Here is a 144,179-nt window from a genome sequence, read left to right on the forward strand (position 1 = left end):
GTTCGTACTAAGAATACTGTTTGTTAATCAGTGATTCTCAGGAAAGATCCGAGGCTAAGGGTCGCCATATTATGCGAGGTGCCGGGGCTAGCAGTGTATTTAACACTCAATTCTTCTAGAATCTACATATGTACATGATGCTCTAATCTCCCCCTATTCTAACTCCAACTTTTGCTGTTGCACAAGGATAAAAAAAATACGCGAACTGACTCTAATCAACCCTGCCAGTGGAGTAGAAGAGAGTTTGGCACCTGCAATAATTTAATTTGATAAATAAGTTAATTAAGCGAAGGTTTCATTAACATAATGAGGAATGATGTGGTTGCTCTACCTATTAACAGAATGAAAGTTCTGTCCAAAATAACAATATGATTTATTAAGACTAAACACAAAATAATAAACAACAACACATGAAACATTAACAATACATCAAATTGGCTCTAATTGGATACTTAAACAAACGCTGTGAATGTGAAGTTGTCCCTAAACTAGATTGTGAGGATTATGACGAAGTGATATGTGCAGCCAATTCCTAGCAACTCAATTCTTAGAGAAAACACATAGCCAACCCAACATTAATTGCTGCTACCCAAGACAGAACAAAGTTAGAAAAAGACGAACAGGCGCGCTCTGCTGAGCTCTGATTGTCACCTAGGAAAATCCCTATCTGCCGGTGCTGCGGACATACATTACCAAACCGACTTCTTGACTCCCAGGACACGATCTGCCGTACCGGAGCCGTTGGCTGGTTGCTTCGACGTCCTCGACCGAAAGGCGAGGGCCAACTACCCACCAGAGCACCCGTACAAAACCGAACACAGAACATTCCCGCCCCCACGACAGTGGCCGTGGTTAAACGTTCCAATCAGCAACTCGAAAACCGGCGGAAAATTCCACTCCATTGCCGGAACGCTACCATTCCACCAATGGAGATTCTTGGCGCCAATTTCTGCGCCGATCTTGCTACGTCACAGAGCTATGCCCTGAGCAAGCCAATCACAGTTACTATTTTGCAGAAAGCGCGGGAATTTTCCCGCCACAGCTGCCTGGGTACACAAGTCATTCCCACGCCTCGCTGGTAGCCCGCCAGAAAGTGTTTTCGCTAAGTTTCTGCGAAGTAACGGAACCTCTAGCCCAGCCGCTACTTCTGCCCCTGTGGGTGTGCCTCTTGACAATGTCGGCGTCTGGAAAGCATTCACTCGACCCCCTCACACCTGTCGGCTTATCCTTTCAAAGTCAGACCGAGCCCGCCTGTCACTGGACCACCCGGGTGACGAGAGACGCTGCGTGGGAAGTCCGCGTGTGAAGGAATAGCAACTTTCCACCGCATGCAATTAGAGAGGAGAATCGTAAGATAGAAATATGAGAGGGGGCTCATGCCACCTCTCAGTTCCTTGAACATGCCATGCTGGACATTCTTTAGTTCACACAACAAATAATTCATAATACACACTTTTGTATGTGAAATACTTTAGCATGGCTTGATGAGGTACCTCAACAAATTATTCTCTGTAACATTATTGAATGAAGAGAAGCGAGGTATGCTACATTAGTTATTTTCATGTCATGTACATTTAACAGCTTCCTCACTGCTAAAAAAGGATTTGTTTAGGTGCTTCAGCGGTTGTGTGATACGCTCCTCCCAGTTGAATTGATTATGAAGTTGTAAGCTCCCCATTATATTTCTCTGTACGATATTTAACCCAACTTTACCTCCAACTCTGCAAAAAGTCTGTGTATTACCAAAAGTATGTATCCAGGAACTGTCATAAAACATAAATTGGTATGCTAACAGTTGCTGGAACAGAACCTAATTTAAACTGAACTGGTGTCAACATAACTCATCTTTATATTAAGTGTGCAACTGAAGTAAACCAATCATCTGGTAGTAATCAATTATTTATTTCGGGTCTCGACAACGTTGTGGCAGATTTCTCGAAAGTGCAATAGCAAACAGTAAGCAGGCAGCATCTAAACTACTTTTCTACATCTAAATAAGTACTCAAACTGTTTCCTATCAAATGGTGCAATGTGGTAATGTGTAATGATAAATCCTTAAGCAGTGGATGTGGAGAGTTATTATTTCTATGAAATGATATTCCAAAATAACGATTTTAGAATCAATAATGATTTCCAAAGAACAGAGTAAAGCTTTCCGTGATCTTCAGACATAACGTAGGCCAGAACAGTACTATGCTTAACAAACTGAACAATGATTTGAAAAGGTTACAATGTTAACAAACAATTTCTATTAAAAAAAAACAAACAGCTTGACCATTTGATATCTTAATGCATGACTCAGGGAAGTGGGGTGGTCTTTCTCTCAGCTCTGAACCAGTTATCTAGCAGACAGTAGTTGTTATAACAAACTAGCTGCACAGTGCTGCAGTCTTACCTCAGATTTCTTCTCTTAAAAAATAATAACATTATTCAAAAAGTACGTTCTCTCCTTTTCCGAAAATGTACATCATATTCATCCTTATTTTCCATTACAATAAATCTTTCTACAAGTAACAGACACAATCACAAGTCAATACAGCACTACTGAATACATACATTACATAATATATTTCAACTAAATATGTATCAAAGTGCACGCAGGCAAAGACTACTGTGCCACAACAAGACCAAAGGTTGCTTAACAGTAAAATAATTTGCTCTCTCTCTGATGTGCACATAGATACCTTACAAAAATCAGAATGACCTATTCAACTTACATATCCTTCATTTTCCCTGAGTCTTATTTTGTACAAGTTAATTTCAGATAGGAACAAGATGAGGACAAGATTCTGAACATTAAGGATAGGAAAATACAAAACACGAACTCAAAGAGAAATATCTCTGTAGAAGAATATGTGTTAATGAACATATAAAAACATTTACAAGATTCAATAACATGTGAATGATTTAATCAATACAGTTCATAACACAAGGATATTATGTTTCATGTCCATGAGAACGTTCTGCAAGGGCTATTTTGAATGTCTGTACACATTTTTGCTGTATTAAGTAGTATTGGTGATCTACTGGTGATGTAGACTGTTTTTGTAGCACAAAGAAGTAGGGAAGTGTATTTCACATTTTCTTAAATGCTTTTATTTATCAGCCAAAAGAATTTCATGTACATTTCAAAGTATTACGACCAGCGTTGCACACCGTTGAGCCTGAAGCTAGTATATTTTATTCTTCTTCATGAGAGACCAGAAAATATAGAAATCCTTCTTTGCTCCTTTAGGGGTAAGACATTATTTATTTGTTATGTGCACAGGGATCAAAGTTATCAGTTTTGACAGGGCCAAAGAATTAAGTGCCTAAGGGGCTGAATGTATTTTGCTGTGACTGAATTTCTTTACTGGTATTGGGGAACTGAGCTGCCCAATCAGTTCGTATAAAGTTTTTGCTACCAGTAATGCAGAGTAAGTACACCACTTGCAATATCCACACTCTACACGATAACTCCAGGTATGCATGCATTATCAGTTCACAGTCATTCAGTATATTACAAAGAAGAAATAGTTTTAAAAAAGATAGTAAGTAAAATCAGTTACACAAAATCTTAAATCACCCATTCATTCAATAATTATTTAAAGACGGCTACAAAGTTTATGTATCAAAGTAATCGATAATCGGCACACAACACAAAATTTCACATATTCATCACAAAATTTTAGATGACTTGGCTGGAAAAGACGTACAGCGTTAGTAAAATTTGCGCAGAGATACTATTTCTTTCGAGAAATCCATCTCTATCTTATTGCGTATTACAATAAAAATCATCAAACTCCCCTGACAGACAAGATCCACCCACATATGTAAGCTCCCTACTAAATGTTCCTTTATGAAATTTAACGTAGCCTTACCTCTCATTCTACAAAAAGTCTGCGTATTACCAAAACCATGTACCCACAAACTATTACGAACCTTAAACTCGTACGCTAACCTTTGACTGAACAGAACCTAATTGGAACTGAACTGATTTCAGTACAACTTGTATATATATTAAATACGCAACTGAAGAGAAACAATTATCTGTCAGTAGTCAAAATTTCCACATACTTCGCGTCTCGACAATGCTGTTGCAGAATTCTCAAAAACCCAACAGCTAAAAGGAAGCAGACAGCGTCTAAGTTAGTTTTCTTCGTCTAAATAAATATTTAAATTAAAACTTCCTGGCAGACTAAAACTGTATGCCGAACCGAGACTAGAGCTCGGGACCTTTGCCTTTCGCGGGCAAGTGCTCTGCCGACTGAGGTATCCAAGCACGACTCGCGACCCGTCCTCATAGCTTCAGTTCTGCCACTACCTCTTCTCCTCTTCCAGGAGCACTAGTTGTGCAAGGTTCGCAGAAGAGATTCTGTGAGGTGTGGAAACTACGCGACGAGCTGTTGGCAGACCTGAGGCTGTGAGGGCGGGTCGCGACTTGTGCTTGGGTACCTCGGTCGGCAGAGCACTTGCTCGCGAAAGGCAAAGGTCCCGAGTCAGAATCTCGTCCCAGTACCCAATTTTATCTGATAGCAAATTTCATATCAGCGCACACTCCATTGCAGAGTGAAAATCTCATTCTGGAATATTCAAAATGTTCCCTACTACATGGTGCACGTAATAATTCGCAATGATAAACGTTTAAGGAGTGGAATGGGGAGAGTAACTAATCCTATGAAATGATATTTCAAAATAACGATTTTACATTGAAGTTTGTATTCAAAAGGACAGAGTAAAGGTTTGCGTCATCTTCACACATTATGTTGATCTGAACAACGCTGTGCTTAACAAAGTGGACAATAATTTGGAAAGGGTACAATATTAACATACATTTTCTGCAAAAAACCAAACACCTTAATCAGTTGATATCTTAATGCATGACTCAGGGAAGTTCGGTGGTCTTCGTATCAGCTCTGAGCAAGTTATCTAGCTGACAAGAGTTGTTCTAATAAATTAGCTGCGCTCTGCTGCAGTCGTACCTCAAACTTCTTCAGGAAGATGATTGGCTTTTCGGCCAATCAAAGCAGAGGTCTTTAACGCAATTTCGTCGCAAGATATGATTTTGCGATTTTATCTGAGGGAGCCCTTGCCTGGCTCTAGTTACACGAGGTCGTCTATCCTGGAGCACTGATAATTTTTTTGTTAACATCATATTATATTGGTAGTATGGGTTATGTTATTAATTCCTAAAAGACTGTGACTAGATATCGATGCCGTTTACGGAAATTTCGAGTCTTTTTAGTGCGAATTGAAGCAGTCTTTTGATTGCTATAAATTCAGCATGGTATGTTCCGACAGTGGCTAATAGTATTCAATAGCATGTACCAAAACCTTTTGCAGAACTTCATAGCGAAATTATTCGTTGTGGCTGCTTTGGGTTCGGAACTTGTAATCTAACGTCCTTTGGGGGCACACTCTGTAGCATACACTGGGACGTCTCATTCACCTTGCGGTGACTTTTTCTGCATTACATGAACTTTCCCTGAAGCTACGAGTAATTGTTTTTCTACAGGAAAACTGTAATCGAAACCAGTCGGACTACGGGTCTCGGTTCGGTACAAGGTCTTTTGGTGTCGGGTTTTGCTAACTACTAAACAAGCGAAGTAAGTTAAATCAGCTTCGTTTCAAAGCTGAACTCAATTTACACATGGAGTGTCTGTGGTTCGAATACAAGCTCTTTGTTCTACGAACGTTCAATTTAAACTATCAGTTCTCGTTTACAGTTGCACAGTGCGCCACGCAGAATTAGTTATTCGAAATTAAGTCCATTTTATAGAGATAAAGCAGAATTTGCACAGTCCTCATTTACGAAAGTCCGTTAATATTTTCCGACACTCCACAGTTACTTGAAATTCAATATTTTTTTTAAATGCTGAATGTAAACACGCCAGATCATGACAAGATCCGAGCACTGACTCCTCATGAACTGCTTATAGCACTCGTGGAAGCCCTACCATAGAGCGTGAAAATACTGTCTTCTTATTGGGTGAACCCAAATGCAGCCAGTCCGCTTTCGAGATTCGTCTGCACCCTGCGTTTTCCATTTTGAACCTGTTACTTTATCAAGGGGCTTTAGACCAATTGTATCACAAAATTATTTGCAAATAAACAAATAAACTCAGTTAATCACCTCGTTAAATGACTGAACTAATGAAATACGCTTCTTGTTTCTCCAGGACCGTAAACTGCCATCTCATTACACGAAGTTTCTCTACATATGTAACTGATCCACACTATACAGATCAATTTGCCCACGCTGTCACACTCAGGTACTTACAATTTCAAGTATGCATATGTCACATACATACCACACTTCTTCGTTCATTCACTAAAGTAGTAAAACAGATGAAAATGACATTATTTAATGTATAACATAATGTAAATGAAAATAGGAAAATCATTAAAAAAAGTATTTTACAGAAAAGCGTTTTTCTCTGTGACTGTACGGTTAGATATCTCATTACACACCTCCACTCATCTTTAGCCAGTACATGTGAACTTGTCAGGAAATTTCTAATTCGTGGACGTTCTAGAACGTGTGTTTTAAGAAATTTGTAAATGTCCAAAAGTGTTGTGCAGGCCAAGGTTAAATTAAAGTTGTTTTATTCCACTGCGTGTATCGTAAAAGTCAACGTAACTTATAATAATGTATTTACTATTTCATCGCCTGTAAGGTGGTGACTCAACCTATAGGCCGGAGATGCGCGTTGGTTCAAACGATACAACATCCGACATTGTTAACGGACGTCTCTCAGAACATATGCAGCTAAGTTCTGGTTCTATGTGAACGATGATGGTGCTATGCCATGGGACCCTTGTTGAAAGATTACATGAAATCGACATTTTTGTGTTGCATAACTTGTTGATGAGTTTCATCGCATCGCGACCACTCTCTCTCTTTCGTCTGAATATTACCGCGGCATACATGTAATGATTTAAAATTGTGCGATGTCATCCGAAGAGCGAGGTGCCAACGCGAGGTAGGTATTTCGCGACGGAACCACAATAGACATGGTCACTGACAAAAGCAACGGCGCAAAAGAGGCTATGGCGTAGACACGCCCAGAGGCTGCATGCGCCACACACTCAGCTCGCTTACTTACGTCTGACGAGGGGACAGTACGCACTTGTCCAGACCGATTTGATTCCTATTCATAGGGTGTGCAGATCATGGCTAGGATTTGTAAAAAGGAAGGCGCAACTCTCAACTGTTTTCGAGAAAATTGAGTTTGAATATTTTAAGGATGCATATGTACTAGTGTCTGTTCGCTACCAGCGAGGCAATCCGTAGCCGAGCGAATAAACAATGAGCGAAGAAACACTTTCATATCTTGGAGGACTCTGGTTCGAATCTCGCTCCTGCCACTGTTTCTTCATCTTTTTTTCGTTTTTTATAACTGTGCAAATTATAAGTACCTAAGCAATCATTTATTGTTGGATTCATATACCATTATCGTAATCTTCACCTTGAAAATTCGAATTTTGTTCTAACGTTTTGGTAGAGCTTTATCAGTATAACCGTGTTCCTGCAGGCACATTTCGGCCCACCATGAGCCCATTGTCCCAGTAATCCTGCAGTTAGTTTTGTTCCACCAATAACATTTTCTTGTTCATAAACAGCTTTCTGTTGTTTAAGGTAGTAACGGAGCGCCGCTTACAGACACGAAGAATACTTAAATTCGTACGGTAGCTTCCGAAGTAATTACGTATCAACGCTCCAACGTGTCCGATGTGTTGATCTGCCTGGTATTTCGACAGCACGAGAAGTTGAACCTCATTGTGATGCCTAATCGCTTCACGGTGAAGCTCTAAAACTACTATTAAAAACGACACTTATGTACAGTTCCGCAATATTACAAGATTGGGGTCGTCAGCCAAGCTGGAGAGCATGCAGGACGGAGTTCGGTCACTCGTCGTAGAAGGGTAGTTTCACCTCTCAAAAGGGTAAAAGGTTTGAAAATATGAGAAGATCATATAAAACAAGGTGGAAGAAGCCATGAGCAACCTAAAACAGTTGATTCGTGGACCTATGATTGTTTCATAGAAGCTCGAGAATGTAATCGGCTAGTGACTACGTGAAACCTGCAGCACTGGGCTCTTGCAGCTGCTATACAGTTTCCTGATTTAAATTTTCAAGCTTCTGGCTAGTGGGACGTCTTCTTCAAACGAAGATATCAGGCTCGTCAGAGAGATGTCACCAGATTTGAGATCTAAAACGCTTATCTTCAATAGGTTCTTGATGCAGCAGCAAATTTCCAAATGCAGATTCGAGCGCTCATAGCAAAATACGACAAGTATTTTGTTATTAACATTGATCAAACGGGAATTACACACAAAAATTACCTCATTCACTTACATCAATAGCGGTAGTATATTTATAGACCAAATGGTGCTAATTTGTGGATGTTTGTTCTAGGATGCCAACGTCAATCAATTTATAACCGAACTCGCGTCGAACGCGGAAAAAAAGTGGTACTTGTGCAATGAAACGATATGCGCAAGGTGCCACATTCGTATACCGCACAATATGTTGTCACCTTCTCTGAGAAACGACTACCAACGATATTCGTTTGCGTGCAAGAGACCACTGGGTCATTTGGACCAAGGATGAGAAAAGAAACTGACGAATACGCACACAAACACAGAAACGTTGCAGTAACATCTTCAATGTCTGGCAAACGCACAATAGTATCATATAGGAAATTTGTAATTGACATCTTGAAGCCATACCTGAGAGAAGAGCAATTTCTTTTGCTCCTCTATTCATGGGGAGGGCAAACGAAACCGGTTTTGTACGAGGAAATTTTTCCAGATAGAGAGGGTTTCCCAACGGACGGTGTTAAAGTAATTCCTCCACAATGTACTCCGTAAATGCAGACCTGCGACTTTTTTTTATAGGTAGGTGAAAAACGTTATAAAACGACTACAGAATTGTTCTTACATTATCGAACACAATAGAGAATTTCACGAGAATCCTGCACAAAAATTCAATAAATCATACACCATCTGTACTTGCACCAATATTCGGTGACATGATCAGATATGTGTAGTATGCCACGAAATCGTGTGATGATCGAGAACCGTTTACGAGCAGAAACCAAGTTTGTTTTGCAGTAGAGACATTGAAAAAACCGTGCTCATGCAAGAAATCTTCGTTCATTGTATGTGCTGTACATCACAAGAATTAATGTTTTACTTGTTTTTACTATCAGTAACATCCTGATTCGTGCCGTGCTCAATTTGTGTCACTAATGTAGGTACGGTAATGTCAAGAAAAAGACTGCACTGATTTTATTCAAAATATCGTGTATCCTTCATTATTTCCAGTGCCTTCATAAAGACATTTTGGCTTCGTACTTCTCCGGATAAATGTTATGCAAATAATAAATGATTCATTAAATAATGATAATCTGGAAATCAATAACATATCTGTTGTTAGTGTTACGTTTGAATAAAAAAGAAGTACCTGCAGCGAGGTTCGATCCACAGACATTGCGTTTCTGAAACTAAGCACTTAAGGAATTGTCTGCCGATTTCTTGCCCGACAGCAACACACAACAGTATAATCACGCATGCCTAGAACCTTCCAACTCTGTTTCCCTGAAAACGGTTTAGAGGTGCGCCTTCTTCTGCACGTAAGCTGAAGTATTAGACATGCTCTGCACACCCTGTCGACATGAATCAAGTCGGTGAGGGCAAGTACGTACGGTCCCCTTGTGAGCCCAGTGCCTCCGAGCCCAGTCAGCAACCACTTGCATTTATAAGGTTAAACCTTGCGTATCCACAATGGGGGGGTATCAATCCGTCGTTAGGCCCTTTAGATTTACGAAGATGGCAAGTCAAACAGATATTGTGTTTCCATAGCTATTAATTCAAGGCCAAAGGCCAACGTTCACAATTCATGGTCGGAAGATTCCATTTGGAAAATAAATCTGATGCTCATTTCCCTGTCGGCGAATGAGAACACCTAACAACAGCAGCAACCTCTCCGCCGCGCTCTGCGACACAAACTGGCTGCGGAGACGGCTCACGTGATATGCAGATGACGCAAGCCACATGTTACAGAAGCACAGGGCCAGACTCATCTGACCATGAGCAGGCACAGAACCCGAATAGCTCGAGCGGATAACGCTTTTACCACATAACTTCGCACATACAGTGACGACAGTTGCTCCGTTTGGCAAGACTTAGAGGCTAAAAATGTTATTGCCACCAGGAAGCCGATCGAACTTGATATCTGTGGCGGCCGGCCACTGGCATTGTTTTATATAAAAATGGTACTCGAGCTTAAGATCCTTCACGGCCTAGCAAACAGAATGTCTACCCTCTGGGGTGAAATCGCTTGGGACCGTTGAGTTACTGCATAGCGTCGAGGATGGCCCTGCTAATCCATCCACTACGTATTCACATGACGCCATGGGACTGAAAACAACGTGAGAAGCAGTTTCTTTAGGTTGTGATCCGATCACCGTCGAGTTCCGACTCACGAAGGCAGATATTTCTCCGTACACAAAGCGTAACACGGACTCTTCACCAACAATTAACATTCAAATGTGCTTCGGAATAGGAAACCCGCTGCGTAATATTTTCTTATATACAAAATTAAGATTGCGTTACTCCAGCCTACTTGTGTGGTTGCGCTGAAACGCTGATCATTTGCATATCCAAGCGCCTAATAACCATCTGCCGTATGACACTTTTATGATGTTGCAATTCAAATAGGCTAAAGGCGGCAACTTTCTGCTAGATAGGTTGACTGCAGTATTCTGATAAATCGAAGCTGGTCAGGGCGACAGCAATATTTTCCATTCTGCTGTCACAAGACCAGTCATTACTTCCTTATCTGTTGCTTACGTTTGATTACGAACTGGTGTAACTTGTAGCTCTTTCACAACGAAGTGAGGAGTTTCCTTTCGTTGATATGATACCAGGTACTAGTAGCAGCTAACCAATGACATGCTGCCCTTTTCCTCCACCCCCTCCTCATTATTTTCAACACCTCAGCTCTCAAGTTCTGGGTTTTGTAGTGTGACAAGTGTCGTATCTTTTTTTTTTTTTTTACTTCCACCGCCGCAGCAACCATTACAGCTCATTTTGTTTGAATCTTAAATTAAATAAAACGGAAAAACTACGGCATAGCATCTATGTGATATTTAATAAGGAGTGCTGCAATAGTTGCGAGATGTAAAAATGTGACGAGGGTTTCCTAGAGGTGGTCCCGAACAGGAACTGGAAAATGTGCTCGCATTTCTTTCCAAAAGCTTCATGTCACATCTTTTACGGACTACGGCAGTACCTCTTGGAGAAATTTCAGATACCTGTGACAAATTGGGCGGTGAAGAAGAAAGGTTTACGTCCCCATAAAACCATCAACGATTCGTACACATTCAAACAGTGACTTCATACAGCAGGTCTGCTAAAAATCAGAGGAGCGTGTGTCAAGACGGTTCTTTCGACTCTTGAAAGGAGCCTCCCAGAAGAAAGGCTGTGGATCAGAGGAAGTCGTCTTGGATACCGAAGGACGTCAACAGACAGGAACTAGGAACAGTTCTGATGTTAGAATTGTAATGTATTACAAATAATACAGTAAAATATTGAAGCAAGTGATCCAGAAATCGAAGCAGCTTTATTATGAGAAAAAGATAATTACATCATTCAATAAAATAAAAACTGTATAGGATATGGTAAAGACAGAGACAGGTGGGGCCAAAAAGGAAGAGGTATAGATAGCTCTACAAATAAATGAGACTTTGGTAACAAGTGCATATAGTGTTCCAGACCTCTTAAACAAGTATTTTATTTCTATTACTGACTGACAGCTTGAGGTTATCAGGTTCAGTAAATGGTGCAATGGAGTATCTAAGACCAGTCTTTAAAAATAACTTCAGTGAAATCTAAATGACTCTCATGTCTCCCAAAGAAATAGCGTCCATCATGAAATCCTTAAAATCTAAGTATTCCAGTGGGTATGATAATATATCAACAAAGTTAACCAAAGAGTGCTCAAGCGAGTTGAGTCCTATCATAAGTTATTTGTATGATCAATTTATTATCAGGAGAACATTTGCAGACTGGCTAAAATATGCTGAAGTTAAGCCTCTTTAAAAGAAGGGGAATAAAGTGATACCATCAAACTATGGACCAATTTCACTTTTGTCGGCTTCCCCAAAAATATTTGAAAAGGTTGTGTTCAAGTGTCTCCCTAAGCATCTCACTACAAATAATATATTGTCCAAGTCACAGCTTGGATTTCTTAAGGGTTCTGAAATAGAGAAAGCTTTTTACACTTTCATTGAGAGTATACTTAATTCATTAGATAATAAATTAGAGGCTACTGGTATTTTCTGTGACCTGTCAAAAGCCTTTGATTGTGCGAGCCACCGCATTCTCTGAAGTAAATTAGAATATTACGTTGTCACCAGCAATGCTGCAAAATGCTTAGAGCTTTAGCTATCTAACAGAAGACAAAGGGCGTCGTTGCGAAATACCTGTACAGTAAGCAGTCAGTCTTCATCTGACTAAGTATTAATAATACGTGGTGTTCCTTAAGGTTCCATCTTGGGTTCATTGCTTTTTCTTCCATACATTAATGATCTCTCATCTGTTACATTGCCATATGCTAAGTTTGTTTTGTTTGCAGATGACACAAACATTGCAATAAGTAGCAAGTCAAGTACAGAGTTAGAAATAACTGCTAATCAAATTTTCTCTGATATTAATAAATGGTTTAAAGCTAATTCACTGTCATTTCACTTTGAGAAGGCCCACTATATGCAGTTCAGATTCTGTAAGAGATTGTCTTCCCGTACGTGTATAACGTATGAAGACATGCAGATCGAAGAGGTTCACAGTGTTAAATTTCTGGGAATACAACTCAATAATAAATTCAGTTGGGAAGGACATATCACAGAATTGCTTAAGCTCCTAGACAAGTCTCTATTTTCAGTGAGAATGATGTCAGGTGTAGGAGATGTAAATATAAAAAAAACTTGCATACTTTGCTTAATTTCATTCTATGTCATTTGGGACCATATTGTGGGGCAACTCATCAAACCGAGCAAACTTTTTTAAGCTCCAAAAGGGTGTGATAATAATCAATGGTGGCGTAAATTCAAGAACATCATGTGGAAACCTGTTCAAGGAACTTTGTATTCTAATCACTGCTTCTCAGTATATTTATTCCTTAATGAAATATGTTGCAAGTGATACATCTCTATTTCCAACCCTAGCTCAGTACATAGCATCAATACTATAAATAAGAAAAATTTACATAAATACCTAAAATTACTTACCTTGGACCAAAAAGGGGTACAATATTCAATCAATTGCCAGCAACCATGACAAACTTGGTTTCATATGAAGCACAGTTTAAACAGGGTTTGATAAACTTCTTGATAGGCAACTCCTTCTACTCTACAGATGAATATCTTAACAGGGACTGTTAAGCCTGCTCAAGTAAAAACGTCTGTTAGATTTCAGTTTTGACAGCACTTGGTCACAACAACTAAGATTAGGTATTTTGTGTATGATAAATTTGTTACTAGTGCATAACAATGTTTCATTCTAACAGCGTGTTAATTCTGTAAATATTAGCTATTCCAGTTTATCGGATTGTATTCACCTATTTCGACAGTCTCGTGACAAATGATCCGGGTAGTAAGTATGATGGTAATCCCAAAGGTAAGGTCTTCTACTTTTTTATAAGTACATAGACCTGTTTATTTCTACAATGGTTTATATCAGTTTACAGCTTGAACATTTAGCTATTTTTCTACTTAACCACCATATCTGTCGATGCATTTTTGTAGTCGCTGTAGCAGTTTTTGTGTGCCCATGTCATACCAGTTCGCCGCCATGCTGTTCAGAAAGTTATGAACCTCTTCTTACACCTCGTCGTCGGAGCTGAATCGTTTTCCGGCCAAATATTCTTTTAACCTAGGGAACAGGTGATAGTCACTGGGCGCCAAGTTAGGACTGTAGGGTCGGTGGGTGATTATGTTCCACTGAAACAGTTGCAGGAGAGCAACTGTTTGCCGAGGGATGTGTGGGCGAGCGTTGTCATGGAGAATGTGTACGCCCTTGCTCAACATTCCTCTTCTCCGGTTCTGAACTGTCCATTTGAGATTTTTCACAGTGTCACAGTAGCTGTCAGCGTTAATTGTGGTCCCAGCGATTCAGCTCCGACGACGAGGTGAAAGAAGAGGTTCATAACTTTCTGAACAGCATGGCGGCGAACTGGTATGACATAGGCATACAAAAACTGCCACAGCGTCTACAAAAATGCATCGACAGGAATGGTGATTTGTCGAAAAATAGCTAAATGTTCAAGTTGTAAACTAACGTAAACCATTTTAGAAATAAACAAGTCTATGTAGTTATAAAAAGATAGGAGACATTACTTTTGGGATTACCCTCGTATTGTATTCAAATGTTTCGTGTTTGTGTGTTATACTTTCTGACATGTTACACACCAGCGAGAATCATCTCATTTTTTGGGTGTATGGAACGAAAACGGAATCAAATCTAATCTAATCTAAGAGATACGTATCTATTTGAGACGAGTTTCCTGTAGTGTTACCTGTGTTAAAAAGCCGGTGGTAAAAACTAGGAATTAGTGATGACAATGAACGCTTTTGCGTAAAATTGTGGCACTTTATGTTGCGCTCGATGTGGTTAATGGTATATCATTTGACACAGCATCAATACTAGTCGTCGACGTTGATACTAGTGTGACTGACTTGTTCCGGTATGAAAGGTCGTAGTGAAACAATTAATTGTTCCTATAAGGCTTCAGACTGACACATTTTCTTCTTTTCTGCACACAGGTGCTTATAGTACCCGATATTGACTACCTGCTTCCCTCAGAGTAAGATGAACTGACTTTTTTTTATTCCCAAGGCATGAATTGGCAGTTTCCTAAGCACGTAACTTATTTAAGTAATACATTAGAATGAGAGAGATGGTGATCAAGAGACATATGAAGGCAGAAAGGAATACATACACGATTTTTCAAAGTCTTTGCAACAAACGTTTGCAAGTTATTTATCAAGTCATTGGGAGCACTTCCTGTTAGAGACAATATTTGTTTGGTATATGCGAGTCCTCTGTACCTCCTGAAAGCGGGTAGACTGAGCTTATGGACAATCCTTCTTAAAGTTTTATTATATAGAATCACGCTATCTATCCATTCACCGTAGTAGACAGCATGCAGAGGAGACACACCTGCTTAGTAGGCACTGATAGATCCATGAAATCGCGTCGTTCCAGGACCGACGAATTCTAAAATAGGACGTCTAGAGGTGCTGGGTAGCGTGACGAAACAGTTTGTCCTAAACAAAAGTTGTTCCTCATGACGAGATTTAACAATCTTGGGCGTCGTAACAAAACTTTGCAACATTTATTCCAGTCTTCTATTATGCCATTTGCTTCTCCCTCCTGTCTTCGTCTATTTACCCCTGCCCCCTGTCTCTGCATCTCTCTATCTACCCCCTCCCCCCTCTCTATCCATCACCCCCACCTAAATATACCCACAGGTAGTGAGTACTACATGTACGAAGTTTGGCTGAATTCGAATCGATATTCATAATTTCTACATCTCCTCCTGACATGTATTCTATATATATACACTCCTGGAAATGGAAAAAAGAACACATTGACACCGGTGTGTCAGACCCACCATACTTGCTCCGGACACTGCGAGAGGGCTGTACAAGCAATGATCACACGCACGGCACAGCGGACACACCAGGAACCGCGGTGTTGGCCGTCGAATGGCGCTAGCTGCGCAGCATTTGTGCACCGCCGCCGTCAGTGTCAGCCAGTTTGCCGTGGCATACGGAGCTCCATCGCAGTCTTTAACACTGGTAGCATGCCGCGACAGCGTGGACGTGAACCGTATGTGCAGTTGACGGACTTTGAGCGAGGGCATATAGTGGGCATGCGGGAGGCCGGGTGGACGTACCGCCGAATTGCTCAACACGTGGGGCGTGAGGTCTCCATAGTACATCGATGTTGTCGCCAGTGGTCGGCGGAAGGTGCACGTGCCCGTCGACCTGGGACCGGACCGCAGCGACGCACGGATGCACGCCAAGACCGTAGGATCCTACGCAGTGCCGTAGGGGACCGCACCGCCACTTCCCAGCAAATTAGGGACATTGTTGCTCCTGGGGTATCGGCGAGGACCATTCGCAACCGTCTCCATGAAGCTGGGCTACGATCCCGCACACCGTTAGGCCGTCTTCCGCTCACGCCCCAACATCGTGCAGCCCGCCTCCAGTGGTGTCGCGACAGGCGTGAATGGAGGGACGAATGGAGACGTGTCGTCTTCAGCGATGAGAGTCGCTTCTGCCTTGGTGCCAATGATGGTCGTATGCGTGTTTGCCGCCGTGCAGGTGAGCGCCACAATCAGGACTGCATACGACCGAGGCACACAGAGCCAACACCCGGCATCATGGTGTGGGGAGCGATCTCCTACACTGGCCGTACACCACTGGTGATCGTCGACGGGACACTGAATAGTGCACGGTACATCCAAACCGTCATCGAACCCATCGTTCTACCATTCCTAGACCGGAAAGGGAACTTGCTGTTCCATCAGGACAATGCACGTCCGCATGTATCCCGTGCCACCCAACGTGCTCTACAAGGTGTAAGTCAACTACCCTGGCCAGCAAGATCTCCGGATCTGTCCCCCATTGAGCATGTTTGGGACTGGATGAAGCGTCGTCTCACGCGGTCTGCACGTCCAGCACGAACGCTGATCCAACTGAGGCGCCAGGTGGAAATGGCATGGCAAGCCGTTCCACAGGACTACATCCAGCATCTCTAGGATCGTCTCCATGGGAGAATAGCAGCCTGCATTGCTGCGAAAGGTGGATATACACTGTACTAGTGCCGACATTGTGCATGCTCTGTTGCCTGTGTCTATGTGCCCGTGGTTCTGTCAGTGTGATCATGTGATGTATCTGACCCCAGGAATGTGTCAATTAAGTTTCCCCTTCCTGGGACAATGAATTCACGGTGTTCTTATTTCAATTTCCAGGAGTGTATAATGTCCGAGTCTCTTCGTTTTACACCACACGACTCTCGAGAGGATGTTAAACTTACTTGTGGTGTTCAGTCATGTGGCTTGATCTTACATCACGAGACACGATGAAAAAATTATTGTCTCGTTCAGTATTCATTCCTGCGATCTGGTTGACACACAAAACGACGAAAGGAAGGCACAAATTGCAATGCATACGTTTAAAAGTCCTCTAAGGCAACCGCATAGTGGGAGTAAATGCTAAGATGTCTTTTCGGACATTTTTACGTCGCACCTATGGCAGGGGGAATCTTACTCCCACAGTATTCTTGTACAAATAAAAACTCATGTACCTAACAAGTTTGACTGAAATCGCTCCAGGTGATCCTGCATTATGCTTCAGTGTGCTCTTCATTGCAAGCTTTGTGGTATGTAGGTGAATGTTTACTGCTCAGTGCCTTTTTCCATATAGTGAGTACTAGTAAACCATTGATTCCTTAAGGAATCGATTTCCCCTCTATAAAAGAGCATCGAACTTCTCAGCACTTTGAAAATGAGTTAATTTGTTAAATACTTGACGTTAAGCATAAAGCTTCGAAATACGTCTGAAATTATGTTTGAAGTTTCTTATAAGGCTCTATGTGTTTTCATTCTCAAACACTGAAGGGGGATAGTCCGGGTAGCACGCACTCCGTTTTAAGAAAACGTAGTTGTGCGAGCATCTGGTTGTTTATGACGTCATATCCGTGAACTATGTTTGGTATAATTATAATGCATAAACAGAGAAAATTTAGTAAGTGACAGATTCTTTCCTTTTCATCATTTTGTGGGGGTTGGTTCTTATGAGCACAGTGCTTAGTTCTTGATAGCAAGTGACATGGGCAAAAAATTTGGACTAAATCGATCCAACGATTTAGGAGGTGGTGAACATACATACATATACTTGTTTTTATTCGACTCTAAAAAGACGGGCTTATATATATATATATATATATATATATATATATATATATATATATATATATATATATATAAGACCGTCTTTGTTATAAGTGGAACCAGTTGCAGTTGCTGAATTATGGCCGACGTTTATAATGCAACAACATATTTGATTCGTGAATACAGAAAGAGACGTCAAACCGAATTTCAGCGACAAACATCTGTAGAATTTGATGAAATAGAGATGGCACAGCCGCAAAACACTGTCAAATAGGTAAAGATGTATAAGCTTTTACTGATTGAAATGTAAGTAGAAACCTAAGTCATACGTGGTTCCTATATTTATTTGTGAGCATAAGTCCTATCAGTCAGTGCTATGCTCTTATTGTGATCTGACAATTTGCACGTCGAGCTATTCAGACGTCCACAACGTTACAATAGTTGAAAAAGTGGATATATTTCCCGTTTATAGCGAATGTCGCCAAGGTGTTAGAGCAGCAGTGAGGTCATATGTAGAAATGTATCCTGACCTAGCTAAGCACTCACGATCTGGCTTTGAATACACTGTAAAAAAGCTCAAGCAGGCAATTGTGTCTAGACTAAATTACGCTTACTACGAAGAAGAACTGAGGAGAGAAATGTCACTAAATTTTTAGTAAATCCACATGATACTAAGGGCCAGCTTGAGTGTGCGAGCAAAATCAAAGAAGTATTCTACGAACACCACAGTAGAACCCAATGAATTTCATGCTTTCCTCATTTTCGGTCCATGGCAGATTGGTGACTGCGAAAACAACAAATTGTCTCTCTGCAATTTTTTTTTTGCCGAAGGTTGACAAATATATCTTAAATACACTATACTGTTCTGTTCATAACACAAGCAGGCCGAGAGAAGAGGGTAAACGACCTTGGTATGTAAAGGTGTGGTGGGGGCCTCCAGAAATGACATAATTGGTCGCTGTTTTACTGACGAAGCTGCAGTTCCCAACATATATTCTGTTATTGAAAGACGATCCATTTGGTACCTATACCACGAATGTCCCCCCCCCCCCCCCCCGCCCCGATCAACAGAAATAATTAAAGTTCTTCCTGGGAAAAATGACGTGTAGAAAGCTACATTTGGCATCAGCGCCCTTTTGCCGAAGAGGGAAATGGAAACAATAGAGCAATGAAACATCGACAGCTCTCTAAGATAAGATTTCTTTGATGAGACAGGCACTATTGTTTCGCCGGAATTTCTGTGTTTTATCTATTAATGCTAAAGATCAATATTTTGAACACTTGAATTGGGTATCATACTAATAAGCATATGAATAATATTCGGATTACGTGATTACGTGTTTTCTTACATTTAGTACAGTTGTGGTACGTTTACTCCTGACGGCGTGACAGTAGATTGACGAGCCAGTATCTTATTACTGTTCTATCAAGTTCCACCTATGTTATGACGTAAAAGCCTTCTTTGCGGGCTATTTGTAATTACTTCGAAAAGATTATAGTTCCATAAAAAACTACGTCGGTCAAATGGTGTGACAGCCGTTCACGTGAAAAATAACTTGTATGCGACAGAAAGTATGCCACATTGCAAACTATAACGCAAGATGATGCATTTACTCCGAATACTACAGTTGGAACTTGTTAAAGGAACATTTGTCGAGACTGCTTCGTCTAATCTATAATGAACACAGGAATGAACGAATAGCCTAGAGCTTAACGCAGTCACGAAAGTCGACACTAAATATTCTATGCACGCTCTGAGGACTAAGCCAATGTCACATCTACAGTGATCTTTACTGCGCGTTTCCCGCTAGTTAATTTTGATGGGGTACTGAATCTCATATGCAAAATATTCACACACAGTTACGAGATGGGACCTCGCGTGTCGACGTTTGCGTTGCTGGTGCTGCTGCTGGTGGCGGCTGGTGACGCTCACCACAAGTCAAGCCACGCCACGAGGCACGGCGGTCGAGTCAGAGCGGCCCACAGGGCCGGCAAGGCATCCCCAGTGGCGAGGAGCAAGGGCGCTTCCGAGGAGCCGCTGCTGGTCACCATCAAGGCCGCCAAAGAGCTCGAATTCGACTTCGGAGACGATGGGACGTTGGAAAAGGAACTGAGGGCCACCGGGCGCTACGACCCTAAACTGGTTTTGGGATACGACGTAACATGTAAGAATCCTTGTTAGAAATACATTTATCATATTTGTTATTCCTACATATTTGTTATTGCTTGATGCTAATCATGTCCAAGCAGGTCATCGAAAGACAATAAAATCAATAACTCAGCTGTGCTAATGTCTACAAAAAGTAGGATAGTCAGGGAGCAAGTGGAAGGAGATTGATTTGTGACGACCGTGGGATTTGCCAAATAAGTTTGGGAATTTGATTACGGTTCATATGGAAACTACAAGAAGATAACCCATGTGTATTGGACGTAATTGTTGCATTTAATGGTGAAACAGGAATCTAAGATTGCTTCTCGTATTGTGGGAGATGCGTTATTTAGCATATTATGTTATGTTGGAGACTCAAATATGTATATGTCGCAGAAAATATCAGTGATGACCACAGGTAACTGTCACCTTATCTCTGTAACTGTAACAACTTGTGGGGATATGAAGTACTCTGCAGACATGCAATCTCTGTGCTGAACTGTTCCTGGCATTTTGATCCATATCTCGTACTCTCTTTCCTTTTCTTCGATCCCCCACGTTTTTCCTTCATTATGCATTCTGCCTGACTTTTATCAATTTTCTTTTCGGAAATAATAACTTGTACTCAATAAATGTTTCCAGTGCTTCTGCCCTATCTTGTTGTTAGCATTTAGTTCAGCGAGCAAAACTTTTTATAACAATATTAATTGAAAATATAGCAATGATTATGACAAATATTGTAACTACTTTTGTTCTTAATAGTAAGATTGCGTTTATAACTGTTTATATTCATATTGATATATCAAATCCAAAGAAATGTGATTGCACATGAAAGGCGGTGTCTTAATAATACTAGGTAAAATGAATGTGTAAGTAAATATATAAATCAGTAATCAAAAATTTCCCTCGATGAGGAAATAATCTTCAGAATATACCGGTCTACTCGTTATTCCTTCCCAACTTCGGCTGCGTGTACATTCTTCAATATATTTTAGGATACTTTATCTTCTACTAGCACAGAAGTCAACTTCTTCTTACTTTCGTAATTGCCTTCGTTTGTATTTTACCTTAAAATCGAATTTTTTCAAAAAATTGTCCTCATTGTAACTAGAGGATCCTTTCAGAACTGTCTCTCATTCTCGCTATATTGATTTCAGTCGATAACTCACGAAAACTCTTCTCCTCATTGTTTCTTCTCCAGTTTTTGTTAGGGTTACTTATATAGTAAACAGCAAAAAACATACCATGTAAGGACCAGAGCGAGTAATCGTTTCCTCCACGCAGTAATCAACGACTCTCGTCCAAACATCTGTGGTCGTCAGTCTCAGCTGTGAGTTCTTTCACTGACCGTCTGTTTCAGAAAATATGGTCGGATGATACTGTGCTATTCGTCCTCGACAACGGTGTGTTGGACGTTACAAAGAGTCCCAAACAAGTGTGTCAATCCAAAATAACCGTCTTCGACCTGTTGACTGATGAGCCCATGATCTCCATATTTACTGAGAACGCACCCTGCAACTCGTATTACAACTATTTCTGGGTGAGTATTTATTGGGAAAGAAATTATTTTTTTAGAATAACCTTCTTTTTTTGCTTGAGAAATTATAAAATTAAGATACCCGCTTGCTGACTAATAGTCTTCTTGTGCACTTCGAGAGTTATACATCTGCATCTTGCCGAAACACATATTTTCCAAGTATTTCCTCTACCTCTTCTCTCTTTATATTTTTGTATCTAATGATTATGAGAGGTAGCCTTTAACTACACACCCCGCTGAAGTATTCATTCCGCTATGTAATCAATAGATGTTATTTCATACCTAATATCACTGTTCTTAATTTCGTCCCTTCTATTATACGTCCTTTTACTGTCCCATGACTCGTTTCTATTCAGTAAAGTAGGGGCAGCCAAAGTTTTACAAAATTTTAATCGTATCTGTTCCCGTGGTTTTTTTGTTTCTTTTTCAGGCACTTGTTTACAGTTCCACAAGGAGTGTAGTCCCCTTTTCAAGCAATAACACGGTGCAGACATTAAGGAAGAGCTACATTTTATAAATTCATCAGGGATATACGCTCTGAGACTTTCCATTACATAGCTGATTCGCTACCGTATTTTCCTCCACGGCCCGCTAATAAAGTACCTAACTACATACAACCCACTAGTTGAATACAAATCAGATTAAACGCAGGAGATGATCAGAAGCTTGCAAGGATGTATAAGGGCCGACTATCATATGCTTATTAGAATTCTGTAAAGCCACTGACACCTTCAACTTCGACATTTTACTTGCCAAACTAAACAGCCAAAATTTCTTTAAAAGTGCAGTGCTACGGTTTAGCTCATTCCTTGCGTCTCGCTAGCGAAGCGCCATGTCTTGCCCCATAAAGTAACTGCAGTATCCTGAACACTCGTCTAATATAGGGTGCCTAGGAAGCCGTTTTCTCGGATCGCTAGACAACAATTCAAGCAAATCATATTACAGTAAATTAAATTGACAATACTTAACTTCGCATATTCACAAAGGTGTGTCACAAGTAAATGGCGACATGCAAATAATCAACGTCCTTTGGTATTTACAATTTCAATGCAAGCAAAACAAAACACCTCATAAATCACTGCTGTAGCGTTTGTAAGACATCTTGTCCTCTACTCCGGCAGCGGCTACGCGGCGCCGCGCTGTTATTCGTATAGATGCCGCTCCTGTCTTGGTGTCGTCCTAATCAGCGTACTGTTGGCTGACGTCGTCTCACAGCCTTCTCTGCTCTTCCATTCTTCACCGTCGTATCGGCATTTGTCGTTACGCCGGAGCAGTAACAGTGGAGGAAAGCAATATCGGGCGTCCCTCAGGATTCGGTATTAGGACCAGTACTTTTTTCATTATACAGTTATGTCAACAAAGCGTAATCAACTTTGCCCTACTGCAGATACCACACGTACGCTGATGGCCTGCAGTTGAATCTAAGTCAAAGGCCAATAAACCTGAAGAAAGCTATTGAGGATCTCATTATCGACTAATATGCATTATCAAAATGGGCACAGATTACAGAGTCAAATCCCAAGCCATACAAAATGTAAACGGCACTAGTTGCTCATTCTAAGTTCATTAACCCAATACATAGAGAATCCCTACCATGGGTCAAATATAAGTTTATCTCTCTCAGCGAAGTGTCTAGGACTAATGAAAGATAGACATCTAAATTGGAATGATCGCGTAACTGCAGTGTGCAAGAAAGCATAAGCACTTTTCCATGCCATACAAAAATATAAAAAGCTCTTTCCTCTTGACCTGGAAAACAAACTGGGGCAAACACAATATCTTTTTCATGAAAGCTTAGAGCGGTTCGAATTGATTATGAATGCCTGTGTTCGTTATTGTTGTTATGTTCGAATTTTTTAATCACGTTTCACCATCATATGCACAGCTATCCCGGCTGCGTGCACACAAGCGCAGCGGTTTCCATACCCTATGTCTTCTCTACTGTGTCATCAATTTACACTGTCACTCGTTCATCTCCTCGACCTTAACGCTCTTGTATGACCACATGGCGGAAACCCCCGTTCACATCAGCACAAAATTCTCTCTGTCCTACACCATCGGCCAAACAGCTTGTCGAAGTCCTTCTCAGTAGCAGGCACCTATCTTTGTAATGAACTTCTACATTACATTAGAGATCTGAATGACAATTACAGCTTCAGAACATTGCTAATGACATATCCAATAAAGCAACAATGATGACCACAATTGGCCTTGTAGTCACTCTTTACCCTTCATTGTACACTCTTGTTTCAGCCGACCAGATTTTTTCCAGTATTCTTTGCTGGTGTAGTCACCTTACATTTCCTTTCTCCAGAACTCGCTACATCAGAAAACATCTGTTTTGTATAGTTATAAATTATTTTTTTACCTAGTACTACCATTTTTATTATTGTCATTATTATCTCAACCACCATTATTAATGGAAGCAGCAAAAGTAGTAGCAAGAGAACTGTCGGCAATACTTGCATTAGTTAACAATAAGTATTATTTACTGCCATCGTCGCTATAGGCACTCAAACTACTTTAATACTGCTTGTCATATGAAAATTGTTGTTCCTCAGGTAAATATGACGTAAAAAAGCTACTGTATGTGTGAAACTTTGGTCCAGTGTAAGTCATGGCCAGACGACCCAAATCAGGTCTGGTTAAATAAACAAATAAGTAAATAAACAGATATATCAGATACCCACCCTAGTTCTTCCATAACTGACGTAACTGTTTTAGCAACCATGGGAATTTTTGTCGGATTGTTCTCAATTACAGGCCGCTGTAAACAGTGATAGACGCGACGAGTGAGATATTAGCCTTCCTCAGTGATAACGTCTAACGTTGTAGAGGCTGTGGAATTATGATGGGTCTCCCTGATCCCCTCCCCCTCCCCCTTAGTATGATGTTTCCATAGGCTATAGCATCTGGTAATGTTATATTGAAACTGAGGAAATGTTGGCATAGAAAAAACCAGTAATATGAGCATTATTCCTTGAAAGTAGAGGATGCATCCTGATTGTTGGTTCCTGGGTTACTAACGTAAACAAGCAATGTAACCTTTTTTTCTTATTTGCTGGTACCATCTCATCTCGGTTGTTACTGATTTCCTTCATTCGAAAGAATTTGATGGCCGAGTTGTATATGTCCTATAGTCATGGACACCTGTTGCTTATGAACTCGTCAGGATGTTCGCAATTTGTAAATGTACTATCCTAGTGCTACGGTAAACACTGAGAACAATGATAGCCACATAAAAGGATTAAATGTGCAGGGCTAGAATTCACTCCAATCCTCAAGAACTGAGTATGTAGTGCAAATGTGGAGGATGAGGAGCAGAGTAAAGAACGTTTATTTTCGCTCCTGTACGTAGCCTGTATGGGGCAGCTGAAGGTTGTGTTCCCTAAACCCATGCAAGGCCAACAACAATAACCCAAAGTCACCAAAATGCATGCCTGTCACTGTTCTAGGAGCCAGAAATTGTGGCTGCTGACAGAAATTACTATCAAGGATTAACCTTATTACTCCCGGAGTACACGTCTACTCTTAATAGCACGCTAACAAAGTACACCTCTCCCGATGCAGATACAGGGTGTACACGCTCCGGGACAAACGGGAAATCCGAAAAACCGGGGAATTATTTTATCCCGGAGAAAACCGGGAAAAAACTCAGAAATTTTCTAGATCCCCGGGAATTTTATTCATTGTTTTAGCCTTCAGTTAAATTTTTATAATTTTGACTGGTAAGAACTCAGAAACACAAAAATGTGTCAAAGGCCTTAGGACGAAGACTATGGAATACTTCACAACAGCAAACTGCTTCCGATGAGCATGACGTCACAACTGTTTACATTAAGTTCGTTTAGAGCAGTTCTCAGCAAGCTCATACGCATGCGCAGTTGACTGGCTTACGAGCAAGGCCCTCTACCCTTTCTGACTACTTGATGTCTGCTGTAGCAATAGCAAGAAGCACAGAAAAATTTTTCTGGCCAGCGCGCATGTGCAGAGCAGTCAGGGTTTTAGTGTGTGTTTGTGGTGGGGGGATAGTGACCCGCGTTCACGTTTAGTGATTTTGATGTTTCCTGATTTCCTCTTCGTTTACAGTTCACTCGTCAAATGAAAACAGAACATATTTCTGTGGCCGGTAGCTATCAAGTGAATTAAAATACATGCATATAATTACGGAAGGCTGTTATTAGTTTTAGTTTTCTGATTATATTTTATTTCCACGTTTTTCGCAGTCATGCGTTAATCGCCTTGCACAAAAATTAAATTTTCTTTGCCTGTGTGCTAAATAAATGTGGCTTTTATTGATGTTTTGCGCAGATGCAGTCAATCTATAAGAAAGGAAGCGTTTGATTCCACAGTATTAAATAGTTTCAACTGTTCACTGAATTTCAAGTGTACATTTTCATATTCTGGCCTGTATCGCATTATGTCGAAATACAGAATCAAACATGAGACAATACAGTACTGGTACTTCAAGAAAATTTGCTTCCAGAAAAGCGCACTGAGAAGCTTCGTATCAGGTTAGTACCTACTTCATTGTGAATCTGGACATATGAATGTGTCCTATAAGCCGAATTATGCATTTCAGTATGGTTTACGAAATTCCTTCGAGTAACCTCTGATGTCCTATTTCTTTTACGACGTAATGTAAGACTTGCTCTCTGGCGGCTGCTGAAACGAACCCATGTCTAAGAGGTCGCGGTAAAGTACTGGGAATGGTTTTTCAGAAAGTGTTATTTTGAAAGAAAATTTTCTTTTACGCGAGGTGAACTGTGTTACGTGTGAGAACGTGCAATGAATATCGTAAATCACAAAGTGTTTGACTCTCATTTTAAACTAAAAAAAAATTCTGGAGCAGCCACTTGGAATAATTTCGGCCACAGAAGACCAGACATTAACGCCACTTTTTAAAATTTTACTCGTACATTTGTGTGATGTATCTTAAAGTGTAACACATGCTAAAAGAACCAATGTTATAAGTGTTAGCTTACTTTTTTGTAGCTTGTTATTCATCAAGACGAGTACTATATGTGAAAGCTTAACTTTTCTTCTAGCTACACAATGTATAATTTAAACCATTACCTTTCCCTGTTTGTGCGTTCACGCTAATTAACAGTGATGATGTTATTGGCTGACTACATCACGTGTCCTATGCTCTGAATATCTTCTGTAATTGGCTGGCGAGAACACGTAATATGACCTATGATTGGCTTACAATAGCGCATTGCAATCTCTGTTTCAATACTTTGGAAACTAACGTGCTGTGTTTGGTAGAACTCGAATTTATACTTTCCTAATCAGAAAATATGCAGCGTACATGTTGCTGCACATCAAAGATCATTCCAAAACGCGTTCCTTTTTTTCCCCCTTGCCGAGTTTCGTTTTCTTAAGTGCCGCGAAGTTCTCGCTGGTGTATAAAACCATTCAAAGGATTGATGTTTTTATAGCTCCGAGGGAAAGCACACAGTCACTTATCAAGGAAAAAGGGTATTTTCACCTTGGAAGAAGTGTATTTCCATGTGGGGAAAAGTGCGTTTTTAACCGGGAGATCCGGAACAAATCCGGGATTTTTTTTCTTGTCCGTGTGTATTCCCTGCCCGTTTCGGCCTTTACTGGTGACTCACGCTGACATACCTACTAAATTCTGCGCACGGATCAGTGTGCTGTGAAATTTGAATCAGCAGGGGCACAACTCACCGCGAGAGCTGCCTCAAAATATGGTTCCTACTTGCAACGTAAAATATTTATGTCTTACTGTCCTCAGAACTAGCTGTTACTTAAACAAAATTTTGAAACTGGACTAAACCTAAATACGACGGAGTATGCTTTCTTGTCATTCCTTTAAGTGTTTATTTTACGTAGACGATAATCCTTTATTATCCAGCCGGCCGTGGTGGTCTAGTGGTTCTAGGCGCGCAGTCCGGAACCGCGGGACTGCTACGGTCGCAGGTTCGAATCCTGCCTCGGGCATGGATGTGTGTGATGTCCTTAGGTTAGTTAGGTTTAAGTAGTTCTAAGTTCTAGGGGACTGATGACCACAGAAGTTGAGTCCCATAGTGCTCAGAGCCATTTGAACCACCTTTTATTATCCGACTGGCTAAGAGAGTGGATGTGTAGTTGAGAGAACTGGGATTCACCTCCACCTATTGTCAATTTTGATTGGACATCAACTTGAAATGACAGTGCGACGGGGAGGTAAAATAAAGAAGAAGCGCATATACAAATTGTTGGTTAGGAAATGTTATTGCAAATGTTGGCTCTCACGTAAGTCTCAGGGGATGATTTCCACCCTTGGCGCATTAGGACACTTCCACATCCGCGCATTTCTTATAGTTTTTGAATTAATTATTCACTCAGACATATGTACAGAATTAGGCGATTATTATACTAAAATCAGTTTTTCACGACACAGTTCAATCACTATTTATTGGCATAGTCCTTTTCTTTCACACAATGAAATTAGCACTGGTGAGACAATTTAAAGTTTTACTTTAATAATAATTTTGACTCCGAGCCCCCAATAGCAGTAATGTAGGCTGCTACAAACGAAAATTATTCAAATAATTCGAACAGAACCACCATTCCCACTGTCCTCTTTGTTCTAACAGTTTTGGCGCGGAATCACAGTTCGTCACCCAAATAAACGTAGCATTTCCAGTTCACCAAATATTTGCTTGCACACTTGCACTATGAAACAATACTCTTTGTCGAAATAAATCGGTGCGAAAAAGAATTCTCTAACGACCACATGGGCGATCATCAAGTGGGGCTTGCTCGCCACCCACCCTCCAAAACGACTGACCAACGTCTGACCACTGGCCAAGATGGCCGTTCGCTTATATAGGCTCGGACGTCAACCCACCTGGTTATTTAAGTAACAATCTCACCAGTTAAGGTCACAAATTTTGATACATACATCCATCGACAGAAAAAAGTACATCTTCGGAGCCGCACTAAATAGTGCATCTTACTTACTGTTTTAAATTAATTTCTAGGATTATTCTATAGACGGTAAATAAAGTTTTAGCTTTTGCAAATTTTCGCCACTTAGCGCAAATTTGTTAGTTTACATCTATGCTGCAAAGTTTTAGCACAGAACTGCATGTAGCACCGGTTTTAGACGTAACCTATAGCGATCTACACATTGCGCAGCTCAAAATCTTAATATCTATAATAATTAATTAATTATGGGCGATAAATGTTAATAATAATTTGCAAAGAATGAAAACTATTGCAAGTGTATCGTATAACTTAACTAGTTTAAAATACGTGTCATGCCAACCAAAGTATTATATAGTGCCGTTCTTTACGTCATGAATTTTCTATTGAATTTTATAAACGTTTTTCTCTCAAACTTTGTTTATTGCTCTTTACGGGTTTAATTATTTATGAATCTTAACATATGACTATGGCACTCGATCCGCTATGTCGAGACGATTTTAATGAGTGCTTTCTCATCCCTGTAAGTTGTTATTTACTATTTTTATTAACCTTTCAGTATTCGTGATATTAACCGATCTTGAGGTTACTATAGCTTTTGCTTCTCGTGACATGAAATAAAGATCGAGCTTTCAGAAGGTGCATATTGCTGACCACAATCCACTGCCGCATCGCTCTTCACCGTAAGTTACATAGTTTTCCCGTAATGCGAGAAAAACCAAATGCCCCAAGTTGTGGGCCACGTGGCCGCCCGGTGGCAGACACATCACACAGACCGTTGCAAATTTCGCGCAGGCGCGCCACGCACTTCCGCGAATCGCGCACCATGTAGTGCGCTCGCTCTCCACAAAGCAATCCTTGCATGCTAGAAATATTTATCTAGTAACGGGGGTTTGTACCGTCGCAACAGGCAAACATAGTTTTTGGAAACGTTTAATTATCCAGTCTAATTGTTTTATTGAAAGAGGTTTGCTGTTAATTTTCAGTTAGTTATACAAGCTGTTATGCCAATCAGTTGAAAGTTATGTAACGAAAGCACTGCAGTACTTTAGAACACGGGTGACCACTGTGGTAAAGGACGTATCAGAGACACGAGTTTGTTTTCAGGTGGACGAGTGCCCAGAGTATACCTTGACGGCGTACAGCTCTGACACCAGAGGCAACGTACTGTCGGTGACGGACCTCACCACCAGAGCCTCCAAACACCTGCAGAGCCAGTACTTTCACCCCAAGCCTGGCTACCTCTTCACTAAGGCGGGAGGTCCATCCTACAACCTGCCAGACGGCCTCAATGGAGTGACGGCCGAGGAGAGATGCAACGGGAGACTCTACTTCCAGGCGTTCGCCAGCAACATCCAGGGTTTTGCTAATAAGCAGGTCGTCCTGGAGGCAAAAGATGGGGATGTTTTGGATATCAAGATGCAGGTAACGTCACATCGGTTCCGCTGTCGCACAATATGTGAAACACATCCACACGGAGAGAATTTTTGTACTCATGTGATACCCAGTTTCTGGCATATATACCCTTCTGTTTCCGGGAACCTTAGTGAAATATACGATAAAGGCCAGGTACAAAATAAGTCAAGTGGACTGTACTAAGTTCTACATAACGAGTGTCGGGCAATTGCGTTCCCATAATCTCAGCAGTCTCTATTGACAGAGTATGGAGCCTTTTATGTGGATTATAGAAATTAAGGTTGTTACTGCTGTCACAGGGTCTACAAAAACCTACTTAACCAGGATAAATTCACGTTTATGCAACGTTATTCTACTCGTGTTCACCAATGGACATTTCGTGAAAGTTTACAGTTCTCCTGCGATCCATGGCATGAAAGCAAAACTAATTTTGCCCTTGGTTATCACTAAGAGAATGACAAATTACAGTCTGATTCATAGCACAAAACGAAGGAATCGTTGGTTGTTTTGAGCACTCAATAAAGACTGAATTTTTTCATTCAACTTATCATACGATCCCTCGTGCAACCAGCTATCGCTAGATGCGTTTTGTCAGGTTTTTGCCTACCAAATGTAACACTATAATCTATGAGAAAGCTATTTAGCATACGTAAATATTCCAGCGACTAGTTACAAGACACTGTTGTCGTTATTTGCTTACGGTTGAAGTTAACATGTTATGACATTCCATTGTAATCAGAAGTGCCCAGGCCTCTAGTTACAAAAAAATATCCTCATAGTATTCTTTCTGCAGAAGTGGAGTTCCCATTACCAATACAGTATTCCTGTGCACCAACACGTAAATGATTTTATTTTTCATTCTCCATACCTAGCAGTGGATCAGGATGTTAGAGGTATGGTTTTCGTTTTATTTTCAATGTCCACCTCTAGGATTGCAGCGGTTCTATTCAGACAATTACCAGACGAGCTGAGACTGGAGTAAATGGAGGATCCCCGTTGGAGCAAATTTGTCACATTCAGCTTGAAGCATCTTACAGCTGCGAGATGGTGCTATGTTTCATCGTCCAAGGGAAAACCATGATATTATTCGTGACAATTAAAGAAAGACATATATATAAATAAGGACATAATTTCTACTCTACATATACACCATCGAATGGCGGTTCTCTACCCTTTAACCAACAGTCGTTCTCATGGACGACATCATCTTTCTTCCAGGATTTCCATTTGAGTTCCACAAATATTTCTATTGCACTTGCATGTGGTCTACGCCGGGCTGTTACGATCCCAACATTAGGTGTTTGAATTCTTCCCTATTCTCTGTTCACAAGCTTGCTGCGTAAGGGCTCTAAAAGCTGGACCATTACTCTAGATTTAGTCGAAGTAGCGTCATATATGTGTGTTCCTGCATCTTCGTAGAAACTTTTCTACAGATTTGCCCTCCATTGGCCTCACTTATTACTGAAACTGCGTAACCGTCCGAATTATTACCGCTTCTTAGTACTACCACTAAAGACATTTAAGATGTGATTTGCTCTAGTTACTAACCTCTAATCTTATAATCAGATACGATCGCGTTATTTCTCTGTGCCATAGGCATTGAAAGACTGCCATTTATTGTATTAAATCAAAATGTTGTCAAAGTGTTTCTGTTATGTATTACAAAGGTCCAACGGTGGTCCTTTGATGAGTGCAACAGTATCGTCAGTGTACGAACTTACAAAGCTGTTGATGCTCTCTGATAAATGTTTTTAGCTTGCTTGAAGTACATCCGAAGTTACTTGCGTTTCTGTGGGGCATTCGCCATCCTGTACAATGTACTGGATTCTGCTGATGAAATATTCATTCCACCAGTCACACATTTGAGAAAATATCCTTTACGGTGGTGGAAACTGTGGTGTGACCAAAACTGTCACACTAATAGAAGTGTTGCTTACCATTACTAAACGTATTCGGAAATGAGTGGAACAGGTATAGATTTTTCTGTTATCTGTTCGTAGCTTTCTGATTAAGACTGGTATATGTGTTTCAGGGTGATCTGCCAGAAGAATTGCCTGGGCAGAGTGGAGTAATGGCAGTGGATCCGAAGGGGCAGTTGCTTTTCTTCCCCGTGTTAGATGAACTGGCCATCTACTGCTGGAATACAAGCAAGCCTCACGACCCAAAGAACTTCCGCGTGATATTTCAAGACGATGAACGGCTACAGTTTGTCAGCAGTATCACCATAGGTCCCAAAACACAAGGATTATATATAATGAGCGATCGATTGACATCCTACCTATCAAATACCACTAACTTTTCTGAAGACCACTATCATATTTTGTATAGTGACATAAATAATAAAGAATGTTAGTTCTGCGTACCACAGATTTTGTTTTGTAAATTCCAAGAACTATGGTGCCTCAGCAAGACCCAACGAAAGTAACCAGGAATGTATGATATACTGAAAATAATTAAATATAGAATCTCGAAAAATTTAATTCGAACTTACTTCGTTCCCTCTTAAACCTCAGAATAATGCATATTACTTTCTGACATTTAAAAAAAGGAACTAAAATTACTCGCCATCATCGGGTATCACATTAACTCTTATATTCTCACTCAGACATACGTGATTTGGAAATGGTGCACGTGCATATTTATGTAATTTCAATCTCATCCGACTTAAACAACGGTAGGAATCCTAGGATTTCTTGTTTCGTCAACGGTAAAGCCGCTAAGCATGGCGTACTATCTCAGGCAGGGGAAGAACATCTGTCGTGTCCTTTCATAACGGCCATCCGATCATTTGCCTAAAGCAACTTAGGGAAATCATAAGAAATATAAATCTCGATGGTAAGGTGGGGATTTAAACCATTATCGTCGCGAATGTAAGCCTTATGTGCAATCTACTGTATCATCTGTTTTTCTGTCTCAATACATGTCCATTAACAAAACAACAACAAAAGAAATAAGTGGAACACTGTGAATGGCCGGTATCTCAACAACGATATGAAGTGCATGTGTCGTAGATCAAGGACACCATTTATCGCGATACGTTGAGGCCTTCTCTTTACAGGACACGTAAGTGTTATAGAAAAGTGCAGTGGTTCTGTTTTCTTAAAAATGAACGTTTTGACCTTAGCCATTACAAGTATTTCTTGTGAAACAAGTGCAACAAAACAGTTATTCCACTTTTCTTTCCTTACAGCTGAGGCTGCTGTGACGTATTACTTCTACTTTTTAGAAGTTTACGTTTATATTCTAATTATCAAATATTTGTGTGGCTGTATATCTAACACAATGTTATCATCAACTGACTGCCTTAGTGACAAGTATCATAATATAATTTCTTCTCGTGTTGAATCTATAGGTATATCTTCACTTTTTCTAACTGTGGAGGATTTCTTTTGACTAGTTTCCCAAGGGTACATGTACATGGTGTTCTAAAATTTGCGAAAATGTTTTACAGTTTACAGTTTGTGAAAACACTCTGAAAAATACGTGCTGTATCAACCCTGTAGGAAGGGGAACATGGTTCAGCATGTCTTTCAGCTCGAACACCATGCATAGATCCTGATGCATCTAATGTGCTAGTTGCGACTACCAAAGTTGCCAAGTTACAATCTTGTTATTTACAATTCTTGTTGTAATATATTGCTATCTAATTTTATTCTGTTCGACAAATGAATGGGACTTTAAGACTCAACCCCCCCCCCCCCCCCCGGCCATTCATGACAGATGACAGGGTATTTACAGCAGTCTTCAATTGCTTTTCAAGAAGGTACCAATACTGCGTTACACATGCTTTTAAAGATTGATATGAGAGTCTGAACCATCAGCCCTACCTCCTTGAGGGTGAGCTGTTACTTCAAATATGTAACCACCTCCTTCCTATAGCACTCTTAAAATCAAGGGAATGTTAAACTTCAAAACCCTTTGACAAAGAACGACGTGAATTGTATTACCTAATTTTCTTTATGATAATTTGGCCTCATGGTGTGTGGCTCTTTACGGTGGTGCTTTGCCACACTATAGCTCATAAAACAATTTGACAAAGAATATTTAAAATATAAGTATTTATTTTTCCTTCAGAATGATACCTCAGAAAAGTTTGTCATAAGATATTAATAAGTTAAAATGCGAGAATAAAACAAGATACTTATTTGCATCTTTTCAAAAGAAGCATTTCTGTGAGCCGAGTTTAGCTATATTAAAAGCTCAAAAATATTTCTCCCAGTTTCAGATATTCATGAGTATTCACACGCAAGAAATTGGAATTTATATCAGATTTATTTTTTTATTATGAAGATCTGCTAGGAAATTCGTTGTCGGATTATGACGAGTTCACCTCTAATATATCATTTTAAGTTTTCCTTAGACTGAAATTTATTGTTAATGGCTAAACTTTTATATCTGCCGAGAAGATTTTGAAAATGTTGGTTCCTGAATAATAGACATCATTCTGGACTAAAGCAAGGGACTTTAACCTCCATGAAGTTAACTTATTTACAGTACTCGTTTCATGAACTTAACGCTTGGTTTGAAAATGAGATGTATTACTTATGCGCAATATTTTAAAGTATGAATGTACTGGGTAACAATAATTAGCATCCTAATTTCCTTGAATGTGCCACGCTGGACGTTCTTGAGTTCATGCAACAAATAATTTATAATACAGACTCTTGAATATGGCAATTGTTTAGCTTCGCTTAATGAATTACCTCAAGAAACTGTCCTCTATGGCTTAATGAAATGAAAAGAAGCGAGATATGACTCATTTTTTATTTTTATGTCACCTATGTGTACCAGTGTCGACAATGATAAAAATAATTTGTTTAGGTGCTTTAGTAGTGGTGACACATGCTCCTCCCATTTCAATTTATTATGAAGTTGTAGTCTCAAAAGTTTAATGCGGTCAGCCTCTTCTCCATGCCAATCATATTGTAGGAATAAACTGGGTGTGGGGGGTAGTTCTTACATGTTCTGAGCTGAATATAGAACATTATTTGAACATGTAGTGACAAAAAATCGACTAGGAACCAATCATTAAGGATAACAGCAGTAGTAACCAATAACGTTTCTAAATTTTATGCCTAACTGCCTCTTTACTTGCAAACATAATATACTAGGCATTCGAAGATGTTAGAGATGACACGTCATTTGCTTACCCCAAAAAAGTAAGATGGAACCCCATGGGACACCTCATGTAATTAGTTCTCAGCTGATGATGCCTGAGAGCTTAATACAGGTCTCTTTTCCGTTGACACCTCACGTTTCCTGTCAGGGAGACGCAATTTGAAGCATTTTGTGGATTTCTGGTGGCACATCAATATCCCTGTTTTTTTTGAATGGGCACTGCTGTAGTTTACACAGTTAGCTGCTTTTTACAGGTCACGGAATACACCAACACCCTGTAATTTATTGCGTGAAGATTGAAGTACATTTTTGCTGTATGTCTTAGTGGCCTTCACAGTACCGGAACCCTGTATAAAACCAGGCTATCACGTCGACAATATAGCTTGATGTTCAAAATTAAAGCAAAAAATGGCTATTTCTCATCCTAGGTCTAATTCATGATATAATCAGACAAACTGTCAACAGATGTCCATAAGATCGTGTTCTGCATTGATGATGGCATTTTAGTCAATAGACAACCACGCCTACTATGACGTCAGGGCAACTGTCAAACTGGTAGTGTTTGCCGGTTAGTCCCACATCCCACAATCCCTGTGTACACAGTCAAAGACAGTATGGTATGGCACAGAGGAAACGGGTACTATATTGTCTGCAGCAGAGGGCTGTAGGAAGAGCGGAAGCAAAAGAGTTGAAAACAAATGTGGCTCGATGGCTTAATGTGAATCGATCTGTTGTTTTGTTGGATGTGACGTCAGTTTACAGAGATCGAAACTGTATATCGAACACCAGTCCAGAGTCGACTACCCGTGACATCAGAAAGTACACAATGGTACGACCTCAATATTGCAAGACAACTGGCACCTGACTTTGCAGCATCCACTGATGCTGTATTGAGGCAAACAGTGCGCACCAGTCTTCGAGAGATTGTCCTTTACTGCCGCATATGTGCTGTATGCCTACCTCTGAAGTATCTTCACTGAAGAGAACGTCTAGCGTCTAGAGAGGAGTCGTGAGCATGTCGCCTGGATGGACGAACAGTGGGCAAATACTCTTTTCACACATGGATTCAAATTTGATTTGGAGAGTGATTCTCGACGGATTCGTTTCTGGAGGGAACGTGAAACGATTTCGGGGCCCAAACATTGTGGAAAGAGAGCGAAATAGAGGAGGATCCCTAATGGTTAGGGCCGGGACTATGTCAAGTATTCGAACACACTTCATGAGACTGCACAGATGACACATCAAGGTTTAACCTCTATCATGTATTGTGGCGAGAACTTGGGAGCTCGTGTGTGGTTGTTGCGAGGTGCTGTGGACCGAGAATTCGTACTGATGGAGTAGAATGCCTGACCTAACAGTGAAAGTGTGGTTGCTGTTTTCTTGAAAGCGGAAAGTATTGCACGAATGTCGTGGCCTGCTCGCTCTCCCGTTTTGAATCCCGTAGGGCATGTCTGGGATGCACTAGAGAGATGGCTTGCATCACATCAGCATCCACCAAGACTTGTGAGCAGCGCTGCAGGAAAAGTAGGTGCCATTGCCCTAACAGGAGATTGATGACATCATTCACAGCATGTCCGGTCTTTGCCAGGCGTTTATTGCAGCCAAAGGTGATCACACCCCAAACTGCGTATTAACCAATTGCTGGAATGTGTGTACAAATCCGTTAACTTGGGAAAAAGGGAAGAAAATTTTTGTCTACCGTTATGAATGTCGCAGTTGTTTATGTTCTTTATTCATTAAATTTTTTCCCTTTTATTATCACCTGTTTATATTGTTTTTTTAGCAAAATGAATGCAACCTGCCAAAATTTCCGTTTGTTGCTCTAATTTTTGACGTCAGTGTATTATTTGAAGTCAGGCAGGTAAGAAGTCAAACTGCATATTCCCTTTCTGGGATTTTCTAATACGTAGGCAAAAGTAAGTTGGATGGAAGCTTGATAGTACTTTTTTCATCTATTTACTTCCATTAAGGGTTGAGTTGAAAAAAATTCACTCATTCAGATGTGCCACTGACAAAATGACTGGTAACTGAAACAAATTAATATATTACTAAATTCAGAACTAAACTCTTGAATTAACTCTGCTGATGCTTTATGATAATCACTAATTTATTTTGATTCTAAATATTCACAGTGGACGTTATTTCTATTGTTATAGCGGGCACTATATTTTGGTTGTTGAAGATATTATTAATGGCTGGTCACAGATATTCCTGACGTTATCATCTTTCTATGGCACGCTTTTTAAGGACATTATTAATAAAACTTATGTCTTTAAATCATGTCACCAATACTGTTTACATCACCCCAGTGCATGTCTTCAATGGGTTTCCTGACATAAGCAATTTTATGCTTACTAACTATATTCCTAAGCTACTTAGAAGATTTTGTAACTTGATGAGCATTAACACACAACAAAATGAATTGTAGGCCATGATCGGAGAAGCCATTGATTTTTGGTATTTTAATATTGTTTTCCTCAACAGAATGTTGTATAATGATATTGTCATTGGCTGAGCAGTTAGCTAGCCTACATTGTGAAATTTTCAGTAGGAATGCACATTGTTATTGACTGAAATATATGCTTACCGTAGGAGTTTTTAGAAAAATCTATAGTATCCTCTCCGACAACCATCACTTATCTGTGTTTACTGTTACATAAGCCAACAGAGCTTCAAGTTGATTTATGAACAACTAAAATTAGCTGCAGGGGCTTGGAATATCTTTGCTATTAGGAATGATTTATTATGAAAATCTACTTGTTCCTCTTGTTTTCTTGTCCTGCCCTGACAATATTCACTAACTACTGGTGCATTAACTGTTTGTGTTATTCTATTTATAGTATAGAACTGAATGTACTGCATTATGAGTTCATTTGGAAAATTCCAGTAGTTACTAATTCTTAGAGAAACATCACAAAAAAATTTCTTCTGTTCCTGTCTGTGACAAGATTGTTGTTGTTGTTGTGGTCTTCAGTCCTGAGACTGGTTTGATGCAGCTCTCCATGCTACTCTATCCTGTGCAAGCTTTTTCATCTCCCAGTACCTACTGCAACCTACATCCTTCTGAATCTGCTTAGTGTATTCATCTCTTGGTCTCCCCCTACGATTTTTACCCTCCACGCTGCCCTCCAATACTAACTTGGTGATCCCTAGATGCCTCAGAACATGTCCTACCAACCGATCCCTTCTTCTGGTCAAGTTGTGCCACAAACTTCTCTTCTCCCCAATCCTATTCAATACTTCCTCATTAGTTATGTGATCTACCCATCTAATCTTCAGCATTCTTCTGTAGCACCACATTTCGAAAGCTTCTATTCTCTTCTTGTCCAAACTATTTATTGTCCATGTTTCACTTCCATACATGGCTACACTCCATACGAATACTTTCAGAAATGACTTCCTGACACTTAAATCAATACTGGATGTTAACAAATTTCTCTTCTCCAGAAACGCTTTCCTTGCCATTGCCAGCCTACATTTTATATCCTCTCTACTTCGACCATCATCAGTTATTTTGCTCCCCAAATAGCAAAACTCCTTTATTACTTTAAGTGCCTCATTTCCTAATCTAATTCCCTCAGCATCACCGGACTTAATTAGACTACATTCCATTATCCTTGTTTTGCTTCTGTTGATGTTCATCTTATATCCTCCTTTCAAGACACTGTCCATTCCATTCAACTGCTCTTCCAAGTCCTTTGCTGTCTCTGACAGAATTACAATGTCATTGGCGAACCTCAAAGTTTTTATTTCTTCTCCATGAATTTTAATACCTACTCCGAATTTTTCTTTTGTTTCCTTTACTGCTTGCTCAATATACAGATTGAACAACATCGGGGACAGACTACAACCCTGTCTTACTCCCTTCCCAACCACTGCTTCCCTTTCATGTCCCTCGACTCTTATAACTGCCATCTGGTTTCTGTACAAATTGTAAATAGCCTTTCGCTCCCTGTATTTTATCCCTGCCACCTTTAGAATTTGAAAGAGAGTATTCCAGTCAACATTGTCAAAAGCTTTCTCTAAGTCTACAAATGCTAGAAACGTAGGTTTGCCTTTCCTTAATCTTTCTTCTAAGATAAGTCGTAAGGTCAGTATTGCCTCACGTGTTCCAGTGTTTCTACGGAATCCAAACTGATCTTCCCCGAGGTTGGCTTCTACTAGTTTTTCCATTCGTCTGTAAAGAATTCGTGTTAGTATTTTGCAGCTGTGACTTATTAAGCTGATAGTTCGGTAATTTTCACATCTGTCAACACCTGCTTTCTTTGGGATTGGAATTATTATATTCTTCTTGAAGTCTGAGGGTATTTCGCCTGTTTCATACATCTTGCTCACCAGATGGCAGAGTTTTGTCAGGACTGGCTCTCCCACGGCCGTCAGTAGTTCCAATGGAACATGACAAGATTAAGAACAGCAAAATTTTATGCTGCATCTTTGTCTACATAGATACTCCGCAAACTACCATACAGTGCGTTGCAGAGGGTACCCTGTACTCATACTTGTCATTTCCTTTCCTGTTCCAGTCGCAGGCATAGCGTTGGAAACACGACTATCTATATGACTCTATATGAGCCCAAATTTCTCATACCTTATGTTCGTGGTCCTTACGAGCATTGTATGGTTGGTTGGTTGGTTTCGGGTATAAAGGGACGAAACTACAGGGCGTCAGTCCCTTCGTAATGTATGTGTGTGGTAGTAGAATCGTTCGGCAGCCAGCTTCAGTTGCTGGCTATCTAAATTTTCTCAATAGGATTTCTCGAAAAGAACGTCAATTTCCCTCCAGGGAAATTCATGACTTTTCCTTCATTTCAAAATATCTTCTTCTACCAATCTTTAAAATAATTACTCCATTTAGCCCGTTTTACGTATGTTGAAAATTATTTGCTTGAAGTATTACTGAAGCCATAAAATTGAAGCTTTCCTTAAAGAATGTCATGATGTACACAATGAAAAAGCTTTGACAAGATTATGATATAACAGTTGTACAGATTAAAAGATACATGCAGGTTATCTTTTTGTAGATTTCATTTTAGTTTAGTGTATATTCAAATAAGATGTAATATGTAAATTTTGTATATTTAAATTTGAAACTACTGCTGAGTACTGTTCCACCGCAGATAGCTTGGAAAATGATACCCCTCAGGAGAATCAATGGACTTATATAGATGTTTCACGTGTTTTTTTACGATAAGCACATATAACAAAGGCATATATCCTTCCATCCGGAAAAATGCTTGCCAGTTTGATTCAAGATTGATTCTTCATGTGCACAAGCATTCACTTTTGTGAACTCCATTTGTCACATCATTTTAACAACAGATGCCAGTGCTATCTGACAATGGAAATTATGTAGGATAAATTGTTCAGTACATCTCCTTCCTCCTTCAATGAACTACCTGACCCTTCCTTTAATTTACGTTAAAAATGAGAATTAAAAATATTTGCATTTCGTGATTAATCATTCACCATATAGTTAGTCAATAAAATTGTGAAGCTGTCTTGTGCACTAACTGGTTGTCCAGCCACTCATTTTCCATACAGACAGAATTCTTTTACTGTTACCATTAACATCTGCCATAATGTGCACATTTATGACGATTTCTTTTTTTAATATATTGTGGGAACTTGTATAGAATGCAGACACTGTAGGATATTCAGATGTTTTGATAGCTCTATATGTTTCTCTAGCGATTTACATCTTTTAAATCCATGCAGCTATGTATAATTACTCACTTGTTTTTAATGGTGTTTCTGGATGGCATTTAAGGAAACTTCATTTCAAAAATGGGCTCATATATAATCAAATTCTACACTCTGTTTGAATGCTTCATTCCAATATACCTCTGACTTGTAAAATTTAACACCTTGGTATAAGTAACAAATACATGTTAATGTTTGAGAATTATATGGTGCTACATTGTGCATTTCCTGGGGTTGTAACTTGTAGCCAGTTAGTGCATTTTTCTCAGTCAGGTCACGCCTGAAAAACTGTTGCCAATGAGAGACACGAAGTCACACTCTATTCGTATAATAAGTTAACAATTTGCCATTAGAAACATATTTTACTAGCTGAACGATACTTCTTGGACATTTTTATATGTCAGTGCATTTGAAGAAATCTACTTTAAAAACTACTTTGCTGTTACATTTCTGACACATAGAATAATAAGCATCTTGATCTCATAAATAACAAAAAGTTCCACAGTAGTTACCAGAATAGTGGTTCATAACTGTAATATACATATTATTCAGTTACAAAACACAACTAAATGCTACTAGATGAGCAGACAACATGGAAAATATATTTAACTCTAGTTCATAACGTTTTCGATTGGAATCAGGAACTGTTGTTGTTGTTGTTGTTGTTGTTGTGGTCTTCAGTCCTGAGACTGGTTTGATGCAGCTCTCCATGCTAGTCTAACCCGTGCAAGCTTCTTCATCTCCAAGTACCTACTGCAGCCTACATCCTTCTGAATCTGCTTAGTGTATCCATCTCTTGGTCTCCCTCTACAACTTTTACCCTCCACGCTGCCCTCCAATACTAAATTGGTGATCCCTCGATGCCTCAGAACATGTTCTACCAACCGATCCTTTCTTCTAGTTAAGTTGTGCCACAAAGTCCTCTTCTCCACAATTCTATTCAATAACTCCTCATTATTATGTGATCCACCCATCTAATCTTCAGAATTCTTCTGTAGCACCACATTTCGAAAGCTTTCATTCTCTTTTTGTATAACCTGTTTATCGTCAATGTTTCACTTCCATACATGGCCACACTCCACACAAATACTTTCGGAAACGACTTCCTGACACTTAAATCAATACACGATGTCAACAATTTTCTCCTCTTCAGAAACGCTTTCCGTGCCATTGCCAGTCTACATTTTATATCCTCTCACCTTCAACCATCATCAGTTATATTGATCTCCAAACAGCAAAACTCCTTTACTCCTTGAAGTGTCTCATTTCCTAATCTTATTCCCTCAGCATCAACCGACTTCATTCGACTACATTCCACTATCCTTGTTTTGCTTTTGTTGATGTTCATCTTATACCCTCCTTTCATGACACTGTCCATTCCATTCAACTGTTCTTACAAGTCCTTTGCCGTCTCTGACGGAATTACAATGTCATCGACGAACCTCAAAGTTTTTATTTCTTCTCCATGGATTTTAATGCCTACTCCGAACTTTTCTTTTCTTTCCTTTACTGCTTGCTCAACATACAGATTGAATAGCATCAGGGAGAGGCTACAACCCTGTCTCACTCCCTTCCCAACCACAGCTTATCTTTCATGTCCCTCGTTTCTTATAATTGGCATTTGTTTTCTGTACAAATTGTAAATAGCCTATCGCTCCCTGTGTTTTACCCCTTCCACCTTAAGAATTTGAAACAGGGTATTCCAGTCAACATTGTCAAAGCTTTCTCTAATTCTAAAAATGCTAGATACGTAGGTTTGCCTTTCCTTAATCTTTCTTCTAAGATAAAGCGTAGAGTCAGTGTTGCCTCATGTGCTCCTACATTTCTACAGAATCCAAACCGATCTTCCCCGAGGTAGGCTTCTACCAGTTTTTCCATTAGTCTGTAAAGAAATCGAGTTAATGTTTTGCAGCTGTGGCTTATTAAACTGATAGTTCGGTAATTTTCTCATCTGTAAATACCTGCTTTCTTTGAGATTATATTCTTTTTGAAATCGGAAGGAATTTCGCCTGTCTCGTACGTCTTCCTACCCAGATGGTAGAGTTTTGTCAGGACTGGCTCTCCCAAGGCCGTCAGTAGCTCTAATGGAATGTTGCCTACTCCTATGGTCTTGTTTCGACTTAGATCTTTCAGTGCTCTGTCAAACTCTTCACGCAGTGTCATATCTTTCATTTCATCTTGATCTATATCCCCTTCCATTTCCATAATATAGTCCTCAAGAACATAGCCCTTGTATAGACCCTCTATATACTCCTTCCACCTTACTGTTTTCCCTTCTTTGCTTAGAACTTGGTTTCCATCTGAGCCCTTGATATTCATGCAAGTATTTCTCTTTTCTGCAAAGGTCTCTTTAATTTTCCTGTAGGCATTATCTATCTTACCCCTAGAGAGATAAGCCTCTACATCCTTCCATTTGTCCTCTAGCCATCCCTGCTTAGCCATTTTGCACATCCTGTCGATCTCATTTTTGAGACGTTTGTATTCCTTTTTGCCTGTTAATGCATTTTTGTATTTTCTCCTTTCGTCAATTAAATGCAGTATCTCTTCTGTTACCCAGGGATTTCTACTAGTCCTCGTCTTTTTACCTACTTGATCCTCTGCTGCCTTCACTATTTCATCCCTCAAATCTACCCATTCTTCTTCTACTGTATTTCTTTCCCCCATTCCTGTCTATTGTTCCCTTATGCTCGCACTGAAACTCTGTACAACCTGTCGATCTTTCAGTTTATGCGGGTCCCATCTACTTAAATTCCACCTTTTTCAGTTTCTTCAGTTTTAATTTACAGTTCATAACCAATAGATTGGGGTCAGAGTCCACATCTGCCCCTGGAAATGTCTTACAATCTAAAACCTGGTTCCCAAATCTGTGTCTTACCATTACATAATCTATCTGAAACCTTCTGGTTTCTCCAGGGTTCTTCCATGTATACAGCTTACGTTCATGATTCTTGAACCAAGTGTTAGCTATGATAAAGTTATGCGCTGTGCAAAATTCTACCAGCCCCCTTCCTCTTTCATTTCTTAGTCCTAATCCAAATTCACCTACTACGTTTCCTTTCCTCCCTTTTCCTACCGTTGAATTCCATTCATCCATGACTATTCAGTTTTCGTCTCCCTTCACTACCTGAATAATTTCTTTTATCTCACAATACATTTCATCAATTTCTTCATCATCTGCAAAGCTAGTTATCATATAAGCTTGTACTACTGTAGTAGGGGTGGGCTTCGTATCTATCTTGGCCACGATAACGCGTTCACTATGCTGTTTTTAGTAGCTTACCGGCATTCCTATTTTTTATTCATTATTAACCCTACTCCTGCATTACCCCTATTTGATTTTGTGTTTATAATCCTGCGTTCACCTGACCAAAAGTCTTGTTCCTCCTGCCACCGAATTTTGCTAATTCCCACTATATCTAACTTTAACCTAACCATTTTCCTTTTTAAATTTTCTTACTTATCTGCCCGATTAAGGGATCTGACTTTCCACGCTCCGATCCGTAGAACGCCAGTTTGCTTTCTCCTGATAACGACGTCCTCCTGAGTAGTTCCTGTGGTGTCACCGCCAGACACCATACTTGCTAGATGGTAGATTAAATCGGCCGCGGTCCATTTAGTACATGTCGGACCCGCGTGTCGCCACTGCGTGATCGCAGACCCAGTGCCACCACAAGGCAGGTCTCGTGATACGAACAAGGACTCGCCCCAGTTGTACGGACGACCTAGCTAGCGACTAGATGTACAAAGCCTTTCTCTCTCATTAGCCGAGAGACAGAATAGCCTTCAGCTAAGTTAATGGCTATGAACTAGCAAGGCGCCATTAGCCATACAGTAATTGTAATTAAAGTCTCCTGTGTATAGTCAAGAGCGACGTACCACAATGATTGATTAAAGATAAGTATTAATCCAGCTACGTACTTTTCTTCATAGCATTAATTACGTAGCCTGTTCCAGTACTTCACGCCCGTCTGCGTTAGTCTAGCGTGCATTTTCAGCCACCTCGATCTACAAGGTGTTGGCCCAGCTGCCGACACATCAGTTCCCGCCTGGAGATCTGAATGGAGGACTATTTTACTTGCCAATGTTTTACCCAAGAGATGCCTTCATCATTTAATCATACAGTAAAGCTGCATGCCCTCGGGAAAAATTATGGCTGTAGTTTCCCCTTGCTTTCAGCCATTCACAGTACCACAACAGCAAAGCCGTTTTGGTTAGTGTTACAAGGCCAGATCAATCAATCATCCAGACTGTTGCCCTTGCAACTACTGAAAAGGCTGCTGCCCCTCTTCAGGAACCACACGTTTGTCTGGCCTCTCAACAAATACCCCTCCGTTGTGAGTGCACCTACGGTATGGCTATCTGTATCGTTGAGGCACGCAAGCCTCCCCACCAATGCGGCAAGGTACATGGGTCATGTTGGGGGAGGGGTTGGCGGGAATCAGGAACTACAAATTATTAAAATTTTTAAAATATTTGTCTCTTCATTAATTAAGATAGGGTGAGAAACTGAAGCTGATGCGTTTGTGTACTCACTGCAGCAGATAACCGTGCATTATTGAGAAATGTCGTTTTCAGATACTACTATGACCACTTATTAAAATCTGACCATTTGCATGGAAGTATGATGGCCATGGAATTAAAATCACCGACTGGTGCTGAGGTCTGACTTTTTGAGACGATACTGGAAGGCAGAATAGAGTACCAACATCTCGTTAGCAGCCTCAAATTTATGCATGATCACATATGTCGGTGCTGAATTGAATGAAACTTCAGTCGCTGGCCTCCATAGGTAGCCTACCTCGATGATATAAAATTGTGTTTTTATTTTCCACAATGAATGAATGATTTCCACAGCACCTAGGCAGATGTATCATACCAGATTACAATGTCAGAAAGAGATAGGAGCCATCAAACGCTGTAAGATGCCATCTGATGTATAGATATAGAAATTTTAGCTGACGAGGAATGGCTCTATATTTAGTTCTAGTAGAAGTAGTAGTAGTAGCAGCTTTATTCTTCTGTTGATCTCTTTTTACAAGGAATATGACATGTCAAAGTATTTACAAGTTTAGACCAATTTAAAATAAGATAATTTGTATACACACATATTTACAGCCTTCTAGTTAGAGACAGTCGTTAGATTTACTCCGGTATACAATACAGTTTTTACAAATAAATTTTTTAAAAATGTAATGCCACACTGTTCATTCATATCTCACTATCAGTCACTGCACACACTATGCAAACATTGTTTCATAACACTTCATTCACTACAGACACACACACACACACACACACACACACACACACACACATCGGTGATCTCTGGGCCATTTTCTGTACTACAACTTCCTATTTGCTATCCCAAAAAACCGAGTCAGCATCCCTCCATAATGAGTGAGATGTTGAGTTCAGAAAGAGGAAGAGGTCTAATTATTATGCTATGCATAGCTTGGGTGTAAGTATTTCTAGAAAGGAAAAAAGAAAAAAAAACATAAAGTGAAGGTGTTATATGGGATGCTAAATGTTTTTATCATTCTTATTATTATTTATTTGTATAACATTTTTATCAAACCCCTCCTCTGTTTCATCTAAGTAATCCTTCAATGTATAAAATGTATTCCAATTTCTTTAGTCTCTTTTGGTAATTTATTCTACAGTTTTATTCCTTGGTAGAAAATGCTGTTTTGAGTTTTATGTTTATTTTTTCTTGGTAAATGTAAGTTGATTCTGTCGCTTGTTGCATGGTCATGGACTGAGCTGTTTGTGCAGTAATTACCAAAAGTTATTTTTGATGTGTACAACTGATTGGTAAATGTATTCACATGGAGCAGTTAAGATCCCCAGTGTTTTGAATAGATCTTCACAATGAGCTCAACTAGTATTTTTGGTTATTACTCTTATGGTTCTCTTCTGGAGTTTGAAAATCGTGTTCATATTTTGTGCATTTGTTCCCCAAAAAAGGATGCCATAGCTAAGAATTGAGTGTACATATGAATAATATGTAACTAAAAGACATTGCATTTTACAAACTGATGATAGGATTCTAAGTGCATAACATGCTGATGACATTCTGTTTGCGAGTACCACTGTGTTCACACCACTTAAACTGAGAATCAATTTTCATTCCAAGAAATTTTGCATTTGTTACACAGTCTATAGAGGTGCCATCTACATTTACTTTAACAATGTAATTTTAATTCTTCGAACTGAAATTCATGGCATTAGTTTTCTTTACGTTCAATGTCACTTGATTACTTATCGACCAATCATAAACTTCCTTGATAGTTTCATTTGCTTTCTCAGCAAGGAGTTCTGTTGTTTTCTCTGTGACTATAATATTGCTGTCATCAGAGAAGAGAATTTTTTCTCTATGAGTAACTACTGTGAAGGTCATTGATGTATATCGGGAATAATATTGGTCCTAACATGCTACCCTGAAGGACCCTTATATTAATGTATTTTAGTTCTGATAAGTGTTTTACTAAATGTTAAGCTCTATTTGAATTATGTGTTATCTCTACTCTTTGTACCCTATCGAAACCAGTCATTAGCTACCTGTCTTGTTCCTAATGGTTCTATTTTATTTAATATAATCTTGTGGTCAACTGTATCAAACGCCTTAGAAAGATCCAAAAATATGCCTGTGACACACTCATCTTTATCAAGAGCATTGAGTACAACTTTTGTGAATTCTACTATGGCTGACTCAGTATTTTTGCCACTTCGGGAACCAAACTGTGATTCGCTTAAAAGATTGTATTTATTCAGGTAATTCATTAATCTGTCTTTCATAAATACTTCTAATATTTTTGAGAATGCTGACAGTGGGGGAATTGGCTGGTAATTTTCTATGTCTTCTGCATTACCTTTCTTAAGCAAAGGTACTACTCTGGCCCTTTGTAACAACTCTGGAAATGTCCCTGATGTGAAGGATTCATTTATTATATTTATTAAGCGGCCTTGTATAATCTCTATGCATTGTTTTAGTAGACAGATTGGTACTTTATCTAAGTCTACTGACTCTTTTTTAGTTTTTGAACAGTTTTATTGACTTCATTCTCTGTGGTAGGAAGTAACATCATTGTATTTAGTGCAACATTATTTACTGGTGTTACATTTATTTTGAGAAATTTTCGCTGTAACTTCTCTGCAATACTTGAAAAATGCTGATGTTTTGCTAAGTATTGTGGATCATTTATTACCTTATCCCACTTCCCTACCAGTATGTTATTCTGCGTTTGTTTGCCTTTCCCCGTTTCCCCCTTTTATAACACCTCAGACTGCTTTGCTTTTATTCTCTTTATTAGATATTATTTTGTCATTAAATGACTTTTTGCAACACTCAGCATCTTCCTATATGTCTGTTTGTATCTATGATAGAAGTTTAAGAATTCTGTATCATTGCTAATCTATTTCATGGAACTGAGGTGTTTAAGTGTGTGGGAGGACTTCTTAATACCTTCTGTTATCCATATGTTGTTGTGAGATGTTGATATGGACATGCATACTTTTGGAAATACCTTTTCAAAGTTCAGTTTAAACAATGTGGAGAATTTAGAGAATTTCATATTCACATTGGTATCCTTATTCACTTCATCCCAGCTTTGTTTTCGTAGTTCTTTTGAAAAATCTTTTTTTTTATTTCCGATAGACGCCGTTTGTAGGGATTGATTCGATTCTTGATTTTACTGTTGTATATATTACAGAGATGATCTGATTGTCTGAGATCTTTCTACAGCTACATCACATTTTTCCCTGTCCATATTTGTTGCCACATGGTCAGTTACTGATGCAATCATTGCAGTAACCCTTGTTGCATTATTGACCAATAGGGACATGCCAAATCTTTGAATGATGTTTATGAAGGTGCTGCTGGATAAATTTATAATATTAGTGTTGATGATAATGTCTCCATACAGAATTATTTTGACATTTGTACTTGAGACTTTATCTTGAACGCCTGTTAATTTATTGAAAAAAGTGTCCACACTACCACTGGGAGTTCTACACACACAAAATGATTGTATCAAGCCCTGTTAATTCAATAGCTGATATTTCGAAGTGTTTGTTTTCACTTACTGTACTGAGATCATGTCTTGATTCGAACTGTGTTCCTTTTCTGATATAAATGCATTATCCTCCATGCCTTGAAGTAGTTCTTCAGTAAGAATTTTTCCTTTCATACAGTGATAATACTACATGTTGGATTTCTGTATCTTTACACCAGTGCTCAGTAACACAAACTACTTTGCAGTTCAAAGATTGGAGCTCAACTTCTAATAGTTGTATTTTATTTTTTATTGATTGCATGTTTTGATGGAGAAGTCTGTGAAATGCCCCATGTTACTCTTTCCAATGGTTCGTTTTTCTTTGTGACATCTGGTATGTGTGATATTTGAAGTATTAATATCTGTCTTGTGAGTGATTGTTTCAGTATTTTTTAAACTGCTGGAGATACTCTTTAGGCAGGGGAACCTGTTGTTTGGATTTATCCTAAAGAAGACCTACTTTTCCTACCTATGACAACAGGTATTTGACCATGTGTGGCCTTAGATCGACCACCTATATTTTCTCATGAATCAGCTGTACCGATCTTCCCTTCCCAGTCCTGTTTATGTGAAGGCCATGCCTAATGAAACTTCATCTGTTGATAGTCCTGACGGGCACCAGAGGAACATGAATAAAGTTGGCTGTCCTCAGAGCCATATCTAACTCCACATTGATTCGCTCACAGCTCCATCACGGTGTGTTCGATCATGACGCCGGAACAGCTTATCAAAGTGTACTTTGGTGTCAGTAGTCAGGGAAGCTATCTTGTCCAGGTTACCACCTTTGTCATATGCCACACCTCTGTCCAAACTGTTTCCTGCCCCGCCTACTATCACTACATGGTCCTCTTTTTGTAAAGTAGTTACATAAAGACCCTAGGTCCTTTATCACATGACTTAGCCCTGCATTTGGCTTGAAGTACTGGTGGTCTGGTACGCTGCCCCTAAACTGTAACTGAGGACCTGCACGTCACCCATGGCTACTACCTAGCAGCAGCACTTTCTTCTTCCTAACACTTTGAACATACCAAGGATTCTTGGCCTGCGTTTAAGTGTGCTGCACATTTCATGCTCCTCGTTCTAACTGAGGCTCTTCTCCACTTAACTCTGGCAGTGGTAGATACCTGTTTTTGGTGTTGTGATAAAACAGTCAGACGGCGTTCTCTTTCTTCCTAGCCTACTACCAGCTGCCAGTTCCCAACCACCCTCCTCCCCTTATCTCCTTTTATCCTTATGACTTCCTTCCGTGCTTCCTCCAACTGTGCCTGAAGGGCACAGGTTTTCCTTTCTTGTTCCCCAATCAAAATGTTCCTACTGAATACTCTGCAGTTCCCGGAAAGAGCCTCCTGTTCTGCACACATTCTCCCTACTGCTTCCCTCCCCTCCCTCCCCTCCCCCCCCCCCCCCCAGTGAAAAGATTTCCTACGAGATAGGCAACAAATCCCCCTACTCACTACCCTATAACAGCTCCCACATTTCTCACTCATGGTCAGTTTCTGAAGAACAATTAAGTTTAAAGAATGTTGTAAATTTGTCAAGGACGCGAGGTTGTCTATGTGAAAACAAAAAACTACGCAAAGATCTTATGCGCAGTGGTTGTTGTTCTTGTACTGATTTTGAGATACAATGACAGAAGAATGAATATGTAATTACTTTGCTTTTCGAGAATTTGCGTTATCAGGAGTGTTCGGTCACGCTTTTAAACGTTTATAACTCGGAAAATTTAGGCCGACATCGCGTCTATCTAACTAGTAAACAATACGAAATGTGTTAGTTAAATATGATTTAGAAACATTTAATTACACTTTTATTGCGACAATAGACACTGATGAAAATCTGTTTTTTTAAACGAATTTGGCACTATCAAGAAACCTCGAATAGAATTTTTTTGTGTTCATGTCACGCCAAACTTCGGGTTATGTCGCGATTATCGGGACTTCAGCTAAAGAAAAAGTTTTTTCGAGAACAAGCTCTGCTGGGACGCTAATATTCAGTTGATTGACAAGAACGGACCCTGCAGCAAGTATACAAAACAAAGAAAATTTAAATATGATACTATTTCCTCTTCTTTTAGCGGACGAAAAAATATATGTGAACTCACTGGGCAGCTATCTTGGATTTGGAAGGGTCTACAGGCTCTACATCACCCAGTACTAACAAATACGTTGGCTAGTGTTAATTCCTCGTAAAAGTGGCATTACTAATTTAAAGAGGCTCTTATTATCTCATTTTTTCCTGCAGGTTATGCAATATTATAGAGGAGAGTATGTAGCTAAAGAGCCAATGACGTCCGATTGTGCAACGTATCCGCGTTATTTCGTGTTCTGGTAATGCTCCGGTTGCATATTAACTCTCCTACGCACCTTTTTACGAGAGACAAGAAGAAGCTGCAATAAATTCTACAAGCTACTGAACCGATGGATCTGAGTAGGAAAAAGTGCAGGGTTAATGGTCCGCACTTATTAAGCACCCAGTTGAGTAACAAGAACAGATGAAATGAATCACGTAAATAAATTTGATTTGAAAGTTCTGAGCCCTGGTTGGGGCAATACATAAGTCAATAAGCTAATCTTGTGGTGTCACTGCCAGACACCACACTCGCCAGGTGGTAGCCTTCAAATCAGTCGCGGTCCGTTAGTATACATCAGACTCGCGTGTCGCCACTATCAGTGATTGCAGATCGAGCGCCGCCACACGGCAGGTCTAGTCTAGAGACTCACTAGCACTCGCCCCAGTTGTACAACCAACTTTGCTAGCGATGGTTCACTGTCTAACATACGTTCTCATTTGCAGAGGCGACAGTTTAGCATAGCCTTCAGCTACGACCTAGAAAGGAGCAATATTCAGTTACTATGATATTGATATTGTGAATCATGTACCGTCAAGAACGACGTTCATCATAAATGGATTAAAGTTAAGTATCAAACTAGCTACGTCCGCTTTCTGTATTCTAATTCCTTGTCATGTTCCAGACCTCACGTCAGTATAGTTCTTCCCTCCTAGCGCCTGCCTGCGTGAGCAAAAACGCGTGCATATCGGCCTCCTCTAGTAACACGGTGTTGGCTCTTCTCCCAACACAACAAATCTTCTGCCAAAGTCTATTTCTTCAGACGTTACCCAATGCTGGAGCGGCTAATTAAGAAATAAACGCAGTCAAATCTGTGTGCATCACTTCCTAATGATCTCTTTGCTGATTAGATCCCGTTGAGAAAAAGTACCGATAATACTTTCTGGGCTAGTTGCATTCTGATAATTCTGTCTACATACAATCGGCGACATGCAATCACTTTCGTTCGTCAAAAACGAGCTATTACTGTCTTACGTACACTCGTCATAAGTTACGATAAAATGTGAGAAAATTATTAGTGTATAGGCATGAATGCAATTTTTAATACATCCATAACTGGTTTAGTATTGTGAAGTATTCCTTTTCGACTTCTCCAGCTTCCGTTGTCTGTGACGCTGCCAGCTCAAGTGGAGCATGGTAATCAATGACAATATTATTACAATTACGTACTAGATGATGAAAATAATCATCATCATCATCTTCATCATCATCATCATCATCTTGGACAGTTTCCAGCCACTGGCTGGGTCTGTCGGGAACACAAGCCTCTCCATCGTGTTCTGTCTTTCCACCATTCCCCCTCTTCCACCTTCGTCCAGTTCTCTCCTCTTCTCGTCACACGTTCCTTCACTCCCTTCACCCATCTATCTCTTGGTCTTCCTCTGGGCCTCTTCCCCTCCAGTTGCAGATCAAACATCCTCTTTGGAATTCTTCCCTCATCCATTCTCTTCATGTGTCCATACCACTGCAATCTTGATTTTTCTATCCTGTCCTGTACTGGTTCCTCCTTTAGTCTTTCCCTCACATACACATTTCGCAATCTGTCTCGTCTTGTTACACTCAACCTGCTCCTCTGGAACTTCATTTCACTAGCCTGTATTCTACTTTTGTCGCTTTTGTGCATTACCCATGTCTCACTTCCGTATGCCAATATGGGCACAAAGTAGGTTCGGTATATAATTCCCTTGGATTTCTGTGGCACCTCCTTGCTCCAAATAAGCCCCCTAATGCATTTGTAGAACTGCCCTGCTTTTCTGCACCTTTCATTTATTTCCATTGCGTTTCCCCCCTTACTTTCAATCATGCTTCCCAGGTACTTGAAGTTCTCTACCACTTGTAGTTATTCCCCTCCACAAGTTATATCCACATTTGGCCTAGTCTTCTTCCTTGTTGTGACAATTATTTCACTTTTCTTTGCAGAGAAATGCATTCCATATTGTGCTGCCGTAGTAGACTGCAAGAGGAGCAGTATGGTTTCAGACCGGGAAGATCAACAACGGACCTCATATTTGCGGTAAGGCAACTGCAGGAAAGGCACTATGAGTACGGGAAGGACTTAATCATGGCCTTTTTACATATTGAGAAGGCGTATGACAGTATCTGTAGGGACAAGCTCTGGGATGTGCTGAACGCAAAAGGGATAGATGAAGAGATAACACGAAAAGTCAGAAAAATGTATGAGGGAAGTGAGGGTTGTGTGAAAGTGGGGAGGGAACGTACTGCATGGTTCGAGCTGGAAAATGGGCTGCGACAGGCAAGTGCACTTTCGCCTTTATTGTTTATTATTGTTATGGATGAAATCCTACAGCAAGTATCAGATGCAATTGGAGATCATAAAATGAAAGCAGTGCTTTTTGCCGATGACCTGATGTTATGGGGAAATTGCGAGAAGGAGGTGCAAGAGCAGTTGGATGAAAATAATGTGACACAAAATTCGGATTTTTTCATTTGTGTTAACTACAGTAAGCAAAAACGTACAAATTCTTGGAGGAGAACAAATTATGTCTTCAACTTACCTTTTAATCCGTACTAAATTCTACACCTTAGGTTTCGTTGAATTAGCGTGGCGGCTTTACGTGGACAGCTTCTGAACTCACAACTCCACTAAATCCACATATTTGCTCCCTTTTTCCTCACTCATTTCTTTCCTTTCTCTCCCTGCCCCTCTTTCTTAGTTACATTCACCACAAAAACAGTAAACCTGGATAGGTACTCAATGAAGAAATGTGCTTAGGTATTTAGAAATATGCTTGGCTGATAATAACATTTGGTCATCATGGTTAACACTTCTTCCAGATTTGTTTTGAGGAGTATTTGTAAATTCGATAACAATCCGCGATCGTTTTATTTCAGTTACAGCAGATATAAAATCCGAGCAGGAATATCAAGAACAAAAGTTAACTCCATTATTAATTTAGGCTAGGTGAGAATTAAGTGAGTGAAATAGGAGCCTGACCTTTTTTGTTTCCATATCAATACAAACAGTATCGTATACTGCTGAGAAACTTAGGAGAAAAGAGAAGTCTGAAATAAGCTCAGATCTGAAGTAAGGCAAAGGCTAAAGACGCGAGCTTGGTTGCGCTAAACCGAGACGAAATGTTCACAGTTTGTAAAACTTTCAACATAGCTGCTAAGGTACACTGACAGTGTCAGAATTATATTAGAACAAAAAGCCCCGGGACACCAATATTAAGTCAAAATTGACCAGGTTTCGTCTTCAGAATTAGACTAACTGTTCTAAAACATATTAGGTATATAATACATTAATAAAATTAAAGTTTGAACTGACTAAAAAGATGCAGTACTTACTAGTCACATTTTAAAAAAGATCTAAGCCGGAAAGGCGACGTCATGAATAGTTGTGAGACGGCGAGCCGCTAAGGGCTGCTCGTACTGTGAACAAGGATTACAACAAGACTGAGGTGCCCATGTTAGAAAGTGTGGGCAAGTAAACATGGTGTTGCTACGAGCGCCATCTAGTAGCCGCAGAAACAAATAGGCCACTGTACATTCAGAATTAGACACATGAAATTGTGATGCAGCTAATTCGGGCATAACATAAGCACTAATAATAGTAGGATGAAGTTACATATTTATCTGCTTTAAATGGAGATACATTTTGTAACGTAAAAAACGTTAGTTATGACATACAAGAAAACAGCAAAGATGTGATAGGAAAACAACATTTCGGTAAACTGCATCAGGAAATCTGAATCAAAGACCAAGCAATGGCTTTATAGAGTCGACAAAGTTTTTATTTCTCAGCTGCAGCTGTTCGTTGAGACTGAGGCCTTCATGACGAGAGAGATGTTTGAAAATCTCCAATTCCTCTAAGAAATCTAACCTACGCACCTTCTTTTCGGTATGCAGAATATTGTTAGCGCCTATGGCTTTAGGCAAGTGTCCAGTAATTAAGAGATGATCGGCAAAGGATGAATTTAGGGGACTGGTGCCGTTCTTTACAAAAGATGTTCTTCATATCTGATGGTTAAAGCACGTCCAGTTTTCCCTATTTAATAGGAGGAGCTGGTATCGCAGATGATCTTATAAACGCCAGAACTTTCTGTAGGGGAGCGAATGGATTTCAAATTATGAATGAAGTTTCTCTTTAGATTATAATTAGTAGAGAAGGCAACATTGCAGCTGTATTTGTTGCGAAGCATGCGCTGAATCTGATAGGAAATGGGTCCTATGAAAGGAATAGAAAAACTTTTTTTTTGGGTTAACTTCACTGCATGAGGTGTTGTGCGTTGTAGTTCTTGCTGTTTTCTTTTTTAGGATATCGACCACTAAGCTAGGCGTACGTTCAATATTGACTGCTATGGTTTTAAGTAAATTAATCTCTTCATTGAACTTTTCTGTTAAAAGTGGTATGGAGGTGGCTCGGTGGACAGCAGAGCGAAAGAAATCAATTTTTTGAGACTGTGGATGAAAAGAGGAAGCAGGCACGATTTGGTCAGTATACGTTTCTTTTCGAAAAATATTGAAACTGATGTTATTGTCTTGTATTGTAAGCGTCAAGTCTAAATAATGTAATTGGCGGTTTTCGTTTTCGAGTTTAATTGTGAAAGAAATTTTTCCATGGAGGTCGTTAAAAAGTTTAAATATATGATAAATTCCATCGGCGGGTCCGTTATAGATGACTAGAATATCATCAACGTATATTGTGTAAGAAATGATACCCCCGGAAGCGGCTGAGACACGGTTAAACAGCTTTTTTTTCCAAGGAATTGATAAAGATGTCGGCAAGGATGCCGGCTAAAGGGTTGCCCATAGCGATCCCATCAGACTGCTGGTACACTTGTCCCTTGAATTGAAAGTAGCTGTACTTGACAACGACATTAATGAGATTCATAAAATCGATAATCCGTTCGTCGGATAGATCTTTTCCAAATTGACGTAAATTTTCTTCCACAATGATGAGCGTCTCATGTACCAGGACATTGGTATACAGATTTTTAATATCTATGGAAAAGAGCTTGGGGTCTGAACTGCATACTAAGTTTTTAATATTTTGGACCAAAACGTGACTGTTAGGAACGAAATAATTATTTTCGAAAACGAAAGGTTTTTTCAAAGTTTCGTGTAGAAATCGGGCCAAATCGTGATATGCGCTAACCATGCTATTGGAGATTGGACTTATTGGATCATTAGGTTTATGAATTTTGAACTGGGACCGAAGTTTAGGGGGTTGATGGTTCATATTGATAAGAAGTTTCTTTTGGCAAGGTTTTATAAGAAATTTTGCATTGTTAATAGTTGACCTTACTTATTTCTGTAATTTAGGAGGCGGATCATCATGCAGATCCGGCATGTTGATTTCACTGAAGAAATTTTCAGTTTTAGAAATATATTCAGAAATATAAGCAATGACTAGACAATAACCTTTATAGGATTTAGTTATTAAAGCATTTGCTGTTTTAAGTTTATTATTAATGGAAGTTACTAAAATTCTGTCGTTATGCGTAGCATTAGACAAAGTAGCTACATTTTTCTCTAGCATACGCAATCCTGGCTTGAGAATCATTGTCTGTCTTATTATAATCGAGACCGATTTTTAAATCAACAAGCATATTTTCTCTCACATTTCTGCCTGACAGGTTAGGCCTGACATTGTATTTTAGTCCTTTTCCTAACAGGACTTTTTCATTCTCAGTAAAGACGATATTGGTTTTATTTAAAATTCTTTTATGAAAGACGTGACTGCTTTTTTGCAATATATTCTGAGGGCAGTTTTCATTAGAAAGCAGACAAGAAAGATTGCTGAGCCTCTTCTCGTGTTTCTGCATTATACCTATTTTACAAATCTCTAGATGTTCGTTAATTTGCGCCCACATGTCGTCAATATTAAAATTATAGTTAACACGATAAGTGTTTGTGATATTTAAGTACAAATGATATGCTTCTTCGTTAAGATGGTCTTTTTTAGCGCACAGCTATTTTATCCGATTACACATAATATTCTTAATGATAGCTCTAAAGGATTTTGGATTTTTCTTAGATACAGAAAAATTTATGTAGGCATTTGTATAAGTCGGGACAAGTCCCCTTTTTTCACACTGCTTGTTAAAATAGATGGCCATACTTGTATTTAAAATTTTCTTTTTTAATTCTTTATATTTAGAAGCAGCCTTAGATACCTGGGCAGGTAAGAAACGTAAATCTTTGAACATAGCTGCTAAGGTTCAGTGACCGTGTCAGAATTATATTAGAACAAAGAAGCCCTCGGTCACAAATATTAAGTCAAAATTAACCAGGTTTCGACGCTCATAGTAGCGTCGTCTTCAGAATTCGACTATTCTAGAACATATTAGGCATATAATAAATTAATAAAGTTAAAGTTTGTACTGACTGTAAAAAGATGCAGTACTCACAAGTCACATATTAAAAAAAGATCTAAGCCGGAAAGGCTACCACTTTCAACAGAAAAGTTCAATGAAGAGATTAATTTACTTAAAACCATAGCAGTCAATAATGAATGTACACCTAACATTGTGGAAGATATCCTAAAAAAGAAAACTGCAAGAACTACAGCGCTCAACACCTCGTGCACTGAAGTTAACCCAAAAAAAAGTTTTTCTATTCCTTTCATAGGACCCATTTCCTATCATATTCAGCGCATGCTTCGCAACAAATACAGCTGCAATGTTGCCTTCTCTACTAATTATAATCTAAAGAGAAACTTCATTCATAATTTGAAATCCATTCGCTCCCCTACAGAAAGTTCTGGCGTTTATAAGATCATCTGCGATACCAGCTCCTCCTATTAAATATGGAAAACTGGACGTGCTTTAACCATCAGATATGAAGAACATCTTTTGTAAAGAACGGCACCAGTCCCCTAAATTCATCCTTTGCCGATCATCTCTTAATTACTGGACACGTACCTAAAGCCATAGGCAATAACAATATTCTGCATACCGAAAAGAAGGTGCGTAGGTTAGATTTCTTAGAGGAATTGGAGATTTTCAAACATCTCTCTCGTCATGAAGGCCTCAGTCTCAACGAACAGCTGCAGCTGAGAAATAAAAACTTTGTCGACTCTATAAAGCCATTGCTTGGTCTTTGATTCAGATTTCCTGATGCAGTTTACCGAAATGTTGTTTTCCTATCACATCTTTGCTGTTTTCTTGTATGTCATAACTAACGTTTTTTACGTTACAAAATGTATCTCCATTTAAAGCAGATAAATATGTAACTTCATCCTACTATTATTAGTGCTTATGTTATGCCCGAATTAGCTGCATCACAATTTCATGTGTCTAATTCTGAATGTACAGTGGCCTATTTGTTTCTGCGGCTACTAGATGGCGCTCGTAGCAACACCATGTTTACTTGCCCACACTTTCTAACATGGGCACCTCAGTCTTGTTGTAATCCTTGTTCACAGTACGAGCAGCCCTTAGCGGCTCGCCATCTCACAACTATTCATGACGTTGCCTTTCCGGCTTAGATCTTTTTTAATATGTGACTTGTAAGTACTGCATCTTTTTACAGTCAGTACAAACTTTAATTTTATTAATGTATTATATACCTAATATGTTTTAGAACAGTTAGTCTAATTCTGACGACGACGCTCATAGTAGCGTGGAAACCTGGTCAATTCTGACTTAATATTTGTGACCGAGGGATAATTTGTTCTAATATAGTTCACAGCTTGTTTAAATTTTTCGTGGTGCTAGTGACAATAAAAGATTAATATCTTAACTACGGTTTGCATCAGATACTGTCAGTTGTTTTTGTTGGTCATATGGATTGATTTCAAAACGCAATAAAAGCCATTTTATGAATCAGATTTTTTTTTTTGTTAATTTTAATAATATAGGTACATTTGGCCAAGTCATGTACTGGAAATCACTTATTACACTGGTCAATAAGTACATGCAAACCGCGACTGCGCCAGGCGAAGGACTAGATTCCCTTGGCCCATCAGATGACGTGAGAACATCCAGATAGTGGACCTTCAATCCTGCAGTCCCCACGGCGATCTACATGCAGAGATGCGTCTGCTCTTGGACCTTCCGACCATTCAGTGTGGCAAATTCATCACGATGACCTTCATTATCGTCCGTAAAAATTGGCGACTGTGCAGGAACTCTACTAACGCTACCGCAGTTCTAGGAGAAACGCATGTGTTGCACCTTTCAAAAACGTTCCTGAGTACGTGATTCTTTTCATCAGTGACGGAGCCCATTTTCACTTGACTGGATGTGTCAGCAAAGAAAACATGCGCCATTGGGCCGAAATCGATCCCCGAGCATTGCATCAAAGGTATCTAGGAATTTTTAAATTCTGCATTCATGTCAACCGTTGAAACACCCACAAGACTGGAACGCCAACATTCGGGCAAATATTGGCAATAGACGCCTAGCTATGCTGGCAAGGATAAGATCCAGAAATTGGTTTATTCAGTGCATCGGCAATGGGAGGCGTCACCTACAGAACATGAAATCTAAAACTGTGTAAAATAAAACTTTATATATATATGTACCTACGTTACTAAAAAATAAAACAAAATTCGGATTCCTGAATGGGCTGCGTTTCGATATCAGGAAGTTACGTTGTCACACCCTGTATAAGGCAGGCCAACAGTGGAATCTTCACAAGTCGCGTGGAAGAGGTATATGATTTAGTGTTCTGACGTACTTAGATGAGTTTGAATGAAACAACTTCTAAATATTTATCTGTTAGAACAATCAGATAAGAAATATCGTGAACATAAGACAGAAAAGTAATTTTCGGCGGAAAATGCTAATAAGTTTTCTTAGCAAATGGACCAAGCTGATTTGATGAAACTGTTTAAGAACTTGGTAATGTATGCTGGTAATTAATTTTTCCACAAACGTTTTTTCTCAGTCGAAAGTGCGTGAAGATTGTGGTTATAGAGGACTAATTTTGGATACCTGTTGTGTACGAAAGTAAATTTTTTCAATGCATTGTATTCTAAATGTAACTGTATGTAATTTTATGTGAGTTAGGTTCTTCGGTTGTAGAACTGCCAACGTAATGATGTTTTGAAGCGCAACTCATCATTACTCACTGGACACTCAAACGGTGTTTCTTCATAGAGCAGAACAGAATCTGTTCTTGAAAGGAAGAAATCTGATATAGTCAGAAATCCAAATCGAGAGGTTGTGGCGTGAGATACATTTCATTGTACGTCTGACAACCACTCTGCGCTTAGGTGGTAGGAATAAGACTGGTTTTCGACGTCTGCGTAGCTTATTATCGCTCTCTACTGGTATGTAAAAGAAGTGATGACGAAGTGTGCTGGTAAGGCAATATTTGTAGTGTGAGCTGCGGTTCAAGACTGTTTCACGGTTACAGAAAAAAGCGTGAACGTAGGATGTTTGTGGTTAAAACAGAAAATTAGCACTGTTTCCAGAAAATGATAATTTAAGGTGGTAGTAATTTTGTAGGGACAAGTTTATTTCTCTCTTAAGCCTTCACGGTGCTTTAGGACTGGTTATATTTTCTGCCTCTTCCGGATACGAGCAGGAGCACCCAGACGACAGACGATAATTTGTAGGGAGAGGTGGGGGACAGTACTTGAGGATATGGAGCATTTTCAATGTTATGGGAGATGAATGGCGACCCTGTTAAGAACATGCGTAATACCGACATAAAAATCGTTTTCTTGAAAGAAAAACAGCTGACTACACTATATTTTTTACTTTCGCTGAGAGCTAGGGTGAGGGGGTGGTGGACGCTGACCAACGTTACCCCAAGTATGAGAATCCTGGTATACACGTTTTTTTTTTTTGTTTTTTTTTTCGTGAAGGGAATAACTTTGCATTACCCCATATTAAGGTGTACTTGCCAGCCTTTGCTCCGATCTCATTGCGTGTTTTACCGAACAGATCACCATCATAGGCAACATCTTTGAAAACCTGAGTTGCAATTAATTCTATCAGCTATGCAATTGATGTATGTCGTGAAGATCAAAGGTCGTATTACATAACACTGGGGTACTCCACATGTTACTTCATTTTGTAGGTGGGTGACATTAACCAGATCATGAATGACCGCTCTCAAAATACAGGTCAAAGACACAAAAGCACGGCGTGTTGGTGCTAACCAACGATAAGATTGAAGATCTCAGAAGAAGAAGAAGATTTGTAGATGGCTCTCCTTCCGCGATAGATGCACGACTGCTCCGACCACTTGTACTGCAGCGCCGAACTATCTGAGTAAGCAAATGGGAAGTGACGACCGAATCAATGTATAAACTTTTTAACGGAGGACGTCACGTAACATCAGACGATCGAATCATCTAAACATTTGATGTGAATGGAAACTACAGTCAGTCATTGTTAATGAGAGATGAGTGTGACACATCACTATATGTCAATGAAAAATATGAGACTGCGTAATTTATGAGAGATATAAAACCGTGAATCAATTTTGTTTTTCTTGTGACACGCACTTGTACCAGCAAGTTTGCATCATCAAAATACCTTCTGCAGTAGATTATTTTGTTTGAGATGTGCTGGTTGGTTGAGAAGAATTTTTGTTCTATTTGGTTGATCACAAAATCAGTCACTATTTCAGCTAAACCACTTCCCATTGCCAAACCATCATATTGTTGGTAGGACTTGTTGTTGAAGCTAACGTAATTATGCTCTAGAATAAGTGTAAGTATTTCTATGAGTTCATAGATTTCTGCAATAGTATTTTTCCTGTATTTAAGCAGATTGTTTCTCATAATATTAATAGTGTCTTTGACAGGGATGTTCGTGTATAGGCTGATATGTCTAGTGATGCTAATTTAGCTGTTGGTGGGATGTGGATGTCTTTAAATAAGCTTATGTGTTCATGTGTGTTATGGACAGTGTATTTATTTTCTAATTTATAGAATTTGGTAATGAGGTCTTTCAGTTTATGGCATATGAAGTATGCAGGGCTGTTTCTTGAGTTAACAATCAGGTGAATGGGACAATCTTCTTTATGAACCTTTGGCTGTGCAAGCTGGTGCTGAGGCATTCATTGTTATACAGTTACATACTTCATATTTGTTCAGTAAAACGTTGCAGTTTTGTAGTAACTTACGGAGTTTGCTTTGGAATTTCGATTGCAGGATCTGACTTAATTTCAGTAATATTGTTGCTATGGAAAAATTGCTAGGTTTTCTCTATGCATTCTCTTTCATGCATTACGATTAAAGAACTTCGTTCGTCGGCCTTTACTATGAATGCTTTACTTGCAGTTAGTTTACTGGTAATATTTTTCACATCTTTAAGTTCAGTGCAAGAATTAAGGTACCCATATTTGAAACCAGCAGTATGTTAGAAATATTTGGGATGGAGCAGGTTCTGTGCAATTAACAAAAATGTAATCAGCGTTGTTATTCAAAGTATTTCGTCGATATTTCTTTAGACACAGAAATATTGAGGTTTAACAGATATCATATTCAATGCATTCCATTTTTGAGTACCAGATGATGTTAATTTTTGTAAATGTCGATAAATTATACAACTGTAATTAACGAATTTACTGTATGTAACAATGCACTATAAGCTATAAAAATTACGTCAGAAGATTAAGAGAGGGACTAGGACGGCCAGGAAAACATAAAATTTCGAAGGGGACACTGTAACATAATCCATAGGACACGTGAAACAACAACTGTTTTTATACGGTTATTGAGAACCATGCAGATGCCCAGCCTGTTTTCCCTTAACGAACTTCCAGGAAAGAGGATATGCAATGATGCATCAAGAGCATCAAAATGAGGGCAATTTAGTTATGCTTCTGTAGATACTGAGTTACAACTAGGAATTTGCTATAACTTTCATTTCACCTGACGTTAATATTGGTAGAAGTTGGTAAACTTTCACTTAACTTTCTTTTTAGGGCAACATTTCTATCATTTTTCTAACTCAGAATTGCAGGTGTACTACTACATGGTGGTGCGAGCTGGGATAGTGATTTAATTCGGCTAAAAGTACTAAAGTTCATTTCTGAGTTTCAGTTTGACAAGTTTTAACATCAAGATTGAAAGACAACTTCATATGGAAAGTACAATTCTTGACTGGACGCTGGAATCATGTGATACTAAAAAATTTCGTGGATGTGAAAACTGAACAGTGGGATTAAGGGAACCAGTGACTACAATCTGCTGGAACATCGAACCTACGGAAGTATTCCAATTACACTTATTTCATCTTCTCTTCGACGTCGTAATCAGTAGATCGTGTGAAAAACTTTGTGTACTGAGTTGGGGTTGGTTTGTTTGGGGGAGAAGACGAGACAGCGAGGTCATCGGTCTCATCGGATTAGGGAAGGACCGGGAAGGAAGTCGGTCGAGCCCTTTCAAAGAACCATTTGCCTGGAGCGATTTAGGGAACTCATAGAAAATCTAAATCGGGTGGCCGGACGCGGGATTGAACCGTCGTCTTCCCGAATGCGAGTCCAGTGTGCTAGCCACTGCGCCACCTCGTTCAGTGTTTATGGAGTGTTTTCTTGCTTTTTAGTTAGTTTCTTTATGTTTTTTGCGAGAAACGGCACTGTTGAGTGGAGAGATAAGGAGATTGAAAATTTGACACACGATAATAAAGTTCAGGACGATATTAGTAATGTACAATCAGAAGAAAATCGAGCAGGGGGAGACTGAGACAGCATTTGTTCAACGTTTCTGGGTTCAGTCAGGAGAAGATGGTTAGATATAGTAATAGCACTTTTAATAGTCTTGCAAGACTCCCCAAAGCTAGACAGCTGGAGTGGGATAAAATTTGGGCGTTAAAGTGAAAAACGTAAAAAAAAAAACAGAATAAAAAATTAGACAATAGTTGGATCAACAAGGGAAAGAAACTGATCTGTTAGATAAAAATTTGGAGATGCACGATCAGGCAGTAAAATGCATTAGGAAAGATCTAGACAATGTCAAGACTCAGGCAGAGAAAACATCACAGACCAATGAGGAACTGGAAGTAGAACTAAATGATTTTAAAACACCTATACACAGAGAGCATAGTAAATTTGAAACTCATATTACTTCTGGAGAAAACAAAACTGAAAAACTTGAAGACAAACTGATGAAGGGGAGGATTACTATCTATGGCCCGAAAAAAGCTTGTTCTTTGGCACTTTTTTTCTCGGGATGTGTTACAGATATCAATGTCAAAGTTGGTCAAAATGTTTATTGATATTTACTCTACAAACTGGAATTTTTTCGACCGGAAATGTCTAAGAGAAAAGGCGGAGGTGCCGTCGGAACGAAACAAAATTTCGATGTAAACCTCCACGCGCGGTATGTCACAGGTCAGCCAGCTCGTCTGAAATCAAAACTGAGTTGACGTTAGCGAAGTACATAAGATTGTATAGGAATTTTACCTCGCTTAAGTTATTTAGAACATAGGAAACAAAATTGCGGCCATTTAAAAAAATAGGGGTTTTTTCATAGATTATTCGACTTTGTCAGCCAATTAAAAATATTTATAGTTGATGGATCGGAATAAAAGTGTTACAACTCCTAGACAATTTAGTTAGCTTCGTCGGAAACAAAGAATCATGCCAATCGGTAGAGTAGATTTGAAGTTACCATACCGCGCGATAAAAAGAAACTCATTTCGAGAAAAACGCGTTGTAGTTTTGACTACATATAAATGCAATATTATGCAACTTACGTTCAATCCACTATTCAGGGTCCATAAACTAGTCCTTCCTCTTCCTCACAGAAGGCGTTCAGCTCGATCTGGGCCATCCTGCGCTGCTCCATAGCAGCTCGTACGGCCGGTGACGAGCGGTTTTCTGCCGCTTGAATCCGGTGGTCGTCCGAATCCTTGGCGAACTGCGTCGAATAGAGTCCCAGGGTGACGTCCATCGTTGTCACAGTTTTCAGAATTGCTGAATACCCTTCGTTGAAGCTGCTCATTTCCAGTAAAGTTGCAATCTCCACAGTCTTCGCATCAGAATGCAATTGATTGGGGGCTAACTTCCAAACACATGCGTTCAAAGTTTCAATTGAATTTTGTGTGTTTCCTCGCAAGCACCGGTACAATAACTCGTCCTCCGAAAGAAAAACACGCGTGAAAAAGGCTGATTTCAGGCGGGTGTAGTTTTTTGTTCAAACGCGAATGACAAACATTTCCGGGGTGGATTTCAAACTTTTTTATGGAGCCAAAAATGCAATTAAAAATCGATTTTTTGAACCAAAAGATAGTAAACCTCCCCTTAAAGGAACTGAGCACATAGACTGGAACTCAAAAATCTTATATTTCATGATTAAAACTGAAAGCGACAGGTTCATTTTAAACTTGAGTGAAATCAGTAGAATATATAACGCAGGATTATCGGATGTAAGAGGTGATGTTCTTGCATGTGTTGGTAATACTTCAAAGGACATTGGGAAAAGCAGATGAAGCTGAGGAAAATGTTGCACTAGAAATTTTTTTGTGACAATAGCAGTACTAGGAGCAGAATAAACATAAAGAGTTAAATGGGGGAAACAAAATTCGTCCAGTGGGCTTCATTTGGCCATGCAACTGTAATTTTACTAATCAGTAACTAAATTTTACTAATAGTAACTAAAGTTACTGCATATTTTATCTTGTACGGCTAACGTAAGAAAAAAACAGAAAATAAAAATGGAAGCACTGTTCAAGACGATTATAGGAGACATTCAATCCTCACATCATAATACCTTTGCACAAACCTTTAGCCCAGGTATTAGTGAGACACAGTGGAAGTCTTCGTGCACCAGGACACGTGTCTTTGGAAAATTTATGTGGTTGAGGAATTTTTATGAGATTATGAAGTGAATGTGTCTTTTATATTTCCGATAAAAGCAAGATCCGGTACACATAAAATTACCACCCACATTATCTTGTGCTTCTAAGAAAACAGTACTGAAATCGCGAGGTGAACTGAAAGTAGATTAACATAGGACCAGTTTTGCTTTGAGAGATGTGGGGGAACTCGAGAAGGCAATGTAGCACTCCGGTTGATAAAAGAGGGCTAGCTTGGGACAAAATCAGAAAACATATATTGCATTAGTAAATTTCGAGACGGTATTCAATAATATCGAATGGAACGAATATTTAAGTACTCAGTTAGCAACTATTGGCATTCCCAAATCATTGTACCTTCATGTAGTAGATTGGTCACTCACGAGAAACAGAATGATACATGAGGTCCAAATCAGGAATCTGATACGGAGGGTAGGTACCCATAACCATTTATAATCAACCCTTTCGCAGTAGCTGTTCGAATGGAACGAATATTTAAGCACTCAGTTAGCAACTATTGGCATTCCCAAATCATTGTACCTTCATGTAGTAGATTGGTCACTCACGAGAAACAGAATGATACATGAGGTCCAAATCAGGAATCTGATACGGAGGGTAGGTACCCATAACCATTTATAATCAACCCTTTCGCAGTAGCTGTTGGGGCCAAGCGTCCTGCCTGTTCTGCCGGGACGGCCGGGGTGACCGAGCGGTTCTAGGCGCTACAGTCTGAAACCGCGCGACTGCTGCGGTCGCAGTTTCGAATCCTGCCTCGGTCATGGATGTGTGTGATGTCCTTAGGTTAGTTAGGTTTAAGTAGTTCTACCTTCTAGGCGACTGATGACCTCAGAAGTTAAGTCCCATAGTGCTCAGAGCCATTTTTTTGTCCCACCGGCTTCCGGGGTGGAATTTTGCGGTACCGCGTGCCCAGCCCGCGGGCGGCTGACTCAGCCGGAAAGGCCGCTGCAACCCATGGTCACTGTCAGCTGACCGCACGATGCAGCACGCATACAAGCCCTCTTCAACAATGTTCTTTATAAAATCAGTATCACGCTGTACGACCACAGTAATGCGGGTTCCGATAACCATGAAAGACAGCTGCAGAACGAACGCACGCTTTCTGTTTTAAGTTTATCCTGTGCTAAGAAAAAGTTACTTCAGAAAAATGGCATGAGCTTGTTTATTTTTAATTGGAAAATTCTGTAAATTGTGATTCATGGAATTTCATTTTCACTGGGTTATGGTGGCAATAAGCTAACAAAATTTTTGCTAACTTCAGACAAATACGTTTCAAGATATACACTTTTAAACTCAGCAGGTCCTAGCACAATGCCCAAAATTCTTACCGTCTTCCGATCCGCGTGGTAGTGAGCGTTGCTCAGGAGGTGTATGTGCTTTTACTGCACTGTTAACTTTCTGCAACATCTAGTAAGTCAGTTCTGTAGGATAACTCATGCCCTTCAGATCATACATGTTTTTGTCTTCTGTCTTGTGTAGTTTACTAAATTAAATTGCAACTGTTAGATGAAGTTATAAGTATAAAAGACCCAGAAGCAAGTGAATGCTGTACTGCTTCCGTACGTTAGAGAAAGAGAAGAACGTAATAGCTTTGGCAGGTATGTAGCGTCTGGGCATTCTACCTGTAGGGTTATATGTGTGCCCAAAGCCACGAAAAAATTTATTTGTGTACTGGAATGCTGATGAACGAAGTGGGGGTTTATTTCGATGTGCGGGTTGTTTGTCATGGACAGAAAATCAGAATGACTCGAATTACTGTTACAAACAAGTATTCGCCGAAAGATAAAAGTGTCTCGTGTTAGATGATGGCTATAATATGCACATAAGGAATAAGGAACTAAGGTAACATTGAGAAAAGGTGACGGATTTCCTGGATGGGTAAATGTTAATCTTGGTCCAAAGACCCTCTGAAAAGTTGGACTAACTCTAGCTCAGAAACAGAATAGACAAAGAATAAACGTGCCAGAAAGACAGAGTCACAATGGTTGCGCAAGGTGAACATGATTTCTATAAAAATAAACTGCTGCTAACATGGAGAAATATAAAGTTTTAATCTAGAGAAAAATTCATGAAATTCTGTGTTTAGAGCAGAACTCTCTATGAGTGTTAAAACAGAATAGTAAAGAATACATGAATGAAACAATTGGAAGCCTCTGAAGAATAATCAAGGCATTGGGTTAAGAGAGTTACGAAGAAGAGATTCTGCGAAGAATCGACGAGAAAAAACCTTTAATAAAAACTTTGGAATGAGAATTGGTGGAAGTGGCACTTCGAGGGTCTCTATGAGGAGATGTAACAACATGCTGGCATAACAGAAGAAACAATGAATATTAGTCGAAGTAGGCGACGCAATGTTAGAGAAAGAGTTTGACGAGGCTATGGAGAACTTGACAATGGAGACAAGGCTTATGAAAATTCGAGCCATCTTAGGGTTCGCAGTTGCTGGAAAATCGTTTAACAGCGGATAATGGTGCGAGACTCATTAAATTCTCGATAAAAATGAGTACAGTGTACAGGGCAAAGCAGGTAACGTACAACATCTAAAACAAAAAAGTGGGAACCGACAAAAAAGATTTACAATTCAAACCTGTGCAGGGCAAGGATATAGTCTTTCTCCTCAACTTTTCAGCCACTACATTGAGAGGCAATGGTGGAAATAAAAGGAAAGAGGGATTAAAATTCAGTGGCATAATATCAACGATAACTTCGTCAGATTATATCACTATCCTCAGTGAAAGTTAGGATATAGTCTTTCTCCTCAACTTTTCAGCCACTACATCGAGAGGCAATGGTGGAAATAAAAGGAAAGAGGGATTAAAATTCAGTGGCATAATATCAACGATAACTTTGTCAGATTATATCACTATCCTCAGTGAAAGTTAGGAAAACCGGAGGACTTCTTGAATGGAACAAATAGCTCGATGGGCACATACCTTGGATTGAGAATAAACCGAAGAAAGGTTAAAGGACTGAAGGGTGTCAGAAATTAAACACGGTCGTCAGGATTTACCATAAAAGATGTTAATTTATTGGAAATGTGAGCGTGAAGACATCGGAATATCAGATGAAACAGCCCGTTTTTCACGCCATTCCAAGAACTAATTTATCTTTCAATCGACACTAAAGCTCATTCGGGTTGCTTAATTAACTGTTGTATCAGTAGGTTGGAGCCACGTAGGTAATTTCACCATTTGAATAACGAAATATAATTTTCAATAACTGCAAGTTTAAGCACTCATCAGTATTACATCCATCCTTTGTGAGGAACATGATGAATCAGTTAGTCTAATTACTATTAGAACGTTTCATTACGAAAATTGACACCGAAAATACAGTTTTCCAGGGCATATAAAAAAATCGTAACTACACTCGTGCTCCTAAATTATGGATAATTGCAGAATGTGGTGCCACACAACGTGGCACTACACAAAACTGGCGCTAATAGCGTAGGCACATAGGGAACACACACGATACAGATCTGTAAATCCAAGGTATTGGTGATAACGTGAGAAAACTGTCCAAAAACACATGTGCTACAAAACGCCACTGTTTCCTGTGCATGTACCCCGACATCAATATGGGATATGATCACCATGCACACGTACACAAGCCGCACATCGGGTTGGCATACTCTGGATTAGGTGGTCGAGCAGCTGCTGGGGTATAGCCTCCCATTCCTGCACCAGTGCCTGTCGGAGCTCCTGAAGTGTAGTTGGGGTTTCAAGACGTGCAGCGATACGCCGACCAAGAGCATCCCAGACGTGCTCGATGGGGTTTAGGTCTGGAGAACAGGCAGGCCACTCCATTCACCTGTTTGAAGGTACTCCTCCACAATGGCAGTTGGGTGGGGTCGCGCATTATCATCCATCAGGTGGAAGGTGGGACGCACTGCACCCCTGAAAAGGCGGACATACTGGTGCAAAATGACGTCCCGATACACCTGACCTGTTACAGTTCCTCTGTCAAAGACGTGCAACAATCATAATCCCAAGCCACACCATCAAACAACGATCTCTATACAGGTCCCTTTCAAGCACAGTAAGGGGTTGGTATCTGGTTCCTGGTTCACGCCAGATGAAAACCCGGCGAGAATCACTGTTCAGACTATACCTGGACTCGTCCGTGAACATAACCTGGGACCACTGTTCCCATGACCATGTACTGTGTTCTTGACACCTTGCTTTACTGGCTCTCCTGAGACCAAGGTTCAGTGGAATGAACCTTGCAGGTCTCTGAGCGAATAAACCATGTCTGTTCAGTCGTCTGTGGACTGTGTGTCTGGAGACAACTGTTCCCGTGGCTGCGGTTGGGTCCCAAGCAAGGCTACCTGCAGTACTCCGTCGTCGTCTGCGGGCACTGATGGTGAGATATCGGTCTTCTTGTGGTGTTTTACACTGTGGACGTCCTGTACTGTAGCGCCTGGACACGTTTCCTGTCTGCTGGAATCGTTGCCATAATCTTGAGATCACACTTTGTGGCACACGGAGGGCCCGTGCTACGATCTGCTGTGTTTGACCAGCCTCCAGTCGCCCTAGTATTCTACCCCTCATAACGTCATCAATATGTGTTCTTTGAACCATTTTCGACACACAGTCACCATTAGCACGTCTGAAAACGTCTGCACACTTACCCGCTGCAACGTACTCTGGCGTGCACCAACACACCTCTGCGTATATGGACTGCTGCCAGCGCCACCGTATGACGACCGCAGGTCAAATGCACATCATGGTCATACCCCGAGGTGATTTAAATCCGCAAACCGCCCACCAGAGCGTTGTTTTACCATGTATCATCATTATCCTTAATTTATGAGCATTAGTGTGGGCTCTGAGCACTATGGGAGTTAACATCTGAGGTCACCAGTCCCCTAGAAATTAGAACTACTTAAACTGAGGATTAGTGTATTATGTTATTTGAGATCTAGTAAAAATGGTGTCGGGACAACAGAAAGCGTTTTGTGCTCTACGTTTTGTACAGTGCGCGCCAGTAGTAACTGTTCAGCGCGACTTTCGTGTTAGGTATGGCGTAGATCCTCCTACAGCACACAGCATTAGACGATTTCATGAACAATTCCGAGAAACAGGTTGTTTGTATTAATATTAATAATTTTCGCCTCCCAAACATTAATTTACGCCCAATAGTAAATGCCTGATTGACCTAAAGTTATCGAAGAATTGTAAAGTAAAAGAAATGAACCATCGCAAACCAGCGACAGAATATATTATCCTTTATCTTTGCCGTTCTTGCGCGGTGCCTATAAATCTGTATGTACATGTATCGATTAATGATATAAAAAAGAATTCTGTTGTTTCAAGACAAATGAGGCATTGGGCGCCTCACCTTTTACTGTTTGTATTCCATGAAACGTGGACGCGGACTTGCTGCGTTCCGCATCTGTATTTTATATTTTATGGGAAAATATTGAGTGAATATGCTAATTGTTATTTTTCCAATCAGAAAACATGTAGTTTCTCGTAATTGATTACGAACAGATAGCATCAAGAGGACATTTTGACTGTTATGTATAAAGTATTTAACCACAATTGGCATCCATTGTAATTTAATATGAAAAGATACGAAGCATTAAAAAAAACGTGTGTTAAAGATAAGTGTGCTTATTTTAGTAAATTAACCTTCATGATTTCCATCTACTCATTTACTTGAATGATAATTATTTTGTGTTAGTTCATCACTAGAAATTACGATCACGCTGATGGGCCGAACGCAGCGTGAGGCAGAAGGAACATTATCGTTTTGCTATTATTTCTTAACAAACTCTTTTTTTAAATTGTGTACTGTTGCATTTCCTTTAAAGTCTATAAATCTTCTGGTCCTTAGCGTTGTTTTTGATATAAGTACATCGTGACTATAAAAATGCACAGAAATGTGAATGTTTCTTCCGAACGGTCTCAAATAAATCAACCTGCTACTCTTATTCAGGTATTTAATGCTCAACGTATGTTATTATAATAGTGTAATCAGTCCCTGATTCTGTTGCCAAGTGGCCCACCAAAATATTAACATTTTCGAAATTTTTGAAAAAAAAACTAACGATTCTTTTACTTTTGCCCCTTCCCCCCCCCCCCCCCCCCCAAAGAGCAACGCTACATTGTGTAGAGCCTGCCAGCCAGCCGTTGTGATCGAGCGGTTCTAGGCGCTTCAGTCTGGAAACCGCGCGATCGCTATGGTCGCAGCTTCGAATCCTGCCTCGGGCATGGATGTGTGTGATGTCCATAGGTTAGTTAGGTTCAAGTAGTTCTACGTTCTAGAGGACTGATGACCTCAGATGTTAAGTCCCATAGTATTCAGAGCCATTTGAACCATTTTTTGTGTAGAGCCTATTCGCCGGGCCGGCCCCGAGTGTCTGACACAGAGGTCGAACGCTTCCACCACAGTTCCACAGGGAGGCCGCAGAAATCCGTTTGCCGTACAGATCGACAGCTCAACATGACCCCGATGTCCGTCTGGCGTATATTGCGTCGACGTTTACTCATGAAACCAAACAAAAATCAGCTTCTGCAAGCTCTTCGTGAAGATGACAAACATCAACGTGTGGAGTTCTGGTTCAAATGGTTCAAATGGCTCTGAGCACTATGCGACTTCTGAGGTCATCAGTCGCCTAGAACGTAGAACTAATTAAACCTAACTAACCTAAGGACATCACACACATCCATGCCCGAGGCAGGATTCGAACCTGCGACCGTAGCGGTCGCTCGGTTCCAGACTGTAGCGCCTAGAACCGCACGACCACTCCGGCCGGCTGTGGAGTTCTGTAATTTCATTCTTCGTAAGATGGAGGATGACAGTTTTCTTCCACACTTAGTGTTTAGTAACAAGGCAACATTCCATTTACAAGGAAAGGTGAACCATCATAATGTGAGAATATGGGGTACGGGACAACTACGTGAAGTTTTGCTAGATGAGAGGGACTCCCCAAATTTAATATGTTTTATGTATCTTGATGGGTAAAGGGAATGTCCGACTACAAACTCAAAAGTTTATGGTTCAGTCTTCGGTCCTAAATTTTTTTCATTCTGTCGCTCAACTTTTTTCATTCAGGCTTTTGATTTATTGATAAAAAAACTCATGTTCCACTGTGGTTCAGTGCCCACATTAAAATTTGAAGTCCACATGGTCCTTTTTTCTTTGCCAACACTGTTACAGGAAGCACATATATCGGTATGCTTGAGATCTTTCTTTTGACACAGTTCGAGACTCATTCAAACGAATTCATTTACCAACAGGGTGCGCACCACGACACTGGCACGTGGAAGTGTGGGAAATTTAAATCAAAGGGTTACTGTGCGACATATCGGTAGCACTGGACCAAATGATTCAACCTGACATTACTGGCCTCCAAGTTCACCGGACGTCACTGTTTGTGATCATTTCTTGTGGGGGTCTGTAAAAGACTCTATTTATCTGCCTCTGTTACCAACAACAATGAATGAACAGAGACAGCGTGTAGCAACAGTTGTGGAAGTTGTAATTTAAGACAAGCTCGCAGCAATGGGGGAACAATTTGAATACCGCATTGACATATACAGCATAACTCAAGTGGGGGCATATAAACACCTGTGAGAATGTATGAAAATTTTTTTTAATTTCACGGTCATCAAAAAACCAAATTCATTGTTTCAGCCAGACACACATGCCAAATCAGATGGTTCATTTTGATACACCCTGTGTTTGAAACGAGTAACAGCTCTGCTTAATGTACTGTCAATTTGCTGTACAATTCCTGATCAGAACACCACCTAATTACTTAATAATAACTAAAACTCATAAAATGAAATCTTATTGACGATGTAAACAAAGCGATTATTTGAATTGTTGAAATGTGTACTGAAATTCTGTTCCCGCCAAAAAATAATGTACACAATTTGAAACCAAAAACATGTTAGATATATCTTTGATGTAGTAGTTCGTGTGGTGTGTAATTAACAAAACTGTAATCAGCATTGTTTAGCAAAGCATTTCGACTATATTTCCTTAAAGAAAGAACAGCTGCGGTTGAGCTGGTATCAGATTCAATGCATTTCATTTCTAACCACCGGATGATACCAATTTTTTGTAATTGCCGACAGATTTAGTAATTGTGTTAAAAACTGCGGCGTCCAGTAAGATGGAATATTTCGAAGAGGACTCTGTGACATAATAAATATTACACCTGAAGCAACAACTGACTTCGCATGATTATTGAGAACCATACAGTTCACTGGGCAGTTTTCACTTAACAAACATCCAGGAAAGAGCATCTGCAGCGACGCATCAAGAGCATCAAGATGAAGGTAAGTTTACTTCGTTAATTACTGTTCTCAAGATACTCAGTTACACCCATCTATTTGCAAAAACTTTCATTTCATCTGACATCAGTGGTATGGCAAGTTGATTTACATTCATTTTATATCTTTTTGGGGGAACATTTATTTTACCCACAGAGTTACAGTAACACCGCAACACGGTGGTACGAGCTGGGGTGGTGACGTAATACGGGTCAAAGTGCGATGGTTAATTTTTGGGTTTTAGGTGGATCAGTTTTAACATCAAGACTGAAAGACGACTTTATATGGAAACTGAAAAACTCCAGTGGATGCTGATGCCTTTTGAAATCAAAAAATTACTTGAACGAGGAAACTGAACTGTGGAATTGTGAGAGCCATTTTCTACAATGAAGTGGAACATCGCAACAACCGAGATTACCAACTACGCTTATTTTATCTTTTCTTCAAAGTTGTATGGTCAATAGATCATGCGAGGAACTTTCTGTTTAGGGAGTGTCTTTTTTTTGTTTTTTGTTTCTTTTGTGTGTTTTTTTTTGCGAAAGATGATAATGCGTGGCGAAATTAGGGCTAACAATCAAGAGGTGGGGTAGAAAATGTGACACAAGATAACGAACAAGAAGTTCCAGACAATATTGCTAGTGGACTGTCAGAAGAGGAAAGAGCAAGTGAATTCACCGTTTCAAGGTTTCAGCTACGAAGAGATAGTTTACGATAGTAATAGCCCTTTTAATAAGCTTGCGAGACTCATTGTGAAACAAACCTAGAAGCCAGACAGCTGAAGTAGGATAAAATGTGAAAACGATGTGAGAAATTTAGAAAACAGACTTAGAAATTAGAAAAGAAGTTGTACCAACAAGTGCAAAAAATTACTCTTGAGACATAAGGTCAGGCACTAAAAAGCATTAGTAAGACCTAAACAACATCAGAATTCAGGTAGAGAAAACTCCAGAAACAACTGGGGAATTAGTAGAGGACTTAAATGATTTTAAAACACATGTGAACACAGAGCATAATAAATTTGAAACTCGTATTTGTCCTATAGAAATCAAAACTGAAAAAACTAAATACATATTTTAAATACTATATAAGTGAATAGGGTGCATATCAAGACGCTTCAAAGGGAACATAGAACACATACAAATAAGGGAGGTATGACATTACAGTGACTTGTTTTACTGACGAGATTTTGATACATGCGTAAAAAGGGCCACACTTCTCAAGAGAAATTGCACAGTGAACTTAAAAACTGTGTTTCAGGGAAAGAGCTATGAACATTCACCAAATGCCTACACTATGTGATCAAAGGTATTCAGACACCTGGCTGAAAATGAGTTACAAGTTCTTAGCGCCCTCCATCGGTAATGCTGCAATTCAGTATGCCGTTGGCTTACCATTCACCTCTCCCAGGCATACATTCAAACAGGTGCTGGAAGGTTTCTTGGGGAATGGCAGCCCATTCTTCACGGTGTGCTGCACTGAGGAGGGGTATCGATGTCGCTCGGTGAGGCCGGGCACGAAGTCAACGTTCCAAAACACCCCAAAGGTTTTCTGTAGGATTCAGGTCAGGACTCTGTGCAGGCCAGCCCATTACAGGGATGTTATTGTTGTGTAACCACCCGTCCAAAGGCCGTGCATTCTGAACAGGTGCTCGATCGTGTTGAAAGATGCAGTCACCATCCCCCAATTGCTCCTCAACGGTTGTAAGCAAGAAGGTGCTGAAAACATCAATTTACGCCTGTACTGGACAGCGCCAAGGAAAAACAACAAGCGGTGCAAGCCCCTCCATGAAAAACACGACCAATCCATAACACCATGGCCTTCCAATTTTACTATTGGCACTACACACGCTGGCAGATGACGTTCACAGGGCATTCGCCATACCCACGTTCTGTCTTCGGATCGTCACATTGTGTACCGTGATTCGTTACTCCATAAACGTTTGCTCTCCTCACACCAAGCGAGGCGTCGTTTGGCACTTTTAGCAGCCGCTCGACCATGAAATCCAAATTTTCTCATCTCTCCCCTAACTTCCATAGAGCTTGCAGTGGATCCTGATGCATTTGGAATTCCTGTGCGATGGTCTGGATAGATGTCTGCCTGTTACAATTTGCGACCCTCTCCATGCGTCGGCGGTCTCTGTCAGTCAACAGACGTAGTCCGCTTGTACACTTTTGTGCTGTACGTGTCCCTTCACGTTTCCACTTCGCCATCACATCGGAAACAGTGGACCCGAGGATGTTTAGCAGTGTGGGAATCTCACGTACAGACGCATGACACAAGCGGCTCCCAATCACCTGACAACGATCGAAGTCCGTGTGTTCGGCTGAGGGCCCCATTCTGCTCTCTCACGATGTGTAGTGACTACTGAGGTCGCTGATATGAGGTACCTGGCAGTAGGTGGCCACACAATGTACCTAATATAAAAGAGTATGGTTCTGGCAGTGTCCGGTTACTTTTCATCACATAGTCTATTCTGAAGTGACCACTTAAAAAAAAAAAAAAAAAAAAAAAAAAAAAAAAAACAGAGGTAGCACAGAGGCTAAAAAGGTAAAAAGTACTCATTCTTCCTGCACTCCGTGAATCAAAGGGGAAGAAAGATTAACATACGCTAAAATAAAATGTATCCCCACTAACTCACTACGTAAAAGATTTGAACAGGACAGACATAAATGTTAATTCAGTCACAGCCACAGCGTACGGAGGGGAACGTCAGTTTCTGAACTGACAACTTTTCCATTTTCGATGGACCCTATATCACAGAATTTTTGCGAGATCACGGTCGACACAGCACTGAGCCAGTGCAGTATCAGCTTTGAGGTGAAGGCACTTCGTCGAATCCAAAGGAACTTGAATACGATTTCTCTGGTCTTTGTCCAAAATATTCATGCAGCTGCCAACACTGTGTGGTACTCTCGATGTGAACTCCACCACTACTACCTACGATGGCCTATGCTATGAGATCTTTTACACTAGCTTCTGTCCTTGGTTCCTGCACCACATCGACTTGGTTTCACACATGTGTTTTAATCTGCAAACTGTTTTGAACACTCAAAAGAGGAACATCTGAGATGAAGTAAACCAACATTCTCGTGATTCCACTTAATTAGAATTCCCAATATTCATATGTCACACACATATCAAACTTGCTCCTTCGTTCAATCAAGTAGTAAAGTAAATGAAATTGCCCTTATTTAAACAAAAAACGTATTGTACATGAAAATATAAAAGCATTACGGGAAATAAAAGATTTCACCGAAATGTATTTTTGTTTGTTACTGAAAGGCTAGATATTTAACTAAACATCTTCACTGACAGTCAGCTAATACATGTAAACGTGTGGGAATATTAATAATTCTTGAATGTTCTAATTTCTGTGCTTCAAGTAATTTCGTAACCTCCGAATGCAGTGAAGAAAGTAAGCTGAAATTAACCTGTTATGTGCAGTCGACCAAACAAACTGTTGTATAAAATTTTATTCCATCTGGTATACGGCTAAGGTGTCCATTTGGTAATGTGTTTCATGTTTCATCTCCTATGACCTGCTGACACCTGTCGGCTCGAGCTGCAGGTTGGCTCATGGGAAAAATATCTGTCATGGTTAACGCATGTCTCGATAGCTCGTATGCAGTTAACTTCTGGTTCTATATGGACGATGCATTGCACTATGCCACAGTTCAATGTTGAAAGATTCCATAAAAGCCAAATTTTGCTGTTGTATAATTTGTTAATGACTTTCATCATGTATTGACCAGTCACATAACACATTGTCACCGCTGCGTGTATACAACGATTTAAAACCTTCTACTATATGGTTGCTGATTCCCTATTGCCATTATAAGATAATACCTTACATATACACACTTTGGGATATCACTCTGTCCTTAGTTCCTCTATATTTCTGAAGATGGCTACTGAAACAGAGCTGGCGTTTGTCTAGGTCTTATTTCGAAGGCAGATATAAACGTTCACGATTAGTGGTGGGAAGAATCCGTTTAGAAAAACTGAATGTAATGGCATGTCGTCTGATGTTCATCTCGATGTAGCCGCATGAGAATAGTTAACAATAGCAGCAACCTCTCTACCTCGCTCTGCGGCACAAACTGACTGCGGGGACGGCTCACGCGATGTTCAGCTGCCGCAAACCGCATGCTACCGAAGTAGTGGGCATCATCGTCAGACCATGAACAGGTACGACACGAGAACAGATCGACTGGAAAACAATTCCGCATCGTGTAGGCTGGCCGTTGCTGCAGGTGGCAGGACTTAGGGTTCGGGGAAGCGGCCAAGTGTATTGCCTCCCGTAAACTACTCGGACTTTATGGCTGTGGTGGCCGGCCACTGGCAGTGTTTTATGTCAAACTGTAGTTGACCTTAAGATCCTTCATGGTTAAGCAAACAAAGTGTTTGGGGTCTACTCGCTTGGGACCGTTGAGTTACTGCATAGCGTCGAGTATGGTCCTGATAATTCATGTACTGCGTATTCGCATGGTAGTCGTGGGACTGCAACCAAAGTGAGAATCAGTGTCACAGAACGATTAACTGCAGCCTCTATTGGCGACGATCCGGTCGCTGTCAAATTCCGACACTAGAAGGCAGACAGTTGTCCTCATACGAGATATAACACGGTCTCCCCACTAATGGTGAACGTTCAAAGGTGTCTTCGGAATATGAAACCCGCAGCTTAATATTTCATTATATATAAATGAAGATAATGTTACTCGAATCCACTTGTGTGGTTGTGCTGCTAACCATTTGCATATCCAAGCACGTATTACACATCACGCCACTTTTATGAAGTTACAATTTTAACAGCCAGCAGGCTAAACGCAGCAACTTCGTGCTGCGTAGGTTACCTGCGATATTATGATAAATCGAACAGGTCCGGCGACAACAATATTTTCTGTTCCGCTGTCACACCACCACAATCTCTGTTACTTATGTCTAACTAGAAACAAGTGTAGACTGTAGGACCTTCACTGCGAAGTGAACTGATATTATATCACGTACTAGCACCAACCGCACAATTACTGGCTGCCTTCCCAGCCCCCTCCTCCGTCCCCATTATTTTCAAGGCCTCAGCTCGAGTGCTGGGTTTTGCAATATGGCAAGTATCGAGTATGTTCCACTTTCGCTGCCGCAGAAAGTATTTACAGCTTTTTTTGTTTCCAACCTAAATGAAACAAAATAAAAGAACTGCGGCATAGCATGTATATGATATTGGTACAGAATACTATAGTTGTTGTGAGATGCGAAAATATGAGGAGCATTTTCTAGAGATGGTCCCGAACAGGAATTGTAAAATGCAATGGCATTTCATATACGCAAAGATTTAGTGATCCATCTTTTACGGACTACACCAGTACCTCTAGCAGAAATATCAGAAACCTGCGATAAATTGGGCGAACAAGAAAGGTTTAAGTCTCCACAAAACTATCAAAGATTCGTACACGTTAATACAATGACTTCGTAGGTGTGCTAAAAATAATATGGGTGTGCGGCGAGGTGGTTCATTCTGCTCTTGAAAGGGGCCTCCCAGATGAAAGGCCGTGGAGGAATGTTTCACTACTTCAATACTTGAGAAAGTCTACACTCAGTCGTGTGAACCGACAATGGAGACTAATGGAGACTTAGAAATGGTTCAAATGGCTCTGACCATTATGGGGCTTAACATATGAAGATAAGTAAAAGACCTATTTTCATTGTAAAGTATCCCTCTTAACTGCTTACTGAAACTGTTACTGTGACCATTTGGACTATAATATACTTCGGATTATGGTCTGTAATATGCTTCAACACAGTGTTAAGAGGCACTTTATAAGTGGTCGTTAAAATATCCTAACCGACGAGGATCGCAGACGAGGGTAAGTCATTGTCAAAGGCAGCCGGCTTCAAACCTCTCAGGAATTGTTTCTGTTAATGATTGCGAGTCTGTCTCAAAGTTTCCGAGCGAACGTTGCAACGCGAAGTGCACGCACTAGACATTTGGAATCGTATGCCGGCAAAAGGCTATTATGAACAGCAGTATGTTTTCAATAAAACAAACATCACAGAAACAGATCAGAGCTAAATGGAGGAACGAGTTGCGACCGGACGATGACGCATGGTGTCGAGTGTACCGACCGCCCAATGGCGTTGAAATCCACAGTCCGCTGAGTATAGGCCTAACGTTATTGCCAGAAGTGGTTCAGGGGTGATTTAGGAGTGTTTATCGAACCATCTCTTGCACCAACTCCTTCAGGTTAACCATGAACATCATCACGATGTTTATTTCAACACTTTCAGAGACCCTCTGCCGCCCTTTGCCCTACAACTTCAGCTTGTGGCGAACACTGTTAGGCCCTTCAAGTGCGAGACGCTATAGATACAGATTCGCTAAGGAAATATGTTCTAATTTCCCCAGATGTAATTGACACTTGGCAACATTCTAGAGGTGTTCGGCAATTTTGTGAGCATCCGTTTACTTCCACGAGTGGTTCAGAATGTTTGACTTTGTTCAGTTGATATTTTCATTCCGATTCATGTTCTCAATTATTGTCACTTAATGGTTGACACACTGCATTACTAGGAATAATCTCATCTCTTTTGACAAGAAGTCTGAAACTGTGACACCTCGACTGGCCCACAATATCTCGTGGAAATTATTTGGATCTATATGGAATAGTGGGTGAAACTTGGTAATTTCCGTGGAATTTGGTAGCTATTTGGGGTCTGTTAAGTTGATTCAGTTGGATACGGCACCCCTGAATAAAATTGTGTCCTTCTTGGCCGAAATGAAGTCGTTACGAAGGCTACAGTCAATGTTACGCGTTATTAGCGGGATGGCTCCTGGGGCTGTAATGGGACTTGTCATATGACATACATACATAACACAATATGTAATTCAGTTACCGTTTGTATGAATGACAATCACCTGGAAACGACTTGAGCGATTTCGGTGACTTTTCTTCTATTCGTTATTATCAGGAGATGGGTTGTAGGAAAGAAAATTTTTGCAAAGTCGAACGGAGAAGTCGGCAGTTAACATCAATTTCTCCATGTATGAAATGCCATCAATTAGGAACGGTGCGATGGATTCGGTTGATTTGTGTCTTCTTGTGTTCGCAATTGTCAGAAGGAGATTTGTACGAAATAAAACTTGGAAAATCTACCGGAAAAGTCGGAAATTAAAATCAGGCTCGGAAGATCATCCCTTGAGAACGGTTCTACCGTTATTTTTCTTTATTTTTTGTGTTTTTAACCGTGAGTTCATCAGGCCTCTAGAAGTTAGAACTACTTAAACCTAAATAACCTAAGGATATCACAGACATCCATGCCCGAGGTAAGATTCGAACCTGTGACCTTAGCAGTCGCGTGGTTCCCGACTGAAGCGCCTAGACCCGCTCGGCCACAACGGCCAGTAGAGACTAACAAGTGACGCAAATTCTGCAAAGCTCATAGCGTATCTGCTCCAAGGTATAAGGTAGATTTCATGCAGATTACGCTACTTACACTTATCCTTTACCGTAATGTGAATGAAACTGTCCGATACTTTGGTATATCAGCAAGATCTTACGAAACTTTCGTTTTAGATTAAAGGACGTTATGATACTCTTTTATTTCCAAACACCGTTACATCTATTTTTGGAAGTACACATTCTGATTCATGTTTTTTGGGCATTTATTAAATGTTCTATAGTCTGGCGAAGTTGTTTCACGTAAGGTTAGATGAGTTTATTTATCGATATTTAAATACGTCACCGGACTGCACTATGAAAATAAGTCTACGTGTAAATACCAAAACGTAAGCTGAAACACAATTTTGTGCTCAATATTACTTTATAAAGTGAAACTATCATCATTTACGAAAAATGGTTACTTTGTTTTTCGTTAATTTACCAACATGCAATGTGGTGATTTTAAGACACAACTCAACAGCTGTGTTTTTGGAAACCAATCGATTTGTAGTTTCATAAATATATTTTATCTATAAAATAATTTCAAAATATGTTCATGTGTGGAAAACGTTAACTAACATGGATTTATACTTGATTGCATAGGCAGAAATTGGTACAACATCTGTTTTGAACCATGGAGACTGAATAAAATTGTGTTCTTTTTGGCCGAAATGAAGTCGTTACCAAGGCTACAGACAATGTTACAAGTTATTAGCGAGATGGCTCCTGGGGAGTGTAATGGGACTGGTCACATACCTACATAACACTATATATATCAGCAACCGCTTGTATGAAAAACCATCAGCTGGGTACGACTTGAGCGATTTCGGTGATTCTTCTTCTGTTCGTTATTATCAGGACATGGGTTGTAGGAAAGAAAATTTTTGGAAAGTTGAAAGTAGGCAGTTAACACCATTTTCTGCAGCTATGAAATCCAATCAATTAAGAATGGTGCGATGGATTTTGCTGATTTGTGTCTCCTTGTGTTAGCAATTGTCAGAAGATTTGTACGAAATAAAACTTGGAAAATCTGCCGGAAAAGTCGGAAGTTAAAATCAGTTTCGAAAGAGCATCACTTGAGAATGGCTCTACCGCTTTTTTATTTTTTGTGTTCTTAACCGTGATATGATAATATATTTGGTGTGAAATATATATATATATATATATATATATATATATAAGTATTTTTCTTTCGTTATATATATATATATATATATATATATATATATATATATATATATATATATATATAAGTGAATTTAAGGAGATGGGACCTGGATAAACGGAATGAACCACAGGTTATACAGAGTTTCAGCCAGAGCATAAGGGAACAATTGACAGAAATGGAGGAAAGAAATACAGTAGAAGAAGAATGGGTAGCTTTGAGGGATGAAATAGTGAAGGCAGCAGAGGATCAAATAGATAAAAAGATGAGGGCTAGTAGAAACCCTTGGTTGACAGAACAAATATTGAATTTCATTGATGGAAGGAGAAAATATAAAAATGCAGTAAATGAATCAGGCAAAAAGGAATACAAACGTCTCAAAAATTATATCGACAGGAAGTGCAAAATGGCTAAGCAGGGATGGCTAGAGGACAAATGTAAGGATGTAGAGGCTTATCTCACTAGGGGTAAGATAGATACTGCCTACAGGAAAATTAAAGAGACCTTTAGAGAAAGGAGAACCACTTACATGAATATCAAGAGCTTTGATTGAAACCCAGTTCTAAGCAAAGAAGGGAAAGCAGAAAGGTGGAAGGAGTATATAGAGGGTCTATACAAGGGCGATGTACTTGAGGACAATATTATGGAAATGGAAGAGGATGTAGATTAAGATGAAATGGGAGATATGATACTGCGTGAAAGGTTTGACAGAGCACTGAAAGACCTGAGTCGAAACAAGGCCCCCAGAGTAGACAACGTTCCATTAGAACTACTGACAGCCTTGGGAGAGACAGTCCTGAAAAAACTCTACCATTTGGTGAGCACGTTGTATGAGACAGGCGAAATACCCTCAGATTTCAAGAAGAATATTATAATTACAATCCCAAAGAAAGCAGGTGTTGACAGATGTGAAAATTTCCGAACAATCAGTTTAATAAGTCACAGCTCCAAAATACTATCGCGAATTCTTTACAGACGAATGGAAAAACTGATAGAAGCCGACCTCGGGGAAGATCAGTTTGGATTCCATAGAAATGTTGGAACACATGCGGCAATACTGACCCTACGACTTATCTTAGAAGAAAGATTAAGGAAAGGCAATTTGTTGACTTAGAGAAAGCTTTTGACAATGTTGGCTGGAATACTCTCTTTCAAATTCTGAAGGTGGCAGGGGTAAAATACAGTGAGTGAAAGGCTATTTACAATTTGTACAGAATCCAGAAGGCAGTTATAAGAGTCGAGGGATACGAAAGGTAAGCAGTGGTTGGGAAGGAAGTGAGACAGGGTTTTAGCCTGTTCCCCATGATATTCAATCTGTATCTTGAGCAAGCAATAAAGGAAACAAAAGAAAAGTTCGGAGTAGGTATTAAAATCCATGGAGAAGAAAGAAAAACTGTGAGGTTCACCGATGACATTGTAATTCTGTCAGAGACAGCAAAGAACTTGGAAGACCAGTTGAACGCAATGGACAGTGTCTTGAATGGATGGTATAAGAGGAACATCAACAAAAGCAAAACGAGGATAATGGAATGTAGTCAAATTAAGTCGGGTGATGCTGAAGGAATTAGATTAGGAAATGAGACACGTAAAGTAGTAAAGGAGTTTTGCTATTTAGGGAGCAAAATAACTGATGATGGTCGAAGTAGAGAGGATATAAAATGTAGACTGGCAATGGCAAGGAAATCGTTTCTGAAGAAGAGAAATTTGTTAACATCGAGTATAGATTTAAGTGTCAGGAAATCGTTTCTGAAAGTATATGTATGGAGTGTAGCCATGTATGGAAGTGAAACATGGAGGATAAATAGTGTAGACATGAAGAGAACAGAAGCTTTCGAAATGTGGTGCTACAGAAGAATGTTGAATTTTAGAAGGGTAGATCACATAACTAATGAGGAGGCATTGATTAGAATTGGGGAGAAAAGGAGCTTGTGGCACAACTTGACTAGAAGAAGGGATCGGTAGTTGGACATGTTCTGAGACATCGAGGGATCACCAGTTTAGTACTGGATGGCAGAGTGGAGGGTAAAAATCGTAGAGGGAGACCAAGAGATGAATACACTAAGCAGATTCAGAAGGATGTAGGCTGCAGTAGGTAGTGGGAGATGAAGAAGCTTGCACAGGATAGAGTAGCATGGAGAGCTGCATCAAACCAGTCTTAGGACTGAAGACCACAACAATATATATATATATATACTCCGCAAGCCACCCAACGGTGTGTGGCGGAGGGCACTTTACGTGCCACTGTCATTACCTCCCTTTTCTGTTCCAGTCGCGTATGGTTCGCGGGAAGAACGACTGTCTGAAAGCCTCCGTGCGCGCTCGAATCTCTCTAATTTTACATTCGTGATCTCCTCGGGAGGTATAAGTAGGGGGAAGCAATATATTCGATACCTCATCGAGAAACGCACCCTCTCGAAACCTGGCGAGCAAGCTACACCGCGATGCAGAGCGCCTCTCTTGCAGAGTCTGCCACTTGAGTTAGCTAAACATCTCCGTAACGCTATCACGGTTACCAAATAACCCTGTGACGCTCTTCTTTGGATCTTCTCTATCTCCTCCGTCAACCCGATGTGGTACGGATCCCACACTGATGAGCAATACTCAAGTATAGGTCGAACGAGTGTTTTGTAAGCCACCTCCTTTGTTGATGGACTACATTTTCTAAGGACTCTCCCAATGAATCTCAACCTGGTACCCGCCTTACCAACAATTAATTTTATATGGTTATTCCACTTCAAATCGTTCCGCATGCATACTCTCAGATATTTTACAGAAGTAACTGCTACCAGTGTTTGTTTATCTATCATATAATCATACAATAAAGGGTCCTTCTTTCTATGTATTCACAATACACTACATTTGTCTATGTTAAGGGTCAGTTGCCACTCCCTGCACCAAGTGCCTATCCGCTGCAGATCTTCCTGCATTTCGCTACAATTTTCTAATGCTGCAACTTCTCTGTATACTACAGCATCATCCGCGAAAAGCCGCATGGAACTTCCGACACTATCTACTAGGTCATTTATATATATTGTGAAAAGCAATGGTCCCATAACACTCCCCTGTGGCACGCCAGAGGTTACTTTAACGTCTGTAGACGTCTCTCCATTGATAACAACATGCTGTGTTCTGTTTGCTAAGAACTCTTCAATCCATCCACACAGCTGGTCTGATATTCCGTAGGCTCTTACTTTGTTTATCAGGCGACAGTGCGGAACTGTATCGAACGCCTTCCGGAAGTCAAGAAAAATAGCATCTACCTGGGAGCCTGTATTTAATATTTTCTGGGTGTCATGAACAAATAAAGCGAGTTGGGTCTCACACGATCGCTGTTTCCGGAATCCATGTTGATTCCTACATAGCAGATTCTGGGTTTCCAGAAACGACATGATACTCGAGCAAAAAACATGTTCTAAAATTCTACAACAGATCGACGTCAGAGATATAGGTCTATGGTTTTGCGCATCTGATCGACGACCCTTCTTGAAGACTGGGACTACCTGTGCTCTTTTCCAATCATTTGGAACCTTCCGTTCCACTAGAGACTTGCGGTACACGGCTGTTAGAAGGGGGGCAAGTTCTTTCGCGTCTTCTGTGAAGAATCGAATTGGTATGCCGTCAGGTCGAGTGGACTTTCCTCTGTTGAGTGATTCCAGTTGCTTTTCTATTCCTTGGACACTTATTTCGATGTCAGCCATTTTTTCGTTTGTGCGAGGATTTAGAGAAGGAACTGCAGTGCGGTCTTCCTCTGTGATACAGCTTTGGAAAAAGGTGTTTAGTATTTCAGCTTTACGCGTGTCATCCTCTGTTTCAATGCCATCATCATCCCGGAGTGTCTCGATATGCTGTTTTGAGCCACTTACTGATTTAACGTAAGACCAGAACTTCCTAGGATTTTCTGTCAAGTCGGTACATAGAATTTTGCTTTCGAATTCACTGAATGCTTCACGCATAGCCCTCCTTACGCTAACTTTGACATCGTTTAGCTTCTGTTTGTCTGAGAGGTTTGGCTGCGTTTACACTTGAGTGAAGCTCTCTTTGCTTTCGCAGTAGTTTCCTAACTTTGTTGTTGAACCACGGTGGGTTTTTGCCGTCACTCACAGTTTCACTCGGCACGTACCTGTCTAAGACGCATTTTATGATTGCCTTGAACTTTTTCCATAAACACTCAACGTTGTCAGTGTCGGAACAGAAATTTTCGTTTTGATCTGATAGGTAGTCTGAAATCTGCCTTCTATTACTCTTGCTAAACAGATAAACCTTCCTCCCTTTTTTTATATTCCTATTAACTTCCATATTCAGGGATGCTGCAACGGCCTTATGATCACTGATTCCCTGTTCTGCGCTTACAGAGTCGAAAAGTTCGGGTCTGTTGGTTATCAGTAGGTCCAAGATGTTATCTCCATGAATCGGTTCTCTGTTTAATTGCTCGAGGTAATTTTCGGATAGTGCACTCAGTATAATGTCACTCGATACTCTGTCCCTACCACCTATATATATATATATATATATATATATATATATATATACAGGTTATTGGAAATCTCGAAAAGTTCTTAACTGACCAAAAAATTTTATATGACACTCTACTGAACGTCCAGACGGACATAGGCTTTATATTTTTGTAATATATATAATAAATACATATATGTGTTATATATTAGGGGGCAGAGGGAGGAAGGAGGACATGGACAGAGGGAGGGGCAAGGAGGAGATGTACGGAGGGAGATGGGGGATGCGAAGCTACTCAAAGAGAGGGTCAATGAATTTACGATGTATACGCAATTCCAATACATCTATAGGATTTATTTTCCAAAAAATTTTATTATTTTTTCATATTTCAATTTTCGTTCGAAATTATAATAATATTTGAAATTGTCAGTGTCTTTCCATAATTTGTCCTGTTTATAATTACATATGATATACATACGTAACATACATATGACATACATGTGACTTCCGAAAGAACAGCACCCATACAGTTTCGAAGATAGTAAGGGTAGATGCAGTCATTTTGGCAGTCATTTTGGAAAGACGGGTAAAGTACAACACGTACAAGAACCTAGATGGAGCAAAGAGGATTAAACAACGATTAAAACGGGAGAAAGACGTGGATGTGTTCCTTCTCCTCTGCCTTTGGACCGCTACGTCGAGAGGCAATGGTGGAAATACAAGATAGGTGCGCGATCAAACATACGGTGATGATACCTTTCTCCTAAGTGAAAGTGAGTAAAACTGCACGCTTGTTGAATGGAATGAACAGTGTAATCAACGTGGAATATGGATTGGGAATAAACCGATGAAAGATTAGATTAATGAAGAGTATCAGGAACCATAACGCGGCAGTCGGGTTTATTACGAAAGTTGTTAATTTATTGAAAATATAACCGTGAGGACATAGATTACCCGACAGGAATTTACAAGAGAGATTCAGTTTGCAGGATAAAACTATTCGACCCTCACGATCACGTACTGACAAGGGGTGATGAGAACTAAACAGAACAGCCGTGACGAATATAAGTTTGCCAAGGAACAGCTAACAATTATAACACTCTATCACTGGATCACATAATTATCTAGTAACGTAATAACTAGCATAATCACTTACACTATAGCGGACACAGATTTAAATACTATTCAATAATTAATCAAAATAACTTCTCATGGCGAAAAATAGTGCAGTCATGAATGATATACTGTATTGGATGCAACAGAACATTCGTAATTAAAGTTTATTCTTGAGTATCGAAATACACTGACGGGAAGCAAATCGCAACACCAAGAAATAATTAATTTAGTGTAAGGAAATTCCAGGAATACATTTGTCCAGGTAACATATTTGAGAGATTAACATTGTAAGATCACCAGTTAATGTAAGCAACTGAAAATGTGAAATTCTGGTACATTAATAATCCGTGGAACCTACAAAGCGTGGAACGCAAGAATGAAAAGTGCGCGAATTGAGTTGTACAGATGGCGGATGTCAGTTTGTGGCATTGAGTTGCGTGCCTGTTGCACTTGGTCAGTAGGTACAGGGACAGTTAATACTGTTAGAGGATGACGCTGCAGGTGTCGTCCGATGATATCCGGTAAGTGTCCGATTGGACACAGATCTGGTGACCGAGCAGGCCAAGGCAACATGCCGACACTCTGTAGAGAAAGTTGTGTTACAAATAAGGTATGTGGGTGAGAGTTATCCTGTTGGAAAACACAACACCCCCCCCCCCCATCCCCACATAGGAATGCTGTTAGTGAATGGCAGGACAACGGGTCGAATCATTCAGGGTGGCCGAGCGGAGTGGTCGCGCAGTTTGAGGCGCCGGAGGTTCGAGTCCTCCCTCGAGCATGGGTGTGTGTGTTGTTCTTAGCATAAGTTAGTTTAAGTAATGTATGAGTCTAGGGACCGCTGATCTCAACAGTTTGGTCCCTTAGAAATTCACACACATTTGAACATTTAGAACATTCAGCGTGCTTGGGATACCCACGAGAGTGTTCTTGCTATAATACGAAATCGCGCCACAGATCAAACCTCCAGTTGTAGGTCCAATGTGTCTAGCACGCAGACAGATTGGTTGGTGGCTCTCAACTGGCCTCCTTCTAACCAACACATAGCCATCATGGGCGCTTAGGCAGAACCTGTTGTCATCAGAAACACGACAGATCTGCACCCTTCCCACCAATAGCCACTTCCTTGACACTAGTGAAGTCGCAAATGGCGGTGTTGTGGGGTCAGTGGAATGCATGCTACAGAGCGTCTAGTTCGTAGCTGTCGTTGAAGTAAACTATTTATAACAGATCGTTGTGCCACTTTGGTGCCAACTGTTGCCTGCTGCTGCAGTGCAGTACGATGTATATGCCGAACGCAATGGTCTTCCCTAATGGTAGTGCCAAGTGGCCTCCGGGGCCCAATCTTCTTGCGACCGTACATTCTCGTGACATCCGTAGCCAGCAGTCATGTACAGTGGCTACATTCCTAGCAAGTCTTTCTGCAGTATCGCTGAAGTAACATCCAGCTTCTCGTAGCCCTACTACACGACACCATTCGAACTCAGTGCGGTGGTGACAAATAGTGTCTTTGTCGCCTTAAAGGCATTCTTAACCACCATCCACTTGCCACGTCCAATATCAAAAAGGTAACCTACGCTCACGACCATTATAGCATATATTTAAATAATGGTTCAAATGGCTCTGAGCACTATGGGACTCAACAGCTGTGGTCATCAGTCCCCTAGAACTTAGAACTACTTAAAGCTAACTAACCTAAAGACATCACACACATCCATGCCCGAGGCAGGATTCGAACCTGCGACCGTAGCAGTCGCGCGGTTCCGGACTGTACATATATTTAAAGATTATACGCTTATTTGCATTCTCATAGTGGGACCACTAGAGAGACTCTTATGTGACTGGCGTGAAATTTGTATAGACATTATCTTTAAGATGAAAAAACAGGCCTGCCAACTTTCGTTTATGTGACACATCTCTTTCATAATCTTGCAATTTTTTTCCGTCATTGCAATTTTAAATGAAAGTCTGTGAAAATGACTGATAAAAGAAACTTCTATTTTTATAGTGATTTCATTCTGTAGGCTCAGAATCTCAACGCAAAATGTTAGTTAGAAACTGCACTTTGCAAGCAATTATCACTTATTTGGACTGTTGCTGTGACATCGCAGTTCAGTGTCATAAAAAAATCATATTCCTATTCTCTGGTTTTACAGACATGTTACGTTAATTATTAGATAGTGCTACACCTATTCTTACATACTATCCATATACCAGTAAAGCCACTTTATAAATATTCCACCATATGTATTTCAGCAATCATCACAGGATGTTCGCATCTGCACATCGAACACATGCAATTGTCACAAAGACCAGATGGCCACAGACTACTATTCTTAAAGTTGTTACGACAAAGCAAGTCTCAGCTTAACTAGTGTAGCTCACGTATAATTACAATAAAGGCTTTACGTACTTTGTTTCCCTTAACATACATTCCACTCTCGTAGTTAGCTTAACTTTAGAAACAAATGATCACACAAAAAATATTATCCACAAATATTAAGAGCTCAGACAGAAATGACAATATTTATGCAAACGATTTCCCGTATTATTAACAAATGTCTTTACGATTTGTAAGTAGGCTGTTTAGGTTTTTATGTTGGTGACGCCACGTAGGGCCCTGCATGAAAATCGCTGCCTGCGCTGTGTGCAGTCTGTGGCTGGCTGGATTCATTGTTGGAAAATTCGCTTGTGTAGTGGTGGGCAGTTGGATGAGAACAGTCCGTAGCGTTGGGCAGTTGGATGTGAACCGCCAGCTGTGGTGGATGTGGGGAGAGAGATACCAGAGTTTTGAGAGGTTACTATGAGCGGACAATCTGGACGTGTGTCCGTCAGAAAATGGAAAATTGTTTAATTGGACATCACAAAATTATATATAATGACTTATGAACGCTATTAAGATAAATACATTGTTTGTTCTCTATCAAAATAATTCATTTGCTATCTATGCTTATCAGTAGTTAGTGCTTTCAGTAGTTAGAAAGTTTCATTTAGCAGGCAATATTGGCGCTTGTTCTGTTGCAGTAGTTTGGGTCACGAAGATTTTTGTAAAGTAAGTGATTCATGAAAGGTATAAGTTATTGTTAGTGAGGGCCATTCTTTTGTAGGGATTATTGAAAGTGAGATTGCGTTGCGCTAAAATATTGTGTGTCAGTTTATTGATGATCGGAATAAGTAAATAGCAAACTGTGTAGGTAGAGTTTGCTCAGCTGTTTGAAAATCAAGTAACGTAAGAGTTTTTCCCGCATTGTTATTCTTTACATACAAAGAGGAAGTTTCACATTCTTACAGAACAATGGCGTATACTCTGAATTATCCCAGATCGGACTGTGAATTGAGATTAAGAAACTCACAAATAAAAATTATTCTGTGCTTTTGCGTTTCACAACAGAGCGACGGTAGGTAAATGTTCTATCTTCACATAACAGTGTCGTTACAAAATGAGATTAGCGATAAAATCGACATAAAAGTTGGTGACGAAATAGTGGAGGAAGTGAGGGAATTCTTCTTCCTTTTCAGAATACTAAAAGACGGACTATGGAAGGAGGGTACATGAAGTAGAAATGCACAGGGAAAGATGACAGTTCTCGCTTCAAGGAATCTGTTAGCATCAAATGTATATTTTAACACGAGGAAAGAGTTTCTGAGATTGTACATCTGGAGCACGGCATTGTATGGAAGTAAATCTTAGACTGTGGGAGAACCGAATAGAACAGAATCCAAGCGTATGGTGTTACAGAAGGATGCTAAAAATTTCGTTGTCACGAATAAAACGAAGTAAGAATGTTATCTGGAGAGTCGACGAGGAAAGAAATGTGTAGAGGAACCTAACCAGAAGAAGAATCTGGATTATAGGACGTCTGTTAACAAATCATGGAGTAACTGTTATGCTAATAAAGGAAGACATAGAAGGAAAATACTGAAGGAGAGGAAAGACATTGTAATATATCCAGTATACAATCGCAGACTTGGGACGTAAGTCTACTCTGCGAAAACAAGGTTGGTACAGGAGGGGAAGTTTGTGTGAGTCACATCAAAGCAGTCAGAAGACTGATGGTAGGTAGGAGTCACTGAGCACTTCTGAGCTCTCCAACAAATCATCCCGTTGGTCACAAACGTACTTTTAGGAGAGAGATTTATAGTGTTCACGAATTGTTGTCATGAACTGTTCTTGCTCGAAAACATTTTGCCATGTCTAACTGTAAGTTTGCGAAATTCTCTGCAGATGTTCAGCTATGAACTGAAGCGCAGTCGCCCGCCCACCTCACATCATCATACGTGACCTTAAGACCGTGCCTTGGCTGCATCAGTGGCGTGGTGCATCGTGTTTATATCACAGACCCATACCTGCCTGCTCTAACGGTGTCCAAAAGCACCGCATCTGGCGTTCGGCGTTCTGTTTGACTTACTGAGCACCCATCGTGGTGGCTTTATTTCGGGAACAGGTCGGTATGGTAGATCAAGAAGGGGTCACCAGAGTGCTACTCATCGAGGACTTCCCATTTAATACTGTCAGCAAGAGCATATTGAGAACCGGCAATTGTATCACGTGCTCAGCCTTCTCTCAGAACAAATGGATTTTTATCAGCGGCGCTTGGCTTGATCCCTAGGTTCCCAGATCGCACTGCGTGTGTTAATAAGAGAACTGTTTGGCATAGATTATGGGCCAAGTAGAGGGAATATATTTTAAACGCAGGATGTGACTGCTGTTGAGGTGCTGATGAGAGAAGTGAGGGAGTATTTCCAGCTAACGAACGTCCCGTCTCCACAGCCATCCTCCCAATCGGAACGTAGCTAATTTTGGGGTCTATGTGTTTTTATTGAATTTTGTGCCGTGCTTACGATCCAGGATCTTAAATCAAATCTCCCGTGATAGCGCCACACAGCACGGTGGTCACTGAGGAGTGTTCAGATCTGACGGTTACGGAGAACATTCTGCGCTCGGTAGACCCCAGGCCATGAACCGCGGGTTCACCAGACGAAAACTGAGCTTCCTGGGGTGCTCGCCATCTGGTGATCTAGCAATGTCCCCCCCTCTTTGGCCCCCTCCCCCCCTCCCCCAAATTTGAGGCACCTGTGGTTTTCTCGTTTGCCATGAAAGCGTCAAGGATATCCCCTTGGAGAGAAAATAAACGATAAAAAATGAGTAGGGCCAAGTTATCAACACAGTTCCTATCTACTTACGTCAGTACACAGAATAGTTTAGAAACATGTTGCTAACACAGCTACAAGATATTCCTAATCATACTGATTTGGCACGAGTTGAAAACTTGTAACCGGTTGCATTTATTACTGAAATGCACCTATATATAGCTTCCTTAGACGTAGTTCTTGCGTGATACTTTCCGGTAGACCTAGGTCAGGTAAGTGTAGAATCCGAAGCAATCTGTGTATTAGTTACTATGGTCATTTTACAGATTCTAATGGTGACAGTACGATGGAGTTGACACTCTTAACGTTTCAGATGAAAGGCCAGAGATGTGTGTTTATTTCAGACAAATTTCTTGCAGTAATATCAGTGTTGAAGAGCGGTTGGTAATATCTACGGCTAGTAATGACAAAGAACGGTTCTGCGTAAAAGGTAGACACTTGAATTTGCGCTGACCCTTACTTTCTGGCCTACCAATTGACACACAATAAATATATTAGTAGTCGACAGTAGTGCTTGTACGACTGACTTGCTCTGGTTTGAAATGTCTTGGTGAAACAATCAATTGGTCGTAGAAGACTTCAGACCGCCACATTGCTCCTAATTTCCTGTATCTGGATGCTTACTTCCGTACGTGTACTTATTACGGCAGCTCTCCAGACTGTGGTATTGGCAGCAGTTACTTTCTTAACGTTTCAACTGGAAGACACCTGAAATATGTATCTGTGTGAGAGGACGTTCTCACAGTAATACCTTTGTTAAAAAGCGGGTAGTAACACTTATCAATTAGTAGTGAAGAAACAACGCTCTTGCTTGAAAATCTGACACTTCAATTTGCACTGGGATTTGCTTTCTGGAGTAACATCTGACAGAGAATGAATACTAGTCATTGATAGATATACGACTGGTTTGCTCTGGTATGAAATTTCTTGGTAGAACAATCAATTGTTCATAGAAGACTTGAGATTGACACAGTTACTTGACAGGCACCCTTTATTGACTGCCCACGTCCCTCAAAATAAGGCGAACTGACCTCCCGAAGCAGGAAGACGGTGCTTCTAAAATGCCTTTCTCCGCTTAGAAAAAATCATTTTTAAGATTTTCTTGTTCAAAATCACTTTAGCTATTAACTGCAGTAGATAATATACAGATGCAGTACACCTGCTTGGTAGATACTGACAGCTCGATGATATCGTGTCATCCCAGGACCGACGGATTCTATAAAACGACGTCTAGAACCGCTGGAAAGCGCCGCGGAACAGCTACAAGACAGAAGAACTGTGCCCCATGACGTGGTCAATCATTCCTAGACGTCTGTTGTAACACATTGAACACCAGATATTTCTATTGGTGATTGAGGATGATGTAATGAACACAATTAGATCAATATTTACGTCATTTCCCGACCAATAATTATACGCATTACAAGTCGTATGGTTTTAGGTTTGGTAGTATCTGCAGCATGACGAAGCGATTAACCCTTATTTTCACTGGACTGTTACTCAGGTGTTGAAGTGCAGACATGGGTACACAAAACTCAAAACGGTTATTATATATTGACAGGGGCAGTCCACGCAGTGGTGCAGTTACGATGGTGCAGAAGACTTCAAGTAGTAAATTACGCGACGCTTTTGCCGAAAAACTATTTCACACAGAGAAGAAACAACCAACATATTGTGTACATTTACATTGCCATATTATATTATACAAGACTGTATTATATCTTTGCACATCTCTCCAGTGCCTTTTGTCAGTTAATGTCAGAGTCCCTCTCTCTGTCTTCCTCCTCAGCCAAGCCCGTATATCCTTCACCCCCACCCAAATATGAGGTTGATGGATTTTACCCCCACAATATTTCTTTAAGTATAGAAAGTATAACGTGCACTTAGTTTCGTTAAATTCGATCAGATACGCATGCATTTTACATCTCCTCCTGATATACACTCCTGGAAATGGAAAAAAGAACACATTGACACCGGTGTGTCAGACCCACCATACTTGCTCCGGACACTTCGAGAGGGCTGTACAAGCAATGATCACACGCACGGCACAGCGGACACACCAGGAACCGCGGTGTTGGCCGTCGAATGGCGCTAGCTGCGCAGCATTTGTGCACCGCCGCCGTCAGTGTCAGCCAGTTTGCCGTGGCATACGGAGCTCCATCGCAGTCTTTAACACTGGTAGCATGCCGCGACAGTGTGGACGTGAACCGTATGTGCAGTTGACGGACTTTGAGCGAGGGCGTATAGTGGGCATGCGGGAGGCCGGGTGGACGTATCGCCGAATTGCTCAACACGTGGGGCGTGAGGTCTCCACAGTACATCGATGTTGTCGCCAGTGGTCGGCGGAAGGTGCACGTGCCCGTCGACCTGGGACCGGACCGCAGCGACGCACGGATGCACGCCAAGACGGTAGGATCCTACGCAGTGCCGTAGGGGACCGCACCGCCACTTCCCAGCAAATTAGGGACACTGTTGCTCCTGGGGTATCGGCGAGGACCATTCACAACCGTCTCGATGAAGCTGGGCTACGGTCCCGCACACCGTTAGGCCGTCTTCCGCTCACGCCCCAACATCGTGCAGCCCGCCTCCAGTGGTGTCGCGACAGGCGTGAATGGAGGGACGAATGGAGACGTGTCGTCTTCAGCGATGAGAGTCGCTTCTGCCTTGGTGCCAATGATGGTCGTATGCGTGTTTGGCGCCGTGCAGGTGAGCACCACAATCAGGACTGCATACGACCGAGGCACACAGGGCCAACACCCGGCATCATGGTGTGGAGAGCGATCTCCTACACTGGCCGTACACCACTGGTGATCGTCGAGGGGACACTGAATAGTGCACGGTACATCCAAGCCGTCATCGAACCCATCGTTCTACCATTCCTAGACCGGCAAGGGATCTTACTGTTCCAACAGGACAATGCACGTCCGCATGTATCCCGTGCCACCCAACGTGCTCTAGAAGGTGTAGGTCAACTACCCTGGCCAGCAAGATCTCCGGATCTGTCCCCCATTGAGCATGTTTGGGACTGGATGAAGCGTCGTCTCACGCGGTCTGCACGTCCAGCACGAACGCTGGTCCAACTGAGGCGCCAGGTGGAAATGGCATGGCAAGCCGTTCCACAGGACTACATCCAGCATCTCTACGATCGTCTCCATGGGAGAATAGCAGCCGGCATTGCTGCGAAAGGTGGATATTCACTGTACTAGTGCCGACATTGTGCATGTTCTGTTGCCTGTGTCTATGTGCCTGTGGTTCTGTCAGTGTGATCATGTGATTTATCTGACCCCAGGAATGTGTCAATAAAGTTTCCCCTTCCTGGGACAATGAATTCACGGTGTTCTTATTTCAATTTCCAGGAGTGTATATTGCACATATATGCTTTGTCTGATTTCTTCTGTTTTACACCATACGACTCAAGAGAGGATGTTAAATTTACCTGTGATACTCACTTGTGCAGCTTGATATTACGTCACGTAACGCGGTGTCAAAATTATTGGCCCCCTTCAGTACTCATTCTCGCGATCTGCTTCGCGCGCTGAAGAACTCAAGCAAGGGACACATTGCACTTCACACTTTTAAACTTGCTCCAAACCAACTAAATACAGGGAATAAATACGAACAAGTCATTTCCAAACAGTTTCAAGTCACACCTTCTTGTCAACGACCCCTCCTCCCTCTCCCCCCCCCTAACTCCCTTCCACTTCCCCCCTCCCCTCACCTAGTAATGGTGGGCAATCATACTCCTATAGTATTTTGTACAAATAAAAACTCAGGAACCTAACAAATTTGGTTGAAAATGCTGCAGGTGATCCTGAATTATGCTTCAGTGTCACCTACTTTCCATTCCAAACCCTCTGGGATGTACTTGGCTTCTGACCTGACAGTGCTCCTTTCCAGGCAGTTAGTAAGTAGTAAATCGCCGATTCTTTAACTCATTCAGACCCTCTGGCTACAATTGTGTACATTAACTTTTACAGTCTGTTAGCTGCAACAAAAGTATTTCTTCCATAAGCGAACCTGAGCTGCACACTTGTAAATGTTTAACCCTTTTCATCAAGCGCAACTGCTGCCAACCGTTGGGCATCACTATAAAAATATCAGTAAGTCAATGTAGCAGTGTGCAGCAACTCGTGACCACCAGAATACATGATTCGCTATATTCCAGTGTAGAATTGAATATTGCTGTTGTTATTTTACATGGAAATTATTAAAAGATCATTTTACTATTTATTACAATAGGCAAAATTTCACAATTAGTTATTTTAGTCCTTAAAGTGAAGCCAAGTGTACGAAGTACGTGTAGGAAACGGGTACATATTTTTGTATAAATCTTGCTCCTAACATCATTACCAAATCACATAAGACTACTACCACATAAAGAAAAATTTTTCTTCCTCCAAAAAAATTTCGGGTCTTAAAGGGTTAAAGAATCGCATTTCCCTGTATAAAACAGCTTCAAAGTCCTGGTTACCTTACAAATCAATTAACGGGTTAAACATCTCATGCTAAGCATGAAAGCGAGAAAAAGTTTAGAAAGGTTTTAAATTATGTTTGAAGTTTTTTGGATGTCGCTAAGTGCACTTATTATCAATTACTGAATGGGTATAGTCTGGATAATTTATGCTCAGTTTCAAGAAAACGTACTTTTGCAAGCATCTGGTTATTTATGACGTCATATCTGGTAAAATACGTGTTGTATGATTCTACAATTTTAATGGTGCCTGAAGAGGGGCTGCAGTCTTTTCAGTAGTTGTATGGACTCTGTTGCAGATGCTAAAGGTGGCAGGGGTAGAATATACCGAGCTAAATGCTATTTAAAACTTATACAGAAAGCAGATAGCAGCTATACGAGTCGAGAGGCACGAAAGGGAAGCAGTTGTTGAGAAGGGAGTTAGGCAGGGTTGTAGTCTATCCCGATGTTATACAACCTATACATTGCCCAAGATAATAAGAGAAACAATAGAAAAATTTTGGAAAACTAATTAAAGTCTAGGAAGAAGAGATAAAACTCTGAAAATTGCCGATGCCATTTTAATTCTGTCAGAGACAGCAAAGGACGTAGAAGAGCAGTTGAAAGGAGTGGAGAATGTCTCAAAGGACGATTTAAGATGAACGTCAACAAAAGCAAAAGGAGTCTACTCGGATGTTGTCCAATTAAATCATGTGATGTTGGGGGAATTAACTTAGCAACTGAGACATATAAAGTAGTAGATGGGTTTTGCTATTTGGGAAGGAAAATAACTGATGATAGTAGAGTAGGGAGGATATAAATTGCAGACTGGCAATCGCAAGAAACGCGTTTCTGGAGAAGAGAAATTTGTTAACATCGAGTATAGATTTGAGTGTCCGGAAGTCCTTTCTGAAAATATTTGTATTGAGTGTAGACAGTTTAGACAAGAAGAGAATAAAAGCATTTGAAATGTGGTGCTACAGAAGAATGCTCAACATTAGATGAGTAACCACGTAGCTAATGAGGTGATACTGAGTAGAATTGAGGAGAAGAGAAATTAGTTCAAAAATGGTTCAAATGACTCCAAGCACTATGGTACTTCACATCTGAGGTCATCAGTCGCCTAAACTTAGAACTACTTAAACCTAACTAACCTAACGAAATCACACACATCCATGACCGAGCCAAGATTCTAACCTGCGACTGTAGCAGCAGCTTGATTCCGGACTGAAGCGCCTTGAACCGATCGGCAACAGAGGCCGGCGAGAAATTTGTGATACCAATCGAATAGAAGAAGGAATTGGCTGGTAGGACACATTCTGGGGCATCAAGAGATGGAGGGAAACGTGGTGGAGTAAAAATCATAGAGGGAGACCAAGAGATGAATAGAGTAAACAGATTCAGAAGTACGCAGACTGCAGTAGTTACTTGGAGGTGAAGAGGCTTGCACAGGATAGAGTAGCTTAGAGAGCTGCATCAAATCTGTCTTTGGGCTGAAGAGCACAACAACAACAACACACTTCATGAACAGAGAAAGTCTAGTAAGCGACAAGCTTTTCCCCTTTAATTATTTTCTGGAGTCGGTTATGATCCCCAAAGTGCTTCTTTCCAGACAGCAAGTGACATGGGCAAACATTTTGATTAAATCGATCCATCTGTTCAGAAGATGGTAAACATAAATACGTACATTAGTAGTCTATATATTTGAGCGTGTGTTATTTAGACTTAAAACATGTAGTATATACAGGGAGAGGCAACTAACACAGTCCACTCCAAATACATCTGTGAGGAGGAAATTTATTGAGGTGCAGTTTTCGACAAGTTACAGCTCGTTAGATGTTGATCATCTACGGCATGCTAGTAGGTTTCATAATGGAGTTGCTGAATTACGACACCTATTTTACTTTCCTCAAGTAACAACATATTTCGTTTGTGAAAACGGAAAGAGGCGTCAAATATAACATCGGCGACTCAGCATCTGTAGAATTTGAGCAAATATTAACAAGATGACATTGCCGCAAAACACTGACAAATAGGAAAATATCTCCCGTAAGTTATTTCTGTGCGAAATGTGAGCAAACACCTAACTCATGCATGGTTCTTATGTTTATTTGTGAGCAATCCTGTCAGCCAGTGCTTTGCTTTTATTGTGGTCAGATAACTTGCTTATGAAGCTATTCAGAGTTTCACAAAGTTACAACATTCGAAAAAGCGGATATGTTTCTCGTTTATACTGAATGTCGTCAAGCTGTAAGAGCACCAGTGAGGTCACATGCAGAAAAGTATCCTGATCCAGGTAAGCGCTCACGATCTGGTTTGGCATACATTGTAAGGAAATTCATGGAACAGCGGGTGTCCCCCCGAGGGGCTCAGCATTCAGTTGCTGAGTACAGGCTTGGCGACCCCGGGGTCCTGAGCTGGGGACTGGTCAGCGCCGCCAGTCTCCTGTCACCGTAATTCCCGGACATGCTTCAGCGACCACCGTATGGTGCGGCTGTGGAATATTGTGTGCTGCGGGGAATGGTAATCTTGGCTTGACCGCCTGGATTGCGAGGAAGGTCAACCTCTATAAAAAACCCTCAGTCTTACGGTGTGCTGCGAGCCTATAAGATGCATGGCTGTTGCGGTGGAACAGTCGCAAGCAAGCAACCTCTGGGGCACCTGCCGCACCCCAGTTGTATAAGACTTACTCAGGCATGCGGGGCTCTGTCTGAGCGGATCTTTAGTTCCCTAGCTGCTCGTGGGACCGCAATGGACCCTTCGACCTCTAGGTTTCCCCCTCCCAGTGGATTGCGTGGGCCACTGGTAGGACAACACACCCCATCGAAAAAGCAACTTCGTGTCGCGAGTCCTCCAGCGCCTGGTGTTACTAGAGATTTATCAGACTGTCGTAACAGCGCACATGCTGATAACCTGAATGTGTTTTTGATTGTCAAATGTAAGGAGGGTAGCTTTGAGAGAGTTTCTCCCTTTTACATCCACAAGGGTCTTGAGGGAATTGCAGGAACACTGAAATCTGTGAAGCGACTGCACAATGAGACTTTGTTAGTTGAGACTTCTAGTTCCCGTCAAGTCGCTTCTCTTCGGAAAGCAACCTGTCTCGGAGAGTACGCTATCGAGACCGAGCTCCATTCCACTTTCAACTATAGTAAGGGTGTTGTGACATGTAGGGACTTGGTGGATATCCCCAAAGACGAGATGAAATCTGAGTGGGCTGACGAAGGTATTGTTGGTGTGCAGCATATTATGAAACGAATCGATGGGGACCTAGTCAAATCCGACTCGTTTATTCTCACGTTCAGTTGCCCGAGACTCCCATAGCATGTTAAAGTGGGTTTCTTACGTTTGTCAGTACAGCCATATTTCCCCAACCCAATGCGCTGTTTTAAATGTCAGCGCTTTGGGCTTACTACCTTGGGGTGCAATGGGATAGCCACTTTTGGTAAATGTGGTCAGCCTGCCCATGAAGGAGCCGATTATTCATCGCCTGTGAAGTGCGTAAAATTGCTCTGGGAGTCACCCTGTCTGGAGCCAGGTCTGTACCATCTATCTCGAGGAACGGAAGATACAGGAGATCAAAACATCTAAGCGCATCCCCTATGGTGAGGCCAAGAAACCGTTACAATTGGCCACTGTTGCCACACAAACGGAGGTTGCAAGTGTCAGCACTAATACCTGCATTTGCCAGTGCACTTGTGCTGCTGCGGTTGTTTTGCAACCTGCAGCTCTCCCCACAACGTCGGAAAGGTCATGGTTGCTGACATTGTGGCACTTCCTGCCCCTCCCCATATGACGCCATCTGCCCAGGCGAGTAAAGCTCCAACTGTTGAGAAGGTTCTGCATTCTAAGCGCCCCCCCCCCCCCAAGACAAAGACGCTGAAGGTGAAGGTTTAGCCACCTGAGGAGACTAGTCAGGGTCAGTCCGATGACGAGGCCATCGTACTGTCTGACATTTCCCTTGAGTCGTCTTCAGAGCTGATGGACATTGATGTCGACCGGGAGCGATCTTCTCGCCCCAGGAATAAATCTCCGGCCTGTACAGGCTCTCCTCCAAACCACAGAGGCAGGGTGAAAGTTCAGCCACCCTGATCACTGAGTCCCATATTACAGTGGAACCTGAATGGGCTTAGGACGCATGTGGCCGAATTACAACTCCTTGTACGAGAGTGCCCCTTGTGCTTATGTCTCCTAGAGACACATTTTCGGGACGCTAATGCTCCTTCTTTACATGGCTATACCGTATGTCGAAAAGATGATCTGATGGGGAAAAGGGCAAAGGGTGGTGTTGCGGTTTTTGTCCGTGACATGCACCACTCATCTGAGCTCCCTCCCGTTACGGACTTGCAAGCAGCTGCATTTGACCTTCTTGTGGGGCGGAGGCTCACAGTGTGTTCCGTTTACTTACCATCTCAGGCTGCAATAGACTCTGAGGCTCATTTCTCCTTCTGGGGGACTTCAATGCTCATACTGTCTTATGGAGCTCTACGACTACTTGCCCCAGGGGTCGCGCTCTGGAAAGCCTCATGACGTCCGACGAACTGTGCATCCTTAACTCTGGTGCTCCCACTCATTTCTGTACTGCTTCTGGGTCGTCGTCAGCTATTGACCTTTCCTTTTGCTCTCCATCACTCGCGGATTCTGCTCTGTGGGAGGTTGCTGCTGACCTCCATTCTAGTGACCACTTCCCCCTTTGGATTCGCCTCCTGGATGAGGCTGTGGCATTACAAGTGCCGCCTCACCTCTGCAGAGCTGACTGGGCACTTTTCAGCCATCTGGCTGGAACACCATACCAGCGTTCACGAATGGGTCGACCTTGTTACAGCTGTGATCTCCCATGCTGCTGAATTGTCATCCCACGGACTTCCGGTCATCCTAAGAGGCGTCCTGTCCCTTGGTGGACCACTGAGTGCCGCTCAGCCATCCGAGCCCGCCGTGCAGCTCTGCGCCGCTTCAAGTGCCGTCCCTCAGCTGACAATCTTGTGGCCTTTCGGGTGGCAAGGGCCAAGGCGCGGCGAGTGATTAAAGAGAGCAAAAGACGGTCATGGCAATTGTTCTTGAACTCCATCTCCCGCTCCACTAGTTCTACGAAAGTATGGGAAGCCATCAGGAGGATTTCCGGGAAACGCATCCAACTACCTGTCACGGCATTGCTGCATCAGGGATGTCTCCTTACGGCGCCGAGAGACATTGCCCAGACGCTGGCCATGCATTTTGCGGAATCTACCGCCACTATTAACTGTGATCCAGATTTCTGCCGCTACCGCACTGCCATCGAGAAGGGTCACTTGGACTTTCGGTCTCCAAATTCTGAACCCTACAACCGCCCCTTCACAATGTGGGAACTTGATTCGGCGCTGTCTGTGGCTCGCGATACTGCGCCCGGTCACGATCAAACCCGGTACAGCATGCTGCAGCACTTGTTGCTGCCATCCAAGTAAGTTCTCCTGAATTGTTTTAATATGATATGGTTATCCGGCCCGTTCTCTGACTCATGGAGGGAGGCGATTTTCATTCCCCTCCTCAAACCGGGGAAGGACCGAAAGCATCCCAGTAGTTATCGGAGTATTCCTTTGACGCGCTGTGTCGGGAAGACGTTGGAAAGCATGGTCAACCGTCGCCTGGTTTGGCTGCTCGAGACCAGGCAGCTCCTTAGCCACTCTCAGTGTGGCTTTCTGAGATGTCATTCAACTATAGACAACTTGATCCTGCTTGAGGCGGCTATCCAGCAGGCCTTCCTAAGTAACCAGCATCATCTAGGTGTATTCTTTGACATTAATAAGGCGTATGACACTACTTGGCGCCGCCTTATCCTCAATCAACTCCATCAGTGGGGCTTTCGTGGCCATCTTCCCATCTTCATTCGGTCCTTTCTTCCCACCACCTCTTTCGATATCGGGTTGGAAATGTGCTATCTGATTTGTACGTGCAGCAGAATGGTGTTCCTCAGGGAAGCGTTTTAAGTGTCACCCTCTTTGCAGTCGCCATTCACAGTATCACGTCCACTATCTGGAGTCCAGCCCAGTGCTCGTTGTTTGTGGACGATTTTGCTGTTTTCTGTTCTTCATCCGGTCTTGTCACTGCTAGTCGGCAGTTGCAGCTTACGATAAAGCGATTAGAGGCATGGACTGCGAAAATGGGTTTTACCTTCTCTGCAGACAAATATGTGTGGGTTCATTTTAATCGTTCTCGACGACTTTTTACCCCCCTCCCCCCTGAATTGCGTCTGAGGGACACTGAGCGACACTATGAGGCTCCTGGGCCTCACTTTTGTTTCCAAGTTGTCGCGGTTGCCGCACCTTAAAGACCTCAAGGTGCGGGCCCTGAAGGCGCTGAATATTTTGAAGTGTCTGAACCATTGGTCCTGGGGAGCAGATCGGGCGCGTCTGCTGCAGTTTTATAGGGCTTTCGTCCGATCGCGTCTTGACTATGGATGCACCGTGTTATGGGTCAGCGAGGACTTCGTATCTGAAGGTTCTTGACGCAGTGCGTCATGAGGGTACCAGGCTGGCCACTGGTGCCTTCCATACCAGTCACATCCCCAGCCTGTGTGCTGAGGCAGGGGAACCGCCGCTCGCCATCCGGTGGAAACTCCTCATGGTGCGACGGGTGTGTCAATTCCTTGCCTGTCCTACCTCCCCTGCTTACCCTACCGTTGCCCGACCGCCTATGGAACGTCTATTTTCCAGTCGTCCCAGGGCAACGAGACCATTTAGGATTCGTGCCGAACATTTGCTTGAGTCCCTTGGTGTGGAGCGTGTGGCACCCAGGGTTTTACCCGCCTGCCTCCCTGGTTGTTCCAGAGGCCCAGCGTCCTTTTAGACTTGTCAGAGTACCGAAGGAGCTGCACTTCTGCGTTTTACGATATTTTTAACCAGCATCCCGACCATGTACCAGTATTTACGGATGTTGTTTTCCTTGATCGAGGCGTCAAGTTACGGCTTCCTGCGGCGTTTACAATCTTTGATGCCGAATTATTTGCGATCTTACGGGCATTGGAGCAGATGAGATGTGTTCCCAGTCTTGAGTTTCTCATCTGATCTGCCTCCCTGAGTGCCCTTCAGACCATGCAACACTTGTACCCAGCGGTTACGGTCGTCCAGAACATCCGTGATGCCCTACTCCACCTGCAACGGCAGGGGAAGGAGTTTTCTTTCTGCTGGGTGCTGGGACACGTGGGTATTAGGGGAAACGAACTGGCGGATGTGGCTGCCAAAGATGCATGTTCCCTCCCTCACGTTGTTGAATGTGCCGTCCCCCTCAGTGCTGTTACCTCCCTTTTGCGTTTTCGTGTTATGCGTCAATGGGAAGAGGAGTGGCTGGCAGTCGGTGAAAACAGGCTGCGTCTAGTCAAGGCCACCACGCGGCCATGGCGTACGTCCTACCAGTCATTCAGGCGGGATGAGGTTCTCCTCACTCGCCTCCGCACCGGGCACAGTCCCTTAAGGCATCGTTTTTTACTCCGACGGGAGGACCCCCCAATCTGCAGTGCTTGTGACGTCCACATTATTGTCCGCCACATTTTACTTGACTGTCTTTTATTCTCTGACCAAAGGGCGGTGGTTTCCTTGCCACCGGATTTGCCCTCTATTTGCAAGACGACGCAACGACTGTGGTTAAGATCTTACGGTTTTGTGTCCTGTCCATTTTGTTGCCTCGGATATTAGGGAGAGGATTTTAATGTGCTGCTGGGTGACTAGCTCACCCAGGTTTTAGGTACGCGGTCCGCCAGTCACTATCACCTACTTGTTTCATTTCGATTTCTGTTCTCTTTTCCTTGTGTTTCCTTTCCTTTTTTAGTGCGTTTCTTCTCCTATTGCCGGCCGTTGTGGCCGTGCGGTTCTGGGCGCTTCAGTTTGGAACCGCGTGACCGCTCCGGTCGCAGGTTCGAATCCTGCCTCGGGCATGGATGTGTGTCATGTCCTTAGGTTAGTTAGGTTTAAGTAGTTCTAAGTTCTAGGGGACTGATGACCATAGATGTTAAGTCCCATAATGCTCAGAGCCATTTCTTCTCCTCTTGTTTTGCCTCTGTATGTGAGGATTTGGAACTGCGTCAGGTCTGTGTCTTTTAGCCGTTCTCCTTGTTCCCTGTCCTTCTTCGTCCCTTCACCGCATGTGTTCCTGTTTCTATGCGTTTGGGCGCTGATGACCACGCAGTTGAGCGCCCGAAAGCCTCAAACCACACACACGCAACAGAGGGTGTGCAGAATAAATTACGCCTACTGGGAACGGGAACTGAAGAGAGAAATGCAATTGACCTTTTACCATATCCACACGGTGCTGCAACACAGTTTGAGTATGCGAGTAGAATAAACAGAAGAAGTAGTCTACGAATATCACAGTACAATTATATGAACTTCATGCTTTCAACTTTTAGCTCCATGGCAGAATGGTGACCACGAAAACTGCAAATTTTCTCCAAGCAAAATTTTCTATATAATGCTCAGCGAGTCAATTTTCAATATGCTGTACTTATCGGGCCATAATAAATGAAGGCCCCGAGAAGTGGGTAAGCAACGACCTTGGTATGTAAAAGTGTGGTGGGGGCCTTCGCGAATAGCATAATAGGTTTGCAATTTTATTGATGAATGTGCAGTTTCCCGCCGAAACCCAGCCGCTGTTATCGAATGATAGCCCACTGTATCTAAGGCAATCCATATATGGTATCTACGTATCGAATGGTACCCGACAAGGTAATTAAAACAGGAGCTCAATGAAACACCGACGGTTCTAGAAGAAATGAAACGCTGGGAAGCGAAAAGTATTATCGTATCGCCAGAATCGCAATTTAGCTTTCATTAATGCTGAAGATCAGAATTTGAATTCTGGATTTGGGTGTCACAATGATAAACTCACGAACAGTATTCGAATTACGTAATTACGTGTTTGTTAACATTTTGTACAGATGTGATGTTTCTTCTCCCGACGCAGAGACAGTATATCCTACGGCGTACTTTTAGTACTGTTCTATTAAGTTGCACACATGCTTTTAAGTGGAAGTCTTCTTCAAAGACTCATTGTAATTCTACAGTAAGAACTGACAATAAGTCTGTGAGATAGTTTGCCAGCTATAAACTATAAAAGTAACTTGTGTAAGTCAGAAAATTTGCCACATTACCCACTATAGCTTACTGAAAAATGCAAGACGATTTGTTACTCGGAAAATTATCGGTGGTATCGGTGGCAAATGTTAAAGTAACATTTTTCGAGACTGTTTTATGTGATTTATAACGAACAATACAATGAGTGAATAATTTCGACTTGAACACAGACTCGGCAATCAACATTAAATATTCCACGCATACACCTAGGACTAATGCCAATACATCAAATCTACAGAGATCTTTATTTTTCGTTTCCATCTAGTTAAATTTTATAGGGTACTGAATGTCATTTACAAAATATTCACAGGCAGTTACGAGATGGGACCTCGCGTGTCGACGTTTGCGTTGCTGGTGCTGCTGCTGGTGGCGGCTGCTGACGCTCAACACAAGTCAAGCCACGCCACGAGGCACGGCGGTCGAATCAGAGCGGCCCACAGGGCCGGCAAGGCGTCCCCAGTGACGAGGAGCAAGGGCGCTTCCGAGGAGCCGCTGCTGGTCACCATCAAGGCCGCCAAAGAGCTCGAATTCGACTTCGGAGACGATGGGACGCTGGAGAAGGAAATGAAGGCAACCGGACGCTACGACCCTAAAATGGTCGCTGGATACGACGTAACAAGTAAGAATCCCAGTTAGAAATACGTTTCTCATATTTCTTGTCATTACGTATTTGATATCGCATGATGCTGATCGTGTCGAAACAGGTGACCAGAAGGTAACCTTGTCGTGCTATTTCCTACAAAGGGTAGTATAATAAGGGAACCAGAAGAACGTTATCGAGCAATATACGATCTGTCAAGTTAGATTTAGAAAGTGACTCTTCAAGCTTTTCCGGCTGATATGTTGTAAATAGTATTCACGCGTTTGCCGCCAGATCACGCTATGCAAATTTCACAATATTTCTTCGGAGCCACTGTCCTACATGATCAGATGGTTCAGCGTTGCTGGTGGCTAGATACGACTGACGGTATCCCAACGTCGACGCCCCGTTTCTAGAACACGGGCGTGAAGAATGCGCATGCGCGTTTACCAAACAGATAGACTGTGCCATGTCCAAACTCCCTCTGCCGAAAATTGCAGAGCGGTTCTCCTGCGCGTGCGCTGTACGCTACGCTTGCCAACAGTGCGGCCAGACGTAACTCCCCTACGGCCGTACTAGACCAGTGTTATGACGCGTCTCTTAGCAATGAATCTCGATTGTCACATCGTGATTTGATAGCAGTCAATGCAGGGTTCCAGGCTGAGCTAAGTTGAAACCCCGCATCCCTGTTGATGAGATGATCGGCTGTACGGATCTCAAATGCTTCGATTCTCTTCTGTTCCGGTTTTCCCACAGTCCATGTTTCACTACCATACAATGCTGTGCTCCAGACGGACACCCTCAGAAATTTCTTCCTCAAAGTAAGGCCGGTATTTGATATTAGTAGACCATTCTTGGCCAGAAATGCCTTTTTTGCCATAGCGAGTCTACTTCTGATGTCCTCCTTGCTCCGTTTGTCATTGGTTATTTTACTGCCTAGGTAGCAGAATTCCTTAACTTCATTGACTTGGTGACCATCAATCCTGATGTTAAGTTTCTCGCTGTTCTCATTTCTACTACTTCTCATTACCTTCGTCTTTCTCCGATTTACTCTCAGACCATACTGTGTACTCATTAGACTGTTCATTCCGTTCAGCAGATCATTTAATTCTTCTTCACTTTCACTCAGGATAGCAATGTCATCAGCGAATCGTATCATTGATATCCTTTCACCTTGTATTTTAATTCCACTCCTGAACCTTTCTTTTACTTCCATCATTGCTTCCTCGATGTACAGATTGAAGAGTAGGGGCGAAAGGCTACAGCCTTGTCTTACACCCTTCTTCATAAGAGCACTTCGTTCTTGATCGTCCACTCTTATTATTCCCTCTTGGTTGTTGTACATATTGTTTATGACCCGTCTCTCCCCATAGCTTACCCCTACTTTTTTTCAGAATCTCGAACAGCTTGCACCATTTTATATTGTTGAACGCTTTTTCCAGGTCGACAAATCCTATGAAAGTGTCTTGATTTTTCTTTAGCCTTGCTTCTATTATTAGCCGTAACGTCAGAATTGCCTCTCTCGTCCCTTTACTTTTCCTAAAGCCAAACTGATCGTTACCTAGCACATTCTAAATTTTCTTTTCCATTCTTCTGTATATTATTCTTGTAAGCAGCTTCTATGCATGAGCTGATAAGCTGATTGTGCGATAATTCTCGCGCTTGTAAGCTCTTACCGTCTTCGGAATTGTGTTGATGATGCTTTTCCGAAAGTCAGATGGTATATCGCCAGACTCATATATTCTACACACCAACGTGAATAGTCGTTTTGTTGCCACCTCCCCCAATGATTTTAGAAATTCTGATGGAATGTTATCTATTCCTTCTGCCTTATTTGACCGTAAGTCCTCCAAAGCTCTTCTAAATTCCGATTCTGATACTGGATCCCCTATCTCTTCCAAATCGACTCCTGTTTCTTCTTCTATCACATCAGACAAATCTTCATCTTCATAGAGGCTTTCAGTGTATTCTTTCCACCTATAGCCCTCTCCTCTGCATTCAACAGTGGAATTCCCGTTGCACTCTTAATGTTACCGCCGTTGCTTTTAATGTCACCAAAGGTTGTTTTGACTTTCTGTATGCTGAGTCTGTCCTTCCGACAATCATATCTTTTTCGATGTCTTCACATTTTTCCTGCAGCCATTTCGTCTGCACTTCCTATTTATTTCATTCCTCAGCGACTTGTATTTCTGTATTCCTGATTTTCCCGTAACATGTTTGTACTTCCTACTTTCATCAATCAACTGAAGTATTTATTCTGTTACCCATGGTTTCTTCGCAGCTACCTTCTTTGTACCTATGTTTTCCTTCCCAACTTCTGTGATGGCCCTTTTTAGAGATGTCCATTCCTCTTCAACTGTACTGCCTACTGCGCTATTCCTATTGCTGTATCTATAGCGTTAGAGAACTTCAAACGTATCTCGTCATTCCTTAGTACTTCCGTATCCCACTTCTTTGCGTATTGATTCTTCCTGACTAATGTCTTGAACTTCAGCCTACTCTTCATCACTACTATATTGTGATCTGAGTCTATATTTGGTCCTGGGTACGCCTTACAATCCAGTATCTGATTTCGGAATCTCTGTCTGACCATGATGTAATCTAATTGAAATCTTCCCGTATCTCCCGGCCTTTTCCAAGTATACCTCCTCCTCTTGTGATTCTTGAACAGTGTATTCGCTATTACTAGCTGAAACTTGGTACAGAACTCCATTAGTCTTTCTCCTCTTTCATTCCTTGTCCAAAGCCCATATTATCCTGTAACCTTTTCTTCTACTCCTTCCCCTACAACTGCATTCCAGTCGCCCAGGACTATTAGATTTTCGTCCCCCTTTACATACTGCATTACCCTTTCAATATCCTCGTACACTTTCTCTGTCTGTTCATCTTCAGCTTGCGACGTCGGCTTGTATACCTGAATTATCGTTGTCGGTGTTGGTCTGCTGTCGATTCTGATTTCAACCACCCAGTCACTGAGCCCTACCTTTGTATTCATAACGAATCCTACACCTGTTATACCATTTTCTGCTGCTGTTGACATTAACCGATACTCATCTGACCAGAAATCCTTGTCTTCCTTCCACTTCACTTCACTGACCCCTACTATATCTAGAATGAGCGTTTGCATTTCCCTTTTCAGATTTTCTAGTTTCCCTACCACGTTCAGGCTTCTGACATTCCACGCCCCGACTCGTAAAACGTTATCCTTTCGTTGATTACTCAATCTTTTCTCATGCTAACATCCCCCTTGGCAGTCCCCTCCCGGAGATCCGAATGGGGGACTATTCCGGAATCTTTTGCCAATGGAGAGATCATCATGACACTTCTTCAATTACAGGCCACATGTCCTGTGGATACACGTTACGTGTCTTTAATGCAGTGGTTTCCATTGCCTTCTGCATCCTCATGTCGTTGATCATTGCTGATTCTTCCGCCTTTAGAGGCAATTTCCCACCCCTAGGACAAGAGAGTGCCCTGAACCTCTATCCACTCCTCCGCCCTCTTTGACAAGGCCGTTGGCAGAATGAGGCTGATATCTTATGCCGGAAGTCTTCGGCCGCCAATGCTGATTATTTATCAAAATTTAGACAGCGGCGGGGATCGAACCCGGGAACGAAGACGTTTTGATTATGAATCAAAGACGCTACCCCTAGACCACGGATATGTATTGCTCCCTTAGTGACCCAGTCCCGGAAATATGGTGCCGGAGATAAAACTTCCGTCTTTTCATAAATCATGCGATGTCCTGTATTCAGACAGTGTTCCGCAATAGCTGACTTTCCAGGTTGACGAAGGTGTGTATGACGCTGATGTTCATCGCAGCGTTCTTGTACTGCGCGGCATGTCTGGCCTATATACTCTGCCCCACATTGACAAGGAATCCTGTACACACATTTCCTCAGGCCAAGGCCATTCTTAACCGAGCCCAACAGGTTTCTTAGTTTTGCAGATGGTTGGAAAACAGATTTAATTCCATATCTTCCGAGGACTCTTTCGGTTCTTAATGACATGGCACCAAAATACGTCAAACAGGCCATAGTGGTATGTGTTTTCGTATCTTCATTCTGCTCCATAGACTGAACTCTCCTGGACCTGAATGCATTACGTATCTGTCTCTCAGAATAACCGTTCAGTCGGAACATTGTCTTCAATGTTGTATTTCACCCGACAGGCCTTCATGATCAGATACCACATGTGTTCTATGAACTAACTTACGTAAGGCACTACCGTTTTGTGCAGGATGATGGCAGCTTGTGGCCTGCAGATATACACTCCTGGAAATGGAAAAAAGAACACATTGACACCGGTGTGTCAGACCCACCATACTTTCTCCGGACACTGCGAGAGGGCTGTACAAGCAATGATCACACGCACGGCACAGCGGACACACCAGGAACCGCGGTGTTGGCCGTCGAATGGCGCTAGCTGCGCAGCATTTGTGCACCGCCGCCGTCAGTGTCAGCCAGTTTGCCGTGGCATACGGAGCTCCATCGCAGTCTTTAACACTGGTAGCATGCCGCGACAGCGTGGACGTGAAACGTATGTGCAGTTGACGGACTTTGAGCGAGGGCGTATAGTGGGCATGCGGGAGGCCGGGTGGACGTACCGCCGAATTGCTCAACACGTGGGGCGTGAGGTCTCCACAGTACATCGATGTTGTCGCCAGTGGTCGGCGGAAGGTGCACGTGCCCGTCGACCTGGGACCGGACCGCAGCGACGCACGGATGCACGCCAAGACCGTAGGATCCTACGCAGTGCCGTAGGGGACCGCACCGCCACTTCCCAGCAAATTAGGGACACTGTTGCTCCTGGGGTATCGGCGAGGACCATTCGCAATCGTCTCTATGAAGCTGGGCTACGGTCCCGCACACCGTTAGGCCGTCTTCCGCTCACGCCCCAACATCGTGCAGCCCGCCTCCAGTGGTGTCGCGACAGACGTGAATGGAGGGACGAATGGAGACGTGTCGTCTTCAGCGATGAGAGTCGCTTCTGCCTTGGTGCCAATGATGGTCGTATGCGTGTTTGGCGCCGTGCAGGTGAGCGCCACAATCAGGACTGCATACGACCGAGGCACACAGGGCCAACACCCGGCATCATGGTGTGGGGAGCGATCTCCTACACTGGCCGTACACCACTGGTGATCGTCGAGGGGACACTGAATAGTGCACGGTACATCCAAACCGTCATCGAACCCATCGTTCTACCATTCCTAGACCGGCAAGGGAACTTGCTGTTCCAACAGGACAATGCACGTCCGCATGTATCCCGTGCCACCCAACGTGCTCTAGAAGGTGTAAGTCAACTACCCTGGCCAGCAAGATCTCCGGATCTGTCCCCCATTGAGCATGTTTGGGACTGGATGAAGCGTCGTCTCACGCGGTCTGCACGTCCAGCACGAACGCTGGTCCAACTGAGGCGCCAGGTGGAAATGGCATGGCAAGCCGTTCCACAGGACTACATCCAGCATCTCTACGATCGTCTCCATGGGAGAATAGCAGCCTGCATTGCTGCGAAAGGTGGATATACACTGTACTAGTGCCGACATTGTGCATGCTCTGTTGCCTGTGTCTATGTGCCTGTGGTTCTGTCAGTGTGATCATGTGATGTATCTGACCCCAGGAATGTGTCAATAAAGTTTCCCCTTCCTGGGACAATGAATTCACGGTGTTCTTATTTCAATTTCCAGGAGTATACATCTGTATGCGTTGGCTTGCGGTAGACGCTGTGTCCCAAGGTTACATCTGCTTTCCTTAGTACCAAAACATCAAGAAAACGTAAAGTACCATCCTTTCCCACTTCCATTGTGAAGTTTATATGATGATACATTTGTGATGTGGCCACATGGACTTGATACTCTAACTACATTTCTTCAGCATCTCAATTCACTCCATCCGAATATAAACTGTGGGAGATGCGTTATTTAGCATATTATACTACGTTTTAGACTGAAATGGGCATATATTGCAGAAAACATCAAAGCCACAATTGGACGAATAAACACGCGTAAATGTCTGTGTGTAAGAGTTTGTAAGGAAATAAAATTAAATGATCGCAGGAGCACATTTGTAGACAATATAGGTGGTAAGCTTGTGTTCATTGATCAGATGCTTGAAAAGTGTGATCGCATAGGCACAGCTGCACACAAAGCAGGTGGTAGAATTCTTTGGTAGACAATCACACTACAAAGAAGGTTATTTAAAGTGAGTCGTGCGGCCTGCACTCGAATGTTGCTCTAGTGCGTCGGACCCATACCAAAGAGGGTCAACAGGTGATGTTCACCAAATAATATGAAGGGCAGTTGGAATGGTCAACAGTTTGTTTGAGTCACAGAAGAGCGTCACGATAATGCTGAAAAACCTTACTGGCTAGATGCTTGAAGACAGCTGGATCTGCCGACCGGTATGGCCGAGCGGTTCTAGGCGCTACAGTCTGGAACCGCGCGACCGCTACGGTCGCAAGTTCGAATCCTGCCTCGGGCATGGATGTGTGTCATATCCTTAGGTTAGTTAGGTTTAAGTAGTTCTAAGTTCTAGGGGACTGATGACCTCAGAAGTTAAGTCCCATAGTGCTCAGGGCCATTTGAACAGCTGGATCTCCTGAATACTGGTTTACATTCACGAACCATTACGATATTTCTGAATGGTGGGCTCCATGTGGTTCCCAAGTTGTGCAGCGACCGTAAACCATAAAATTACCAAATAAGCAGCAACCAGTCGCAAAATCATGTTTTCTTTATTTACTTTTCCAAATCGACTTCAACTGATTAACAGCCATAATCGATGCTTTCAACTAATATGTGCCCTGTGTAGTAACACTGTCTGAAGCAGAGATCAAACATAAAGAAAACATGATTTTGCGACTAGTTACTGTTAAATTGGTAACATTACGATATTTGTAATCAAGGAATATGTGACAGCTGGCCGCGTACCGGTCTCGTAGGAAACGCGAGGACAAACAATATTTCATTAAAGTCTTTCTGGGTGTGTAACCGCACCATATGTGATACACTGCCAATATTTATGCTGTTGTTGACGACAAACGTTTGAGTTAATAATACGTGTGGCAGCTACGGTGTCTTTATCACAATAGTAATATACATCACGTTCTTCTCTACCAGAACTGTGAATAAAGCATCACCGACTGGAAATGTGTGTGAAGTTCTAATGTTCAGGAAAGAGCTAGGTGAATGCAAGGCGTCCCCAGGGACGAAGGGGTCGACGAGCCACAGCGCTTCCGAGGAGCCGCTGCTTGTCGCTATCAGAGCCGTCAAATAGCTCAAAAACGACTTTGGAGACGATTGAAAGTTGGAGAATGCAATGACGACCAGCGGGCGCTACGACCCTAAAATGGTCTGGAAGTATGACTTGACAATTAAGAGTCCCAGTAACAAATACATTTCTCACATTTATTATCATTACATATTTGTTCCCCCATGATGCTGTCATGCCAAGCACGTGGAATAAGTACAATAAAATCAGTAACTTCGCTGTCGTGTTTCCTACAAAAAAGAATGAGATGAAAGTGATACAGATTGTATGTTGTATGTTGCTGGTACAAATGTTTCTGGTTTCTAAATACATGGTTGTGTTATTTACTTGTAAACATTTCTGTATTAACTGGTACAGACTAACACACTATATCTATTTCATGTATGCCAAAGTATAGCACTCCGTAATCAATTTCAAGACTTAATCGTGGAACTAGATATGAGGGGAGACGGACAAGCAGGTAGTGGGACCGATTTACCTTATCGAGTACTCCACTATGAGCCCGCCCGGCTATCCGCGCGGTCTAACGCGCTGCTTCCAGAGCGGGGAGGCGTGCTGGTCCCTGTGTCGAGGTCCGGTGTGCCGGCCAGCCTGTGGATGGTTTCTAAGGCTGTTTTCCACCTGCCTCGGATAATGAGGGCTGGTTCCCTTTATTCTGCCTCAGTTACACTACGTCGGCGATTGCTGCTCAAACACTGTCTCCACGTATGCGTTAACCATAATTACTCCACCATAAAAACATTGGGGCTACACTCGTCTGGTATGAGACGTTCCGGTGCGGCTCCACTGCGGGCCGAACCGCACAATAGCCCGGGGTTCGACGTAGGGTGGCGGTGGGGTGCGTGGACTGCTGTAGCTTGTTGTGGGATTGTGAACCACTGAGTGCTACGGCAGGACGAAGCCTCTCCGTCGTTTCTAGGCCCCGGTTCAATACACAATAGACTCTACTATGGGTAACCGTAGTGTCTTAAGGCGCCCTTATGGTCATTTTGCCCTGCAGTGAAGCTAATGTCTATTTCGATGTCTGATTATAAAACACAATATGGTCTGCCTATGTTCGTCGTGTCGCAGTGGACAATCACCAGCGTAACCGCATATTCGTGACGACGCCTCTTGCCCGTCGCGGCATCCCGGTGACGCTGAGCACTATCCCCTATGACGGAGAGCAGAGTCCGCGCCTGAAGCCTTACCCCAACCTGGAAATCCACCACACCACCGAGGACTCCATCACCGACTGCAACTCACAGTTGGTGGACGTCATCAGAACGACGGTAAGACTCCTCTGGCATGTAAATTGGAGCTAGGAATGGATACAACCTCTGTGCTGAACTGTTCACGACGTTTTTATGCTTATCTCATTTCCTTTTTCCTTTTCTTCCATTTCCCATGTTCTTCCTTCATTATGTTTTGTCTCTGACTTTTATTATTTTTCTGTTCCGAACAAAAAATTTATTTGCAGTGGCTCTGCCTTGTCTTGTTGTTAGTATTTAGTTCATTTTACTGTAACGTTACAGTGTGAAATTTTGTTTTATCATAATATTAATTGAGTATGTTGTAATAATTACGATAATTATTGTATTTTCCTTATTAATGTTATTCATAATAAGATTGTGAGTGCCGCTAATTACATTCATATTGATATATCACCTCCAACGATATCTGCGTACATGTAAAAGGCGGGTGTTAATTTTATTTGAAAAGATGTTTCTGTAAATAAATAAATAAACAATCAAATCATTTCCCCCGATGATGAAATAATCTTCGTGTTATGCCAGTCTTCTCGTTATTGCTTAATAGCTACCGTTGTCGAGCGTAATCTTGAATACATTGTAGGACACTTTATCTTTTACTAATACATAGGTCGACTTCTTCCTATTTTTGTCATTGCCTTAGTTTGTATTTTACCTTAAAATGAATTTGGTTCTCCTCTTTACTAGTGATTCGAATTCCTTTCAGGACTGTCCATTATTTTCGTTATCACATTTTCAGTCAATAGCTAATGAAAACTTTTCTTCGTCATCGTTTCTTCTCTCATTTTTGTTTCGATTACTTAACTCACAGAGAGCAAATTGGATAAGCCATAAGGATATACCCGGTAAGGACCAGGTATACTAATTTACAGCGTGGACAGTCTTGTCTTCGAAGCAGTAATCAACGATTCTCTTACGGAGATATGTCGTCGTTTTTCAGCTGTGAGTTCCTTCACTGACCGTTTGTTTCAGAAAACATCGGCGGATGATGATACTCTATACGCCCTCGACAACGGTGCTTTGGACCTGTGTACGATTTCCAAAGACGTGTGTCCACCAAAAATTGTCATCTTCGACCTGCGAACAGATGAGATCATCAAGTCCGTACAAATCCAGAACGCATACTGCGATTCATGGTACACCTATTTTTGGGTGAGTATTTACTGGAAAAGACAGAATATGTATTAAAAAATCAGTATTTTCTATGTGGGAACTAGCTACAAAACTGTTACAGTCTTGTTATACGCTAGAAATTTCCTCTTGCTGCCCACTGTTCTTCTTCATTGCAAGCGTTACCCATCTGCATCTTTCCAAAACACAGCCTTTTCACAGATTTATTCTACTCCTCCCTTCTTTATATTACTATCTAATGATTACGACAAGTAATTTTCCCTACATACATTACTGATGTATTCATGCGGCTACATTGCAAACAGATGTTATTTCATTCTTAATACCAATATCGTTATTTCATTCTTAATACCAATATCCTTAATTACATCCGTTCTTGTACAACCTTTTACTGACCAATGACTCATTTTTGTTCAGTAAAGTAAGGACACTCATGGTCTCATAAAATTTTAAACGTGTCTTTTCCCGTATTTTGCAGTTCAGGCACTTAATTACAGTTCCACATCTATTTGACAGTGCTGCTACTTTCTTCTTACCAGCGCGCATATTCTACGGAATGTAACCCTGTTTCCAACAAATAGCATAGTTCAGTCAATAAAAGAGAGCTACGTTTCATAAATTCAGCAGGAATGCCTTATTCTCCCTAAGGCATTTAACTACATTATGGATTCGCTACTGTATTTTTCTCCACACCAGCTAACAAACAATCTAACTACAACCAACCTACCAGACGAATATCAGTCTGGTTGTCTTAAACATCGCAGCCTATTTGCCTTACTAAAGGTAAAAGATGACTTCAAGCTTCCCATGGAAGCAAAAGGTGCGTCTATCATATGCATTTAGACTGCAGCGAAGCCTTGGACACAGTCGACTTCGGCATTTTCTTGCTAAACTGAGCAGCCTAAATTTTAGAAAAGCTTCCCTCATACCTCAAGTATCGACAGCTATGCGTCATGTCCGGCACCATTAAAACCACAGTGGAGGCTGGCGCCCCTTAGGGTTCGGCCCTATATTCTTTTCACTGTACAGGTATGTCAATGAAGTGGGATGAATTTTTCCTAATGTAAATAGAACATGTAAGCTGACGACCTCCAATTGCAAGCAAAAAACCAAAAGTCCCGAAGAAATCTACTGAGAATCTCAATAATGACCCGAGTGCACTATCAAAATGGGAGCAGAATGTAGCGTTAAAGCTCAACCAATACAAAACCTAAGCGCTAGTGATAGATCATTCTAGGCTCATTAGTCCAATACATAGGGAATCCCTACAATAAATAGCTATAAATGGGACAAATACCAAGTTGGTCCTTCATATTTCGGGCTTGCAGCCGGATCACGTTGACATCTTGGCACGATATTTCGGCTAACAAACATGCATCCATCTTCAGGTGAGTACGAGACTGAAGATTACTGCTGCGCGTCGTTCTATATATACCGAAAATCGGCGCGGCGGCGCCTGCGCAGTGGAGAAGGCTAATACCGCGCCCCCTATGTAGTTTGGCGCGCTCTGCAGCAGAAGCGGCCCGCGCATGCCTAGTGGTGTACCCACATTTGCGCTATCTGTCGTAAAGCGCCTTCGCGCAGCTGAGGTGCGGTAGTCGAAAGTACAAAATCAATTTTCGTCAGCCGTCGCACTAGATGCAGACCAATGTCTCTGTGAAGCGATTAAAGAAATTACAGGATCCCATGCTTTATCCATCTGAAAGCCGCCGTCTCGATTAATAAGATCTTCTGCTAATCGTATCTCCATGGACTCGTTGATAATGGATTCCCAAAAAGATCTAGTTGTCGCAAAAATTTTTGTTCCACAATAATCCATGGAGTGTCCCGTCGAAATACAGTGTTCTGCAATGGCCGATTTGTTGGGCTGTAGTAGATGTGTGTGGCGCTCATGCTCCACGCATCTTTCCCATACGGTGCGAGTAGTTTGGCCAGAGTAGTTTCGTCAGATGGATAAAGCATGGGATCCTGTAATTTCTTTAATCACTTTACAGAGACATTGGTCTGCATCTAGTGCGACGGCTGATGAAAATTGATTTTATACTTTCGACTACCGCGCCTCAGCTGCGCGAAGGCGCTTTACGACAGATAGCGCAAATGTAGGTACACCACTACGCATGCGCGGCCCGCTTCTGCTGCAGAGGGCGCCAAATTACATAGGGGGCGCGGTATTAGCCTTCTCCACTGCGCAGGCGCCGCCGCGCCAATTTTCGGTATATATAGAACGACGCGCACCAGTAGTCTTCAGTCTCGTACTCACCTGAAGATGGCTGCATGTTTGTTAGCCGAAATATCGTGCCAAGATATCAACGTGATCCGGCTGCAAGCCCGAAATATGATGGACCAATCAATACGCCGGGAAAACTTCAAGATACACGTCAGACACCTTTACGTGGAGGAGATGGTAGCACACCTCCAGAGTTTGGATAAATTACGCAACAAACGAGCAAGATTACTTAGCGCTCTGTGTTTTTTATTGAAGTGTCGGGACAATGGCTTTATCCCTAAGTTTGCCAAAGTGACACATTTCATCAGGACCGCCGCCGCCAGGAATATAACTCGGAAGGCTAGCCTGGCTCTAGTAAAGGAGAGGATTTGCTTCGCTCGCCGTGAACTGGATCTGATTTCAAGACAACTGTATCACCTTCATTTGGAAATAGCATCCAGTCTTCCTTCTTTCACCTGGGAGTGGGTTGACGGAGTCACTTGGGCCAAAGCGGACTGGGCTCACAACAAGTCATCTTCTAGGCAGTCATCGAAGTTTGCACGTCTATCGACAGCATCGCCGCAAGAAGGCACTTTTCGACGCTCCGTGGTTAATTTCATGGATAGAGTTTTGGACAATGCGACGCTGTCTGTACTCGGAAAAGGACTTAACTTCGCTCCTACACCTAAGACTCCACCTTTCGCGGATTTCATAAGTGCTATTGAAGAAGCTGTTAGACCCCTTCCCAGCGACGCAGCTGAAGAAATCAGGCGTGAAACATGCCGTGCACTTAAGAAAGCGACTCCTCTGAAGAACAACATTTCTTCTACCGAAAGGGCTGCACTTCGCAAACTACGTGAAGATCCCGACACCGTGGTTCTCCGAGCGGACAAGGGCAATGCGACGGTACTTTTGCCACGAAACATCTACAACGAGAAGATTTATAACCTCCTTGGTGAATCCACATATCGGAAGATCAACTAGGATCCGACGAGCAGAGTAGAAGGAAAAACGACAGTTTTGTTAAACTCTTCTACGCTTCCACCTGAAGTCATTAAAAGACTGAAACCGCATAGCTCTGTTCCACTGAGGCTTCATGGTCTTCCGAAAATTCATAAAGAGGGACTACCATTACGCCCTATTGTCAGTAATATCGGTGCGCCAACCTATGACTTAGCACATCTGTCTTCGTTACTGAGACCTTATGTGGGCAAGTGTCCACATCATATTCGTAATTCCGTCGATTTTATTAGTAGACTGAAGTCGCTCCAACTCCACAATTCTGACTTATTAGTGAGTTTTGATGTCGTCTCTTTATTTACTAAGGTTCCACTGATGGATTCACTGGCACTCATTAGCAGAAGGTTCAAAGCCGACATAACAGCATTATTTCATCATTGCCTGTCCTCAACTTATTTCTTATTCAATAATGAATATTTTGAACAAGTTGACGGTGTTGCCATTGGCAGTCCTTTGTCCCCTCTGGTAGCAAACCTTTTTATGGAGGACTTTGGGGAGAAGGCACTCGAGTCGGCTGAATTTAAATCGAAAGTCTTCTGGCGTTATGTGGATGACACATTCGTAGTTTGGCCCCATGGAAAAGAAAAACTGGCAGGATTCTTAAAACATCTGAATTCCATTCACAAGAATATTCAGTTTACCAAGGAAGTCGAAAAAGATAGATGTCTGCCGTTTTTGGATGTCCTTGTCAATCGTAGAATCGATTGATCTTTGGGGCACTCCGTCTACCAGAAGCCCACACACACAGATCTGTATTTGCAGGCGACAAGCTGCCGCCACCCTGCACAACAAAATGGTTCAAATGGCTCTGAGCACTATGGAACTCAAATGCTGTGGTCATCAGTCCCCTAGAACTTAGAACTACTTAAGCCTAACTAACCTAAGGACATCACTCACACCCATGCCCGAGGCAGGACTCGAACCTGCCACCGTAGGAGCAGCGCGGCTCCGGACTGGAGCGCCTGGAACCGCACGGCCACCGCGGCCGGCCAACCCTGCACAAACCATGGGTCTTCTGCGTACTCTGGTGCACCGGTCACATGTGGTATCTGATAAGGACAGCCTTCCTAAAGAATTATAACATTTGCAATCCGTCTTCAGGGAGACTGGATATTCTACACGCCAAATCCGCACAGCTATAACAAGAAGAAATGTAAAGAGAAACAAGAAAAAGAAGACGAAGAGGTGGTCAGGTCCAGGGCGTTCCTTCCGTATGTGGGTAACCTCTCCTCTAAAATAGGAAGGATTTTAAAGAAGCATTAAGTGATCTTCCGACCACCTACGAAAATATCGGCTTTGCTTGGCTCTGTGAAGGACGATCTGGGTCTGAGGAAGGCGGGTATTTATAAGATCCCTCATCAACGTGGCAAATCCTACATTGGCCAAACTACTCACACAGTACGGGAAAGATGCGTGGAGCATGAGCGCCACACACGTCTACTACAGCCCAACAAATAGCAGAACGCTGTATTTCGACGGGAAACTCCATGGATTATTGTGGAACAAAAATTTTAGCGACAACTAGATCTTTTTGGGAATCCATTATCAACGAGTCCGTGGAGATACGATTGGCAGAAGATCTTATTAATCGAGACGGCGGCTTTCAGATGGATAAAGCATGGGATCCTGTAATTTCTTTAATCGCTTCACAGAGACATGGGTCTGCATCTAGTGCGACGGCTGACGAAAACTGATTTTATACTTTCGACTACCGCGCCTCAGCTGCGCGAAGGCGCTTTACGACAGATAGCGCAAATGTAGGTACACCACTACGCATGCGCGGCCCGCTTCTGCTGAAGAGCGCCAAATTACATAGGGGGCGCGGTATTAGCCTTCTCCACTGCGCAGGCGCCGCCGCGCCAATTTTCGGTGTATGTAGAACGACGCGCACCAGTAATCTTCAGTGTCGTACTCACCTGAAGATGGCTGCATGTTTGTTAGCCGAAATATCGTGCCAAGATGTCAACGTGATCCGGCTCCAAGCCCGAAATATGATGGACCAATCAATACGCCGGGAAAACTTCAAGATACACAAATACCAAGTTATCTCCCCCCAGCAAATAGTCTGTGAGTAATGAAAGACAAAATCTAAATGGGAATGAGGACGTAGCTTTAAGAGCAAGAAAGCCTCAACATCTCTTCATGGCCGACAAAACCATATAAAGCCCTTCTCTCTTGACCTGGAAAATAAACTTATTCGAACACTTATACTTTCAGTTATTGATTACTGCAATGTTATTCTCCAAGATATTTGACAGGAAAGATCATGGCGACTTGAACAATGCCTGTGTTTTTGTTATATTAGTGATGTTCGACTCTTTGGGCCGGCCGCGGTGGTCTAGCGGTTCTGGCGCTGCAGTCCGGACCCGCGGGACTGCTACGGTCGCAGGTTCGAATCCTGCCTCGGGCATGGGTGTCTGTGATGTCCTTACGTTAGCTAGGTTTAAGTAGTTCTAAGTTCTAGGGGACTTATGACCTAAGATGTTGAGTCCCATAGTGCTCAGAGCCATTTGAACCATTTTGAACTCTTTGGTTATATTTCACCATCATACTCACAGCGATCCTGCCTGCAGACAAGTGCTGAGATTCCCATCCCGTCGGTCTCGTCTACTGTCCTATCAACACAAACACTGTCACTCTGATGTCTCCTCGACCCTGATGCCTTTGTCGGAATAACAGGGTCGAAACACCTATTCCCATCAGAGAAAATTCCTTAAGACACTCAATGACATAAGGCAACAATGAAAACTATCATTGTCGCTAGATGCACTCGTTACCCTTCCTTATGAATCCTTGTTTCAACCAACCAGATCTTCCCTGTATTCTTAACTGATGTAGTCTCCTTATATTTCCTTTCCACAGAAATCACTGTATCAGAAAACATTTGTTTAGTACATAAATAAGATATTTTGATATCGCTACTTATATTGTTGTTATTTTCGTATTTATTATCACTGCTGTCATTATTCGTGGCAGAAGCAGCAGTAATAGTAGAAGAATTGTCAGTAATAAATTTATTAGTTCATAGTCAGTATTATTTACTCACATTGTCATCACAGGCAATCAAACCATACAATTGTCATACACTACTCGTCTTATTAAAATTGGTATTTCTTGCGTAACTACGATGCAGAAAAGGTACTGTACATGTGAACCTTGGCCCGATGTAAGAGATGGTCTGATGGCCCTAATGAGTACTTAGTCCAGTTCTTCCATGACTATGATAGCAACCCTGGGAATTATTGTCACATAGTTCTGAGTGGTATGCAGCACAAAACAGTGGTAAACTCGAAAAGTCAACTAAATGACAACGTAGTCTGTTTAAGGTTGTGACGACTTGGCCTTGTTGTGAAACTATTGGTCTCCCTAGCCCCGTCTTATATGTCTGTGAGTTTCTGTAGGCTACAGGGCTACAGCATCCGTTAATATTATAAGCCAATTCTGGATGAAGTTATGGGTGTCCCTAATAGGCAGCAATACGGTAATTATCTCTCATAGTACAAGGTACTAGCGAGCAAACAGTGTAACCCTTTTGCTCTTGTTCACTTGAACCAACTCATCATCGTTATTTCTGATTTCTTTCATTCGAAAGAATTTAATAGCCGAGTTGTATATGTCTTCAAGTCTGACCACGTGATTCCTAAGCACTTGTCAGCTTGTTCGCAATTTCTAAATTCACTGTCGATGATGGGGAGTTAACATTGAGAATACTGGTGAACACATAACAGCAATACAAGTGCAGATCAAGAATCCAATCTGATGCTCGAGAAGTGAAAATGTGGTGTGTGTGTGTGTGTGTGTGTGTGTGTGTGTGTATGTGTGTGTGTGTGTGGAGGGGACATGGGGCTAAGAAGTGAGCTGAAGTAGGTTTATTTTGTTTCTCTTACACAATCTGTATCTGGCAGGTGGGAGCTGTGTTTCCCAAAACCATGCAGTGTCAAAAAAAATCACCCAAAGTCACCAAAAGGCAGAGGCGTCACGGTTCTGGGAATCACCCATTTTGAGTTCTGACAGGCATATTACAAACAAGAAGTACCCATATTACTCTCCGTGCACAGGGCCGCCCTTATTGCCACAGTACCGACGTCCGCCTTGTGCGCCATAGATACCGTTTACTAGTAATTCAGGCTGAGATGTCTAGCAGATGCTGCGCACTGGAACACTGAACTGCGGAATTTGAATAGGCAAAGCACCACTCCATACTAGAATTGACTGAAAATATGGTACTTACCCGCCACCTAAAACATTTATACACCACTATCAGCATTAAATCAGTTCTCAGACCTAGCTGTATTTAAACAAAATATTGGAGTTGGAATAAATCGTAATATAACTCAGCCTCTTCTCATATTATTCTTTTAACTGTTTGTTATATGTTGTAGAAGAGGTTCCTTTCTTGTCAGGTAGTTAAGAGAGTGAACGTATAATTGTAAGAACTGGGATTCATCTATTGATATGATATGGACATTGAAAGGAAAGACAAACATAGTTTTTGGAAACATTCCATGGTGCAGTCACATTGTTTCATTGAAATAAATTTGCAGTTCTTTTCTGTTACTTAAGTAAATTGTAATGTCAGTCAACTGAGTTGTCTAACTTAAGCACTGTGGTTTCTTCAGAACATAAATGACCAATGTGTTAAAGGACATACACAAACATGAGTTCGTATTCAGGTGGACGCGTGTCCAGATGGTAGCTTGACGGCCTACAGCTCCGACCCCAGAGGCAACGTACTGTCGGTGACGGACCTCAACACTGGAGTCTCCAAATTCCTGCAGAGCCAGTACTTCCACCCCAATCCTGGCTTCTTCTTCAGCAAAGCGGGAGGGCCTGCCTACTACTTGCCGGCCGGCCTCACTGGAGTGACGGCCGACGAGAGCTTCGACGGGAAACTCTACTTCCAGGCGTTCGCCAGCAACATCCAGGGCGTTGTCGACAAGCAGGTCATCCGAGATGCAAGCGACTGGGACGTTTTGGACATCAAGACGCAGGTAACGTCACCTTTCTTCCACTGTCACACAGTATGTGCAACACTTCTGCAGGGAGCGAATACTTATGTTCGTGTGATGCCCAGATTCTGTATCCTTCAGTTTCTCTGAACTGCAAAGAAATGTACTATAATGGTCACGTATAAAGCTATGCGAGTTCACTATACTAAGAGTCACCCAACGCGTTTCCTGGGCAACTGCGTTTCCGTTTGTCGCAAGAGTGTATGATGTTATAGTATACAGCCTTTAATGTGGAACGTAACAGGTGAGGCATTTACTACTGCCAGGGTATCTATGAAACTCCAATTAATCGAGATACAAGAACTTTTATGCAACGTTATTCCACTAGTGTTTACCACTGGATATTTCCTCAATGTTTACAGCTCATCTGCGATCCTTGGTGAAAAGGAGAGCTAACTTTGTCCTTAGACATCACTAAGAAAATAAGTAATTACAGTTTTACTCACAACACAAATGTAGGAATCAATGTTTTTGAGCCGTCAGCAGAGACTGAATTCATCCATACAGTTTATCGTACAATTCCTACGCAACTGGCTATATCTGGAGACACTTTTTGTCAAGTTGTTACCTACCAAATTTAACAATATAGTCTACGAGCAAAATATTTACGTAACGAAAGTGCTAAAATACAAAAACTGTCCTCATTTTATGTTTACTGCAGAACTTAACTTTGATTCGTGCATATGCTACGGCCTTACATTGTAAGTGGAAGTGCCCATTACCGGCTGCACCTGTTTGTATGCTTTCTGTAGAAATGGAGTTTCCATTAACCATGCATTATCCAGGAGCAACGTCATGTTTCCTGCGTCTATGAGTTAAGCGGGGCTTCTATTGTCCGCCAGTAGGAGCATAGGGACTATGTTCTGCCACTTGACAGGCGGCCGGATAGCGGAGTAAATGGTGGGCCCCAGTCGATGGTAACAGTAGATTCGTTTTACATTCAGCTTTAGGCACACTACGGCTCCGACATTGTGGGCTTTGTCACCGTTCAGGGGAAAGCTATGACATTATTCGCGAAATTTAAAGAAATAATTATGTATGAGTATGGACATAATTTCTATTCTACATACACTTCTTCGAACGGAGGTTCTCTAAATAGAAATAACAGTGGTACTCGCGGACTACGTGATCTTCGAGGATTCCCATTTCTGTTCCCCCATTATTTTTGTTACACTTTCATGTGGCTTACACAGAACTATTACGATCCCAAAATCGTGTCTCTGAAGTCTCGCTTGATCTCTGTTTTCAAGATCACTTCGTAACGACTCCAACAGCTAGACCACTTCCTTAGGTTTAGTCGCATTAGTTTCTTGTACGCGATTTCCTTTACGAAAGTACTGTATTTGCGTAGAACCTTTGCAAAAAAATTTGTCTTCCATCCTTCTCAACTAATACTAAAATAGCGTAATCGTCCCTATTCACAACGTTTCTTAGTATTTACACTAAATAGTTTTAAGATGTGATCTACTCTAGTTATCCACCTCTAAACTCGATGAATACAACTGGTTCCCAGTGTATAGTCTTATAAGGTTGCTGATCATCTCTGATAAATTTTTCGCGCACTTTTTCTCGCTTAAAGTTACTAGCGTTTCTGTGAGACACTCAGCGTCCTGTATAATGTACTCGATTCTGTTTACAAAATATTTGGTAATCTAATCACACAATTGAGAATATACTCTTCACGGTATGGAAAATGTGGTGTAACCAAACATGTCACATACACCCACACACACACACACACACACACACACACACACACACAAGCCCATATTTATTATAAAAATACATTTACACACGGCAGAATACATACACAAGCACACACACACATAACAAATGAAAAACGTCAAAACCAACACAAACAAAAGACAAACACACAACAGTTGGCAACACTACACATCAAAAACACACACAGGTTTATCACCAAATGGAAAGTGAAAGAGAAACATGCGACGTGACGAATGTGGATGAAAGAACGCCAGAAATCAGCCAGTTGGAGTATGAAAGATAACAAATACGTCTCCAGGACTAAACACATGTGTTAATAGAGCTGGAAATCGTAAGTAACACTTCACGATACATTTATAATACGGAACTTGTGCTATAAAAGTTGCCTCTAACCTAAAAAGCAAGAAAAAACATAACAAAATGTAATATATCAGCATATTATATCTATCACATAACACGTTTATTGCATGTACAAAAAGAAACTTGAATTTCAGGCTACTGATAATGCATCGCAAATAAAAGAAGCGAAATCCGTTTGGCAATAAATAAACTGCCTTCATTCAGTTGCATAGACGGTATATATAGCTCCAAGAATTTAGAGCGACTAAGGGATATTACTAAAGAAATTCTGAAATGTGTGGAAGAGGTAGTCTTGTTCTGTCATCTGTTCTCAACTTTCTAATAGAGACTGGTGTACCCGTTTCAGGTTGATCTGCCAGGAGAATTATCTGGGCAGAGTGGAGTAATGGTGGTGGACCCGAATGGAGAGCTGCTATTCTTCCCTGTGCTCGATGAATTGGCCATCTACTGTTGGAACACGAGCAAGCCTCACGATCCAAAGAACTTCCGCATGATAGTTCAAGACGAAGAACGTCTACAGTTTGTCAGCAGCATCAACATAGATCCCAAAACACAACGATTATATATAATGAGCGATCGAATGACATCATATCTGTCAAATACGACCAACTACTCTGAGGACAACTACCAGATTTTGTATATTGACATAAAGAATGTAGAATGTTAGTTTTGTGTACCAGCTGCTTTTGTTTTGTGAATTTGTGAAGGAAGTTACTGCATCAGCAAGATTTAACTAATGTAATTACCACTGTATGAAACATTGCTAAGAATTAAATACAGAAACTGCAAAAATTTAGGTCGAAATTAATTTATTCACTTTTAAAACGCAGAATAACGCGAATTAAAATTTATTACTTTGTGACATATTAATTTTATTTACAATCACTCACGATCATGAGTTAAAATGTTAACTCTCACATTTACACTTAAAAGCACATGATATAAAAATGTTATAAATGGAAATTTACGTCATTTTGTGTTCATTGAACCACAAAGAAAGGAGAGAAACCTAGGACTTCAAGTCTTGTCGACGATAAGGCCACTAAGGACGGAATACAAACTCGGACGGGGGAAGAATGTTGGCTGTGTCCTTTCATAACGTCCATCCGATTGTTTGCCCGAAGCAACTTAGGGAAATCACAAAAAAAAAATCAAAATCTCGATGGCAGGGCGGGGATTTGAACTGTTATCCCCTCGAATGGGAGTCTTTTATGGTAACTGCGGTGGCATCTGTTTTAGTCTCGGTCTTAATAAAACAAAAACAATAGAAACAATTAGGACACAAGGAATGGCTGGCATCTCACCAACCAAATGAAGCTAGTTGATTCCTCGTGTCAGAGTCGAACGTCACGATTTATAGCGGTATGATGTTGAATCATTCCGAATACAGACCAATTAAGTATTAAAGAATAGTGCAGTGGTTAAATTTTCTTAGTAGTGAACATTACGACCTGAGCCACTAAACGTACTTTTTGTCGAACACGTGTAGCAGAAGAGGCAATCCTCTTTCTCCTTCCATACAGCTGATACCACTGTAACATTTCATTTTTATTTTTTAGAAGAAGCACCCAGAAAGAGTAAAATCAATATATATCTCAAATTTGCTTTGACAGATGTAATACAGCTTACGTTTTTGTTCAAATTATCAAAGATTTATGTGGTAGCATGTCGAACACAGCATTATGATCAACTGTCAGTCCTACTGATGAATATGATTATAGTGGTTCTTCTTGTGATGCTTCTGTAGATATTACTGCTCCTTTTTAAAATTTTGATAGCTCTCTTTTGACCAGTTTCTCTAGGGTATATGTTCATGATGTTCTAAAATTCCCTTAAATGTACAAAGTTCTTTTGTTTTTGGGAACACCTTTGAAAACACATATGCTGTGGCAACCCTGCAGGAAGGGTAACGTTCAACATATCTCACGACTCGAACACCATGCACAGGTCCTGGTGTGTCTCACAAGCTAGTTACGATTATCAAAATTGCAGAGTTCCAACCTTGCAATTTACAATTCCTATTTTTAACGTATTCCATCCTAATTTTATTTTGTAGCACTCATAAATATCTTTTCAGGCTCAAACTTCTTATCCAGCTTCATTTGTTCACGGCAGGTAACCGAAATAACAATACTACTGTAAAGAAAAATGCATAGTTGATTACAATGAAAGACACTGAAGTTATTAGCGGCAGTTTTCAATTGGTTTTCAAGGAGGTGTCGGTACTGTGCCATAAATTCTTTTGCACACTGAGATAAGAGACTGAACCATCAGCACTATTTCCTTAGGGTTCAGCAGTTAGCCAAACATGTGACCCTCTCCTGCCTATTGCAGTCTAAAAACATTATATGTCATAATTTGAAATCCACTTGACAAGTGAGGTAAATTATATTACTTACTGTCATTAATAATTTATCCTCACTGTACGGTGCTCTTCACAGTGCAGCTTTGCCAGAACATCTATTTCAACAATGTAAACTTTAGCTAAAAGGGCAATTCGACAAAGAATATTTATCCTCGAGAATCTAATGGAGCGTTGTATAGAAAAATGAATAGATACAAACACTGAGACATCCAGTATGTTGTGTTGGTTGAACTGCTACATGTGATAGTTATTACTCGCTGGTTGCATTCAAACTACTCCTTCTGAATAGCTAACTGAGAAAAGTGTCCAGTAAGATGTTAATAAGAAGAATGTAGACGTAAAAGAAGATATTGACTTGCATCTCCAAAAAGAAGCAACTGTATTAAGAGAATTTAGGTATATGAAAAACTCAGCAGTTTATTTTCTCCATTTTAAGTTTCTGTGAGTAGGCACACCAAAGAAATTGGAATTTATATTAGATTTGCTTATGGTTTCATACATCTACTAAGAAATATGTCACTTCATTAGAAATAGCTCGCCAGTAGTGAAATGTTTAAGTTTCTCTTAGACTGAACTTTATTATTAGTTGCTAAATTTTTTGTATCTGCTGCAAAGTTAATGAAAATTTCTTTTCCTGAAAAATAGATAGTGACTTTAATCTCTGTCAATTTAAACTTATTTCTGGTATTGCTTTCATGAACCAAGTTCTTAGTTTGAAAAAGAGATATATTGTTTATGAAAATCATTATTAAAATATAAATATATTGGGAGGCAGTAGTTAGTATACTTAGTTCTTTGAATATGTCATGGTGGACATTCTTCAGTTTATGAAACAAATAATTCATAATACATGCTTTTGAATGTGGAGTGCTTCGAGTTGGTTTAATGAGACGCCTCAAGAAATTATCCCCCATCACATTACAGAATGAAAAGAGGTGAGGTATGCTACATTCTTTATTTTTTTGTTGGCTATGTGTAGCAGCAACCACATTGCCAAAAAGTGATTTGTTTAGGGACTTAAACAGTTGTGTGATATGCTACTCCCAGTTGAATTCATTATGAAATCGTAATCCCAAAAGTTTAACACTTTCAGGCTATTCTACCTGCTAGTCATATTTTAGGAATACACTGGGGAGGGGGTTCTTCATACAAGTTCTACACAGCATATAGAGCGGTTTTTTGAAAAATAGCGACGAAATATTGGCTAGCAACCATTCATTAACGTCAATAAGATTTACAATTAATGACATTTCTAAATCTATACTTGTCATTTCTGCTATCGAAATGAAGCAGGATCTGGCTATGTAGTGATTTGTTATTGATCTACCCCAAAAAATATCATAGAAATCTGTGAGACATCACATGTAACTGGTTCTCAGTTGGATGATGCTTGATAGTTTAATATAAATCTCTCTGGTGTTGGTACCCTAAGATTCCTGTCAGGGAGGTAAGATTGGATGCAATCTTTAGCTCTTTTGTGGCATCGTAGTATACCTGTTTACTTGAGTGGACATTGTGATTCACACAGTCAAATGCTTTTGAAGGATCACAAGTACACCAACAGGCTGTAATTAATTGTTTAAAGAATTAAGCATATCCTTGCTGTATGTTTAAGAAGCCTTCACAGTATCCGAAATCTGTAGAAATCCAGACTGTGACATTGACAATATATTATTTGATGTCAGACACATGCACTGTATACATCACTCCACTGCATGTCTTCAAGGTGTTACCTAAAATTAGCAATTTTGGCCTACTGACTGTCTTAATCATCTCAAATTTAGTAGATTTTGTACCTTGATCAGTATTAACATGCAGCAAAAGGAACTACAGCCTGTGATTCAGGAGGACATCGGTTATGGTTTTGTAACATTACTTTCTTCATTAGAAGTTTCTATAACAGATACTGTCAATGACTGAGCAATCAGCTACCCTAGTTGCAAAATTAGGAATGCAGCCAGTGTTACTGACTGCAACAAATGCTTGTTCAGGCATTATAGGGAAGTCTTTAGTATAAGGCCAGACAAATGTTATTTCCTCGTCTGTACTGTTAAATAGGCCAACAGGGAACCATAGTGATTGATGAAAAAATTAAAATTAGCTTCAGGGTCAGAATATACCTCTATTGTTACAAATGATTTATTTTGAATTTCTAGTTGTTCTACATGCTTCCCAATGTTGCACTAACAATATTCATTACTACCACTGTATTAACTTTTTGTGTTATACTGGTTACAGTATAGAATTTAGTGTGTTGGTTTTTGTTAATTATGAGTTCATCTGGAAAACAACTGTACTTACTAATTCTTAGACAAGCATTGCTGAAGATTTCTTCTATTGCTGTCTCTGAGAAGGTTAACAACAGCAACTTTTATGTAGTACTATTATAAATTATGGTTGATACATGTGTGGTGTTAGACCGCTCAAAAATGTAATGAGGACACTTAACTGTACATAGTCGGATATAGCTCATCATTTCTCCTCAATCTCAAAATGTCTCCTTCCATCAGTGTTTAAAAGAGCTGTTTACCCCATTGTACATATGTTGTTCAAAATTAATTGCTTGACATGTAACTTGGCAAGAAGCTGACTCACGCATTTGTACAAGTTAAAAAATTACATGGTGGTAAGTTTTTAATTAATATTAGGCGAGTATATATCCAAATAAAATATATTAGTTAAATATTCAATATTTAAATGTGAAAATACTTTTGGACACTTTTCTAGCTCAGATTAAGGGGAACACATCGTGGTTCAGGTCGAAAAAAATTGATTTTCGGTTTCCATCATATTTCGATAGATTAAGGTTTTATTTAAGTACGCCGAAAAGAATTTTGCAGGAAAAAAAATTTTTCCAGTATTTAAAGAGCATTTTGATACCAAGTGTGTTTATGTGCAAGGCCACTTTTCTGTCACTCATTTTTCTGCATATATTTTAGATCTTCATATCTCCTACATTGCAGGTTAGGGATATTTTTTTTACTCGCGAGAGTGTTGGCTATCCTTGGAATGCAATGGTCAGTGTTCTTTTGCTCCTACGGATTGTAAACAACACACTTTCAACCACATGGTTAGTTTTGTTCAAGTGTGATTGTAGTAGCTGTTATACTTACGTTTGCAGTGCTTGTTTAGGTGTTTGTTGTGTTTATTGAAGATGACGAAACGTAAAGGCATTTTCAAGAGACGACAATTTAGAGGTAACAAGTTTAGAAAGCTATCTATACAAGAGGTTATGTCGCCTGGCAACGATGTTTCTAAATTTAATTCTTCAAGAAGTGCGTCATCAAGGAAGCTCTCACCAATTCAAGAGAGATACAACGAATTTACTGTAAGTGACAAGGGGTGCAGTAACATTACTATAAATCTGAGAATATTATCAGACGTAATTTCTAAATTTTTATGATGCTGACTGTGTGGTGAGTCACAGAGCTTGAAAATTTGTGAGAGTGCCAGTGGGAGAACAGGCCTAGCAGTTGCTTTGGATTAAATTGCACAGCTGTGATTTCATTTATGAGTTCTTCAAAACCAGATGCAAGTGGCCCTTATGAAATCAGTACTAGATTAGTTTATGGATTACGACCCATTGGCAAGGGCATGGCTGCAGGGAGAACATTTTGTTCCATGATGAACTTACATCAACCACCAAATAAAGTTGAAAAACTGTCTGCAGTATTAGGGATAGTTGTGTGTGAGGTCAGTGAGGAAAGCATGAATCTGACTGCTAGGGAAGCAGTGGAAGAAAATGATGGATGTTCGGATATCACAGATGCACTTGGCAGAAGTTGGCAGACAAGAGGACATACTTCTCTGAATGGAGTAGTGACTGCCATGAGTGTAGACCCCAGTAAAGTGTTAGATGTAGAGATAATATCTAAATATTGCAAATGTTGTAAAGTCAATGAACATAAAGAACACATCTGTGTGGCTAATTTTAGAGAAACAAGAGGTGGTAAGGAAGTTCATGGAGTACTACAAATATTTCATTGCCCCGTAGAAACAAGAGGCGTACGGTACACCAGATATTTGGGCGTTGGTGACAGTAAGGCATACAACAATGTGGTGAACTCTAAGCCATATGGAGATGCCATTATTAGCAAAATAAGATGTGTAGGCCATGTTCAAAAACTTTTGCGAACAAGGCTGAGAAAACTAACTGTTGATATGAGAGGTAAAAAATTAGCAGATGGAAAATTGTTGACTGGACAGGGTCAGTTAACTAAAACTGAAATAGAAAACTTGCAGGTATACTATGGGCAGCCAATTAGGAGAAATAAAGAAAATCTGAAGGCAATGAAGAGAGATATTTGGGTCATATTCTTCCATAAGTCATCTACTGATGATAAGCCATGTCAAGGATTGTGTCCATCAGGAGAAAATTCGTGGCACAAATACAAGAGGGCTCAGGCAACTGGAGAACCTTATTCTCAACAGCATTCTCTTACTGCTGCTGTTATTACCTATTTTCAGAGTCTTGGCTTATCCTGACGCTCTAAGGAAATGTCTGCATGGGCAGACACAGAACCCAAATGAATGTTTCAACAGCATAATTTGAAATCGACTTCCTAAAACAGTATTTGTGAGCCTGCATACAAAGAAAATACGAGTTCGTGATGCTGTTATTACATTCAGTTGTGATAATATTGGAAAGTGTAGGGTACTGCAAAAGCTGGGAATTAATCCTGGTGAAAATATGAACACTGGGCTGCAACATTTCGATAAAAGGAGGATAGCCATTGCAGACAGGTCTGCATCTAATTTGGCCAAGAAAGCAAGAAGGAAGGTGAAAAAGAAGCTAGAAGACATGCTAGAGCTCTATGGGACTTAACATCTGAGGTCATCAGTCCGCTAGAACTTAGAACTACTTGAACCTAGCTAATCTAAGGACACCACACTTCCATGCCCGAGGCAGGATTCGAACCTGCGACCGTAGCAGTCGCGCGGTTCCAGACTGAAGCGCCTAGAACCGCTCGGCCACATCGGCCGGCCCGTGGCCATTCACTATCTCAAAGAAATCATTTGAAACTTAAGAAACAAGATAAGCTGAAGAAACTAAATCCTCAGACTAACTTGTGAGAACATGAGACAAAAGGTCTAATAAAACTTCAAGCAGTTATTGGTGTAGAGAACCGTAACAACTACTTTACAAAAAAAAAGGCGTACTAAGTGTAGCGAATGAAGAGCAGCGGTTGACAAAAATCACGCAACAACGAGAGGGCGATAAAAGTCGAGATGAATTAAAAATAAACCACGGAAACCTAAAAAACTTTATCGCGGGAGGAACAAGTTACTCGGAAATAAATTTGAGAGGAAACGTAGCAAAACTAAGAAAGAACGGATGTATGTAAGATGATAAGAAGTTAATTCCTAACTGATATTAACGTAGATGGTGCACACCGACTTATAAATAATCTCTTTAATTTGTAATGACGAAAGATCGCAGAGATGCTGTTGCTGTTGTGGTCTTCAGTACAGAGACTGGTTTTATGGAGCTCTCCATGCTACTCTATCCTATGCAAGATTCTTCATCTCCCAGTAACTACTCCAACCTACATCCTTCTGAACCTGCTAAGTGTATTTATCTCTTGGTCTCCCTCTACGATTTTTACCCTCCGCACTGCTCTCCAATACTAAATTTGTGATCCCTTGATGCCTCAGAATAGGTCCTACCAACCGATCCCTTCTTGTAGTCAAGTTGTGCGACAAATTTCTCTTCTCCCCAATTCTATTCAATACCTCCTCATTAGTTATGTGATCTACCCATGTAATCTTCAGCATTCTTCTGTAGCACCACATCTCGAAAGATTCTATTTTCTTCTTGTCCAAACTATTTATTGTCCATGTTTCACATCCATACATGGCTACACTCCATACAAATACTTTCAGGAACGTCTTCCTAACACTTAAATCTATATTTGATGTTAACAAATTTCTTTTCTTCAGAAAGTCTTTCCTTGCGATAGCCAGTCTACATTTTATATCCTCTCTCCTTCGACCATCATTATTTACAGAGATAAGGATTGCAAAAACGACTCACGTATTAACATAAGGGATAAAATGAGGTGAGAGAAATAACCTTTAGGTAAGTTTTACAGCAAACATATAAGAAATATGACAAATTAAAAATTGCGGCACTGTTCACGACGATGAGAGGGGTCATTCAATCCTTACATCACAATTAAAAAAAGAAAACCCTTGCACAAACGTGGAGGTCAATTTTCCCACGTATTGGTGAGATACATATGAAGTGTTTACGCACCAGGGCAAGCCCTTTACTAAAAGTTACGCAGTTGTGAAATTTCGATTAGGTTTTAAAGTTAATGTAACTGTTGCACTTCCGATAAAAGCAAGATCGGGTACACAAAAAATTGCCGCTAACGTAAGAAAATAACAATAAATCTCTGACATATGTAAAGGAGAACTGAAAGTAGATTAACAGAGGACAAGCTTTGTCTTATGAGAGGAAGGGAACTAGAGAAACTTGTTTAGCATTCCTGTTGATAAAAACAGGGTTAGCTTAGTAAAAATAAGGAAACATGTATTGTGTTAGTAGTTTCCGACACGGGTTTTGATAATATCGAATGGAATGAATTCTCATTAAAGCACTGAGTTATCAACTATCGGGATCTCTAAATCATTGTATCTACGTAGAGTAGACTGATGCAATCACGAGAAACGAAATGATATTGACTGTCAAAATCAGTAATCTGATATGTCAGAGTGCGTGACTATAACCATTCGTAATTAACGCTCTCGCAGCAGCTGCTGGGGCCAAGAGTCCTGGCTATCCGGCTGCCCACCAAGGCGGAATGTACGGTACGGTTCTCCTTGCCTGCTGGCTGCTGACTAAGTCGGAAGGGCCGCTGCAACTTATGAAAGACAGCTGCAAAACGAATGCACGCTTTCTGTTTTAAATTTATCTTGGGCTAACAAAAAGTTGCTTCATAAATGTGATATGAACTTGTTTATTTTTCATTGAAAAATTCTGTAAACTGATCTTTATACTACGAATATATATATATATATATATATATATATATATACATATTAAAATTGTTAACATCGGGCAAATATGTTTCAAGATAAATATTTTTAAAGCAAGCAGATCCTAGTGCAATGCTGGAAACCCATACCGTCTTCTGTTCCACTTGGCAGCGAGTGTTTCTAATAACCTGCATGTTCCCTTACTGCACTGTTCACCTTTCCCAACATGTGATACACCAGTTTCGTAAGATACTTGATGCCCTTCAGATTCTATATGTACGTTTCTTTTGTCTTGTGTAGATTAGTAAATCAAACTGCATCTGCTGTACGATCTAGGAAGCAGAAAGGGTCCCAGGGCAAGCGAATACTGAAGTGCTTGCTGACATTACAAAGATCAGATAACGTCAGAGTTGGCAGGAATCTACGCAAGTGTCCGTCTTGGCATTCTGCCTGCCAATTGTACACTGGGGCCCATAGACAAGAATGGGTTAATAGGTGTACTGAAATGGTAATGAAGTAAGTCAGGGATTGTTTCCACGTGCGATTGATTTGTCATTGACTGAAAATCGGAATGACCTGATTTACAAAAGACAAAGCCGTATTCGCCAAAATAGAAAATATCTCATGCTAGCTGATAGCTATAATGTATACATGAACAATAATAGGCTACGGTAAGGTTGAAGTGAGGTAGGGGAGAATCTGAATGACCAAATTTTAATCTTGGTGAAAAGAATCTCTGAAATGTAAGACTAATTTTACTAACTCGGAAACAAAATAGAGAACGAATGAACATGCCACAAATAAACAGTAAAAAAGATTGCACATGTGGAAAGTGCTTTCTGTAGAAAGAAACTGCTTCTAACGTGGAAAAATATGAAGTTTTAAGCCAGAGCAAGGATGATGAAAAGCTGTGTTTAGAGAAAATGTCTGTATTGGTGCGAACAGCGGAGAAGGCAGAAATGAAAGAACTGCAAGCCTTTAAGCAATGGTCAGAGCAATGGATTAAGAGAGCCGGGAAACAATGTTTGTTCAAGGGGAATGCAAGTTCTATAAAAAGAAACCGCTGTTAACATGGGATAAGTTAACATTTAACCGAAGAAATTTTCGTGAAAAGGTATGTTTCGATTAGAACTGTGTCCTGGAGCAAAAACTGAATAGTGAAAAAACCAGAAAAGAATTAATTGAAAGCCTTTGTAAATACCTTCAAAGTAGTACATTATGGGAGTTGGGAGGAAGAACTCCAACGAATCGCCGACAAAAATGAATTTAACAAGGACTTAGAAATGGAGAAAAGAGATCACATGGGTGTAACGGGTACTTTGATGGTATGTATGAGGAGGACGGACAGTATGTGATCGTGATGAAAGAAAAATTGTATATCAGTCTGTAAGGAATCCGTGATCCCACGAAATTATAGTATCCGACGCCCGGGTCGATAGCAGACACGAATCGATTGTCGAGCGCTGCAGGAGGCAGTGAGACGAGTGTCGATTGCGTAGTAGCACTGGGGTGTGTCGAGGGACAAGTAGTGTTGGAGGGATGGGCAAGAATGGTGGTCGAGTTCGTAGTAAACGGTAAAATTCACCAGTGCATTGCGACTGAGCACGTCCCCCTGATCGTCATGGGGTTGACCCTCACTAATGTAGATTCGCAAGTGATATCAAACAGAAAGTGACAAGTGCCGAATTACGTGTTTCGCGTCAACCGTGTCGGCCAGCAACAACCATGGTTTGCAGTGAGGATTGTTGTGAACGTTAACCAGCAGCGTTGCGTGTGACGAAGTACTGAAATTCAGCAACCAATTAAAAAAAAGTGTAATTAGACGTGTAAGGCGAAGGTAGCAACTGCCTCAGAATTTGTGTGTTAGTAGGAAATATATATCAGTTTGTACCTCGCAACCGTTGTGGTTCTTAATAATAGACAACTTTCAATCAATAGCTATTCAGTCTCAGAACAGCCGCACTCGGTTGAAATACCCCTGAAACCACGGCAGAAAAACCGATAGCCTTTCTTCAATTAAGCACACGGTCATATAATTACAATAATTAACTGTCTGACGGCTACGGTAAATTACACAAAACCCAATAAGGAATTTAAATGGGGGGTGTTTCATCTTGGCTCCTGTGAATAGGACAGTTGCAATCTTCGGATCAGAACAGTAATTTTTTTTACTAAGCACCATTTCTGGTTTCAGTGGAATGACATTTGCAATTATCGGACAATTTTAGTGCAAGAGGCAATCCGGTACTGTCGTTACAGTGACTAAAATCAGAGTGTTTCAACTAGAAACATTGTAATGTAACGGATGTATGGTGAAATTAGAAATCGCTGGAACGAAGCACAATATTTAAACACTAAAGTGCAAAGCGACTGAGAATCAGTAAACAGTTTCTTTTTACGAATTTAAGTGACAAGAGGAGTGTTAATGAACAATATATGGAAGTATGGACACGAGAACCTGTGTGAATTCCTGTCAAATTCATATTCTAAGAAAAGGGGCGTTTGTGCATAATCGAAATTAAACCAGCCAAAATTCCGTTACGAAAGTATGAGGAGCATGTTCTGAAGTGACTTTGTATCCTAAATTATCTTTTGATCGGTGTAAATCGCTCAATTTGTTGTGGACCCATAAACTGTTACCGCATTTGCGAGTGTTGACTGGTGTAATTGTTGGATGACGTCACCCAGATTCTGTTAGCAGCTAACCAAAGCACCTAAAGCCGTGAAGAAGTTCCACACGCCGCGAAAGCAAGGATTTGGATGGCGAAGATGTACCACACTGACCAGTGAATACAGCAGAGGCAAGTGTTTGAAGTAGAAACAACGACGACGCGGCGTTTGACATCTAGTGGCGAACCCTGGAAGTATACGACGTCTGCGCCACCTACCTGCCGAACAACGAAATACGTGGCAGCAGCTCCATCCCGTCGCCAACCTCAGAACTACGAGGCTGCGTCAGCGCTATTCGCCGCGGACGTAAATAGTGCACACGGCACCACACCAGCAACAACGACGCTTCACCTGACAGCTGCCGCGCCGGAAGAACCAACGCCAACACGACTAGCAGCGCGACTTCAAACGTCAAAACATCGTGACTTCGACGAGCGTCGAGGGGTGAGTGAGGACGATTTGCTGGCGCGATAGTAAACCGTATTGTACTATCTTCAGAGCGCGGAGGGAACTTCAAATTAAATTTGTCAATTGCAGAAAAGGTAAAAACAATATCTTTGGACTTTTTTTTGCGAATTTGCTCTGAAGCATGGTGTGCTAATATGCGTTTGTGTTCATGCTGTATAGCACAGAATAGTGTCTCATTTGCATTATTTATTGTAAACTACATGTTTAAGTTGTGTGTGTTACTTTGAGATTTTGTGTATAAATGTAGTCATTGATGTTTGATATGGGTAGGCTTCTGTAATTATTGCTGTTCAATGGAGAGGTCTATTTTGCCAGTCTGGGTTAAACTTATACAGTGAAGGATTATTTTGTTATTAGCTAATTGATGAGTGCTTGGGGTACTAGAAGGTTATTTTTATTTTATTTTATTTCTTTTTCTTGTCTGTGCATAGTGAATAGTTAGAATGGATCCTGAATTGAAAGAAAAGGTTGTGGAGAAGGTAGTTAGAAAAATGGATATAGTTCAGGAGGACAAAGATGAGTCAGGAATTGGTAGTAGTGGAATGTCAATGGACAGCCCATTGGGTCATTCAACCAGTTACCCTGAGACACCGATAAAACCAATTAGAAAGGAACTGAGTCTAGAGGATGGAGAATTGCAGCGAATGATATTTAAGATGCTCCAAGAAATCAACAAGAAAATAGAAGGGATGTCCAAAGGAAGTGAAGAAATCAACAAGCCTTGGGAAGAGACGTCCAAAAGAAATGACGAAATCAAGAAAGAAATGAAGAAATCAAGGAAGAAAATAAAGAAATCAAGGAGCATATAGAAGAGATATCCAAAGAAAACCAAGAAAACTTAAGGAAAAAGCTGCAGGAATTCCAGGAACAGATGAGAATAGCCCTTCAGAGAGATTACAAGATACAGGTGAACGTAGATCGACTCCGAGAGGAAATGAACTATATGAAGGCAGAGATAATTGGAAAAGCTGAGGAAGAGGTTGAGGGTGTCAAAACTGAATTGGAAGGGAGAATGGAAGGAGTTGAAGCACACCAGAACCAACAGATTCAAGACATGGTGCAAATACAACAGCAGTGCGATGTTAATATTGGTAAATTGGGAAACAGGCAAGTGAAATATGGAGGAGGCTGTGGAACATATAGTCACAAATGAGATCAAACAGCAGCTGGAGGGAGTCCAACAGCTAGAAACTAAAACCGAAGAGATTGATAGGAAGATAAATAGTGCCACCTTAACAGTAGGGGTGGGCAAGTACATTATACTAGTAAATGCTGATAATAGGTACACCCAGACCCACATCAGACAAAAATATAAACCCAAAGGGCCATTGCATCCAATGATATTTACTAAGGTGTTGCGGAAGTATGGCATACCACAGAAGATCTTAGACATAAAAGATCTGTATGATGGCCACAAATGCTGCATACTCCACAAGGGAAATATGACAGAGCCCATAAAAGTAACAACTGGAGTCCGGCAGGGTTGCATTTTGTCACCAACACTTTTTCTACTCATTCTAGACTCCGTTGTGAGAAGAGTCACAGCAGGCAGGAGACGAGGAATCCTGTGGGGGATCCACGAACGTCTGGAGGATTTGGATTTTGCAGACGACATAGCTCCAAGGCTGACTGATATGCAAGCTAAGTTAATCTCGCTGAAAGAAGAAGCAGAGACTGCTGGCCTCAAGATAAATACAGGCAAAACAAAGGAAATGAGAGTAAATTCAGGGAACATGGAGGTGCCCCTGTTAATAGGTGAGCAGCGAGTAGAGACTGTCAACTCATTCCTGTATCTGGGTACTATAGTGGCAGAAGATGGTAGAGCTGGAGATGACGTGAAAAACCACTTTAAAAAGGCAAATGCTGCCTTCATACAGTTTTATCCAATATGAAACAATAGAAATATCACATACAAAACAAAAATCCGTATTTTTAATACGAATGTGAAGGCTGTCCTTCCGTACGCCAGTGAAAGCTGGAAAATGGATAAAAAGATAACAACCCAGTTACAAAGCTTCATGAATAGGTGTCTTCGACGCATCATGAATATCTGGTGGCCGGAAAAAATATGTAATTGGTTGAAATACGCCCAAAACCACGGCAGAAAAACCGATAACCTTTCTTCTATTAAGCACACAGTCATATAATTATAATACTCAACTGTTTGGCGGCTTCGATAAATTACACAAAACCCAATAAGGAATTTAAATGGGGGGAGTTTCAAATCGAAGTAGGTGAGACAGTGTAAGAGAAAGAGCTTTGGAAAATCTTGAAATTTCCTAAATAATTGCGGGAACTACAAAGCGACTCTTCAAGTTGCTGTGTAGAATGCCTGAGATTAGGGACTAACATAAGACTTCCGAAAGCACATTATATGCAAGATCACGTAAATAGCATAGACACAGATATGTCAGAACTTTCACACAGTTACTTTTGCAGCTCATGCATTCAAAATGTAGACAAGAATAACGAACAGAAACGTGGAAAAGAGAATTAATGGTGTATAACGTGACGATCAATTCAGTATTAGAAAAGGTAAAGGCGTAGTGGGGAAGCTCTGTCGTCGAGTTTAATAATGCGGAGAAGACTTACGAAAACTCTAAACATAATAGGACTTCCATGAAAGTCCTTTGACAATGGAAAATGTTACAAGATTTATGAAAGCCTCGAGAGAAAGTTGTATAGTTTAGAGGGAAAGACAGGTAACATGCAACATGTAGAATCAAGAGGGAAGCCTCAGAAATAATCTACCATTAAAAAGTACGCAGGGCGCTGATATAGTCTTTCTCCTCTGAGTTTCGAGCACTACATCGAGAGGCAATGTCTAAAATAAAAGGAAGAAGTGGGTTTAATATCTAGTGACTTATTATCAACGATAACATTCGCATATGATATCACTGTCCTCTGTGAAAGTCAGGAAAGCTGCAGGGCTTGTTGAATGGGATGAACTGTCTAATAGAATATCATCTGATAATAAACCGAAGGAGGGTTAAAGTAATGAGGAGTATCAGACGTAAATAACGCTGAAGTCAAGATTTACTATGAAAGATACTAATTTATTGAAAATATGACACCGAAGTCGTCAGATTACCCGCTGAAACGTAGCAGCTCATTCTTCATGCGCTTAACAGAACTAATTTAGCTTATCTTTCACACGAGACAAAAGCAAATTCCATTTGCTAACTACCCATGGACTAGGGGTAGCGTCTTTGATTCATAATCAAAACGTCTTCGGTCCAGGGTTCGATCCCCGCCATTGCCTAAATTTTGATAAATAATCAGCATTGGCGGCCAAAGACTTCCGGCATAAGAAGTCAGCCTCATTCTGCCAACGGCTTTGTCAAAGAGGGAGGAGGAGCGGATAGAGGTTCAGAGCACTCTCTTGTCCTAGGGGTGGGAAATTGCCCCTAAAGGCAGAAGAATCAGGAATGATCAACGACATGAGGATGCAGAAGGCAATGGAAACCACTGCATTAAAGACACGTAACGTGTATCCACAGGACATGTGGCCTGTAATAGAAGAAGTGTCATGAAGATCTCTCCATTGGCAAAAGATTCCGGAATAGTCCCCCATTCGGATCTCCTGGAGCGGACTGCCAAGGGGGAGGTTACCATGAGAAAAAGATTGAATAATCAACGAAAGGATAACGTTCTACGAGTCAGGGCATGGAATGTCAGAAGCTTGAATGTGGTAGGGAAACTAGAAAATCTGAAAAGGGAAATGCAAAGGCTCAATCTAGATATAGTAGAAGTCAGTGAAGTGAAGTGGAAGGAAGACAAGGATTTCTGGTCAGATGAGTATCGGGTAATATCAACAGCAGCAGAAAATGGTATAACAGGTGTAGGATTCGTTATCAATAGGAAGGTAGGGCAGAGGGTATGTTACTGTGAACAGTTCAGTGACCGGCTTGTTCTAATCAGGATCGACAGCAGACCAACACTGACAACGATAGTTCAAGCATACATACCGACATAGCAAGCTGAACATGAACAGATAGAGAAAGTGTATGAGGATATTGGAAGGGTAATGCAGTATGTAAAGGGGGACGAAAATATAATA

General features: G+C 41.1%; 2 protein-coding genes across 2 annotated transcripts; both read left to right on the top strand.

Moving 5' to 3' along the window:
• The first annotated feature begins 19,811 nt into the window (after window positions 1-19,811).
• LOC124789004 lies at window positions 19,812-74,580 on the top strand. Its single transcript, XM_047256290.1, has 4 exons — window positions 19,812-20,102; window positions 29,671-29,988; window positions 32,012-32,184; window positions 74,469-74,580. Exons 1-4 carry the CDS (start codon window positions 19,812-19,814, stop codon window positions 74,578-74,580), a joined length of 894 nt encoding a protein of 297 aa, XP_047112246.1.
• A 19,140-nt stretch (window positions 74,581-93,720) lies between these two features.
• LOC124788243 (protein yellow-like) lies at window positions 93,721-128,431 on the top strand. The gene is made up of 6 exons (XM_047255425.1): window positions 93,721-93,750; window positions 107,397-107,705; window positions 116,006-116,205; window positions 117,157-117,336; window positions 125,215-125,532; window positions 127,982-128,431. Exons 2-6 carry the CDS (start codon window positions 107,408-107,410, stop codon window positions 128,300-128,302), a joined length of 1,317 nt encoding a protein of 438 aa, XP_047111381.1. The 5' UTR covers window positions 93,721-93,750; window positions 107,397-107,407; the 3' UTR covers window positions 128,303-128,431.
• Window positions 128,432-144,179: the final 15,748 nt, after the last annotated feature.

The sequence above is a fragment of the Schistocerca piceifrons genome, chromosome 3 (assembly GCF_021461385.2).
Source record: "Schistocerca piceifrons isolate TAMUIC-IGC-003096 chromosome 3, iqSchPice1.1, whole genome shotgun sequence".
NCBI lineage: Eukaryota > Metazoa > Arthropoda > Insecta > Orthoptera > Acrididae > Schistocerca > Schistocerca piceifrons.

Excerpts from the sequence above, each read along its gene's own strand:
- LOC124788243 (XM_047255425.1), top strand. The coding sequence starts at position 107,408 with ATGGGACCTCGCGTGTCGACGTTTGCGTTGCTGGTGCTGCTGCTGGTG. Across the intron at positions 107,706-116,005 it reads CGCTGGATACGACGTAACAA|TGGACAATCACCAGCGTAAC; the intron begins GTAAGAATCCCA and ends GTCGTGTCGCAG. Across the intron at positions 117,337-125,214 it reads CATGGTACACCTATTTTTGG|GTGGACGCGTGTCCAGATGG; the intron begins GTGAGTATTTAC and ends GTTCGTATTCAG.
- LOC124789004 (XM_047256290.1), top strand. The coding sequence starts at position 19,812 with ATGGGACCTCGCGTGTCGACGTTTGCGTTGCTGGTGCTGCTGCTGGTG. Across the intron at positions 20,103-29,670 it reads AACTGGTTTTGGGATACGAC|GTGGACGAGTGCCCAGAGTA; the intron begins GTAACATGTAAG and ends GTTTGTTTTCAG. Across the intron at positions 32,185-74,468 it reads CAAGACGATGAACGGCTACA|GTGGATCAGTTTTAACATCA; the intron begins GTTTGTCAGCAG and ends TTTGGGTTTTAG.